Source organism: Apteryx mantelli, chromosome 8, assembly GCF_036417845.1.
Source record: "Apteryx mantelli isolate bAptMan1 chromosome 8, bAptMan1.hap1, whole genome shotgun sequence".
NCBI classification, from domain to species: Eukaryota; Metazoa; Chordata; class Aves; order Apterygiformes; family Apterygidae; genus Apteryx; species Apteryx mantelli.
In genome coordinates this window covers 24,084,956-24,191,082 of record NC_089985.1, presented here as the reverse complement: position 1 = coordinate 24,191,082, position 106,127 = coordinate 24,084,956, and the positions used below count along the sequence as shown (strand labels likewise).

The window sequence follows — 106,127 nt, the reverse complement described above, 5'->3', positions numbered from 1 at the left end:
AGGTCCCGCTCTGACATGCTGCCTCCCCTGCAGGAGGGCAACTGCCTACAAAATGGAAGACAAGGATCAAAGGAGATGGTCAGTACGCCACAAGTGCCCTCGCTGGCGCTCAAAAACGTGATTTCCTCAAGGAACACGATTTCCGCAGGAAGTCATAGTGTGATTAAGTCTTCCTTCCCCTCACAGTTTAACCTGGGATAAACGAATGATCGCGAACTGAATTTGGAAGAAATTACTGGAAGAATTCACCGTAGCTTCACCTTAACGCCAGTTGAGCTAATAGGAGCCACTGTTGCCCCTGTAAACGACTCTGCATGCAGTAAACACGCGAGGAGACCCGGGACAGCGCCTGCAGGAAGGGCAGGAACCACCCCAGCGCCTGCGGGCAGGAGCGCAGCCTGCAGGAGGCCCCGGCCCCGAGCGCGGCGCCCCTCGGCGGCTCCGGACCCCCGGGGCAGCCCGCTCCCCCGCGCGCAGCCGGATCCTGCATTTGGGGAGGGCGAGAAGGTGGGCACCTGCAGCATCGGGCCCTATCAGTGTGGGAAAGGTGTTTTCACACTTCAGCCCGTCTCCCGATTTCTTCTCGTTTTTATCCGGATGGCCGTAGCGAGCTGGTCTGCAACATGCCAGGCTGCCGGGCCAAGCGGTGTTTCTCCGGGCAGCGCGGCTGGTTCCTGTCCGAGTCGGAAGCGCCCGGCTTGCTCCGAGGAACGGGGTGCCCGGCCGCAGTGAGCGGCGAGCGACGGCGCCCGGCCTCGGCTCACGTCGGCCCTCAGGAGCGGGCAGCATCCCTCCCGGCCGTTTGAAACGCGGCCGGCTGGACGGCGTCAGATGTCCGCATCGCGCGGAGCTCCGCGGCTGCGGTTCGGCGACGGCTGGGAGGGCACCGCTCGCCGACGGCAGCGCCGCCGAGCCGGCAGCCGGACCCCGGCGTGAGGGGAGCAGCCACCGCCCCTCCGCCCCGCTTCCCCCGCTTCCCCGCCTGTGCGTCCGCGGTGTCGCCACTTTCGCCCCCTTCTCCGTCCGGGGCCAGGCGGCGAGACAGCGGAGCGGAGTGACGCGGGAGCGGCGGTGCAAGGCGGAACCCGCCCAAACGCCTCTCCCGCCGCCGCTGAGCAAGCGACAGCCGCGACGGGGACGCGGCGGGGCCCGGGGGCTCGTGGGGCCGCGACCGCCCGCCCCGTCGGCCGCGGGGCCCGGGGGACACGTCCCGCCGCCGCCGGCACGGCCTGCCCGGGGGACCCTGTCCTCCCGCCGCAACGGCGACGCTCCCGGGAGAGCAGGCGTCGGCCTTGGTTTGGTTTTTCCTGCTGAATCTCCAGGGAGAGAGGAGCGTCCCTGCTGCAGACACCGCCGGCAGCGGCGCGGGCGGTGCGGCTCGCCGGCCACGCGTGAGCACGCGTGGCTGGACCGCGCAGGGGGCCACACGCCCTGCCTGAGACAGCGGCGCCGGCGGGAAGGCACACGCCGCTTTGTGCTCTTCCCTGCGGAAATTCAGGGAAGAGTGATCCTTTCCGGGTCTTCAGTTAGTTAACCTGTCGCGTGTCCCTGCAGCGCCTGATGCCTCCGCACAGAGAAATGCGCGTATTCAGATCAGCAGATATCCCCCGGCTGGAAAAAGGTGTCACCACCGGTGATAAAATCAAGGTGGTTCTCTCCCCCACAGCCGTTGTTGCAGTTCATTAGATAGAAACACCATCGTGGTTGCTGGGTAAGACTCGCAATTGCACCTGTAATTTTTGTATGACAGGTCTAACGTTACCTGAGCCATGAAGTGCAGCAAAATTAAAAAGGGCTCCCCTACCCATTCTTTATCCAGCGCTCCCAGGAAGTGCAAAGTGTTGGCACGTTTAAAGAACGAGCGTTTACTTTTACAGTGCTGGTACTTGAGGGACCTTTACAACAAAACAGTCCAGATTCCTAAGGACATTTTCTTTTCAAGCTACTTTCTAAATATAGCACATGGCAATCCACTAAATAGCACCGCATGCTCTGTCTTACAGTTACGAATATTCAAACTGAAGCTGAAGCATAAAGGGAGAGACGAAGACAAAAATCATTGTAAAATTTACAAATAAGCATCGAGTATTTAAAATCTACGTCTGCATTAAGGTCACCCGAACAGCGAGCAAGACTTTCTAGTCTTATTTTAAAATATCTGTCTTTTCCACGGGGACAGTTATTTGCCTCCTGACCCATCGATAGCCTATTAATACAATTTAATTCTGCAGTTGGTTCTGTTTAAAGAGTGTTTGGAGTGAATTGATTCTTTTGTTTATGATCAAACAAACGAGCTCTGGTAATCTTATGTTTTATCTCCCTAACATATGGAAAAGCTATTTATCCTAGCCAATCACAATAAAGTGAAGAAAACCCCATTTTATGGAAAGGTATATATCACAAGTTTGTTCATCATTAAAGATATGATTACCAGTGAAAACCCTCCGAAAGTGGCACATTTATGATTCCAGGAACAGATGGGGACATCCATTTTCCTTGCAAATACTTTTGAAATTGCTCTACTGGTAGCAGTATAAAAATGATATACAGATGCCAGTGCCAACGAAGTCAGGACAAGGGGTCCAGATTTACACAGTAAAAGCTTCACATGCGCTCTGTCAGCTTTGATTGATCTGCACTATACCTCAGAAACTTGTTGACTGGTAAAGGAAACAGTGCAAATAATTCACTGCAACAAGCCAGATAATTCACACAGCCAGTCGGTCTGCTCCACTTTTTCCTGGCTGTGACATACGAGTCCTCCTTCCGCACAAAGATGCATCATTTTCCAGCGTGAGCAGTATTCAGTGTCAGGGAGGGGGAGGGAGGGAAGAAGAAAAGAAAAGAAAGAAAGGTAGGAGTAGCACACACAAAAGAAAAGGCGAGACAAGGAGAAGTTGTTTTTGGGTAATGGGTACAGCCATCTACCTTTTCCACTTTGAGACCCAGCAAAGCCATTCAGCCCCAATTGTCATTATCATATTGATTAAGTTCATCAGAGAGCAATTTTAGGTTTAATGCCAGCGGATTGAGAAAGGGAGCAAAGAATTATCTAAGAAAAGCACAACATTCTTACCGCAGGGACGTTTCCCTGTTCCAGTTCATTGAGGGAGTTGATTAAGTTTAAATGAAGCAGACACTGGATAAAAGTAAGGGTATTGACCACTGGGCAGTGCGGTCTGCGCTTGAAAAGGCCTGATACATGCAGAAAAGCAAGATTTGCTAAATGCTCTAATCTTCAATCAAATCTTACATCAATACAGACAAAGTTTGGTAATGAGAGATTCAATGAAGCATGCGGGAGAAAGAATTAATCCTCTTGGTCTAAACTGGGTTCAACTTTGAAGCCTGCTCCGAAGGAAAGACAGTTATCTAAATGCTAAATAAGAAACTTATTGTACTTTTCATGGCATGCTAATCTTTTGTCTATTTCATCTCTATTATTTGTATGCTCATAGATGGCAGTTGTCATGGTGATTATATCAAACCACTTCTGTGCGGATGACTGCGAGGAACCAGGGCCTCCCTGCAACCCTCAGTCAGACGCAGCTCAGCGAGACAGGGCAGCTGAACCCTGCCAGCCCGGCCCGCCCGAGACGGGCAGCCACGGCCCTGCCCCGGCAGCCCCCCTCCGCGCCCCGGGCGAGCAGCCCGGCGGCCGCCGCTCCCGGCCCCTCCGCTGTGCCCGGCGGGGGTGGCGGGTGGGGGGAAATCACCTCCCCTGCTTCGGCGGCGTCCTTGCGACAGCACCGGCCCCTCCTCTTTTTTTCTCCCCAAGATCACCCAAAACGGAGCGATCTCCCTCCATAAAGAGGTGCTTTTTTTTCTTTCTTACTTTCTCTCTCTCTCTTTTTTTTTTTTTTTTTTTTTTTTTTTTTTGCGAGCTTGCCTTGATAAGCTTTTGATGTCACAAATCAAACACTCGCCAGGAGGTAGATAATGGGGAGTGTGATCTCCTCTATTTGTACATAGCGCTTTTGCACCGGCGCTGCCTCGAACCAGTGTCAAACTCCACGGGCTTTGTCGGACGCCGCCTGCCTCCCTGCCGGCCGGGAGAGCCGGCGCTGCGGGCAGGGTGCCCGCCGGCTCCCCGCGCAGCCCCGGCGGCAGCCGCCGCTCGCAGGCTCGGGCAGCCCCTGACAAGTGGAATTAAGATTCATGTTATGCAAATGCCGAGGTGAGCGCAGACACTCCAGTCGCGAAGGTTTGGGGGAAAGCAGAAAGCAGTGCAGGGAAAAAAGACAGCGAGCGAGCGAGCGAGAGCAAGCGCTCAGATTGTTTTTTCACTGCACCGCGTCAACGTTTGCAGGCAGCCGCCTGCAGCAGCGCCGGGCTCTACCCATGGCAGCGCTGCCGGGGCCGCTCGGCTATGCGGACCGGGCCGGGCCGGGCCGGGCCGGTCGCCCCGGCAGTCCAGCTCGCAGCCCCGGCCGAGCGGCAGCGGCGGGAGCCGCCCCCCTCGCCGCAGCCAGGTTCCCAGGCTGTCCATCAGACATCCTAATTTCTCCCGCAGTCCCCGGGGGGACCAACAGAGACTTCTTTTGCCCAGCTCTAGGCGGAAGTGTGGAAAAGGTGGAGGTTTTTGCTCAGCTCCAGGTGGGGAGCCAGACAGCAAAAAGATACGGGTCCAGAAAAAAGGGGGTCCCTCCCCCGGCTTGTTTCCCTGTGATATAATCATTTGAGCACACGAGGGTGGCACCCGAGCTTTTATGTGTTTTACAAAAGTTGCCAAATTAAGGCCGGATTAGGGCTCCCTCCAGGATTTGTGGGCTCTTTAGAGGCTGGGAGCTGCCCATATAGCCAGTCAGTGCTTATGAAAAGCTTAAAAAGTAATAAAAGGGGGAGTGATCCCGAGAGAAAGTAACATGTATAACTCTTATTAAAGGAGCAGCGAGCGGGGCTGTGAACTTGAATAACTGTTTGAACTTTAATTTGTTCATTAACAGGATTTGCCCCTGACTGTGAATGTTATTACTTCTCTTAAAAGCGAGGTGCAAATGCAAAGCCATAATGAAAGAGCCTGGCAAAAAGTTAAACGCCTAGTAATTACACTAGCCTCATTGAAATCTTAAAGTAATACAAAAGTGAAGAAAATGGGACCCGGGCTGATATTCTCCCGACGACCCAACCTTTAAACAATAGAGGCGCAGAGCTCAAGGCCCGCGTTTGACTTCCTCGCAATTCAACTACACACAAAGCTGCTGCGAACTAACAGGGGCCTCTGATCCACATGAACTCTAGGTAGCTAACTATATGTATATGTAAAACGCTTGTGTTTAAACAAGTTTAGAAAACCTTTAAAACATAAAAAATCCTTGTCTTTCTGTTTTCCTTTTCCTCAGTGGGGGAAGTCTGTTTTATTCCTCCGTTTTAAGTCTTGAGTGAAACACGGTGTCAGAAGTCTGATCTAATCTGCATGTTTGTATCCTAAACAGGGCACATTAGCTTCTTTCTCCCCCATCACACCGACAGCAGATAAAACTCTGGAGATCCGGAATAAAACAAACTACTACTCCTCTCAGAAGATATATGACTTTGTACTGATGCGTTTGCCAGTTAGCTCCGCATTGACTGTCTTTTAATCTGTCAGTTATTTCTTTCCTGTTTTTGTCAACTGTTTTTTTTTTCCTCCTTATAGATTCACTTGTCATCTGCATCCTTCCTCAGCAGGAACATGCAGCCAGGTCGCAATTAAATATACAGATACACGAGCTGTTAGCAAGACTTCACCCTTACATCCGAATCAGAAAGCAGCAAAGTTGGGGAAATGATTGCCCTGTCACTTATTCTTTATACTTAAAACGCCTTAAAACTCGCCGGCAGAGCGCCACGTTTGTTATTCAGACACTTTCTTTTGTGGGTGTCCCTTTCGCTACCTACCAGGCCTCTGAAGCATTCACCTTAGCGGCTCCTTCCCTCCCGGAGGCGTTAAAAGCGGTGGCCCCGGAGCCCCCAGCCCCGCCGCCCGGCCCGCTCCTGCCCGGGGGGCCGCGGCGGGCTCGTCCCTCCCGCCGCTCCGCGCCGCGGGGTTGACGCGGACGGGGAGCGGGGCCTGAATAATTTATTCGGCGGGTCGGCGCCGTCTCCCGGCCTCCCCATGCACCGGGGGGGGGGGGGGGTCCGCCATGCTAATAACAAAACCCCCGCAATTATAAAAAGAAATCTTAATGCGGCGGCAGCTAATTAAAGCAATTAGCTCCTGCCAGCGCCTGCCTCCCTCCCCGCCTCTGTTCGTTAGGGCGCGATCGGGAGCAGCTCGGCCCTGCCGCAGGGCCCGGCCCGGCGCCCCGCACCGGAGCTGCGGCCCCGCAGCCCGAGGGCGCCGGTGTCCGCTGAGCGAGCGGCCTCCGGCGGAGGCGAGCGGCGCCCGCGGGCAGCGGCCGGGCTCGGCGGCGGCCGCCGTGGGGCCCCCGCCGCGGTACCGGCCCCGGCCCGGCCTCCCGCTGCTGCCTGCGCGGGCTGAGCCTGCGCTCGCAGGCGAGCTCCGCCTGGCACAGTCCAAGGTCTCCCAAGGACTGTCCTCCAGCTCTGCGTTTCCACCACCGTTGCTGGGAGAGGGCACAAGCCTGCGGTTTTTGACCATTTGAGTTCCTAGTGTTTGAAGTTTTTTGGCTTTATTTTTTCATTATGGTTATATACACGTTTATATCCAGCATTCTTTCTTTATTTACCAGCTCAGCTGGAAATGGACAAAATTGATCAAGCAGTGTTTTGCAGTAACATTATAGGCTAGAAAAAAGAGCAAGACAGCTCTTCATAAAGAGAGTGGGAATGAAAATCCATATATCAGTTTAAAATGCTTTCCTACTCGTACAACTGCATTCATATTAAGGAGATTATGCCATCTTAACACTACAAAATCAAATCATTTAAACTATACCCATATAAACAAAGATATGTCCTATTTATCTGTCTAATTATTTACTTTAAAAAAAAAATCTTTCAACCAGCACCACTAAATTCATTAGGAAAAAAAAACCTGAGTATTTATTCAAATTGGTTTCCAGAGAAAAAGAATCTTATTACTCACAAAGGAAATTAATTTCTTCAACTATACTTGTCAATCCCAGCCGGATAATCAGCATTGTCACCCAAGGGAAAGCCTGCAAAAACAGGAATACTCTTCAGTGTAAGCTGAACAGCAATAAATGCAGCCTGGACTTGACCAAGACAGGAGAATGAGAGAGCTGAAACCCAATGACTCCTGCTCTCATCAAACAGAAAGGGAGCATAATTTTCTGTGCTTTAACTAATCAGGACTGTTATCCTAACTTGCAAATTGACAGACAGTTTCTAAAATAACCATATCCCAAGAGAGTAGCATCTTAGTCAAAAAATACCTTCCCTGCACCTGAAAATTAAATAGAAGCTAGAGCAAAGAACAAAGCACAGGTGCAGCATGTCTCATGTGAGAAACTCAGCACAAAATACACACAGCTGCATTCTGTACCAGCTGAAATATTTGAGTGGCCTTCAGCTCCCATCTCTTTGAGGCCATATTGCACAAATTATGCACACAAGTGATAGGATGGATTTCTTCAGGAACCCTGCTAGAGATAAAATCCCAGTCTTTTCACCAGAAACACTTTTTATTTCTGCATGACAATGACTGCTAAAGTAATAGCACATGCAAGTTGTAATCTGGTTAGTAAATAGCAAGAAAGTGTCCTTAAAATAGGGGCCAAACTGTGGCCTTAGTCTTGCAATGAACTCAGACAAGTACAGATTGATGTACCTATCTATTATTTTAGTGTGACTGATTGAACAGAATTTCTTACAGGATCAGGGCAATAACTACTACTATTTAGTTAGGTTGCCTCATCTAACCTATGAAGATTGCTGTACATGTGAAGTGAATTTAATTTAGCACAGATAAACAACATCCAAGGCTTGACCAGACACTGATTAAATTGTTCAGTTTCCCCAAGTGGACTTGAATAATTGCAAACTTGGAGCTCATACTAGCATACTAGTATCAAAACCCTTGCTATTTCTTCTAGCAACCTCATCTGCACACTGAACAGGGATGACAAAATGGAGCCTGAAGGAACTGGCTCCCCATGGGAGACTCCTTGGGCACAGGAGCAACGTGAGGCTGCTCAGGAAGAAATGGTCGTGAAAAGCAGGTCCACCAGCACTGCGCAGGCCCGAGCGTGTCATGTGATGGCCAAGATGCCATCAAAGTCAACCAGGTTTTAAAGAATGAGTAGGCATCTACTTTAGTTTCACTGAGGTATTTTTCACTTTTAGCAGGGCAAGGTGCTTACCGCTTTTAGCAAAGGATTTGGTGAGATTTTTGCATGTTAGTTGCAGCAGTTTGTTTTCAGAATATACGAGGGTTTTGCCACAGCTTCTCAGGTCTGGGGTTTGTCATGAGATGCATCTTCTATGTCTGCTCTGCTACATGTCTGGCACCCTCACCTTTGAAGACAATAGGAATTTTGCGTTAAATACACACTGTCAGATGTATTCTTGGTCATATATTTCATACACTTCGACCTGCCAGATGTATGGGTTGTAACACTTTCATAAATCAGCATTTTACACAATACATCTTGCTCCTGTGAGCTAACCTTATTTTCATATCAGAACTGACAATTCTTGACATCATGGCTTTAAGCATTAAAACGGTGAGACAACAATTTATTGAGTTATATTCTAACTGTGAAAATAAGTATATAAATACCGTACAGTGCATCTGAAGTTGATTTAGGAAAAAGTCAGGATTTAAAATCTTGTTATATTAGCAAAAATAACCATAATTTTAATGCTGAAAAAACCCTTAGCCTGTAATGAAAATTATTGGTCTAGATTTCAATCGGAGCAGGAAAAGCATCTGTATTTCAATGAAAGTGCAATCACACAAGAAAATCAGAAAACCGTTTTTCCTTTTGCAGATGAAAAAACAAAGAAAGATTTTGCACCAACTGCATGAAATGCCTCCTAGTTAGGCATTTGAATTTTAACTTTCTGGTTTTAGTGATTCAACTTTCTTTATATCGCTGCGTGAAACCGGATGGTTCTTTGCAGACAAAAAAAAAGGGGGGGGGGGCAAGTGCCTCGTCCTGCGCGGCCTTACAAACGTGGGTTAGGGTAATTTGTTTTCAGGAGGGCTTGCGCGATCAGAGAGCCCTCGCTGCCGGCGAGCAGCCGTGCCCAGGTGCCCCGCAGCGCGACCCGGCGCTGCCTGCGCGCTCCGAGCCGGGCCGAGCCGAGCCGGGCCGGGCCCTCTGCCCCCGGCCGCCCCCGGGGGGCGCTGGGGCAGCAGCGCGGGCAGCAGGATCGGGCCCGCTGCGCTCGGCGCTCCGTTTGCCTGCGAAGCGCTCAGGGGCGGGGGAGAGAGGAGGAGGCAGGAGAGAAACAAGGAGTCGGGTTTGGGAGCAGGCGTCTCTCAGTTCTCCCTTTCTGCCTCCGCCGTTTTCCTTTAAACAAACGCAAGACGAAAACGGGGAGAGAACGGTCCTTGCACCCTCGGTGCGCGTGCACAGGACCCGGCGCAGCTCCGGCCGCGGCACGCAGCTCTTGCTCTTCCCCCGAGGCGCCGGTGCGCTCCTCTCCCGCGGCAGCACGGGGCGCAGCGGCAGCGCCCGGCCCGGCCCGGCCGCGGCGGAGCAGTCGCGCTGCCGCCGCCGCCGCCCCGCACGGCCGCTTCCGAGCACAGCTGCGCCCGGCTGAAATGTCACTGTGGATTTATCGCGGCTCCTTCCTAAAATTAATTTTTCAAATAATATATATAATGAGTTGGGTTGTGTCATTAAAAAAAAAAACAAAAAACACAACTTTTCCCAGCGAACGATACACGGAGAACAAAAACCGCGTCTAGGCGTAACTGCACAAGCGGCATCTGAGCGTTTCTAGCGCACCTCTGATCGCCAATTTCAAATGCGCCAGTTGTTTAGGACCCTCATGCCTGTATCCGCCGTCACTTGGACCTGCGGTCGAGCTCAGAAATTCGCCTTTCGAGCGGCGGGAAGGCCGGGACCCGGCTCAGCCCCGCGGCGAGCGAAAACCGCAGGGAGACGCGGCCGCCGCCCCCGGGAGGCTCCGGACACCGCGGCGGCTCCGGGCAGCGCGCTCCTCCGCCCCGCGCCCGCCGGGCAGCAGCAGCGCGGTCGGTACTTACTCGCAACCGCAGCCGGCCCTTCCGCGGGTCGCGCAGCGCCGCCGCCCGCCCCGTCCTCCGCCGCCGCGGCGCGGGCAGGGCGCCCCCTGGCGGCCGCGGGGCCCAGCGCCGCCGCCCTCTCGGGCCGCGGCGCTCGGCGCGGGCGCCGTCCCACCGCCGCGAGCTGCAATCTCCGTCTGATGGCTGTAATTTATTCCGCGCAGCCCGTGGACTGAAACGATCAATTAGCAGCCCGGAACGCGCTGTGAAGTAAATTGTCACACTCCCTATTACAGGGCGGTTATCATATATTTATAAGGCGCGCTTTCTGCAATCAGAGCCAACAAGGTGTTGAGTGATCAGTCACGAAAGCCGCTCTTCAGGCAAGGAGAAGCCAGGTACCGTGTGCCGAGAGGGGAGCCGCGCGGCGGCTCTCGCACCTCCCCGCCCGGCTGTGAGATGCTTTCGCGGGGAGGCGAGGCCGCGTGGCGGAGGGAGCCGCGGCGGCCCCGCGCAGGCCGGGCGGCGGGCTCGGCCCTGCCCGGCCGGGGCTGCCACAGGCGCCGCTGCGGGGCCCCGCCGCGGTGCGCCCGCCGCAGCGCTCCGTGCCTCGCTGCCATTGTTCGCGTCCCGGCGCGTCAGCGGGGCGCGCGGCTTAAACGCGCTGCTAATTGGAATTGGCAGCCCAGGCTCCAGGCGCGAGGGGCTGGCGTTGAGCGCGCTGCCGGGCCCCCAGGGCCGCCTTCCCTCTCTCGAGCAAGCGCCGCGGAAGCGGAGGGGGAGCCGCTCCGCGGGGGTCGCCTTCCTGCCCCCGCGCTCCCGGAGATGGGCTGGCGGCCCTCCCGGCCGCACGGCGGCCGCGCCCCGCCCCGCCGGGCCGCAGAAGGAGGTCAGGCCGCGCGCGCGGCCGCGGGGGCAACGGCCGTAACGGCCGCGCCTCGCGCCCGCCGCGGGGTAACGGCCGCAACGGCCGCCGCGGGCAGGGCGCCCCCCACGGCGCCCAGGCCCGCGAGGAGCAGGCGGGGGCCCCGGCCGGGCTCGGTCGTCCCTCCCTCCCGCCCGGGGCCGGGGCCGGGGCCGGGGCGGCTCGTCCCGCCTCCGCGGGCGCGGAGTCGCCGGCGCGGCGGGGCTCTGCCCTCGCAGGCTGGCGCGAAGCCGCCGCTGCCTTCCCCCTTCTTCTGGACTCCGTAATCAAGAGCCCGATTTTGTCATTTGGAAATACTAATTATCTAATCACGCCACGCTGCAGAACGTACTTGTCTGCCCAATTAGCTAGGACAATTATTAAAATTCGGAAGCCTAATTATGTCTCAATTTAATGCTGGCAAACTCGTGTATAGAGCAGTAATTAAAATCCTCTCTTTGCCTCTGCCTTTAGGGCAGTGGTTGATTAGGACCTGTCAGGGGCTGTACTGAACCAAACCAGTCAAGCGTATTGTGCAACATGACCCTGCATTGTTAAGTGTGTCAACATATTAACCTGAATTCCCTTCAGCCCCCATAATCACATTTGGTAGGAGGAAGAAAGGGGCTAAAACATGAAGCATTTTATTAAAAAAACATAAATTCTTTTTAATTAATGCTGTAAAAGATCTGATGCGTTCTGAGCTACCAAATGCTGCAAGTCATGTAAGACTGGTACCTCTAATTACCAGTAAAGGAAGGTTTGCTCTTCTCTGTTAAAAATCCTCCCCTCTCCTCTCATTTAAAGAAAATGATTTTTCTTTTGGGTAGTGTATTTTCTAAAACCCAGCTAGTTGGCTTCCAGTGATAAAGTTGATTACCAGTTTTTTGTTTGATGATGGAACACAAGTGAATATTGACTTCTGCGAGAATCAAACAGAAGACCGGAGGCATAAATAAAACGGCCAGGATTTAACATTTGAAAGAAGTTAATAAAGTTGAAAATTAAAAATCATAATATTGGAATAATTTCTAAATATTTATTTTTATTCAGCTCTCAAGTTTGATAGGAAGTCACTGTTAAAACACAGAGACAGATGAGAATTGGAGTTAACCCTGCTCGTTAGATTTATGCCCAGGATAACGCGATCCGTTGCCTTGGACAAGGAAGCCCAGAGCCAAGCGCTCTCCAGCTTGGACCACCACAGCAAGCTGCCTTGCCTGCCACACTTTCCCTTTGGACACATCTCTCCTGCCTCCAAGAGCCCAGTGCTCAGGAACTTTGTTCCTTCATCTCCAGTGAGTGAATTCTCCAGGGTTTGAGCCTATGGAAACAAATCTTAATTCCCTGCAAAGGGAAGGCCTTCGCGCTGCACAGAAGGGAGGAGGCCCCGCTCCCACTGCGTGTGCCCTACACCTCCAAAGTGGCCCTGCTCTGAACCTCGTTGGATGGCAAACCAAAGTGCAAATCTGTGTTCTGACTTGTTCTAGTGCCTGTCAGCGTGTTTTCCTCTTGTCAGCAGCAATTGACTGGTCAGGTTCACCCTTGTACCACAACTGTAACAGCTCATTGACAGACCAGTGACCCAGCCAGACCCGATAATGGAAAACTATTGATTTTTGTGTGCTCAGCAGATCTAAAATGAATGCCCAATATAATGTCATCAACTGTCTTGGACTCTGATAAAGGGACAAAGTATCAAAGATGTTCTGCCTATCCTGACAATTTGCTTGCAAAAAACACTGGATACAAACAACGAAGTGGCCTTTCTCGGGTTCCCCCCCCCCCCCCCCCAGTAAACAATGACCAATCAATCCCTGTGTAAATGCTAAGAAACCTCAGACCAGATGCGATGGGGGTTCCAACTACCCTTTTAACTGAGGAAGTCTATGACAGCCCCTTCAGATTTTAAAATGCTTGCCGCAGAAGAATAAACATTTAGGTGAGTGACAGTAAAATCCACACCCATCTACCAAACCCCAGAGAACAAGAAACATAAAAGGAGCAAAGACTGCCAGGAGATGCAATGCGACAGAGGCTGCTATTAACTCTTAGCTACAGTAAAGCAAAAAAAACCCTTGAATAAGCCCGTGACACTTGAGCTGCTCACACACAACTCTTGTACCGTAACAAATGCACTGGGCTTAGCAACATATCAGATAATAATAATACATTGTAGTTAATAAAAATACTGATAATGCAAGGTGAAACTTTAAACTAGTAAGTTCAGATTTGACTCAGTAGCGCTCATACAGCTGAGACATTTGTGGATAAAAAGGTACTCAAGTCCAATTGAAGTTTGGGGGGGAGGGAAGGACAGAGCTTCACTTAAGGGTTTGCAGAATAGTGACAACTGTTTGAGACAAAGCAGTATTGTGTATAGGTTTAAACAGGAAAATAATGTCTTTTTCACTAGTGTCTGATGTGGCATCCTTCTTGAAAAATGTTTACCTTGGAGGGAAAAAGCAATAGCTTAAAGATTTGCTTTTTCTGTCCTGGAGAACCCTATTCTAAAATTGTAACATATTCTCCCTGAGTAGATCATTCCATTTAGACAAAGGAAAAAATCACTTTCATTTACCTGTAGCTGTGTGACTGAACTCAAATCTCACCTATACTTATATAGATCAGAAAGTCCATGGAACATTACCAGCACAAGACCAATGGGAATCAGAATCAGCTAGGTGCTGATTTTCTGTGTAATACCAACCACTTTCTTGTAGAAGATGTTTCAATGAGCCCCCAAACCCTTCTGTAGGGCTTGGGGTTTGCCAGAACTTTACTCCTTCCAAATTAACGAAGTGTTCTATAAGGGTAGGAGGGAAAAACAGAGGTACTTATCCTGGCAGATGCCAGCATGCATTTAATTCAAGATCTAATACCAGTGGAGATTAGAACAGCTTTGTGATCCTGACAAAAATTCAAGTGACCTTGGGGAAACAATGTTTCTTCTAATGATGAACAACCGGCCATTATTATCACAAAAATATCAGCCCTTCCTTAATGTATTTTCATCTTCTGTAGCTTTCTGTTCAGTGGCTTCTCCCCATATGTTCCTTGTACCTCTCACATCTTTGGTCTATCCACAACATGCACACATAGGTATCTTCCGCCTTTTTGACAAGAGGCATGGTCTGGGGATGTGTTACATATCCTCATCAGGAGGAAATGACTGCATGGATTACTTTAACATGACTGCAACTGAATTGCTATTACTTCCTATTGCATGCAGTCTAGGCTTCCTCGCCTCCAGACAGCTCCTGAACAGTAAACCTACCACCACGTGAGCTTTTATTTCATATTTAATTTCCATATGTTCCTTTCAAGCATCTCTCTTCCTAGTGTCCCCTCAGGGCCTGATCCTGTGAGAATAAGTATGTAGCACCTGAAAGTGCTAAGCAACGCTGTATGAGTTACTGATTATTTAGTTCAGCATCCAAACCTCTTTGGCTTTTGCTTTTTTAATGATCATTTTGAATTAGATGAAATGTGAACTCTCGCAGCTTTTTGTTTTTCCAAAAGAAAAACCCAGAACATTTTCCATTAGTTAGAACAAGGAACTCAAATCCTCCCCACTCCCATCTCCAAAGAGTTTTTCAGGGCATCAGAAACTCATCAGCGATGCTCAAACCCACATGTTTTGTCTCTGGAATCTCAGTTCAGTTCTCAACTCCTTTTTCTTCCCATCTGCCAGAACCCCAAATCTTGTGTTAAGCCGGGTGGAGATAACATCTACACACTCCTCTCTCCTGAGTACAATGTACATATTCAGGCCTTCAGATAGCAAGCTCCCAGGACAGGGATTTTGCTCAATAGCATTACTGTTGTCATATTTTCCATGTTGTAATGTTCCATGTACATTTAGGTCATTTATAAAATATAATGAACAGACCTATTGGATTCCACAATGGCACAAAGATGGGAATAATAAAAGTAGAATAACCATGTACATTTGCTTTCTACAGCCATGTTGGCCATGATGACCGACTCCCAAATACTAGATGAATAATAAAAATGAAACACAATTCTGAATATTTAAGAAGTATAGCAAAGATGTTCATAGTTCACTTTCACTTAACAGAATTCACAACAGTGTTAAGCTTTTTGGTCTGAAGATGTTGATCCTCTCTGCCCTCACAACACACCTCTCTTCATTCCAATGATTATATTTAATTAAAGTGTGGTAATCTGATGATCTGCTGGCTTGTCCAGCCACAAAGGAAGCATCTAAACACACTAAACCCTAAATTCCTGCAAACACTCGCTGCTCCCCATATTTTTGATGAAAGGCATTAACTGAATATAGATTTCCACTTGTTTATTAAATTGTTTCTAAATCAGTTTACTTACATACCCTATAGCATTCAGTCAAGTCCAGATACTACGTACACCCACGTAGCTGACCCAGCCTATTCTCAGGTAGCAGCATATTTTACGACTGCAGCCAAGCAGTACTGCAGCAGAATCATGGGTACTTCCTTCCACTGGATGCAGCTGCATTGCTGGAACTCGATTTGGGCTGTGATTTTATAGGCAAATGCCCTCTGACAAAGCCCAAATTATGTTTTGAACATTTCTGAATAGGTTTTTGCTAATAATTGATTCTTCTGTAAAACATTTGCATGAAACTAAAAAGAGCAAAAACCCACATTCAGATCAATCTGAAATAATACTTTCCAGTTTTCTTTGCTGAAACAAAACAAAACCTTTAAATTTTGCATCAAGGGAAGTGCTTTGTTTGAGCCAAAATGTTTTATTTCAGGTACTTGCAATTAAAAAAACCACACAAAACAAAACAAAACAAAAAAGAAATAAGAGGTTAGATTCACCACAGCTACTGTCATTCCCCTTTTATCCACTAACCCAGTAATTGGGGCACTGACCCAGGATGTGGGAGATCCATGTTCAATCCCTTCTCTGCCTGAAGGGATTTGAACCTCCATCTCTCATCTCGGAGGAAAGCGTTACAAGCAGTGCACTAGAGGGTTAGCTCGCTTTGTCTCTGTTCCCTTTTGGGCAGGTGTTTGGGCATTACCTGGACCTGTGAGGGCAATTCAGGCGCCCCATCTCATGCTGGAGCAGCTGAACTTCCAGCCTGTAGCGCTAGTGTATGTTTGCCCTGCGGTTTGGTGAGTGCTGAGGTATTCTGTGAAAAGTGGAACAGATTCAGTAAATTAAAAGCATCTCAAATGCACCACACCACGGTGGTTAAGGTATATCCCAGAACACAGGTGATCGGGGTATCAACAGCTAAAGCAGAACCTGAGTCCCCCTTCCTGGCTATGGATCGTAATCGCTGGGCTACTGCATGACAGAGGGCCAGAAACCCAAACATCACGGCTTCACTTTGTCACTCTAGACTCAAAAAAAAAAAAAAAAAAAAAAAAAAAAAAAAAAAGCATTTAGTGAGACAACCTGAGTTTGCAAATAGTTTTAGTAAAAATCATTTTTTCCCAGTAAAAAAGCAATGTGCTAAACAACTTTTGCCCAATTCTAATAAATATTATATTTCTCTAAACCTAAATCTCTTCTTACCCTTCTAACCACACTTCTCTACAATTTTCAATTACTTCCCTAGTCAGCTTTTATCTTTTGTGTTTCCTGTGATGTTAAAGATTGATGTAAAGAAGAATTTTCAAATACACAGTTACCACTTTCTTGTTGTTTTTTTTGTACCTTTTAATCATAATTAGTTTCATAAGCAGCTTACACTAGATCAGGAATTAGTTATACAGTGTTGAGTTTAGAACTAAAAATTTCAAACCACCAGTCTTACACATAGTATGCAAGGAAGCTCTTCACACAATAGTTAATATGTATCACTTTCCACTATCACCAATGAAATCAACTGAAGTCTTGTTTTGTATTAGGAAAATCTGGCACTTCAACTCTACCCTTTTTTCAATTTTTAAGTTATCTTCATTATTTTAATAATTATTCTTTAAAATTGTTTTCTACTGCAGATTTCTATAGAAAGGAATGTCCTACTTTGTTCAATTTCTGCCCTTTTATTTCTAGAAGGTAAATAAATTACCTGGCACTTCTTATGAGCAGACCTTGATTACCACATAGAAGTCTATCATTTCTCGGTATTTGATAATCTTTTATTACAGCTGACCTCTGGGGACTCTCTAGACAAGCGGCCACACGAAGTCACAGTCAGAGAGGTGGATTCACCCATTCAAGTGTGAGAAGGACTCCTTTGTAATGAACATTAAAAAAAAAGTACTTTCATCTTGCTTTAAGAGCCTCTAGCACAGCATATTTACAGAATAATAAAACAGGGCTTCAGGCCTTTCATACTCTTACATCAGTAACGTTATTCTCCTCCTATCATAATTATATGCTCTATACACTATATAATTTAGTGTGTCTAGCATCTTGTAGCTAACGGCCTCAAATACTGTAAATGAAATAAATCTTATAATGTACTGTTATCACACAAGAAGAAAATCATGGCACAAAACCAGCTGAAAATAACCCTGTGACAACAACTTTTTTTTTCCCCTCCAAAAAAGTAATTGTTAACCAGCCACATCTTGTCAGGCTGTTTGTACATCCAATTTATTGTTGCTCAGTACAAACTATCACTCTGATTATTACTGTTTATTTGTATTACTGACTAGAGACTTCAGATGAAAACCCTAGTACCAAAAGCTATACAGATACAAAACTAAGATGCTTCCCTTCTCAAAGAACTTATATTCTTAAGAGACAGAATAGACAGAAGGTGGGAGGGTGGAATAAGACATGTAAATACAGTGATCAGAGAGCTAACAGTATGCTCAAATAAAGGAAAAACACTGTTTCTAGAATTAACTTTTTATCTCCTTTACACTGATTTTAGAAAGGACAAAAAAACCCCTGAGAGTTACTATTAGACTTGAAAGCATGGAACGAATAACTTCTGGGGAATAACGTGAATCACAATCCATCAAGTTAATCTCAGACCTTCATCTCAAAAGTAATAAACATCCAGTTTTTTGTACCCACTTAAGTCAGTGGGAGAATGCCATTGTAAATTATTAGTATTTCCTATACAAACGTGTGTGAGTGCATGTATATACATATATATGCTCAATGTTTCATTTAATTTTTGTATCAATCAAAATACATTAAATGGGACAGAAACAGTAACAGCCTTTCTTCTCCTGGTATTTTTATTCTGAAATTGTGAAAGAGATGAAAAACAAGATCTCATGCCATTTTGAGTCATAAATGATTCTCTTTGGCAATGAAGGTTCAGAGCAATTGCAAATGCTAAAGGAAGCCACCTCAGCTCAGGTGCCCTCAAACCCAAATCCACAGCCCCAGTTTGTGCACATTCAAAGCACAGCACAGCAAGGTGATCACACAAGCTGTGGGCACGCAGCCTACAGCCCTAGTGCTTCGAGCCTGTTGTGTGTGCAACATGAGAGCAGTGTAAAACAGCCACAGAGCCAAACCTAGCTCCCCCTGATTCCCCCTCAGAAAGGAGGAAACTCAGGTGCTGACAAGTCACAGCACAGATTTACAGAGGTCCCTCTCCCCTTGCCAGCCTGTGCCTCTCCTTTGGCCCAAGGGAGGCTGGACATCATTATTTCTGCAATAGCACTGATGCTGCGTTGCAAGTTGTCCTTGAGAGCAAATCCAGAAAGGAAGGAAAGCTGCATTCCTCCTCTCCCGTATCCAGCCCTACCACCTATGTCCAAGTGCAGTCTGACAAGATTCACAACCATGGCCTAGGAGTCCATCCACAAAATCACATGACAATCAGCTAGCGTGATCTTACTGGTATCCTTCTTTGAAGTGAAGAGTAAAATCTTAACGCTTTCATTGGTTAGTGAAAATCCCTGTAAAGGACATCCCTATTTCTAACCCCATATGGGGGCACTCTAAATTTAGTCTCACTTGGAGCACCAGATGCTCTAATTACATCATCCTGATCTTTTATAAGGTGTGTTAGATGAGCAAATGCTACATTTATAACAGTGACAAATATTATTCTTTAATTGTGTCAATGACATTTTTATTTCAAGGTTCAAGAATCCTCTTCAGCAGGCTTATTTTATCTTTTAACACTACCCAAGAGCCTTAGTAAGGAATTCCTAGGATGCCTTCACTTATATCTGTTTATGAAAAGACTCCAGCACGTACGGCCAGGAACATTTCTTGCCCATCTGCTCCATAAATTTCTCTGTAAGGCTTATTGTAGGACACAGTAAATGAATTATATAGTTGGTCAGCTGTTGCTTTCCATTTTTGTTGTGGTTGCTCAATATGTTGCAGATAGAGCCCATACCTGCATCAGCCTGTTTGATATAATTTCCATCTGAATGAAACTGTTAGATGGGGCATCTGAATTACTGCACTGCCTTATTTACCCTAGTCATATACAGCTGCTGGAAAGGATCTTTATTGTAATATTCTATGAAAGAGATGCTTTTCCCTTAATTCCCATGGCATGTTTAAACACTGCCCAGGACAACTAGAAATGCAATGACCTGGAGACTGATTATCCAGCATATTTACTGACAATTTTTCAGACTATCCTTTTTTTGTCCTCACAGTTGATTTATTTGTATTATTTCCTCCCTCCATCCTCTTGAAGTATGAAGAAAACTTTTGAAAAGTCACTCTTTATTAACTTTCTTTAAGAACAGCAGCAATAGCATCCAACAGGACAAGTGGTTGTTCAGAAATAACTGCACATCCCAGTTGCATATAGAAGTATGACAGAAAGCCAAGGATCTCCATTGTCTGGAGATACACAGCTCCAACACCGTGTTAGTCTTCTTTACACCTGCTGGAGCTCAATCAGCTAAACTGAGTCTTCTCTTGATCCCACCCATTTCAGAGCAGTCATTATGCTTGAAAATCAGCATAGGACAACAGTGAAACATACTGTAAAGGAAAAAGTACAACATAAAATCAGGAAAACAAGCTTGTTTTCTGAGCAGCAGCTGCACTGCTACCCATTTAACTCCACCAATGTCCACATTTGTTTGCTCTAGACCCAGTTAATGACATCATTAATTATTCTGGAACAAAAGGAGCAAGAGTAAGCTGTGTACCTTCTGCTCTGCCAGTGTGCCAGCCTTGGAGAAGGTCACGAGGCAGATTTCCAAATGCCAGGTTGGCCTGCACTTCCTCCTGGAGCACAGCAAGGATGGACGGGGGTCCTCATGCTCATGACCATCATGCTACCATGATGAAACAGGTATACAGCTCTTAGTCTAGGTATTGCTGATTTTGCTGGCCAGTGGTCCTGTTTGGCTGAATAGCTTCCCAGATTTCTTCATCACCAGACCACCATTTGTAACCAAGGCTCATTGCTCCCTTAGGGAATTTCCCATGGCAAAAGCTTTTGCTGCTTCAGCCCAAGAAGGATAGGAAACAGCTCTGTTTCTTTTTGCTTTCTTTGTGCTGAGAAGCAAGAAGAAAACATGAGTAAAATATACCTGGCTTGCATAATCATTTGCAATGTTTAGTGTTTCACACTTCTCAGCAGAACCGAGAAGATTGTTCTAGAGAGCTCTAGCATTTGCTAACATTTAGTTTACTGACAGATTTGGGCATTTATCTCCGTTTGGTTGCTTTGATGTGTAGGTTTTCTGCAACTCCAATATCTCATTTGCCTTTAAATTGTGCCTTTCGTCTCTGCATTTTGTCCTCTACATAGGTGAACATCTGAAACCCCCTTACTTTTCAAAACAATATTTAAGAGTTGTTATTTCTATAACTTATCCGGTTGTTGACTTCACAGAAGAGTTTTGAATAACAAAAATTGTGCGGCCCAAATAAAGCCCTACAAAAGCAGCCTATACCTTTTATGGCATGCAAGGAAAAAAAAACCCAATATTTTTAAAAGTGATACATTCGGGGGAGAGAAACATAAGGGGGAAACAACAGTGACCATGAGAACAGTTGAAAAGTGAAGCAACTGAAATCAATTCTCAAAGAAAGAAGTTACTTCCTGGAAAGCTGGCATAATGTTTTGGGCTGAGATTTCAGAAAAGGCGACTGCCTTGCATGCTGCTTGTGATGGTCTCTCTTCAAGGACCAGAATAAGGTAGGTAAATCCATTATTCTTTAGAGAACAACACACACACACACACACGCCAGATTTCAGGAACATTTAGGTAGATAATGGGGAAGTTAAAAAATGGAAACAAATAAATCACGACCACCACCACCCCATCATTCACATGCTGGGCAGAAGAAACTAGACCATTACCAAAAATAGAGTTAAGATACAGACCATAGGAAAACTGGTGCCTATTTTTAAGAATTCAAAAGCAGAAGAACTCTGCCAAATGGGACCTATGAAGAAGGACGGTTCAACTTGCACAGCCTTGCCATTATTACGCTTTTTGAACTCTGGATGCATATTATACTTTTACTAACCACCCTGCATAAAAGTGTAATGCTTCTCTGCAACCCACGTTGCCCAGCAAATACCTCACCCATTGCACTTGTGAACAATAAAAGCTCACGAAGAAGATTTATAGGCATGTGTCCAAAATACACCATAACTTGGTTTTAATCTTTTTTAAATGACATACTCCCACATGATGCAAAATTAGGGCCATATTCAAGCTTTTGTTATGAAAAGATGATGTGCCTATGTTTAAGCAAATTTGCTGTGTCCCACAGGGCTACATGTCATTCGCTGAGCTGGGCTGCTGGAGCCGGAGCCAGATGGCTGATGCAGAAGTCTTTCGCAGGGATACATCTCTATAGAGATCTCTATGTCGCACTGTACTTGGTGACCAGGCTGTCACTGAATGCAACTCCGTCACGGTATTTAAATCACATTAAAGCTTTCTTTTATTACATACCCCCTTGTGGTTTTGTCTAGCTACATTCTAATTACTAGCCTCACTGCACTACACGGACGCTTCACTGCTCACTATCCCTCCTGTTTTATGGGAAATTACTGTATTTTGCACAGTCCCAATGAAAATACTCCAATGAGATAACTCTCACCTTTTCCTCTTGCATTTCACATTTTACAACATAAACTGTCTCTTTTTTGGGGGAGACAAAATATTTAGGTAGACATTAATTTTTAGAAACTGCAGATACACCTGTTAAAGCTACCCAAAGTACAGTTTAAATGATTGTTTGCTCTTAGCTGATCTTCAACTATCAATATATTTTTTCCATGAAGAAAGTCAGATGTCAGCTGCTCCTGTTTCTCAAAAATATATTTTTCATTTCTTTTTCTCCACCTCTTGACCTACTAAATAGAATATCTTAAATGAAATGCATTTCACTAATTTCTGGTGACTTATCTGATCTTTTTCTGAGCAATATTTTAGCAGTAGGCACAATCGTTCTCTGTTATCCATGTACTTCCTGATGCTGATTTGGTCTGAGGTCACTGGACTTTAAGGGAGAACATGATGTTGAGGAAAGGGCAGGGAGCAGGCTCCAGCTTCATGCAGTGTGTCCCCAGCACTGCCACAGCTTTGCCAGTCTGGGCTTCATCTTCCAATTTCAGCACTAACCATACCCAAGTAACAAGCTGATTTCATACTTTATTGCCTGTTTTCATAACTTTCCAGCTGAATAAGATCAATATCATTTTGACTCTTAATCAAGGCAAAATGCCAAGGTAGTACAAGGACACATTGATATTTGCTTCATTTGGCTTAGTTCCTAAGTATAAAACTGAAGGTCAACATCATTAGCCTGTGAATGCAGAGCACTTCAGGTGGGAAGCAGTCAGATCTACTCCAATGAAGAGGTACAAAATCTCAGTTTTGCAAGTCTGTCTAGAATGAACATGGACTTCTCATGAGAACCTTTTTTTGTTAAAAGCTACCAACTAATACTTTCCTAGGGCTAGGGGGAAGGGTCAGAGAGAGAAAGGGCATGCAGGGGAAGTTGCAAAAAAGTAGGGGAAGTGTTTCTATTATTTATGCTGATAAATGAGCTCTCAGAGACAGCAATGAATATCAGCACTGACTGCAGACAGCACATGCTACAGTTTGCTGGCAGCTGGAACATGAAGCAGTTGAAGTTTTGAATACATCTTGTTTAATTTTCAGTAACTGCTCAGTTTTTATTTTGATCCTGAAAAGATCAGAGTTCTCCCTCTGTGCACAGTAATAACAGTAACATCAGAACTGATTTGTCACTTAGGTCAAATTCTTCAGAAATAGAAATCTGAAATAAAGCACCTAAATTCAAAATCAGGCTTGACAGTTAGAGATGCTGAGCTCTCACTGGCCATTCCTATCTCTCTCTATAACCAGGAGAATAGTTAAGTGCCTGGCACTACGTAACCAACATTGACATTTTCAGTCTGTCAGGGTAGTGAGGACCTCTGCAATCTGGAAGATGACAACAAGGTAAGCACATTATTGCTTCAAATAAGAAAAAAGAATTTTTTTCCATTGTAGATATAGCTGTCACAGTAGTATGTATCAGATAAATCTAGTATGTAGGCAGAACATTCTCTGTCCTGCAACATGCCTGCTACTTCCAGTTTCTAAGGTAACATGAAGAAAGTGTATTTTGTATCATCATATAACATCTATAACCCAATGCACAACACATGGTATAGAAAGGGAGATTTAAAATCAGGGTTTCCCCATCCTCTCCCCACCCTTTATTAAATTATGTGCTGGCTGCCACATACTGCAAGAAATTATGCTAACCTGCAGGTTGCTGATTTTGTTTGCTGCTAACAGCAGGGGGTGGGGGCAGAGAGGGGGAGTTCAGACACTTTTGGCACATTTCCAGATGAAAATCTGAAATCATAGTTTAATTTCGTAAGGAGAATTTCATGAAATCTATTGTGTTCATTATTTACTGGTACATGTGCTGAGATTCTTGATCTTCAACGTTTTTAGCATTTTTTAATAGATATCCCTGCTTCCGTTTGCTCAAAGGAGCTAACCAGCTGTTTGTTCACAAAAATCATTCAAGCGAATGCTTCATTTTCTAAATATTTCCCTATTTTCAGGATGTCAGAAAAAAAAAAATCAACCTACCTTTATGTAAACAAAACAGAACACGGTACCAGGTTACAGATGCAGTCATTCTGCGTATGGTAACTCACCAGGCAAGATGCTAGCTCTGAACAGCAGAGTGAGCTCTAGAAGTCACAATTGGCAAATTGTATGGTGTTGGCTTTTTTTTTTTTCCTCTCTATTTATCTTCCAAAGTAGTTTTAAAACCTAAATAAGAACTTCCTGTTTCTCCCCCTTACCCCTACTACTTAGTAAAAGACAGCTAGTGTCTCCCCTATAAAATAAATTGGAATCAGACCATTAGATATGTTTTTAGGAATCCTAAGCAATATACTATTGCTTAGATCTTTTTCATAAAATTTTGGGAGCAAAGCATCAGCCCTCAGGAGGTAGAAACTAGTAGCAATCAATGGTAAAATAAAGTCATAAGGATTAAGAAAGACACAAAAGGGAGAAGAAAAAGCAAATGTGGATGTGAACAAAAATTTAGGAAAGGGAAAACAAAGCAAGACAGGAATGAAGACAACGGAAGTGGTCAGGTTAGCAGCCCAGCACAATGTACACAAGAACTATCCCCAGGTGGGCAAATACATAAGTTTTGGATCCGGGAAGAACACTTACATGCTGGGTTAGGGGGTCTTTGCTTTATTGGCAAACTCAGATCAGCTAAGTCAGAGAACACCAGTTTTAGTAGCAGAGGCTATTTCGATTAGAAGAAAATGGCATGAAATTGTAGATGTAAGAGAGCAGGGAGGAGAGATTTTTTTGAGGCAATGAATGGTAATCCCTATACGAACAGAATCTGGAAAGTTAAGATTTTGGTATCGCATTTGTGACTAGACCACATGTGGGAAGAACAGCTCACACTTATTCATGACAAAACTAAATATCTACAGTTTTATAAGCAGCACTTTCAAAAAGCAGCATTAAAAGCACTCCAGGTGGCAAAGGGAATGGATACAGTTGACTTCCAACACAAGAGCTTGGATTGAAAGCCTTTTTTCCCCTACCACTGACTATTTTTCAAACAGTTGGGAGTTAAAACTTATTCCATGGCTCTTCAAGTAAGGATAACTTCTGCCCTAAACTCCTCTCCACCCCTGCCAAGAACCCAGACAAGAACGCACACCCCCCCAAGATTCAGAGACACAAGAAACGCTGCCATCAGCTTGAAGTCAGAGACTACAGGTTTCAACTTCAGGCTTAAACTGTCTCCCTTCTTTGCAGTTTCCATCTCACTTTAAGTTTTCTTTTTCCTGCTTTTTTATCCAAGTAAGTATATTTTCTCATGCTTTCAGACAATTGTTTTTTCATGGAAGAGACAGATGAAAGAATTATTTCTTGTGAGTAAGATTTTTACCTGGATGACATGCAATTCCTTATTTGGTTAAAATACAGGCTAATCATGTCAGCCTGCATTCTGCATTATCAGTCACTTCTTTTATGAAGCTGTCTCAAAGTGCACAATGGGATTCAGAGCTTTAACATTTGTTGTTAGAGCAGCAACTTCAGTTGTATTTGAATGAGTTTCACAGAAATACAATTCATGTCTGCTGCTGGCCTAAAGATCATGATCAAATGTCTAAACATGTTAAGTTTCTAGAGTTTCCAGTAAGAGAATTTTTTAAGTGGTAGATTATTGATATGTAGGAGGACTCACCATAAAAATCACGCAAGAATGTTTGATGTTGCAGGTCTTTGCCATGAAAACAGAGCATTCAATAAGATGTGTTATCAACACCATCTAATACGTAAGATTCCGTTCTTATGAGTCAGTACACTTTTTACTGGAAATAGAGCATTTGAAGCCCTACAGCACTGCAATCAATACAGGAGGGGTGCTGGATCCCCTACCTCCATGCCCTCGACTTTCACTGGACCTGCAGTGGGAATTACACTTCTGAGGCCTCTGGGTCTCACGGTTAACAAGATGCTGTCTGGTTTGGTTTGGTTTTCACTGTATTACAAGAATTTGCAGAGCCTGCACGAGGAAGTTCCTTCAGGGCTTTTATAACAAACTTTACCTCTATCTAGAGAAGGGCATTCCTCAAGGGATGCATTTATTCTGATTCTTTTCTAGCCAAATTAATAGCATGCCAGCCTTCAGCAAATGTGTGCAAACCATACTTGCAACCAGTGACACCCTGCACAGACCCTTCCAACCCATGTTGCGGCATGGCAGGTCAATCTGTACTTGAAACAAGACGGGCAGAAGCCACTTACCTGAGTCATGGACACCAACTTCTCCAACCACAAAATTCTTCTACTTGATGCACTTGCGTACCACTAAGTTTTATAAAACAGTTGCAGGCTGACTAAAAAATTCTGCTATTTTCAAATCTTAATAGGGGAACAGGGCACCACAACTGGGGGAAAATTTTGTTTTGCTTTTTTAAATACAAGGTTGCCAAACTACAGTGTACCTAGAGGTAAGAACAAGCAAGGCCAGAGTTATCAACCCTAGCAAGACCAAGAGTGTGGAGGGAACCCACACTCTGGCCATTGTAGACAATGATTATTTTATGCTAAATTTGAACAACTCCTACATTTTTGCTCTTATGGGATGAAAGGCTGTGGTATGGGCGAGGATTTTTTTTTGTGTTACAGCTGGAAACCATGGAGACTTGAAGAGGACTCAGAGCCCCAACAGACACTGAGGGGTGTTTTCAGAGTGGACTCAAGAACCAAACACATCTGGAAGCCACTGGGCAAGCCAGTACTGTAGGAAGAGATACTGGGAAATCAGGAACTCTGCAGGACAGAAACAGCTTCTAACTGGAACTATCAGCAAAACTAGATTTTGTGGAGTGAGAATTAAGGAGAATATTTGCAGATGATAACCACTGTTATTTGTCAAATGAGAGGTACAGCTTCAGAGTCTGGGCATTTGACTCTGCAGTCTTTGCCACCCACCCTCCTTCTTGGGTCTTCAGTACTGGAATGTAGATAATGTCTCCCTGCCTCACTTGTCCAAGTTCTCAGAAGGCTATAACCAGCAAGGTGTTCTCTCTGCCTTGCAACTATACTGGGAAGCAGTTCCTAGTTAGGATAAAAGTGCTTCATTTGCTCTGCCGCTGACCGTGGAACAAAGGGAAAAACGCCAAGAAGCCTGCAGGGTTAAAAAGAAACTTTATTGCAAGAGATTACAGTCCAGGCACCACGGCCAAAATGTTTCCATTACATTGAAATTGCTACCCATGTATCAGGCAACACCAGCTACAAAGAAAGTGTGGTGGATCAGAGTATCTGAAATCATAATGCAGTCTGCCTCTTTGAATAAATACTACCCTAAGAAGGTAAGGTTTTTTTTAAAACAAAGTTAAAATTTTATAAACCGATTTGGGGAATATGAGACTGATGCTTAAGTATTCAATCCATTAACTACTGTGACAAAAGTGAAAATTCTGTTAACTATAGCCCTTAACAGGCTTCTTTCATGGCCCTTATGATCTAGTTAAAAGGAAGTACTTGTTATTCACTATTAATTTTCCACACTCGTTCAGCCAACATGGTCTCTAACTTCTGTAGGTTTTCAGAATCATGTAAAGATTTAAATAATTAATAAACCTTTTAAAGCATTACTGAAATGCAAGGTAATCTACAATCATAAATGGCTCAGGAAAAGGTTCAGTGTGAAATAGCTTCATAGGAACCGATCACCCTGTTTCAGACTTGCGAATTTGAATTTTCAAAACTTTGAATGTATGCACATCTCTAAGCCACAATTCACGTTCCTCCTGCGACGCACTTACCTGACAGACCTTGGTGATTTTCCCAAGCACAGCTGAAAAGGTAGGACTTTGTTTAGGCATATAGCTCAACCGCAAAAAGTCTGGTCCAGGATATAAAACTCATCTGTTAAAATACCCCGTCTTTGGAAAGGTAAGGTGCTTGCTCTCACTTCCCAACAGCTTTTACTGCAACAGCAACTAATGGGGAAACCAGGCTAACACAAGGTCACCTTTACATCTTCTCCCATCAAGAAGAGTCATCTAATGTTTCCTAGCACCTCTGGCAGGCTAAGGTGAGCCCTGAGGAAGCAAATGTAAGTTGGATCTGCAGACAGAGCAGAACATCCTAGGCTTGTGGGTACAGTCCACCTAATGCATTCACACAATCCAAATGAAGCAGTATATGGCAAAAAGGGATAAATGCCCGGGACATTCATGATCTACTTGCCTTGGTCTCTAGCTTTCCATGCATACAGCCTGAACACATTACCATTCAGCAGCAAGGGCCAAAGGTACTTTCAAATTGCTTTTCAAAGGTTCTGCAGAAATCTCTCTTCAAGAAATGCAGAGAGCTTTAATTTTAGGTTTTCTTTTAAAAAGGGCTATTTGAGAACAGCACTGGAATTAGAGGATATAGAGATTCTTCTTACAAAATGCAGGGGTTGAATTTCTACGCTTCCCCAGGCTTGTCTAAAAATCCCCAAAATCCTTTCATAATTTTCCAGAGGCAGCTACTTACCAGAGCTTTACCAGAAACTAGGATAGATAGTCAAAGTGCAACTCCAGAACTACAGAAGATTGTAATAAGGAAAAAAACTAACAAAAAAGACACCAAACACCATGCCACCACTGTTTTTAAACCAAAACAATATAGCTAAGATGAACAGACTTGTAACACTAGCATTTATATGTGCAATTCCAACTGTCCAGCTCTTTAGCACAGACTACCACTGAGCCTCTCCAGCATCTGCAGTAAATACAAGACTCCTCAGAAAAATCAAGTCACTAGTTCTAAGGTCTAAATATGCCACATGAGACCAATATAATAAAAAGTGACTGATTTAATAACCTCCGTTCTACCAGATTTAGAATCTCCATAACTCTACTTTTATGTCTACTAGTAGGTACTGAGAGAAGGCCTACATTTCCAAGCAACAGAAACCAAGGGGGGGGGGGAACGACAAAAACTAGAGGCCTATAGGCTAAAGAAAGCTTAAATATACTCAAAAAAAAAATTTTTTTTAAAGATCATTCAGTCCATATGAGCCACATATGCAATTAATTTAGTGATCAGAATAGTTTCAGGACTTGTCTGCACACTTCATATATTGGCAAGGGTCAGATGCAAGCATAGCAGGACATCAACAAAAGCACACAGCTAAAAAAACCCAAGCAGCTCTGATGCACCCACTGACAGAGCTTGCCACTGAGAACAGCTGACCCTAATTAAAGAATCTCATTTTGGAAGCTATAATCAGGATCAGAGCTTCATGCTCTTCATACACAACCTTACATGTTAGTGTTACACAAAGCAATTCACTACTTGGGTTTAATGAATTAAATAAAATTCACTAAATCTATTATTATAAACCTAGTCAAGTTTGCTGCTGCTGCTAAACTCTGCATGATATGGCTTATATATAATCATTTGCACTTAACTGAATTTTTCATTTCTTAACCAGCCACAGAACATGGTGCTCTCACAAGCACCTTTTTGGCAAGAAGAGTAAACAAGCACTCTATTAAAGCATTACGAACATTCAAGGTGATTTGATCATTTCCCTCTATTTTCTATCCATTTCAACATGTCGCTGCAAATCTTCCGTCTTCACAACATATAGAAATCCTACAATCATGTACATATTAGAAGTTTTTAGTTGCTCACATCACTTGTCTGCAATATGCTGCACCATGCTCATCATACATCCTAATATTTCTAAAGCCATTTCTTCCCAGCCCTTAAGTATACTGATGAGCATTTTCCATTTAAAAAGCAGGAATATAATTGGACAATAAAGCTCAAGTTATCTGTAGCAACCTGCAGAGTAAAACCCCTCATAGTACTAAAGATAGAGGTAGGATGCCCTTGTCTCAGGACTGTCATGCACAACTGCGTATTGCTGGCTCATCTATTTTTTCAGAATGTTAACAAGTCCTACGCATTAACTTTTAATTGTATACATACAGGAAGACAGACATTTATTCATATTTTCCAATCAAATGCAATGCATCTGTGAACAAGTCATTTTATTGCAAGTAAATATTTTTACTTAAGATCATGAGACGATTCTAATCTCAGGCAAGACAAATCAATTTCACAAACTTAATTCACACAAAGCAAATAAACGCTTCACATTATAGACATTTAGATTTTCTTTAAACCTTTTTATTTAGAGATTTTTCTGGTAAGGAGATATACTATAGGAAAGCAATTTCACTGGCAGTGAGGTATGTATATACTCTACCAAAATACTCCTCTTGTTTTAACTGCTTTTAACTTTATTTACATATAAAGAAAATATCAATGCATATCCTTGGCTTAATTAACTACAGTATTAGTTACCCTATATGAGTAAAATGAAATGTTACTTGCATACAAAATTGATTTGTAGAGGAATCCGATTTATGATTTAAACAAAAAAAATCATGTTCTGAAGACAGTTTAAGTGAACAAACACAATTCATCATGACCAAGACACCTGCACCATATTTCCATCCTCACAGCACATTTATTTCAGCAATTCTGTAAGTAGGTCCTTAGCATGAGCATAGTGTTACAGTTTTCATACATATAATCACATCCAAAACAAGCTCTAAAATTTAAGTTGTAAACATTCTCTTCATATGTAGAAGCATTTCAATCTGTGTTCGAATTTTCTAAAATGATCAATCTTTTAACAGAATTATAAATGAAAAGTCTACTCTAAACCATGTAGTGAGCAATGCTTATTAGTACATTTCTACAGTGTTAAATAAAATAGTAGAGAGGCAAACTTCTGTAAGCAAGTCAGACTTTAAGTAAATCATCATAAAGAAACAAACTTGTTAACAAAAAGATGCTTTGTAATACAGAAAGTTGGATTTGAATCTACTATGATACAAAAACATAAGGGTAAATACCATCTTTGTTGACAAGTAGGAGGTAGCATGGATGCACCACTTTATTGTCAGTGAGAAATGCAACTGAAGTAAAGAATATTTCCTTACCACAAATTTCCAGTATTATGTACATATTTCTCTTAGAAATTTGTTTAAACAAGTTTCCCTCCACTTTAAGTACAAAAGCCTCATGTGATTAAAAAAAAAAAAACCACTTACACACCTAGATAGAATAGTACTAATTGCCCTATTTGAATGAAACAGTCTCTTGAACTATGAAGTACATGATATTTAATGCCCTAAGTTGAGTAAATTGTATTAGCAGTTCTTGGTATTATACAAAACACTACATACATACAAACAAAATATAATAATATCTTATTTTACTGTGTAATTCTTTTTGGAATAAACAGAGTCTTGATTCGGGTAACACTGCAGAGAACATGGTTTCTTTTTTTTAAATTTTATTAAAATCTGTCTTTAAGTACCCATGTGCAACAATTTAAAAATGGCTGCCATACATGTAATGGTCTTGTTTTGATAGCGAACACGGTAACTGACAAAAACATAATAAACCTTAAAAACACATCTTCCACCCTATATAAAATATAAAGACTACTTACTATAACTGTTAATTATTCAACTTTTGATGTTACTGTAATCCACTTTTTCTGTCTTTATGATTTATAAACATAATTTAGTGTAGCAATTTATTAAAAAAAATGACAAAGTATTTCAAATTTACATCCAATTCAAATCTAAAATGTTTCCTTGTTCTATGATGCTGCTTCTGCCATCAGTAAAGAAAATGAAGTTTCAGTAATTGAAGCAGGCTTTTTAAGTAGTGACGTGACTTCAACCATGCCAGCTCCAGTCCGTGGAAGATTTGCGTTGACAATGTGTCGCTGCAAGTGCTTTATCCAGTCTTCTTGAACAGACAAAGGTCCGCGAAAGACCAGACCACAAAACCTGGGCAAATATTAAGATTATTCCACCAAGATATATTTAGCACTACTGAACAATGATCAAATCAAGACACTGAATAGGAAGTGCACCTCGAAAACCACTTTTCTTGAAGTTTGCTCCTACAGATCTCAACCTTAATTATTGGTTTAATCTATAGTAACTATGAGCATATAAAAAAAAATTGAAGATTATACTACAAGTTTCCCTCTTACATTTGTAATATTAGAAATAACAACCTTTACTTCTTCAATATGGGGTTTCTTTTGAAGGACAGACTATTACTCAAACATGACCAACAGGATTTTAGCTAGAGCAACAGGAGTTGGCAACCTAATAATTAAGTATGACTGACTCAAGTCCTCTTGTTCAAATTAATGGAATAAGCAACTGTTCCCCCCCCCCCCAATTATTCACTTTTATCACATATGCATTTACAGGACATAATCTTAAATATTCTTATGACTACAATTAGCAAACTTAAAAATGTGTTCTTTCACTTAAAATAACCATATGTACCTGCATCTGAGTATGTAAACTTCATCAGCACTATGAGGTAATGGCAGCATTTTTTTCTTGCTTCCAGATCTTGACCTTGACTTCTTTTGCTTACAGTCTAAAGCTAAGAAGACAGAAATTTCCGTATGTGAAAGTGATACTTAAATCAGTCTTAGACCAAACAGAGATATTCAGTAAGTGTCCCTTATGGCATTAGTGAAAAGACTTCTACTTGCTTATTCTATGTTTAATTATAAGATAAATCCAAAATAATTACAGCGTGCGCTAAGAAATTTACTGGCAAAGCATGTTAAGCTATTTCTTAGTTTAGTACAATGTTTGCTCTTTAAAATACTAGATAATTGACATTAAGCATTAAACTATTGTCTTAGTATCAGCAAGCACCTACTAACTTATTGTGGAATTATACAGAAACACAGCACCACCTGAAATTCCCTTTCATCCTTAACATGTTGGCAAAATCTTCAAACTTGTTTTGTAATTCAAGCAACATAAGACCACACACATGTTCAACCAGATTACAACTGCACAGAGGTGTAGCTCTTCGCTACTATCATCAAGAAATTCTATTTTGAATGGAAAATCTGTCATTTATTTTCAACATAAAGCAAAAATTTGCCCTGTTTTTATATTAAGAATCTCAGATGAAGCTTCCCCTTCACTTCTGTCTGAATTCTATAGTATGTTATGAAAAATATGTAATAACCCTTTGCTGTAGGCATGGATATTAGGACAGTCAACAGGCACAGAAAGGCCACCTGTTTAATTCAGTCTAAGTGTGTAAAACTATGTATGAAAATAATGTGTGTGAACAGGAAATACATAGCAAGTGGATTCAATTGTCATTAAAAAGGTCTGCATCTCCCATAAATAGATGAAATAGGAGTCTGCAAGAAAGCCTGAAGATTCTAGGAAACAGCTAAAGTTGGGGGAGGAGGAGATTAAACTGAGTTAATATTGTTATGATGATAAAGGTCAAGAAAAAACAAGAAGTTTGGGACTGTTCAGACAGGGAAGAGTATCTAGCTACACTCTGTTTCTAAACCCAAGACACTGACACTAGAACTATGCAGCAATCAGAATGACAGTAACAAGTAGTATTCTTGATACAAAAAAGGCATATGCTACATTATTGAAACATCTTAACAGTAAGATTCAAAATTTTCATTTGTGCTCTGTTACACTTGTCTACTTTTTGACTCACATAATAAAACACAGAATAAACTGCTTAGTACCCCAAAGCACAGAACATCTGCTGAGGCAAAGCATACAGATTAAAAAAGGCAAAATAAATGGACTTGACTACATCTTTCATTTTTCTTCTGTCCTTCAGATGAGCATCTCTCATACATGGCTTTTAACCAGTAGCCAAGTCGACGCACTTTGACCTTTCCCAGTTGCGTCCTCAGATTCAAAGATTCCTATAGTATTCAGAAAAAACACAAGTTGGTAGAAAACATGATGATTTTTTGAGGCCTGAAGGAACCAGAGAGCTAAATTCAGACTGCAAACAAGTACAAAGCAGATACCAAGCTAAACGGCTTCACCCAGGCACTGGAGGATGTCTATCACTAGGAAGATGAGACTCAGTGTTTTTAACTGATAGTATTAATGAAAGCAGTTTGTATATAAAAAGAGATTAACCCAAAGAGAGAGAAACAGCCAAGATACCTAGATCACTTTCTCGGAAGTTAATTGGTATGGGATTCCTTCTGCTTTATGCTCTTATCAAAAGCATAATTTTTATATAATTAGGAAGAAAAAGCCCTAATCTTTCAGACTTTACAAACTACCAAAGTAGTAGAAACATAAAACCTACTGCAACATCAGTAATAGCATTGTCAGGAATGCAAACAGTCTTTGGAAAGATGAGATCAAATACTGAAATCTGGATACCAGTTCTCCGAAGAGAACTACTTTCATGAGGGGAGAGGTTTCTTAAGCAGTTATTACAGCAAAAGCTTTGCCATTACAGATTCTGCAGAACATTGGGGAAAGAGGCAAATGTTTAGAAGAAGCCACAGTCTTACCGGAATGCAAATGCATCTATGAGTTGCATCTGATGCCAGTTAGCTGATGTCACTAGATAAATGGGTAAAAAAGCAGTAGAGCGCAGGCTCCTGTGAGAGAAGCCCACGAGTACTTGAAACTTAAAATAGCTCATTTTCCTTCACATTGGCAAATTTAAGACGTTCGCTTCCATCAAGAAACCTGAGCCTACTTGCATACATCCCAAGCATTTCAGTCAGCCTCCACCTTCCTATTAGTCCTAAACTGGTCTTCTGTAATAGAGTTCCTGAATCACAGTAGTTTTCAATGTTTGTGTAAACTTCTAGGAAAAGATTACACAGCGGTTCAGGGTTTTCAAGTGTACGGCAATAAAAATAAACAGAAACTGTCCTAATATACCATGAAAGGTAGTTTCTACTCCCCCGAAAGGCACCTTTTCCAAGAAAGTGAGAAAACAAAAGAATGGGTATTTTCTCAGAGTCATTTAAGACAGAGGCTCTAGACAAAAAAAATCATAAAACAACAAAAAGAAAATATTACAGTAAAAGACACCAAGAAAAAAAAATTCGGATCACCCAATGAATTCTTAGGGTAACTTAGATAAGATTGGAAGTCGCATATTAGCCTAGCAAGAAGCAGTTACAAGAAACAGAAAAATACTAAGAATACTAAACCCGTGCTCTGTAAGGGGTATTTTTTGTTCCCCTTTGTGCTCTGACCTAGTAACACATTTCTTTACATTTTAGGGGGCACAAAGTAGCACAAATACATTTTGAAGTCATTCCACTGAAACAGAAAGTGGAGAAATAGAAAAATCTGGGTGGTTTGACTAAAAATTTTAATTTCAACACCAGTTAAAGACACATACCAGTAACTGTCGCATTAATTTCATTTTTGTCTGTCCAGAAAAACAAGTTCAGATGAAGTCACATGCACACACTTGTATAAGTACTCTACTGATATGAAGCTTATGATTAACAGAGAGCATGAAATAAAACACACCATTTTCTCACTTACAGACAAAGCATCCCAAACTCAGTTACTGTTTTTCCAGTGCTTTTACTGGGATAAAAGCATAACCTTGGCAGAAAATATGTATTTAGTACTTTCAGGAAGAGACCAAGATGACTTAGTGCTAGTAAGCTGCATGGAAATTCAGACCACAATTGCAGCAAATTGCCAGAAAAAAAAAAGGCAGAAAAACTGCTATGTGCCACCTACCATTACACCTACTTTGTGGCTATTACAGCTTTCCAAACTATCATCCTCCATTCTCCATAAAGGCCCAATTCTCTCTGAAAGAAGCCTCCTTCCCTCAAGTTTGGCCACACGCTCTCTCTTAGCTGCTGTTTCCAAAAGCTTTTTGTGAACAACCGGTTACACCACTTCATCAAAAGCTCTGATACAGCAGGACAGAGAGAAACAACCCATTTAAGAAACAGAAGACAATCACACTTCAGAGAGATCTCTTTGACCAACTCCAGTCCAATTTGACTGTATACTACTTAACAGAACATACACTAGGTAAAAAGGCTACATATAGAAAAACCTGCTTTACCTCAGTGTCAGCTTAGCAAGGAAGACTACAAGAAGATGGAGATAGGAGGCTAAAATGAATATGCCTAGGACAACATGGTTTAGATAAAAATCACAATTAGAGGTCCTTCATTGCACGATATTTGGTCTGAGGTTCAAAGTTAATATGCATCCATGCTAATTTTCATGTCCCACTCCTTAACATCCCCCAAAATGGAACACTTTTCCCTTCAGAAAGACTGAAGCTGGGTCTCCTTACTAGGACTTCATTACTTTTGTCAGAGAACAATACACAGACATAGAATATGTAAACAAATGTAAGCTGAATAACTGCATACATAAATGGGTCTAATTAGCCATTTAAAAACTGCCAATTAAAAAGTCAAAATTAATGAGTTATCTTTATTACATATTTATTTACTAATTTGTCAAATTAAATAACCTGCTATCTCTCATCAGAATATATTTTTTAAATTCCAGTAATTTGCTCCCTGAAAGATTTTATGGGATATTAATTGTTTCATTGTGCTGGCTGATCAATAGTGACTGTAATAGCACAGAATAGAGACATGCAAAATCAGTGGATCCCAGATTTTTTTCTTTGGCTACACGTTTCCACAGCAAACTCCCAGAAGCTACAATTTTGACAATGTAATATTAGAAATTATTCAGAAGTGTAGTAGCCACATGAACTATTCTCCCTTCATGCTGTTGGCTCAATGGTCAGACTCCTTGCTCTGTATTTCACTGTTCTCTCCCAAACTTCTGAAAAAGTCTCCATCTACAAAAGCAGAGACAAAGGAAAAAAAGTGATGATTCCCAGAGGATGACAGCTGGTAAAAGATGACTGAGCATATGAAAAGAAGAGTCAACAAAGAGAAGATGTAAAAAGCTGAGGTGCAAGAGAGATTCAGGAGACCTCAGGGCAGCAGAAGAGATGCCTAGAGAGTAGAAAGAGAAGGAAGCTTTGGATACAACTGTATCAAGCAGAACAAGATGCATTTTGAAGATTTTGTATAGATCTGTCTGATATTCTAAAGATCCTCAGAAGAAGTAAATCCACCACATGCTCCAAGAAACACAAATGCATAGCTATTTACCACAACAGGTCAAAAGAAAACTAGCATCTACTCAAGATGAGTGATTAAATCATTACCTTGTTCAAAACTGCACAGCTTAGCACAAAAAATTAGCTGAAATATTAAAGACAGTTGTGCAATTACTAATATAAAATTATGTAATTATGCAAACAAATGGATCTGGTCAAGCATCTGCTATGCAGCAGATCTTTACTGGATAACTGTATTCAGAAATTAAGTTTAACAGACACTAACCTTCCATAGCCAACAGCCTAGAAAGTTCCACTTCTGAATTTTTTTCTTGAGTCCATTCCTAAATTGACTGTTACGCTTAGCTATTTCTACTATATAGCTACAAATGTCAAGCTGCATTTTAAGAAACTAGGATAAGATTTGACTAAATGTGATAAAATTACTGATTCTGAAGAAGCATGGCATCTGCTAGAAAAGCAGTATAATAATAGTCAATACTGAAAACATATGCAGACAAAGTAGTGAAAAATTGAGCAGCAGATGAGTATGCAAGCTAATGTAGCCCTAGGAAAGCTTTCACTTCTGCTTCAGTGATTTGAACAGATTACTATATTTCTCTTATTAAACAGCAAAGCCTAGATAGTTCCCCTAACAATTGCCGTATCATATAAGAATTACGGCACTCATGTTTGCGTACAATTGTTTAATTACAACAAGAAGCTGGAACAAGTTTCCAACAACATAATTTCTTTATGGTAGCTACGTTTGCTTTAGAAGATATAAGAAAAGCTTTGCAAAAACATATTCTCATTGTCTTCATACAGCTTTAAAGCTCAAATCAAACTGAAGACATCTCAAAATTGCTCTCAACTGCAACCAGTTTTTCATAAGAAAAGCTGGGATCTCCAAGAGCAACACTCACAGCAAAGCTTAAAACTAGTGCATGCTAGTGAAATCTTACATTAAAAAGTCATTCTCTTTAAAAAAATTTTACTACAATATATGGTGGAATATCAAGCAAAGCCACTGTTTAAAAGCGTATTTTCTGGTCTACCAATCTTTCGTTGAGTTTTCTCAACTGAAAAGTCAACAAATTGTAAAATTCACAAAGTTTACAAACTTTGCAAAGTTACAAAAGTTTTAATGGTAATGACTAAATTAATACTGGTTAATATACACTGTTTGCATAATATTATAGCTATAATTTAAGTCTTCATTTAAGTCACTGGTTTCAATGAAAGGCCTTTATCTGCGCAGCATAAACTATTATCTGGCTTCCAGGTCCAAATGACACAAGACTCAGGAATTTTCTTTTTAAGTTCCTTTAAAAAACTCTAAGAAAATGCCAACTGTTCTGATTAGTATGCTACCACTTAGTTACCAAAATACATTTCTTAAAAAAAAAAAACAAACAACAAACCAAACCAAAACAAAAAAAACCCTCAAAGCATCTTACAAGCTACCTTCACTTTTTTTGTTTAGCAAAAGGGAGGCTGAGGTACAAAGAGCTTGTCCCAGGATCTTTGTACATCCAATCTCTCTGCCACAGGGCCTCCTCCCCTCCTCCATTTAATTATCATTTGACTTCAATGTGTCACTTGCAGAATCACTAAGTGTATTCTCCTGCACAATGCATAGAATGAAGTCAGCAGATGCAATATAAGTCTCCTTTGTTACAGCATTAACCTAGCGTAACAAGACCTGACATACAAAGTCCCATCCTGCAAAATAAGTATTTCTTTCAGCCTTCTGTAAAAAAGCCTGATACTCAGTTTATATGTTGTTCTTAGAATAATGAATTACATCTACAGCCAAAAGTAGACCATACATTTTACCAAAGCATTATGTAAATGTTTGCACTTGCTGATGAGGGGGGCAGGGGGAGGCAACCCACAAAACTGATGGTTGCCCTTAAGGAATTAATACTCCAGACTTCCTATCTCTCAATTTTCTCACTATATTCCAGCTCTGCTCCCCAATCTGCTGTTGATCATATGAAGTCCCACTAATCTCGATAACGCTCAAAGTAAACTCGGGAATTTGCCCACAGCCAAGCAAACTGCAGGTCTCTAGAAATGGGTCTATATCAGAATATAAACTGTTAGAGGAACTGCAGTATGAAATGTGTTTTTAATTAAAAAAATATTAATAGCAGTGCAAAGTGTTGTACTACACTCGCTCCTTGTCAGATGAGGTAGTTTTTGATTTGTGAGCCAAATAAAAAAATGAAACTGACTAGATATCTAATGTGTTGTTAGAGAGGCATATACTGTAAAATTAGTTGCTTCTCCTGTCTATTTTAACTGTTCTTAGTAATAACATATAATAAGTTGTAAAAATTATTTGTTAAGTTTTTTTTAATTTTTGAGATACTTCTAAAACAGTTTGTTAGAAGGCCAACTAGCCATTTTGAAAGTTGTGATATGGTGGGAGAATGAATTGAAGTGAACATCTTAGTTTTGCTTACATACCTTAAGTATTGGATCCAAAACAAATCAGTAAGAATGAAAATCAGACATGAGAGTGGACAACAGCAACATACCTTTGTTTACAAGTTGCTGAAGTTCTATGGTAAATACAAATTCTGTTTTATCAGCAAAAGCTTCAAAATTATTTTGAATTAACATATGCTTTTGTCCAGTCTGATGAGGAAAATGCATCATAGACAGACTTGCTTTTACATCTGTAACAAAACATACCTGTCCCAGTCAAAAGTCCAGCACTCTTCTTTCGTGCATAAGCGCGTAAGTGGTTGGACAGGCTAACAGCACTTGTAAACGTCGTATTGCAATGCACACACGTTCTAAGCTTCACAGGCATACCTATCATTCAAAAGAAAACTATAATCCAGTTCTCTCTTCAAAAAATGAAATTCTCAAAGCGTTGTAAAAAGTTTTCTGTAATAAAGATGGTTTAAAATATATTCACTGCATTGATGCAATTGTTTAGTATATTAGAAGGATCCAAGTTAACCATCATTAGTTTTTCATGTAGTGCTTTAAGCCAAACCATGTTATTTGGAAAGAAGAGAAAGAGGGCAACCTGGACCCTTAGGCTACTCTTGATTTAATACCTACTATCAAGTTCCTACAAATGTCCATGTTATGCAGATCTAATCCCAAAATACAATCTTGCGATTTGAATAGCACGATTCTGTTGAGAAATTTCAAAGCTTGCAACTTTCCCAGTAAAGAGAATTTAAAAAGTCTAGTTGACAAAGTGGTAATTAAAGTGTTTTACCCATAAGACTAAAAAGCTCAAAACTAAATTAGGCTGCTGTTGAAGGCTTGGAGAAAAAGGTGGTAAAACACGCCACTGAACAGCTGTTAGACAAAACATTTTGTTCAGTGCAATTTCTGTTCATTACTTTAGATGCGCAATCAATAATGAAAGTTAATGATTTGAAGTTTTTTGCTAAAATCTTTGTGCTAAATAAATGATCAACAAAGCAACATGGTATTTATCACAGGAAAACAGTGAAACATTACTGAACTCCTCATTTACCCGGCAAAGAAACCATTACAATTTCCCCCATGCTCAACTTTACCATAATGCTTTCCTTCACTTTACCAAAGATACAGTGTTTTGGTCAACTTATATTTCAAGGTCTCTACTAATTTTAAAAGGCATTAATTAAAAAAAAAAAAAAAAAAAAAAAGCTAGAACTACTCAGCTGGAAAGCCTGTTTGCAGGAAAGAAAGAATTCTACTCTCCAGCAGCCCACAGAAGACATGCTGTTTTTCAGGCAAGTTATGGAAGAACACTTGGCTGGTAAAAAAAAAAATTTTAAAACAGAATTAGAAATATTTGCCTTTTTGAGTAAAATTAAACTATTTCAACTTGACGTTAAAGATTTTCTTATTAACTCAACTGGCACAGTGCGTTAGTTGTCAAATTCTGTTACCTCAGCCACAAATAATTACAGGGCCCCATTCATAAGTGTTAGTATTATGCAAGCATGTTTATTTTTACCTGGTTGTTCAATACAACCAAACAGGTGCTACCTAATATTCATCAGTAAACATTAAACAGAAAGCAATACAGTGTCAGGTTTGGCAAGCTATTCCTTCAGCATTGTTTTTCAAATATTAATCCTGTCAGAGATACTCTTCCTTTATTAAGCAATCTCCTGTCTTAAAGGACAACCACAGACATCAAGAAGACATTCAATGTAATTCTGTTCCGCCTCTACTATCTCCTTTTAGAAAGCCACCTTTGTTAAGAAATGGATTGCCGCACTTTGCATAGTCCCCTAAAAGAACTTCTGAGCACATCAGATTTTCTGTTGTTGTTTGCTTTTATTTAAAAGAAGACAAGAGTATAGGTGAAAAAGTACTAGGCACTGCCAGTTTTCTAACCTGCACTGAGTAATAACAAGAAAAATCAACAGAACCAAAAAGTCATGGGTATAAAAATAAGATCCTGCTCAGTCTAAAGAATGCTGCAGCATTATAAGGTGGTGTCCAAGCAAGAAACATGTAAATGCAAGCTCTAGATATACACTAAAAAGGATGCTCTAAGAATTGCCCAAGACTAGAGAGAAGTAGGTTAAAAACGTCACTCTAAAAACTGTTCTATTAATACAGAGTATCTAGAAAGCTAATTATTGAATTGTTTTGTTAGCACAATTCTCAGAGGAGGGGAAATATCTGTCCATATCAGTCAGGGGTTGAGTATTAGAACCCTGCTGGCAAGAACTGTATTAAAACAAAGCTTGAACTAGCACAGGTCTTCATTCAGGATGGACAGGCCCTAAAAGCAAGCATCAATTTCCTACAGCAGCCACAGTTTTACAACAAACAAGAATTAATTTATGTTGAAAGAGTAAGTTTGTCTAAAATGTCAAAATTAGTCAATAGAAATCCATCATTTTGGAATATTATGCTTTTATAAGGGTGTCAGCAGTTCTGTCAATTTGAGCAAATGCTGCTTTGCACAAGCCTCAAAGATTTAAATGAAGCAGTTCCAAAACCAGTAGTCTTAAAGCCCAGAAACAGGGTCACAAACTCAAATGTCTGAGAACTGTTAGTCTACCAAATGCACGTGAACACTTCAACTTATTGTTATTGTAGGATGTGTTTTCTTCCTTACTGAGGCTCATTTTGTATCCACTTTGAATTGCATGCCCAACCATATGCAGAATAGGAACTACATTCCATGCAAAAGAACTCGGTGCTTCTGAATATTCACTTTAGGAAAAACACATAAGAAAGGTTTGCTGTGCTACCTCTTGCAGTCAGTGTCCTCTGAAAATGAAACATGAATTAAATGAACAGAACTCCAAGTAAAATACTACACTCATACACTTTCTATGAATGAAAGAATTCTTTGGAAATGTAGTTAAGACAGCTAGAAACATCATCTTACCTGACTGCATAGTCAAGTCCATTTTTTGCGGCTGATACATCAATGGACTGTCTTCATTTAATGGAAGAACACATTTCTGAACAAACCTCTTTCTTGCAGTTTGATTATGAATCTTTTGAGGGGAAATATCAGGATTCCTTTCTTCTCCTAACCTTTTATTTTTCAGGAGTTCTATCAGTGTAAGCGACTGATTTTTTTTTTCATCACGTAGTACTGCTTTTGCTTCATCACATTCATTTAGGAAACTCAGCCCTTCTTCCTCTGATGCAGACACAGATGTATCTTCAGTCTTTAGGCCATTATGGTATGCTTCAAGAGGTATAACATTCTGAGATAAAAAGTCATCATTTGATGCAAGTTTCTGAGCAACAAATGGTCTGGGAATAATGCGGCGACTGTTCAAAGCCTTTAGGATTTTCTCATACTTCTCTTCGTTTTGCATCATCTCATTCAGAACACAGATCGGAGACTTGTGTGCGTCCCACTTGGTTTTGCCAAGCCTCTTCAGGTGTCCTCGCACATGATTAGACAATCCAATTTTAGTATCGAACCAGCCTCCGCAGAGCTGACACGTATGCTCAGAGGAAGTTTCAGATTTCTCAATTGCTACAAAGAAAATAATCTTTTTCAAGTATTTTGACACTTAATTACACACAGTTTAGCATTAGAATAGCAAACCACAAGGATGAGAGGCTTTACAAGAGGATAAAAGCAAGTCTTGTTTAATGCTCAGTAAATCCCTTTGTCCCCTTCACTGCATACCCAAATTTAAAAAAAACTTACCTTTTCTAACACGTTTAACAGGAGTTCCTGTTCCAGTTCTTTTAAAATGTTGCATTTTGTCACTTGTTGCTATCTGTTCTGGTGAAACAACATGACGGGCTTCATAGCTTAATCCAGCTCTGTGAAGATGTCCTCGGACATGATTGGACAAGCCAACACCTGTTTCAAATGTTGCTGGACAGTATGGGCAGGACTTCTTTTCAAGCGACAAATCAGTCCAATGGAAAACTGAATTATGCTTTGGCAATGCTGATCCTACATTTTCTAAATTCTGAGGATCGTGCAAATCATGCAGGAAGTTACTACCCTCAGCATCTTCATAATACTCAAAATAAAAGCCATCATTCTGCTCATAACTAAGTGAAGATTGATCACCAGCTTCATGATCTTCCATTTTACCTTTGAATATGGGGAATAGGTTTACATGCTCCTGATTAATATCACTGTAAGATTCATCCTCCACAGACTGTGTAGTGTAATCACATAGTTCAACATTATCCCATGAACTTTCATCCTCCGTTTCATAGCTGTCTTTTTTTTCAGCAGAGTTAAGTTTCTGTAAAACAACAACAGTCATTTTATGCAGAAAATCTGGATAGCAATCCAAATCATCTCCTGTAACAGAGCCTTCCCTCTTGGATTCTTTAACCACTCTTTTTACAGCTACATGCCTATGATCTTTATAGCCTTCTGCCCTTTTGCAATCAAGATTATTTGAATCCATGACAAAACAATTATTCTGGGGACTACTTGATGAAGAAAACAAATGTAAAGAATTGACAGAGCTGGACTCTTCCTTTTTTAAATGTAAAGGATAAGAGTCACTAGATTTTTTAATCATCCTGTAGTTTTCATATTTGTTTCTATACAAATAATTACTGCTTGTTTTGAAACTAGCTTTCTGCTTTGCTGCTTGATGAAAATATTTAGGTTTCTGGTCAATGCTATTTCTAATCAAAAAGGTCTTGTTTGTAGAATTTAGATTGCACACACTTACAGATGACTGCGAAACGCTTTTCCGAGCCTTCTGTATCCTGTAGGGTCTCTTGTGAAGTTTTGTGAAGTTACCGGACTGTGAAGTAGAGCCAAATGATCTTTTTACATCCTGTTTTAAAACAGAGTTCTTTGGAAAAGTAGATTGCTTGATCAACTGTTTTGTCCTGCTACCAAAATCTAAAGATTCTTCAATTATGTTGCCTTTTCTTTTTTCTAATCTAAGATGGCTACCAAAGGGATCAATGCATGATGCTGGATGCAAATATTCCATGTGTTTTTTTAAAATGCTTCTAGCTGATGTAGTAAACGGACACATCTTACACATGTATGTTGATGACTTTTTTGAGGATCCTAAATACGGATCTTTCATGGATGCCTTTTTCTGTGTTTTCCTCTGGGATATGTCACTACCGATAATTGAACATTTGACTACTGCTCCATGAGCAATCCCTCGATGGCATTCCAGTTCATTTTCCGTCACAGCCATGAAATTGCATTCCTCACAGCAATAATATCTTTTATCTTTTTCATGGGTCTTTGCATGCTGCACAAATGTTTTGGGACAATTGGTACCAAATACACACTGTGGGCACTGTAACCGTGCACTCCTACCCTCATCCTGAAGTTCTTTCAACTCACGGATTTCTTCCATCAGTTTCTGCCTTCTTTCCTGGTGAATTATCATATGTTTAAGAAGTGAATTACGATCTCGAAATGTCCGTCCACATTCCCTACACGCATAGGGCCTGGGGACATTGAGATGCCGGAAATGACTATTCCCATCTAAATGGTACATCATATGCCTATGCAGATGTTTCTTCTCCCTAAAATTCACATTGCACTTTGTACAGGGATAAAACGATGGTTCATCAGTACTGAAAGTAGATGGTGATTCAGAATCATTCTGTTCACATTTATTTTTTAAAGTATTGGAAAGAAAAGTGCTAGTGTGAACAGGAGAAGTATCTTCTGCACAGTTACTAGCAGGACTATAAATCAGCTGTTGGATAGCATCAACAGCTTCCAACTCTTCATCTGTGGATTCAGGCTTTACTTTACTCAATGAATATCTTTGTGGTTCTACTATTTGTAGCTCCTCATTCTGCTCTAAGAAGTCAACATTTAGTAATTTTGATTTACTGGGAATATAACTGGTATCACTAAAACAGTCTTCAGTATAGCGTGTTATTTTGCTAACATCCATTTTTCTTTTTCTCTTTTTTTCTAGACCTACTTTACAGTGAACGGGAGACTTCTCTATTGTTTCTTCATTTGTCATAAGAAACTGTATAAATTCTTTTTGAGGATCCCAGCTGGGATCACATCCTGATCTGAAACCACTTGTACCTGAGGAAATGCCTGTTAATGTGTCAACACAATCATCTTTGACTAGTAAATTTTTATCATCCTCACAAACTTCTACTTCACCTGCTAAAGTGCTGTCTACACTATTTCCTACTGATTTCGGTGAATCACAACCAATTGAAGCAGAGGTAGGTAGATTTTTAATGGAATGAGTCAGGTTCTTAGCATGTGCTACATCAGGTAACAAAAATAAAACTTGGTGCTGACTTGATGTCTGTGTTGTACTCTTTGCAGGCAGTTGAAGATCATGAACCACTGTCAAAGTTGAGCAGGAATCTGTATGATGACCTACAGACTGTCCAGTGGTTAATGAAACACTGCCTTTATTCATAATGGAAGTCTTGGTTGAGGTGGAGTGTGAAACTGGTCCATTAACAGCAGTTCCTCTAGGCAAGATAAAGTTTTCACTAGAAACAGTAGGAGCACCAGTGTGAATAAATAAAGAAGTCTGGCCTCCACTTAAGGCTTTTTCAGATCTGTCCCTTGATAGCTCCTCAGACAGAGTCAATGTATTGTTCTTCTGAAATGACGTGTCACTCTCTTGTGATTTAGGAATGCCACTGTCTTCCTCAGATATGAAATTATCATCACATAGGATTTCTTCTTTAGCACCAGTGACTTCAGGATTTATTTCCAAATCATCCATATTGCTGGTCTGTCCATTAAATACATTTATACTGAAAACAAACAAACAAACAAACAAGAAATGAATCAGGCACTCACAGAAATAAATAATAATGGCAATTTTAATTTACAGTTTTCTCCAGGACCACCCTTTTTCATACTGTAAGCTAAAAAGATATAAAAATATAAAAAAAGAAAAAAAAGATATAAAAAAAAGATATAAAAATATTCAAGACATTTTTAAATTAATCAATAAAACAATAAAAATTGTATCAGTTTATGGGCTACATTAATAACCATACAGCAAACTACTGACTGTCTAGTGTCCTAGTTTAAAATGTCCAAACACCTACATGCAAGCAAAATGAGGAAAACACTATTGACAAAAATTGTGCAAATACATTGGGTGTACCTAAACATGAACACAGTTTATCTTCAGTATTCTTCTGGACGCAAAACAAGTTATGAGTAAAGGCTTTGCAGACATCATTTCAGTGAACTTTTTAAGCATACTTGCCTTTAGCATCTATGAAGCTAAAATAATCTTCACATATCTGAAAGTATCACTTTGTTCAAGGTACTGGTATACCACTGACCTGATATTACACAGAAGTTTACAAAAGTGTTTGTTTTGATATTAATACAGAAAACACAAAACTAATCCGATTTCTAACATATGATTATCGATTGAAACATAGCAAAGGATCATAAAGCTCACTGAAGAAAATAAATAGTATCTTTCCATTCCCGTTTTACAAAAGAACTCTCCTTTAAAATCAGATCCTGTTTATGCTTTATGGTCATGTTAAAAGGTAAGGAGGTAAAATAGCATTATCTCAAAGGTGGAAAAATTAAGCAACTGGAAAAGAAATGTTAATTAGGATTTATGTACCTTATCAAATCACCATGTTGAATCCAGAGCATGACAACAGTAGTGTCTACTAGTATAGAGAGCTACTACATACTAATTCCCTCCGGGATACTTTGTGTGCCTAAGTATGTTTTTCTACAAGTGATTTTCATTTGCATGCAAAATAATCTACCTGACACTTAGCACAAGGGGCTTGCCTACACATGGAAATCAGTGTGCAGTAAACTAGAGTGTGAATTTAAGGCTATTCAGCATTTACCACTTGTGTGGACCTTAAGAACAGGGTAGGAATAAGCCATTAAAACATCCACCCAGGAGCTGGAAGCATCTATCAATATGTGGGGGTTGGGGTGATGGGGGAACACCACAAACCATACCACCACATATTTTATCCTTAAGGAGTACTCACTTAACATCTTTTGGGAAATCTGGCTCCTGTCATCACATATTCAGCTTCAGTTACTAATTAACATTTTGAATAAAAAGTTCTGTTAAAAGGAGTCATTACCTAGAATCCTTCAATTAAGATGTTATAACTCACAACAAATGTCCAGGGCTCCTCGCAATGGTCCTTCATCGAAACCAAAGACGACCACGTCTGACGACCTTTTTTTCCTAAGGAGAGGAAAAACAACCTGCTTAAAGGGCACCACCGTCATCTTTATACATCACAGACTAAAATGTTCAGAATTGCTATTAGTTTTCCAGTTATTATGATTCAGACTTATGTGTGCAATCCAAGTCTACCTATGGCCTCATGGAAATTCAGTCATATTGTGCTTGCTTCAGATCAGAAAAGAACGAAACAAGTATTAATTTGTTAAAAAAAAGCCTTCAATGTAATATGACTTTCTCATTATTTTAAAGGCAAAATAACTATATTTTAAGTCCAAATATAATGAAAAAAAACTTCTCAATGCAAGAAGTTTAAACAAAAAGTTCCCTTTGCTACACAGTTACTGAATCACCCAATATAGAAACACTACAGCAACACACATCAGTTCAGTAAGAAATGCTTAAAATACATAAAACACAATTATTATTTATTAACATGCCCTTTTGCAAGCATGCTATTGGACAAAACAATTATATTTTTTGTTGTCTCATTTCTTAAATTTCTGAATTTCTTTGCTGCTTTAACATGGTTCAGTTTCTGCCATAATAAAAAAAACAGACTCCCAATAAGATCGCGTTCAATGCTATCACCCTAAAATGGTGATAATGCACCACCCAGCAGGAGTATTTACATCACATAGACAAGTTAGAAAGGGGCAGCACAAACATGCACTAAAAATCAGTAATGCAAAAGTCAGTTAAAGGAAGTGACAGCTCCAAGCATGCACCCCTGCACCTGCAACAATTTTATCACTGAATAGTATAAACTTCATATAAACTAGGCAGAGTTCAAAAACGTACACAAAAAGTTTAGAAGAAATTTAATAAGTTAGTTATGCCAGAAAATTTGTATTCTCCTCATTTTATTATCCTAGAGGTAGATAAATGTATGCTCAGTCAATTTGAGAGCCTATATTAGCTTTTCTCAACAGGAAACAACATTGCTAACGAAGTGGTAAATTCAGTGTTAATGAGTGGCTTCACTGTTACCACCTCGGAGGTAAAACCTTCCCTGTTCCAAGTTCCACCCATCTGTTCTGGTGTTAGGGGTTCAGAGAGAGAACAGACGCTTCCCATTTAAGGCAACTTCATTGGTACCCCCTGAACAGCAGGGTGGCAAACCGAGAATATGGTGCCTGCGTGGAGCCTGCAAGCCTCATTATCAGAATGACTCCCCCAAACTTCTCACAAGTTTACATCATGAAGACAAAACCATGATGCTCTGCAAACAAAACTATACATGAAGACTCTAAATATTAAAGCTTGTTTAAAAAAAAAAAAAAAAAAAAAAAAAAAAAGGCAAGGGCACCATACAACCACCTATAAACCAAGATTCCCTTCGAAGCTAAACAATAGCTAAAACTTACATTGTGCAATTTTTAATAGACTCCTTCCCATATTGTGTATTTATAGAGATCATGAACTATTCCATATGGAACAGATTAGAAGACTTCTATGCTAATAGAGCTGTCCCTATATAATTCAGTCTTTGGATCAAGCCCGAAAGCTTACTCTATCAGTAATATCACTGTAACATTTTAATCATTTTCTGCCAATTATCACATTTTTTCCAGCTATCAGGGTGGTGCAATTCCCTATTTTATGTATAGGGCAACAAAAATTATGTTAACAGATTTAAGACAGTGCTATTAAAGCAAGCATATATCTTTTTAAATTACAGGAATTTAGAGACTTGTGATAACAGAGCCCAAATTCAATACTTCATTTACAGTAAAATTATCTCCTTCAACGTGTAGATACATATGCAATAACAAAAATACATGTAACTAGATAAATGCAATGAAAACTACACACTGCCATTGTTTTTGAGGAAAATGTTACTGTTTAACCTGTACCATTCGGGAAGCACAACATTCAAACTGAAACACTACCTAACCCTGAGCACTCTGGGGAGAGGGGAGGAAAAACAAAAAGAAAAACCCCAACCACTGTAGCAACTAAGATTCAACCAAGACTATACAATATTCTTAGCATATTTTCATCACTCACTTTTAAAAGCATCAGTCTCTCCACCACATCAGAAATACACACAGTACTAATTCTGTCAGAATATATAGTAATTAACCCATATTTACTGTACTTGAAAAGCTAAACATTCTAGAGATTAAGCTTTTAATTTCATGTTGCAAATAATGCTTAATAGATCCCCTGCCAAAGCAAGCACTATGCAGTTGGGCTAAATTTTTATTTAAGCACAGAACAACTGCTGACTAAAACCTTCAATGACACACTGTTTGCAGGTGCTATTGCAATGTATTGAGGAGATACTGTATAAATACAGAATGACAATGCTTCAAAAGCCTATACAAGCACATACAAGTAGAAAACAATCAAAGATTTAGCTAGGCCACGTTCCACTCCACCTCAATTTAATTATGGAATACTTGTAAATTTACATGTTAAGTTCTTATACAGTTTTTGATCTATTTATTTCTTCATAAAACATCAGTTTTAGAAAATCATAATGAGTTCTGTAGATAAGGCTGCCTGTGGCCAGATACTGTAAGCATTAAAAAAAGTGTAAGGTCAGATCTGTCTTCAGGCTGACAGATATCATTTAAATGCCTTAAGCTAATCTTATTGTCTCAAAAATCTCAAACATCAGTATTTTTGCAAACTATCAGCACTTGCTATAACACCCATACTACACTACATCTTGAGGTTACTACAGAAGAAATGAGGTGATAATTGCATATTAACATAATTATTCGGTAATCCCTCTGAGCAAGCTTCCTAGGTCACTCAGTAATTCAGATTAGCCACAACCTTCCTGTCATCAGATCTATGCTGTCCACTTTCTGTTCATTAATAATTCTTTTTGATAGGAAATGTACTTAATTCCATTCTTCTATGTACATTATTAATTATATTTATTACAAGTAGGTTTACAACATTTCCAAGTTCTCTTTTCATGATGACAACCTTCGCTATGTAATAGGGTCACACACCAAATTAAGAGTAATGCCTTCATACAATGCTAGTTCATTAAAACCATGCTCTAGAGCTAAATGTAGTTTGCTGTTGCATCCTGGCAGTTGCAGTTAGAATTTCTCAGGGTTTTTTTTTTTTTTTTTGGGGGGGGGGGGCACACTTTATTTTACAAGGGTTTTAGGATCTGAAAGCTCACTAGAGCTGAAAAATTAAGATGGAGCAATTTGGATGAGTTTGTGAAAAGCATGAAGTGCTTTTCTGTGGTTAAATACTAAGTTTCTCATTAAATCTATAAATACAACCCAATGAGCTGAAAGCATACACAGTGACTATTAAGTAGCACAAAAACTTAGAAGTCATTTTCTAAATGGATTGAATTTACAGCCTAGTTACCAAAAGTGAAGAAATATAAATTATTTCAACAGTGCTGTAACGAAAAACACCCCAAAACTCAAAAAACCCACTTGTCCTGTGCTAAGTAACTCCTCATTAAGTCAAGTTCTTTAAGCAGACATAGGAATAGCCAGGACACTCAAGAGATGATTCAAACATTCAAGGGATACGAATGGTGTTCCAGGTTCCCCCAGCTTTCACTTAGATTTGTTATTTCAAGACTTTATTATGTAAATATAGAAAACTAGTAAAATCCATCATTTTATCCACAAGTGTTCCTGCAATAAAGCTGAGATGCATGAGATGATGGAATCAAAGTCACAGATTTTTAAGCAACAAACAGCAGACCAGAGAAAGCTTAAATTTGTCATGGCACAGGACTAAAGCAGAGGCTCCTTCCATTTCTGCCACAATATACAGGCTATTCCTTTATTAACTTAATTATGACAAATTTGGTGAAAAATTTAAGAACCTTTGGAAAAATGAATGACCATATGGAAAAAGAGGGACTAGCACAAGTTTTCCAGGAGTCAACTGAGGGAGAGGAGGAGACTGACAGTGACTGCCTCCTAAAGTACCAAGTATATTAGCATAAACCAGCCACATTTTCAGAAAAATCATGTTAGATATTTGGATGATGTTTGTGTTTCTTCCACACAGTAATGCATAGCAAACTTCATACCTACTGAGTTTTGGGTGTTATCTAGCAATACAAATACCCAAAAATCAATAAATTATGACACTTTTTTGATCATTAGAAAGATGTGTTACAGGATTTGTTCTTTATTTCTTCTTAAAAGCTATCCTGATCCATTCTTCAGTTGGAAACAGAACTACAAAGCCCTACAACCGAAGGACAAGTCCTTGACTCACTCTGCCCTCCTCCAGTTTTCTATCTGTGTTTGCAAATTAAATGTTTTAAAATACATTCCCTTCTACATTACAAAATTGTTTGCATCTATGTTGACTGCCTTACTTTAAAACCTGCAAACTTTTGTAGTGAACAGAGCTGCTTAATACGTATACCACAATACTAAGAACATTGCCCTCCCACACTTACTTTACATACAAGCATGCGGTTATTAATATAGCTATAGGCTGAAGAATTGTATTGAAAAGCAAATATACCCGAAATTCTGATATGTCACTGTTAACATAAAAACCCAAACACTGGAGAACCCTCACAGCTAATCATACTCCCACATCAGAATTGCTTTTTAAAGCAGTGGAAAAAAAAAAAAACACACTGACACAACATGAAGAAGTTGCATTATTAAGCAAAAAAAATACAAAGTTACTACTGCCCATAGTAACAGAACAAACACCTTTTTGGATTCTTACCAAATCCTTAAAAAGAGTGTAACAAGAAAATAATTAAAACAAAATGGAAAAGATTTCTCCCAATTGTCAGATTTCTGTGGGGGAAGCTCACCAAGGCCAAGTACAACAGCAAGCACACAGCCTTTTCTCCAGGAGCTTGCAGAGGATCAACACAATTGGAAAAGAGACAGAACTACCACTGCTCAGGAATGGGAAAACTCTCCAGTCCAGCTTCCATCAGCTGGACAGCTTTATTGCAAAAGGAAGGTGCCCTGCACAGACCATGACTTAAACCCCAACTGCTGCTATTTGTGCAATCCTCCCTGACCAGAGACACAAGTATTAATTCTAATTCCTGCTAAAACACTACAAGCCTTGATAGCGTAAGTACCATTTACGTCTCTTATTGCCTGCCAGAGCATATATAGGTCACTTAACGCTGATCTCAAACACACTTCTCTGGATCCGTGTTTTAAGTAAAAACTCAATTTAGAGCAAATATGACTAAAAAGAACCAAGCCAGCTAACTATTCCTTATCTGATCATACGACACTTCAGATTTCTAAGCTATTTCTGACTAACTCTACAACACACATCCAACCTCAGTGAAAAGTCTGAGAGAAATTTCAAACAAAAATATTTTTTCAAGACATCACTTGAAAAATTGAAATATAAGACTTTTCCTATATTTTGAAAAAGAAAAAAAGCATTTGTAATGCAGAATAGAGGAAAAAGAAAACTAGTGTTCTTCAAGAAATTTGCTAGTTCCTAGGATTCAGAATTCTCTAAACAACAAAAAGACATTAAGTCAGTAAATGCTTTAAAAATTAGAGTGCAAGCCAAATTGCAAGCAGGTTCTCCATGATGACACTTACTGTCTCAAGTTCAGATCTTTCAGGAAAAGTAGGATGGTATTCTACTAATCCATCAGCCTACAAAAGAAGCCAATCTTTTCAGTAAGATTGTACTTGGAAACGTCAAGCCCCAAGCATAGTATTTTTCAGAAAGTTTATTTACCTGAAAATTTGATTCTAATGAAACAGCTTCTTCAAAAGTTATGTATCAGTTAGTAACAGAAAAATGTTTCCTTTAAAAAAAAAAAGTCAAAATTTTAGCACTTGATTTCTTGTCTGCAATATTTAAGAGCAGTATTTTAACATCTCATATCTTAAAGAAAAGATTTCACAACTGTAAGACAGTACGACTGTCTTACAATTGAAAAATCCTAGAACACCATTACTGCCACCAACCATTCTTAATCTTATTTCTCTAATATTGATTTGCTTGGGAAAATAAATCAATTTGTCACTTACAATAGGGTGCATCATGTTAAAATTCAACACAGAAGCCAATAAAATAAATGACAATTTAAGCGCCAAAAGAATCAGATATATGATTTTAAATTTTCTGTCTAGTTGTAAGCACTAATGTGGCATGTTAAGAGGGTTACATTGCCCAAGATTATTTTTTAAGTGAATTAGTTATTTCTAAAAGATGCCTAGCCAATACAAAAACAAGATTTTGAATCTAGCAGCCTCAGAACAGTTACAGCTTGAGCGGAAACTCAAGGCTTCCACAACTCCCCACCATATTCCATACCTCTGTCTATAAAGGATAATCGACTACTTCAGTCTCTACATTTATGCAGATGTCTGTCTAGTTTGCACTTTCAGTAGTACGATCAAGTTTGAAATGGCAGGCCAATAATTTTTACTAAGGATGAGAAGAACTACAATCAAATTATTAAATTTTCCAAGATGCACATGTACATGGCAATCAATAACAACATTCCAATAAGATGGATAAAGGTTAGAAAAACACAGTTCATACTGCTGTGTTTAAACAATATTTGAGAGCAGTTTAAACAAAGTTTTCTGTTTATTTACACATAAGCAGAGAAAGAACCAGTGCTCCCAGACTAGATTTTATCATAATTACCTCAATTAGTTTCTCGATTTTTAAAAAGACCCAATGACACAAACTTTAAAGAAGCCTATTTTTGAATTGATAACATTGTCAACGTTGGGCTACAAGCAGTAGCCACTTCAGATGAAATACAGGAAAAAATGCTTCTGATCTAAAGCCCTAAAAAAAGGCAAAGAAATTACTTTTTGACAAAAGGTACAAATAACTTCAATTTGCTTCTACCAGATCCCAAGCAAAACTGTGTTTTATGATTCTAAAACGTTAAGAACAATTCATTCTTTTTACACTAAACATTACATTAGAAGAGGCATATAACATAACTGAACTGAAATATACCTTCTACAATGTTATTCTTTCTCTTGGAAAGTACTGCATCTCTTAATCCATCTGATAGCAACTACTTGGAAATAAATGTGCATCTCTTTCCCTTTTATTTTTCTGCCCCCCCAACAATTTAAAGTTGAAGTTGATAAATCTTGCTACACCTTTGTTGCTAGAAGTGCTTAGTATCAGACCTCTTCCTCAATTACTTAAAGTGATTACAAAATTTCTAACACTTGCTTAAGAAACTTAAGTACATAGATGTCTTTACGTCTTATTTATAAGGAATATTTGCCAGAAGGTTAAAGACTCTCTCGACTTAATGCGCTGTGATACTAATGCATAATATTTCTCTAGAAGCCCAAACTCTTACATGCATCGATAAATTCTTTTCCTTCCTATCAATCTCACATACTTGCATATTTTTCCTCTGAAAAAACTAAACCCTTGATAGAACACTCTTCATTTTTTTTCTCATCACCATTACCTGCCTTTTTTAGTCAAATGTATTCTGATGCCTAATGTAAGGTACCAACAATTGTTTTACCCAGACACAATACGATGAATATTTCATTTTATTAATTAGTAGCAATGTTCCTCATGCTCAGGTTTTATTCACTTCACTTTTTCTTTCATTTCAAAGCATCAGCAATATAGGTACAAGAGTATTTTATCAAAAAAGTTTCCAGCTACTATTTCTGATTCATCATTTTGACAATTCAAGAAACTTTCAATGAAAGTTTAGGTATACAGCAAAATGACATTTTCTCTAACCCAAGTTAAGCATAATGTAATCATAGCAACATGACAATTCGCTGCTCCTCTTCCTCTGTACCTCTCCTTTGGTGTTCCTGCTTTCCAGGGTTCTCTCACAAAAGATTACTGTTATTACTCCCAAATACATCAATATGTGTTTCCCAAGCTTCATCTCATTTTCTACTAATGTTTCTAAAATTCAGGACTTTCCACAACCAATACATTTACCTATTAGCAGGATGAGCCCATCTTCTAGGTTAGGATAATTTGCCTGGATGCTTTCTTGATATTTCACACCTCAAAAGGGCATAAGGATGCTGGATACTTAGTGTCTACTTTTGAGACAATATAAGAAAATATTTCCTCCTCACAGAACTCATCCCCTGTCAGTAATGCTCCATTATAACTAATCACAGCGAGGGAGAAATTTTGCAAAGAAAGCATGTTTAGGAAAGTACCAGCATCTTTGCAGGCTCGTGTGTGTGTGTGTGTGTGTACGCATGGAGGCGTGTGTGTGGGGGGAGGTGGGAGGGATGGAGGTAGGAATGCTAAAATGAAAGGCCTGCTGCCACTGTGGAATATTTTGGCTGGCAGAAAAGAGAAAGTAGTCTCAACATGGAGCCATACCCTGTCAACTTATTGTGCTATACATTGGAGTTACACTTTTCTCTGCAGCAAAGCCAATTTAAATGACTCCTGCCTTCCTCTGCGCCTTCACATTCCTTCCTTCAGTTTATCAACAACAACTTCATTATCTTGTTTAGAAGGCTGCGACCAGACACTGCTGCATCAGCACAACCGAGAGGCAACAAACTAAGAGTAAGGCACAAACTTTTACTAGCTTTGTTGATGGAAAAACTGAATGTGGAATCTTTCTAAAATGTTATTTTAATATATAAGAAAATTTGAAAAAGCAGGGAAAATTTCAGAGGCAAAAAAAGCAGTTCTGTCAGTCTTCTGTTTGCCTGCAAGAGACAACACTACAAAGAGGAGCACTATCACGAAGCAAATTTCATGTTCTAAAATTCCACTGAAGTGCACTATTCAATGGAAATACAATGCCAGAAGTAAATGCTATGATAATTCAAACTGGAGAACAGTAAATACATCTTCCGTGAATACTATTAATACAAGGAATTATCTTAAATTACTTATTGGACATGATAGCTAGATTTTCCATTGACATACACAAGTGTAACTCTCTCCAGTAGTTCAGATAAAAAGTATTTTTCATTTCTAAAATACATCAGTAACTTTCAAAAAAATCTTAGAACAAAGCTACTCCCCCTTAACCTACAGTTTTAAAGGATTAAAGCCAGTTTATCGGCTCTGAAACGAGTCCTTTCGAAGCCAAGTACTGCCACCAAGTGGTGGTCAGCTTCTCTATGATTTTCCCCATCTGCAAAGGCCACAGAACTGAACACATCCCCCCTCCTCCAAATGAGGAGGGCAGACTCATGGGGTACTAAGACAAATATTTAAAATTAGTCAATCCAAGCAAAACTGCCGAGCTTTCATATGCAAATCTGAACTGCCTTTCAATTTAAAAGTGATTTTTCCTACAATAAAGTCTTTTGGTTCACAAACATCTATTGTGATCAGTGAGTAAAGAAAGAACACTTTCTTCCAACAGGTGCCTGGTACGTATACCGGAGCAAACCAATTCTAATGATTAGTTATCTTCCCTGACTGCTATGCAAGTTCACCAACTATTGCAACTATAGGATCACTCAAGTCATATTCTCACAGTAACCACAAACTCCAGAGAAAGCCGAATTCAGTAACTGGAACAAAAACCTTTAAAGTTACAAACATCCAGCTTTTTATTTGAATAGTATGCAGGTTGTTCACGTTTACACTATGTTAGTATGTAAACATCACAACCAGACTGGGAAGGATTTCCAGAAATCAGGTTCATCTGACTGTTTTGACAAGAGTATTTTTCAAATACATCCAACTATACTGTTCCTTATCTGCCCGAGTTAGCCCTGAAGTGTCAGTACCAAAGATCATAGAGGAAGGGAACCTGCATGACAACAACATGATGCAACGTAATGGATTTACAGTACAATTTTCTTGAAGACATTAAAAACAGTCCAACTCAATTTTATTGAAATGTATCTTGGAACAAGATATATCTTTCAACTTTAGGAAAATTTTGACCTTAATTAAAAAAAAGTTATTCTTCTCTCCAGCATGACCTGAAATGCATCAAGTAATTGTTGATGGTTTTTGCTTTTTTGACTGATATCCACTTCCTAAACACATTTTAATAGTACAGTATAATGAATTTTAAGATTGCACCTCCTATTGGTGTAAAGACTTCTTAACCCTTAAAGCATGCTATCCTTCTCAATTACAAATGTTTTTGGATAAAGACTCCCTGAAATGAACACTCTGTTTTTACTCATTTACTTCAGAGCCTTATCATAGTGAATTATATTTAGTGATGTTCACTGCTCCTCATCAGCAGACTGGCTCTCACCATCCTTTATTACAGATACACACTTTCTACGATCAAGGGTTAAAAAGCTTGTAAATAACAGTGCTAGGAAAAGCTAAAAAACATCTTGTACCCTTTTAGTTTAAGAACAAAAAAATTCTGTCAAGTTGGAGAAAGTTATCTTTTCAAGTATAAATCCTTACTGATGAACATAAAAACTGTATTTCGTAAAAGACCTGTAGCTTTACAACTCTATACATGACCAGATGTACAGACAAAACTCATATTCCAGATAAGATACAGTCACTCCCCTAATAATTGTTTTTTAAAAAAGCCACCCATGAATGATTTAACAACAGTAAAACTCAACTTTAAGTATGTTACCAGGATAATCAGAACAGTAAGATGAAAATTGTATGAGATTCCTGTCCAAGCGACAAACACAATCAGACATGCCCATAGTTATCATTCTGTGCTGCTTCAACTTCTGTGGTCATATTATTAATTTGCTACATTTTCTATGTTTAGGTACAGCAATACTGAATACATGAAAGTTTCTGAAAGTAATTCTGTTTTTGCCTGATCTCTCAAATACTTGAAAATCTGACTTCACTCCATATACTGTTATAGGAAAATTGAGCACTACCTCCGTAACCTTTCCTGTTGCATATAAGAAAGTGTGACCTATTATACCACTAACACATTGAGATGAAGATTATTTTTCCTAACTTTCCCCATACATAAAAGATAGGTCCCTCCTACACAGCTCAGAAGATGCAGTACAGACGGCAAAAAAAAAAAGCACTTAAGAGTGAAGACTACAGATACCCCAATAAAGTCCATCACTGCTTGTAAGTAGTATCTTAAACATATGTATTTTTAACTAGCAATAGATTTTCTGATTCCCTAATGTCAAGATATCACATAATTTTCATTAGAAACTAGGAAAGCAAGTGATTTGTAATTAGAAAAGCAAAAAAAACCCAAATTCACTACTCACATAAAGAATACTTGCATAAAAAGCACCCTTCCAGAGTCATTAGGAAGTACATTCTTGTCAAGAGTATAAGTAACATGTTTGAACAAATCATTAAACTGCAGTTTCAACTAGTGCTTAAGCAAAATCAGCTTACACCAGAGGAGGAGTCCACACTGAGTTACAGACACCACAAAAGTTTACAAGATGCTACAGTCACTATGCTTGAGAGGAGACAGAAGTCTAGAGGCAGTTGGGAGATGCAGCTTGTTCAACAGATTCACTTTCAGTATATGAGTATGATAGCAAGCATTAAGTACGTAATCTAATATAGTGGAGAAACTGTATTGTAAAAAGCCTAATTACAGCTTACTTTTCTGCAACGCGTAGGAGTTTTAGCCATTTCAGGGATAACACACTATTTTAAACCCATTAAGTTAACCAGAAGTTAGTCATTATTATGCTAAATTTAACACCAAATACATTTCCAGTCATATTTTTCCTATATAACAGCTATTTCAATACTTGGCATACTGTTGAGTTTTACTCTACTTAAATCCATCACTCCAATTCACAGTTGGATATTATTTTATAAATCTCAGCTCTTTCAAGTCCTCAGTTTGAAGCTACATCTAAATGTAGAAGGCTCTTTCTGAAGTTCCACCTTGTTCATTTCTGTTTAGAAGGCTGCTGCAGGTCACTCTCCTAGACCTCTTGACATTATCACCATTTTCATGAAATTTTTCACCAACTCTCCAGCCAGTGTGTCATGAAAAGAGAAGGGCTTGTTTCCACTCTCAAGAATCATAAGAACGGGCACATTGTGTCATACCACAGACCTATCTAGCCCATGATCTTATTTCCAACAGTGGCTAAGCAGATGCCTAGGAGCAACAAAGAAAGAATACAGTGACATTATCTCAAAATACTCTCCCAGCTTCCAACAATTTGCAGCTTAAGAAATCCCTGTGCAAGAGGTGGAATCTATTAAATCATCCTCATGGATTTCTCTTCCACAAGCTTTGTGGAGCAATCCACAAAACTTTGTGGAAAAACTCTGAAAACTTCTATTGGCAAAAAATCTATTGTTTAACCACACATCAGGTGAAGAACATTGCCTTTTCTTCTTTTGAATCTCAATCTGCTAGTTTAATTTGACATCTCCTAATACTTTTATTTAAGGAGACAGTGAATAATCTGTCCTAATTACCATCTTCCATGTTGCTGTGATTTTATAAAGCTTTCGTATCTTTGTCTCAGTTATCAGCTTTTTATGCTGAGATGTCCCAGCCTACTTAGCAAGTTCCTTGTGCATCTTTCCATACCTCTAGTTATCCCTGCTGCCCTTCTCAAACCTTCTCCAGTTCTGCTGTGTCGTGTTGTTTTTGAGTCACAGGACTAGATCAGCACTCAAGAGGTAATACACACTTCAATGCAATGCAGCTATGGTATACAATAAATGTATATAGCCAGGTACCTGTTTTCTGTTTTGTTCTCTGTTTTTTTCCTGATAATGCATAATGCCTTCTAGTTGATTTATTGACTATTCAGCTGTCATTTTCACAGGACTGTGTCAGAACCTCAAGATCTTATCCAAGCAATAACAATACTGATTGAACATCATTACACTGTTTCCATGAACTCTTTTACACATTTTTCAGTTCTCTTGTTATGTATGCAAGAATACAGGTTTCCTCCTCAGAGACCATGGGTTTTTTTTAATCTTATACATAGCCAACGACCATTAAGATGAAAGGACTCTGGAGTTTCATTCAGATTTCATGCTTAAAAAACAAACACAGTTACTTATATATTACAGACTCTCAATTAATTTTCTAGGTGTCTGTATTTAAACCAGTAACTAGATACCATATAAATCAGAAGCAACAGAACATAAACTAAGTACTGAAATCATTTGAAGACACAGGGAACAATCTAAACCTTACTGCAAATTCAAGCCATCTCCCTAGCCATAATTCTTTTGTTTTGAACTCAAGCTCAGATCAAGAAAAATATTTCTTTTTGCAGAGTTGTATCTATTCCTCCTTTTTAAAGCAGCATGTTCTAGAAACTTTTGAAGTCAGGCTAAGACATTAAATATGTCTCTACATACACATAAGCATACACACATACAAGCAGTATAACTTGCCTTTTAACTGTTCATAGTTCAGAAGACAATTCATAATCTAAACCCTGAATCAGTTATATATTATACAAAGGAACCACACTGAAAAGAGCAGCTATTTCCAAATTCCCCACAAAGTGTTCTGCTTTAATATTTTAAAGTTGAGAGCAGTAGCTCTTCAAAAGTCTTAGCAGAATAGAAAATACAAACAAAGCAGGTCAGGCCTATCTTAAAATGCACATCCTATATTTTTAAAAGCTCCAATAAGTATTTTAAGCTTACACATTAATCAGAGATTAGAGAGGAAGAACAAGCACGTTTGAGTGTATGGAATCTCCCTCTCACCTCTTCAAAACATCAAGTTCCCAAAAGCCGCTTTACTCAGAGATGGCATATTAGCAAAACAGTAAGCAGAAAATTAACAGAGAACTTAGCTTTTATTTGGTAAGGAAACTGGTGCACACAGTATACCATAATGACCTGTCTCCACAGTAAAGAAAATTATTGAACTTTGGGGCCTTACCTAAAGACAATCATTAAAGAATCAAGCTATTTTAAAACAGTTTAAAGTGAATTGTTGTTAAATTTGTTTCACATGATTTAATGGGATATTAATTAATGGATAGCAATTTCATAGTTCAAAATCTCCCTGAAGTAGAACATCAAGTAATCTGAAGAGAAACAAAACCTGGGCTTAAGTGAAATTTTTTATCTCAAACTAGTTACTGTAATTGAAGGGGGGAGGCAGGGGGAGGCACATAATGCCCAGGTTCTACAGTCCATGAGTACTAGCAGTAAACCTCCATATACTCAGTCTTTCAAATACCTCCCCAAAGAGTTCCTGAGGACAGGAAAGGAAAGAAGAAAAGTCGAATTTCATTATTAAAAACATGAAATGTTATTCTGGTAGATAGTCAAATTTCCCATACACCTATTCAGTAAGAGAATAAAGTACAAGCTTAACACACTATGACAACGTAACAAACTTCATTTTCAGTACTTTCAAACCGGGTGGATAATATGCAGAGAAAGAAGTTAATTTGAAGTCTTCATAATTTTGGTTCTCAACAACTAACAGAAGGCCATGATAACTTCTTGACTGTAACAATTTACGGAGGAAAAACATACTTGTCACCATAATTTTACATGTATTTAAATATATTTGGGAGATTGTTTGGTCCTTTCTTTTGGTACACTTTCCTACATCTACAAATTACAGTAACCAAGATACAAGTTTCATCAAAATTCTTTTTTTTTCCTCTCTCTTCACTGACCATTTTTTTTCTGAGCATTTAACAGTATGTGCTGTTAAATCCAAGGAATCTGTCAAAAATATTTTTACTTACCATAGTTTTACTTGCATTAAGCTGAGAGTTCCAATTCCACATTAACACAAACCTGCAAAATAAAACAAGAACTTACTGTACAGTTACCATCGTTTTCTGCTTGTCCACTAGAATATTCAACAAGAAAAGCAAAGCAGGAAGGCAAGAAATCCATACCTATAAAATGTATTCTATCAATTTCATCTCAAGTTGGAAATACCAAAATCATAATATCTCTCTGAAATGCAGATGCAGTTTTCAAATAATACAGATGCTGATGTTCTAATTAAAAAAAGGTACCAACACAAAACCATATCAAAGTGGGCAGAACAGAAAAAGAGAGTTACGTGGCAAGAAAATTTCTGCTGCGTTTTCTGCCAATGCCTTCAAAGTCTGCTAACCTATGTTCCTTGAATGTGGAATGAAGCACAGAAAGGAAATGTTAACAAGCGAAAGCATTTTTCTAAACTGTTCTAGCAAAAAGAATCAACATGTGTGAGATTAAGTATTTGGAGGGTTTTAATCCTGGGCCTCGCTAAGTCCTCACCTTTCCTAGGAAAAAAAAAAGTTAATTAACATTTCTAAAGCTAGCTGTCCCATTTAAACCATAATTAACTTTGCCATCATGAAGGCTGATTAATGTCATATTTAATGATTTATTTGCAATTTTGCTCATGGATCTTTAAAAGGGCTCAAACTGTACAAAGATTCCTCACTTCCTAACTGGAGGTATCAGACCATGTAACATTTGGAAGAGACTCTGAAAGTCACTGAAGCTGCAAGTAAACAGGAATGACTTTGGGTACATCATCTCTACAGAATTTACCTAATTCCAGTGAAGACAAAACAACTAGAATACAACTTTACAGAGTAAGCTAGTCATATCTAGACTAAATTCATGTATCTATCACCAAAATTAACTCTGAAAGAGATACCTGTCCTCACATACGGCCTAAGATCCCCCCCTCAATTTGTGGGTGCATTGCAGTCATTTGATTCTGAGCTTCCCAGTCAGCTAGTAAATGTCTCAAAGCCACCTGCCTAAATTTCAAAGGTAGAGAGTAAGGAAAGACAGGCCCTTCTGAAAGATCTTGCCAGGCAATATGAAGCAGCAAAAGACAAGTCTCCAGCTGTCTTCCCCCACCTCCAGGATCATTTCCTAATTATCACATTAAACTGTAGCCTTTATACCTTAATGTTATACAAAAGGTAAGCTCATTTCCCAAATCAGATTAACTCCCCCCCCAAATTAACGTGCTTTAGTCAGGTTTTAAAGAGATATTTATGTGCCTAGAGACAAACAGTTATTTACAAACAGTAATGGACCCCTACCATATGTAACAGAAGGTAAGTGTCAAGGAACAGTTTAAAAATCCCACAGAAATACACTCTGCATGTATGAAGAGCCAAAATATCCTTCAAAAATGCAAAAGAAGGTCTACTCAGGCTGTTACCAAACACTGAGGTCAGCATTAAAACAGATGCCTTAGTAAACTTGCGCACTTCAGCTACAGAGTCAATCCCAGTCTAACGTTTCTCTCACTGCAAATAAGAAATACATCAATGACTCTGCCTCCTTGTAAAATGATCTCAGTGCACCCCTCTAACAATTCTCACATCTTCCGAATGTTACAAATAGCTAAACACTAGGAGTAACTATTAACACAGATTTGAAGGTTTTTGATTCAAGTAGAGAGAGAATCTTTACATCAACAGACTGAGTTCAGACTACTGCAGATTGCTATAACACTACATCAGGCTCTCACACAACCCAGTACTCACTGTAACAGCTTTTTTATGGATACACATAACTCTGGACCAATCAAGACAGAGGCTAAACTGCCAGGAACACCTGTGAGGCTTGGTCCATTGACATAAAATGGAAAGTCTTACCCTACACTGCCTATCTAGAGGGTATGTACTCTTGTAGTCATCAAATGTGCCCTTTGGAGAAGACTTGGAAGTAAGTACTCTTTGGTTCACAGGGAGCTCAGAGACCACTTTGGGGATAAATTTGACACTATGCTGTACCTATACCCGGCACAAAGGGAAAGGGATGGGAAAGAGAAGATGGGCCATTATAATTTAGATATTGTCCAGCTTCCCGGCTGAAGGAATGGCAAAAAAATACTTCCATGAAGAGAGCAGCAGAAGGTAGCCCAAATGGCTGGCCCACCACAACCCTAAGCACTGTGTTACAATTCTGCAGGGCCCTTTGAGGTTAAAAACAGCTTAACTCCCTGATTTCGGAATTTCAAAACAGTCTGTATTCAAAACTCCACCCAGTGGGAGACCATATCTGCAGTGGCATGCAAATATCTCAATGCAGACAATGTAATCCACATTGAGACATAAGATTTTGGCCCAGACTGTGACAGCATTGAAATTCATACTGCTTAAAGTGACCAAACCTAAACTATTTAACCAGCACTCCTGTCTCAAATGTCTTTCTGCTGTCAAGGAGGATTCTTCTCATGCCAGCATGAACAATCAAGCCTTAACACCTACCATTCATTCCAGCAGTGCTGATCTTTGGGATAACTGAGCACCTGAACTTCTTTATCAGCAGATCCAAGAGAGGCAAGTTCTCCAAGACTCTTTAGGAAAAGGCAAAGATTTCAAAAAGTCACAAATGCTTTGGCTGTAATTTTTCCTACCTTAATTCTCATCATCAGGAAAGAGAGTTAACAGAGAAGTAACTTTCCCTCACCAGGTAATAAAGAAAGCACCAAAGGGGACTCCGAAGCAGATAAGAAATGTAGTTACAGAACATCCACCTTGAGGCCTCACCATTCAAAGAGCAAAAGGGGCCCACAGAATGTAAGAGGACTCCTGTAAAGACATTAGGTTTCCGATCACTGATAAGCAACTAGCCTGTTCTCACAAGGGCAGAGAACAGGAGGTAGGAAGAAAACAGCAAAGGTGGAGATGGGTAATATTGCACACGCACCTCCACAGATACTAAAGTAACACAAACAAACAGACTAAAATTTCTTAACAGCACAAGCATTTCTTACATCTCTAGTCAATAAATTTGGACTAAGGCTAGTCCAATGCTAGCAATGATCACCTTGCCCTGTAAAGGAAAGCGTATCAATGATACTTCTTTCGGGGACAAGTAGGACAAGTCTATGGTCATCAAGTGTTACAAGTCCTTCATACAACACACGAAAAAGGCCAAAGTGGGCACAAGAAGTTCTCCAGCCTGTATGCAATAACAAAATCACAAACGTGGATATTGCTCAAAGACAAACATGCAATAACTCAAATGTATCCAAGCTAGAGAAAGAAACAAAAGAAAAAACAGTGAGATTTTAAAAAAGCACTTGTTTGAGGCCTATATTAAAATATAGGGGCTCTAAAACAAGTGTTAAAGATAACTGCACTGACATAGTTAAAAAATTTAGTCTGACTAGCTAAGGAAAAACTACAAAAACTTCACTAACACTGCTTTTCCAAGTTAGCTGCTACATTCAAACTTCAGGGTCATAAAGAACTATTAAGATAACTACACTGACATCTATAAATAGAACAGAAAACATTTTATCCACAACTCCTGCATCAAGCTCATAACCATTCATTATACAGTGTTTATAAAAATAATTGAGTTCAAATGCGAGTTATATGCAAGTTATACCCCACACAACTTGCCTAACTATTCCTCTGGTAAGGCTTGTGGTCATTAGAGCTGCATCTTATGACTGATTTATTTTTTCCACTTTTTGCCATTTAAGTTATTAAGGCCTTCTTTGCTATAATCAAAAATCTTCTCAAAGTATTTCACAAATATCTACTAAAACATAGTCCTCTCTGTGGAAAAAGTTTTAAAACATTACAATGTAAAGGTGTACACTGATTAAATAAAACTTGCAGTAATCCTGACAACAGTTTTGATGGATCTATCTACTATTTAGTCCTTATTTGTAATACAGAGAAATTCTTTCCTGTAACAACTGACACTTCTACATCTATTTAGGAAGAGACGCTTAACTACCTCTAACCACCACCTTTTCCTGGAAAAGTTGCAGTCAGGAATACAATTCAGGGAGTTTTGGCATAGATAACAGTTTTGGCATAGATAACAGGTATAATGTAATACAAAACTAGCTTTTGCCACTATAGCTGATTTTGCTTATGGGGAAAGGAAGGAAGAGGAAGAAAAAAAGACTAGAATAAGCTATTCTAAAAGAACTGGTTTTGTTGGTATAAGCCATGGCTAAACACTCCACTCTCTGCTAAATTCAAGGGAGGCGGAAGAGGGGGGAAGAGTCACATCTTCCTAATATCTGATGCAGCTCTGGAACCCTTCCATAATCTCAAAGAAATCTAATAACTCTAAGAATCAAAGCAGAAAAACAGCTAGTAGAAAGCAGAGACTACTCTAAAAAAAGGGCTATGACAAGAAGTCCAGAAGTCTCAGCTAAACAGTACTCACAACTTTATGAAGAATAATTTTCGAAGAGGACTGAAGAGGCAGAAAACTCAGCTGAGACTAGTCTCCTCTGAATAAGTTAATAGGGCTGAATAGCTTTTTGAATGCAAACCCAGATTGCCATTTTTCCACCAAGTAGTCAACAATGACTAGCTCTGTACAAAATGTAGTTTCCTGCTCTCTGTTTGCACAAGAAGCTTTGATGCTCTGATTCCTATTTTAAAAGTCTAAAAATAACTTAATCTACATTCAGTACCCACAAATATCCAGAGCTAACATTCAAAGATCAATTTAAATAACTCAAATTTAGACAAGAAACTTTCTTTAAATCTCAAATTTAATTGCGTAAGAATTTGTAAAACTTAGCTCATAACCTGTGCTATTCCAACTTTAGTTTAAGTCAACTGATTTATAAATGACACAATCAAATTTATTGAAATTAAATTTGCCAAGGAAAAATAAGTTAATGTTCTTGCAATAGTTATTGAAAAGTGGTATTTAAGCACAAGTATCCTACTGAAATCAGAAATATCCAGAAATCAAATTAAGCAAACGCATAATGCTTGGCAACATAAAGAGACAAAGTTTAAGTGTTTTTCTTGGAGATGATTCTGACTTCAAAGAAACTTCAACGAGTGAAAGAGTGCAAGAGCAAAAAAGCACATGCAAAAGAGCATGCAAGTGTGGGGAAAAAAAAAAAAAAGACCTCCTGAATTTTGAATCTCGGGCTAGATTTTTGTGTCACATGAAAAAATGGTTCAAAGAAGTTACAGTTCTTCCCTTATCTACACATCAAGGTAAAAAGCACATGCACATTTCCCAAAGCTGTGATGGGGCTTTCATGTGGAAGTGTTTCAATATCTCATTTTTCTACTCAGAGAAAGTTTTGCTTTTTGACAATACCCTGTATGGGGTGGTGAGGCACTTCAAGGAAACACATGACAGTATAGAAAATGAACAGAACTGATCACAGCTAGGCTGTGAAGTTGTTTCAGTCCAAACAAGACGACTGCAAGTCCATGCATGCAACATTAATAGGAGTATCACAGTGGGGGAAAAAAAAGTAGTCAGAGTAACTAATTTGAGCAGAAAATAAAGAGCTTGTGTTTTACCAATTAAGTCAAATGACTGATTTAATTATTTCAAAAATCTGTACAATTTGAATGAAAAAAACAGAACAACCATCACATGAAAAATATTCTAGGTAGACTGGGGTATGGACTAGCAACATTTATTAAAAAGGTTACTTTTCCTCTCCACCTCTAAGCTGCTGAAGATGTAAGCAGTTCCTGCAGAGAATAAAGGGGAAATAAACAAAGAAAAAATATTTAAGAGCTGTTTGCTTTGAGCATATATTGCCCAATAAACAAACATATAATAATAAGCATACCAACGAAAGCATCATAAAAGTCTGAAACTGAAGTACCAGTTGAAAGATGGAGTTTTGAAAACATGTAGAACTTCAAGTCCTTAGCAGAATGTATTAATGCATTGTTTTTGAAGGTTATTTATCAATGCATTTCTCCCCAAAATAAGATTTGCTGTAATATTCTAGATACTGCTGGTATTTAATAAATAAGTTTACAGTCCATCAATATCTGACAAAATAAAATGGCATCCACTACAATGAGAATTATCATTAAAAGGCAGTAACCTGAAAAGAAATAATTTGCCTTCTTTCTGTATCATTCCTGTATTGGTTTAAGTTACAGGTCAACATACCACTTGCACAAACATGTACCTGTACAATTTTCAGTCACCCTTCAACCTATTTATTGTGACCACATGAACCAGCTCTTAGTTTCCTGCATTTATATACCTTAAAGGTAACAGTTTTTCTCAAACAGGAAAAGCTTGCTAATGCACCACATGACATCATCTATCCATTTCAATCCAAACTAACAAATGCCACTATTCATAACCCTGGCGTCATCCTTGACATTGAACAGTTCTCCTTTCACTATGCTGTCAGCAAAAATCTCTTCAATACCTTATCCATGCAATACTGCCTCAATGTCAGCTATGGAATTCCCCTCTCATCCAGTCTGAATTACTGTATATTCCTTTACTATCATATTATATAAGCTTTACATGCAGCACACCAAAATACAGCCATGTACCCTGCCCACTACAAGCGCTGCCTGAACACACCCTACTTTAAAAGACAGGCACATGGTTAAAGGAGATCATGCCCACTTCAAATAAATTGGTTATGGTTCCCTAGGCATTTCTAGTTCAAGTTTGCATATTCGGTTCTACAGCTGAAACTAAGCAGTCAGAGATCCAAATCAGAAAGCTTCTTCACTGAAGTGCTTTTCTAAGGAACTAATTTGAAAACATGCATTTTGTGCCCTTTTTTTTTAAAAACAGATTTTAGAAAGATCTGAGCCAGCAGCTTCCATTTGCACATTTTCAGAAAATACCTAATTCCACTTCAGTGTTTGTTTTTAAAATACCAAACTGTATGGTGGTAAGCGATAGACGTTTGTACTCTGTCATCTACTCCCTTTTACAAAGTCCACGGTATTTTAGTAAAAGAACATGAAGGAGGCAAGGCTAAGCATAACAGTCAAAAAATGTTCAAGTTGAGGTTGTGTACACCAAAGTAATGCATCCCCTTTTGAGCATCACAAAGCGACATCATTATATAGTCCAAAATTTTTTTTTCATACTGTACATTTTTCCACAACCTCAAAAGCTGCATTTTATATTTAGCACACATCTGTAAGACACAGTAAACCAGGCAAGACTTCACTGAAATCAGTCAGAAGACTGTTTCGTACAAAATATTCTGAAGGATGTGAAATAAGGCTATGCAATAAAAATAAGTACACTTGTACATTCAAAATAAAGTATGTGTGGTACTTAAGAAATATCATCTGTTTTAAGTATGGATAACTACATTTCAAGCTTTAGGCAGCTGTATATTTTAGATTTTTTTTTTTTTTTGGCAAATAAAGGCCTTCTTTATTCAGTAGCCATCGGTAAAAATTATCTTACATAAGTCCCTTGAATGGAGAACAGTAGCCCAGCTCCACCTATACTGAGTGAGTCAGGTGCCTTTTCAGTCAGGAAGTCTGCAGCAAACTTCGTAAGAAACCAGAAGAAAAGCAGAAAAAAGGAATCTGCGGTAAGTACACACCACATCAGGCCTGCGGCCGGGACTCTGATGAGGAGTGGACACAGTACTCTCAGTCTACACCTGTGTAATCCTGACATACACAGAAATGCATCAATTAACTTCACACATTCATCACACTTCATACGTCCCTTTCCTGACTTACTGCTTCATTACAATACCTCTGAAACGCTTCAGCATAACTGCACTCTTCCTAAAGAAATCCACAAAAGGCCTGCATAAGTTTACTTTGCAATGCATATAGATATGCCCTTATTATGAAAGGAAATACATTTATACAGACAGTTGCACAGATTCCAGCCTAGAATCTGAGCCTTATTTTTAAATCCTAAGACAGGATTTAGGGTTATTGGTTTTTTTTTTTTAAATTTCAATTCAAAATATAAAAATTTCTTAAAGAACAAAAGCTTTGTTGCATTAAATAAAAAAATAGGGACTTAATTTTCCAAAACCAGAATAATCTTAATAGATACCAAATACTTCCAGAAACAGTCTCAGACTTTTTTTTTTTTTTAAACATTACCAAAGAGATATTATTACTTAGTATTGTCGTTTCTGCAGGTTGTTTTATAAGGACATAAAGCTTGATAATATACCATATAACCATTAAATCTGAATTATTCTGTTTTGCAGGAAAACAGTAATTAGATGTTTTTAAATAGTTATTTGAATTTTTTTTAATAAATAGATTAATATTCTAAAACAAAAAGCCTGATAAGAGCCATTAATATCTAAATAGATTTAAATCTCTATTCCCATTAAGGACACTTTTCCCTAAAAGCAAAATCTCACACAACATTTCGAACAGTAGATGAAAACGGCACATTAAGAATCAAGCCATGTTGTTACTGTAGCAACAGTGATTTCTGGTAGCCATTTTCTTTTCAGCTTTAACGCTGTTCCAATGCCAACAGTTCTTACTGCAATCTCTGTTTAAACCCAAAGGCGGCAAACTGCTCAACAGCTTTCTCTCTAGCCACATACTCTAACATACCTCCTTCTACACCATTTTCTTTAGTTGAATGTCCTTACCTAATAGTATTCTCTAATGCTGTATTCCCTTGGCTTTCAGTTTACACAAGTGAACTGCAGTTCACTTTTTTTAAAACCTTACACTTAGGATGCTAAGCTGTTTGCAGTACACTGGGAGAGAAGTACAGCAGTATGGGAATTATTTTAACTTACAGTCTATAAAAGCACAGTCCAATACAAGATTACCTATGTAGCAGGCTTATATCCTTGGTCATTACATCAAGAAAGCAGCCACAGAATATCCCATCTCAGATCAGAAATTACAGAGTCAAAGCAGTGCTGTAGCCAAAAGCAATTTCTTACTAGATTCACATCTCTTTGCATTTTCTGTATTTAGAAATCTGATTTAAGACAGAAATGCCATACACAGTTTAACTCCTCTGCAGTTTTTTGTAATCTTAAAAACACCACCAATTTAAACACTTTCCTGGCTTTAAGCCTGCACTGCAGTTTTTAGAAAAGGGGGAGCCTAAAATCCTACAGCTCAAAATTAGTGATAAACGGCACTATTTTTTTTCTTTAAAAAAAGTTCTCCTTTCTTGAATTAGGAGAATTTGAGAGAAAACAATGGGAAGGGGAGGAGGGACACCAACAGGCAAGTGAAATATATACTTCATAGAAGCGATGCAAGAAAAGATTAAACTGGTATTTCTAAAAGTCATCTACAAGAATTTAGCATATAAGAACTCCTACAAAACAGGATCCTAAGTCCAAATTCAGTTCCTCACGAGTTTGTTCTAGTTGAACAGTTAGCTATGCTGGGATCACGAGCTCTAATGCCTCCTGTCATCCATCTAGACAGCATTTCTGACACTTCCCTTAGACCATGACAGGAATGGGAAACTCATGTTAATAGCCTCAAAGGAAGTACATCTTCTACACATGTGAAAATGAGAAGTCTTCAGAAAATTTTTATTGGATTCTACACACTTGTAAGTTTTATAGAAATATTTTAAAAATCACGCTTATAAACCATCACAGCTAGTACAGATTCCACATGCAAAGCCAGTTACTTAAGCTTAAAATAAAGGTAGGTTTATGCTGAACTGTGAATTGGTATGGCTGAGAGATGTTTTATCCCAAAGATAGTAACCTCTGGCAGAAGATGGGGTAGGCATTCTGGGGCATTAGCATCTTTGAACACCACAGCTAACTGCAAAAGAGCCCAAGTATCAGAAGAGTAAACTGTCACTATAATGAATGTTCCAGTATGAAGAAAACAACCATCTAAAATTATAATCTAATAAATAAAATACAGTATTACTTTAACACCAGTGCGGCAATAATTTTGTTCAAATAAAATATACTTTTTTTTTTTTTAAACACAATAAGACTCTACTACTGCTTATCAGATTTGAAGAGGAGCTACAGAATTCTTTGTTTTCTCTCAAACGCAATTGGGTTTGTATACATGTTATTCCTTATAATATGAAAGACCATGCTGGGGACTCAAACATACATACTAGTAATGTAAAACTTTTTTTTTTCCCATTTTGCAGGAGCCCACTTCTTGGTGGCAGAGGATTGCTTTCTGGTGATGGGGGAAAGTTAGAGTACGCTGCCAGCTCTGTCACCTTAATACATGTTGAATATGTTTTTTAAAATAAGCAAAAATCCACTCCTCGTTGAGGTCCTTTATGTTTATTCTTGGTTTGATGGTACTTTTAAGCTTCCAACATTGCCTATTGCCTGCACAGACAGGTATAAAATATTGCCTACTTTATTAAGCTGTAGCAATGCAACATCATTATATCAATTGAGTTTATTTTTATATCTTTATGCTAGAGAGCTGCACTAGGGTTTTTTTTCTTTTATAAAAACAACCCACATCTCATAACCCAGGTTACACTACCACACCTGTGCAAGCAAACCAGGGCAAGTGTCTCCAAATACCTGCTTGAAATGTAACCAGAAACCACTAGTTATGGTTTTTAAAGCTCCACCACACCAGCCACACTTGTCCAGCACCAGAGCTGTACATCAACTCTGATATAACATCCACGTTTAATTAGCAAGCTCCTATTCATAGTCCTTGTGTTCAGAAGTGCTATTAACACTTTCATTTAATTCATCCTCATACATAACTGCTTCCCGTAGTATAATTTCCTACTGGTTTGTAACACTACTAAGCTTTTAATCAAAATTATTCTATGGAAAACATTTTGCTATGAAGCAGATATTCCCAACATCTATTGCAAGGTCTCTCTAGCTAAGTTTTGCAGTACCTTGAGGTCTATTTCCTACACTGTGTTCATTAAACTTCTGTGGAGTCTCTACATGGGATTACAAGAAAGTACAGGAGTCCTAGGCAGGCTTCACTGCAAGATTAGGGTTTCAGTAATCCTTCCCTCTTAGCATTTGCATCCTCTAAATATTTGTGGACTCTGTTCCACTATTCATTTCCTTTTGCTTAGTCGTCACTTCAGCAAAAGCCTTATATCTTTGGTTCTTTTAGTTACTATTTAAATTATTTCTTCCTAGCATATGAGAAACAATGGATAAATTCACTCCTTCCAAATTGCAGGTATGTTTTAGTATTATAATATCCAGAACCGAACATAGGATTTCAGGTGTAAGCATGCAATGTACCATAGAGACTTATGTCTCTTCATTTGCATACATATAGTACATATACTTTTTCTGCTGCCATGTCATATATGCAAATATGCATCTTCTGGTCTAGTTTCCACTAGCTATATATAATGATACGTAACCATAACTAATAAAACTGAGCAGGACGTACATGTTCTAACAAATATATCCAAGGGTCATAACATACCTGCCATGCCATGTAATGGGATATATTTTCTGTTATGTACTGAGTGTCTGACCACCTGATCTCCACCTTCCTACATATTCCATTTTGGTCACATGACACTGCTACTCTTACGAAATACTGATCTTATGATAAAAACACTGACATTTCCATCATATGATGAATTATGGTACTGAATGACACTGGTTCTGGTTACAGAGAACATCCCCTGGCACCCCCACAGTGAAGCTGGAAGACTTTTCGAAAAGATGACAGTGAGAAGCAAGCCACAAGTTATTCTCATCTGTACATATCCAGCCCACAGGCTGCAAATTAGGCACCTAATCTAGTGGGGAGCTTAGTAATAGATGCTTGTTTGTCAGTGCTTTAGCATTTGATCTTTTAAGTTCAGTTTTCCTGACCAAAAACAGATTTCCCAACCAAAACTTCAAAAATAACTTAAGAAACAGACATCTATCCTAAGCATATTTCATATGCTCTATATTAGATTATGGAGAGGGCACAAAAGAACTGAATCTACATTAGCTAAGGTTGTATAAAATCAAGAGTAGGAAATAAAGATCATTTGGTACAAGTTGCTCCTATAATGACTCAATTTCAGAATATAGACACGAAAGACAGGTTTTGAACCGAGACAAAGAAATGTTTGTGTTTCACACCCTCCCTTACACATGACACTAAGACAGAAATACTTTCTTCTGGCAAGTAAACGGTTGACCTTATTTTCGCCAAGTGGTCTGAACTTTGAATATTCTTGAAACTAATGAGAGTGAGCCCTCAAGATTAAAGAAACTTTGTCGCAGATCTTGACCATTCACAGTTAAGGGGAAAAAAAAAAAAGCCAAAGTCAACACAGGTTCTGTGCATACCCATAGGCCCATAAACAGGGTTGATTATTTGATTGTTGACTGGCCCCAACTGCTTAGATCATCATTTGAAATTCTGTAATCCTACCAGCTGAGATTTTCAAGGTTAGCTCAAGTATTTCATCTTTATTTTCAGCCGGAGCACTGAAGAAATGATAATCAATGCTGAATATTTACAGAATATCTCAGAAAATGAATTCTTCTGGTTTAAATGGTTTAAAGGAGAGAGAGAAGCTTTTGACAAAGTTCATGGACAACATATAGGAGCATATATACCAAAGCAATTCTGACAAAAAGTATTCAGAATTGACTCACTTCCTATTTATTCAATTTTTAAAATTGAAAATGAAATACGAACCAAGAATAATCTCCTGAACTCTGCTAAAAGTATGGAAATACATAAGGTATTACTACAAATTTCATTTAAAAAAGAACCTCTCTTTACCAGTAGATTAACAGGACTAAGGAAAAGTCAAAGAACAAACAAAACAAAATCAAGGGTGTGACACCAAAGAATAGGCCAACTTCTCCAAAACTTGACTTAAGAATACTCTAACATACCTTATATTTGAATACATTTAAAACCACCAAAAAGTTACCGGGAATTTACAATATTTAGATGAAAACAATTTGGTATTTGTATCTTTTTAATTCTTTACGAGGCATAGGCTGTCAAAAAACATTCAAATTTGTACTGAAGACAAGAAAAAGCAATGGGTCTTTTTTACTAAGGGGGGATACTCTATTAGAAACAGGTGAGAAATTTGAATAAAAAAGTATTGGTGACAGAAGTTCATGCTTCATAGTAGCACTTCAAAAATTATGTATTCTTTCAAATAAGCTGTTGATTTTAACATCATGCAGCTTTTTAGTTTTTGGATGCTAAAATCTCCTTTAAGACCAGTAAGGAAGGCTAATGAATCAATAGTGACAGAAAAAGACAAAGAGAAGGACAGTCTTAAGCACATAAACTTTTTCCTAAAGAAAGCCATCTGAAAGTGGTGTTCCAGGAGATGCCTTAAAAGGTACATTTTCCTTCACATTTTGAACAAAGTCACCCAGGGCCCTAGTATTAACATTATTAAGTTGGGAGAAGACTTTGCTTTACCAGGATCACAAAAAACACACCGCCAAGGATCACTTTTATAATTTTCCCTCCTAGATATTTATATCCCTTGAAAATATGCCTTGCCATGCTTCAGGAGCAGCTCACAAAAATGGACCTAAAGCCAAGTTAACTTGAAATACATAAAATAGAATTTCATTTAAAACAATGCCCAGCATCCTAAATATCAAAATAATGACCTGGTAGAAGTCAAACAAAAAACATTTTTCTCTAAGTGGCTTAACAGACAAAACAACTCATCATAATTAACACTCAAACTGCATTAAAAAAATTTCAGCTGAGTACTGAGTACTGTCGTACTTTCTATGCAAAAGTGTAAACCCATCCCTCAAATTCCCTGATACAGTTGGATTCCTGAACAGACTACAGAACCTGGATGTCTTGATTTTACTAAAAGTTAATACATTACTCTTGATACAGCCTTAATTTAGACCTGCATATTTTGTTCCATAACACAATACTCTTACAGTGGAAAATAAACAAATTTAAATTGTTTCTCTCTACATAAGTGTCTTTAAAAATTTATCCAAATAGGTAAGCAAAGGGAGACACACATACACCACACACAACTCCCACAATGATGAACTATAACATCTCAGATTTATTTATTTTTTTTTTGGTCATAAAGCCTTGCTAAACTACTTCTTGCATATCTTCTCCTCTGCTTAACTGTGCTTATACTTCTCTGGACTGAAAAATGGAAGCCAAACTCAAGTTGTTGTTTTGAGGGTTGGACCAGATTATCTCCAGAGGTCCCTTCCAACCTTAACTATTCTTTCATTTTTAATAACTAAACTTCCAAATCCATTTATCTCAAGCCAAATAAACTTTACAGAATTCTACATCAAGAGCAGAGGTGCAGAACACAGAAAAGGCAAACTTCACAATCCCTGCTACCCCAGCTAGACATATAAAGAATCATCTGTTTTCAAAAACAGTCTCTTTCTAGGAGGCTGCTGACACTTTTTTCTCTTGGAGGATTAAAATGGAACAGCTTTTCTTCTTTTGGACATTTCTAAAAATGATTTATTGATGTACCTGTATGGCATTTTTGAAAATAGTATGACATTTTAGGAACTCAAATGGTTTATCCCAAGCATCATTTCTATTTTTGGTTCTTTCCCTTGTGCAGAAATATGTTATGCCTGTTAATGCCCATTATTGCTGGTACAATGGTGAAAAGCAGCAGCAGCTTGCAATCATAGCAGAATGACAGTCCAAGAAAAGAGTTTTTCTGGACAAGCTGTTTCTCATCCACTCCAATCCTCTGATACTAGTACATGCCAGCAAAAGAAACGGATCTCTAATCCAACAAGTGTCCGCTACAGCTTCCTGCCATAGGTATAGCAGTGAAAAATCATACTGAACTTAGCTGTAAGTCTCACCATCTAGAAAGTTTGAGCAGAGCAGGAGCTTATAGTTCACAGAAACACAGCACTGAACACCAGTGATGTACGTTATTTCAGAGAACTAACAAAAGAAAAAGTCTGTGAGAATTCCTGCTAAAGTAGTTCATCAACAAGCCTACCACTTCTCATCATAACATCTGTTGCTCTATTGCTGAAAGCATTCAAGGCTTTATAAGGACACAGAAAAAAGACAATCACTATCCCCAAGCACTTGCAAGCTAGCAAGTCAGACGAAACAAACCTTTGGAGGGTTCTCCAAAGCAAAGATGGAGAAAGAACATACAACATACACTCTAGGTTGTCAAAGCCGTATCTACAGTCATTTTTGCTTCACGCACCACACAACCTTTCCACCTCAGTTTTGTCAGCATTTCAGTTCAGTTTGTATTTTTAGACATGCAAACTCTATCCTCTCCCATTCTGCAATTGCTCCAAAACCCACACCTTTTTTCTTCACAACTAATCTGGGTAATTCACCATCATATGCCCTCAAGCTTATCTTTCCCTCCCCCCTCCCCAAAAGAAAACCATCACAGCATAATATTTTTTCTCTGTTAATGGATACCTAAGTAGGGGGCACTATCTAATTGGTATTTTGTTTTCAATTTCACAAAAGATTAAACACTTAAAAATAACTTCAGAGTTCTAGTATACCTTTATTATAATTTTTATAACGCAGTTTTCATTAAGGCAACAGGTTCTCAGTTTTCAAAGGGCTGCTCAAGAACAGAAAAGACTGAATGATTTCACTGATTTGGGGGGGGGGGGGAGGAACCAGGAACTAAGCAGACGAGGACAAAGTACCCACTTCACTGTGGGAGAGAACTGGGAGAAGCCAGCTGCAAAACTATCACTTCCCACTCACAGTGATAGCACATACAAACAGGGATACAATCAAGACTTTCTCACAGAAGATGCACTCATAACAGCTCTGGTATTAAAACAACAAAAAACAGCACTCTTGTGTGAAGAAACAAAGTTATTTATACCGGAACTTCTCTGGCAAAGGCTGTCCTCTGTTAAAGAAATATTATATTTTTCTAATGCAAAGTCAGTTTACTGTAACAATATAAAAAGCTTTGGAAAAAACAATGCCATTCTCCCCCCGCCCCCAGCCAGTTATCACAGGGGTAAAACAGGAGCCAGAGTCTTTCATGAAGGTTCCCAAGAGCATGCATAACAATACACACTTTTTTATAAACAAAGTAATTATAAACATTTAAATAACCAACAACCATCATTTTACCAGTGTGGGCAAACTTTTAGGACATAACTATTATGAAGTTTCTACCTCTTATGGCTGAAAAATATAAATTTGGAAAATAAAGTTAATATTAGAGACAGCTTCTGAAACCTTACACAGCCACAAAGCTTCTGTTCATTCTTACATTTGAAGATAAAGAAAAGCTATCATCAATAACCACTGCAGGCATTTTCAAGAAGTACTCAAGAGTTATTTCAGATTGATAGTGCTACTAGAAAAGCTGAGTGGAATCAGAAGAAAATAGTAGAAATATTCAGAAGACAGCTACTCTAGCAGACAAATCCTGAACAAAAAAAAAAGCCAACAACAACAAAAAATTCAAGCATGCAACCTACCAGCCAGAATACTCTAGGAAGAGCAGAGAGTGGAGGAGAAAAAAAAAAAAAAAAGGAAGAAGAAGAAGAAAAAAAGCCTCCCACCCATCACCCCCACCGATTGCATCCAGACAAGAAACAGATACCCACCACTTCCTACCAGCAGCAGCAAGGAGCAGTTTCAGAACCACCACGCTTTAGAAGCACATGCAAGTCACAGAGCTTTCCAAAAGTAGTCCCCCAGCCCCCTGTTATACTCCCTTACTGGAAAGAAACCCTAAGTGGAAATCCCACCACTGTGCCTATGAAGGGGCCACACTGGGAAGGTAGCTGGGTAAAGCACAACTCATACTATCAAGGCACCAAAAGAATAGTCCATGAATAGGCAGGAAAGAGGGATTCACTAATACTTTTCAACATTACAATGGTCACTCTTGTTAAGGAGTTCATTGTTTCTTCCACTCTTAAAAATATTAAAAATAAAAACAAAACAAAAAAAAACCCTGCCCAACACAGGTAAAAGCTTGTAAATTATGTTTGTAAAGGTAAATTACATAAGATGTATAACTTGCATATTGTTTGGCTTATGTTCAATCACCTTAGTTGTGGAAAGTATTTTTCACAAGGGAAAGCTAGCAGATGGCCCAGAAAACAGGGAAAATTATGATGATCTCGATTCCTGTCTTCAGCTAAAATTGGACAAACCTATAAATGCACCTGTCCTTCCAACCTGTTTTCCAATAAGCATCCTTTCCCCCCCAGTTGCATTTGAAAGACTGTAATATTACAAAGTAAAGATTTAAGGCAAAAAAAAAAAAAATATATATATATATATAAAAAAAAACCGATTTAAATGCTTCATAAAATAATGACTCTTTATAAAAAAGATGGTTGCAAATATCACAGACTCAATTTTCTGCTTTTTTTAAATCACTCAAAAAAGAGTAAGACTGCAACTTAAAAAAAAAAAGTTTTGAAGTATGGCAAGTATCTAACTTGCAGTGTTAGGCATACTCAAAACAGTTACCACACACTTGTGCTAGGCCTGAAATATTCTGAAGTTCAGCAGCCTGACCTTTATTCTGATTTGAGTACGAACTTCACATCCTCTGGATTAAGTTTCAAAAAATACTGAATTACTAAATACCCCACTAGCCTTCAACTAGTCAATTATATGTAAGATTAAGCACTCAGTATTAATCAATAAACGTCAACAAGAGCTCTACCATTTCCAGTAGCTGGATTTAGTCACTCCTAAAAAATGGCAATTCCCATATCAACAGTATTACAGTTGCATCAATTTGAGTCCAAGTTCTCTATATTACCAAGTTTGCAAAGAAATATTAATTCAGTCAGTTAATATTTAGTGTAACAAAACCAAAAATGCATACTCACTGTTAAGCCACTGTCTTCCCCCCTTTAACCTCATTGGCAACCTAAGGGCATTGCTGCAACATTTTATCACCATAACAGCTGCTGTATAGAGTTGAACAGTGAAAGAAGTGGAGCACAACAACTAGATCTTCATTTTTATTTGGATTACTTTACGCTTACTTTTAAATTTAAAAAAAGTTCTCTCTCCTTCAATGAGCCAACACCATTTAAGGGTAAATACTATTGAGCTCTGGATAGAATTCTTATCAAGATGAAATACTACATTGCACTGCATACCAGGCAACATGATTAATCCTATAATATTGTTTTCAATTTTTTTGAAAAAAACACACATTAGAAGTCTACACAGAGTAATTAATTAGATGGTCTTTCTTGACAGACAGCTGTGATTTGAGCATCAAATTAAATCTTGCCCAAACATTATTATTGTAGTTTCAGGTCCATTTCAGACAATTTTTAAATAATCAAGGAAATCAGTGACTATTTCACATCCTTGTATATCAAAGAAAGAGGAGCCTTCCTACAGTTCAGTAAGCAATGTAGGCATGACTGTTCTTCCATCACCGCTTGGGTGAATGGCTGCTATAATCGACACAAGTTTTGATTTAAGGACACAAGGTATTCGAGCATGAAAGTGTTTTGTTTGTTTGCTTTTTTTTTTTTTTAAGCTAAGCATGAAAAGGATATTCTTTCTTGATACCACACAGAATCCTTTAGCAGTCTAGTAGCATCTTTATGAATATCAGCCAAAATGACCAATATCCACAACTTCCTTGGGTAGGTTAAATTCTTCCTTCAGCAGCTACATGAAGCTTGTATCAACATTAAAAAAGAAGTAGCAAGGAAGAATGTTTACTATCAAAAAATCAGCTTATATTTAGAGTGCTCAGAAAGATTAATAAACATATTTTCAGAGCAGAAGGACTTGCTTTAGCTTATTTTAGCAGGAATTTCTTTACACACTGAAGTTGTGTATCCTCAGTTGAAAGAATCATGCTTTGAAGGCTATGCCAACTTATATCAGTTTAAAAGTCAATTTAAGTGAGCGCAGCTTTGTTCAGATATAACCTATTTTTACTAAATGATTTTCTTCCATGATCTCTGAATGCACAGTGCAATACATTAAACTTAGGAGCACAGAGGAAACCAATCTGGCTCAAAATAACCATAATATTAGAATAGCCCCCTAGGTATAAAAAGGAAAGATGGGAATTAAAAAAAAAAAAAAAAAAAAAACCTTAACAAACAGTCCTCTAACAACTGCATCATTTGAACACTGTTGAAGAAAACAAATTGTTTTAGAATGTAAAAACACAATGAAAGCGAGTTCCAGACTAGCCAAACAAACATGGCCAATCAGTAACTGTTCAAAGAACTTTCATTCAAACCAACCTCACATGAAACTGCAAGAAAAGTGTCACACAACTACATTACATTTTTTCCCAATTTTGAATTCTCTGATCTACTGCAAGCTGTTAAAAAGCCTGAAAGTGAACATTCTCTCTTCAGTTCTGTTTTCTCCAGAAACGACTTAAGATGGCTTGAAGAAGGGGGGGGGGAGAAAAAGCATACGCGCTAACAGGTTCTGTAAATACATACAAGCATAAGCACAAACTATTCCATAAAAAATTCCACTGACAACCCTTTAATTCAGTATCCATATTGAAATTCGGCCTACACTGTTATTTTAAAGTGGAAGACATTGCCATTATTGTTTAACATCCTGTTTATTCAATTGCTGATGCTCCCGTTTCAATCAATTGTTGCTCTACTAAATAAGCTTCCAAGGATGCTCCAAGTCATCAGTGCCTTTCTTCTGACTAGCCAGGTCACCTATTCAGATTTCAAGACAGTAGCATTCTCTTCTAGCAATCACTCAAGAACTTTCATACACTTTCTCAGGCATACACCTTCTAGTGCTACACAGTATAAAACAGTTGTTGGGCTTAATGAGATTGCAAAAAAAAAATTGGTACAATGATGATACCACCTTTTTAAACATAATAGAACACCATACAGATCAGGGAAAACAAAAGGAAAATGAAGAAAAGTTTCTCTGGAAAAATTAGTAACCTTTCCCCCCATCCCTCATATGAATCCTATTCCTTGGATAACTTTTTTTTTTTTTTTAAATAGCAGTCAATTTGATTGAATGCTAGATGTTGAAAGAAGCATCTTAACACAGTTTTTTGAAGATTGTTTCCTTCAAATCTGGTTATAACTCATGTATAACTCTGCACCACATCCCCCTGCAGTCTTATTAGACAGGTTTGCAACATCAGCTTTGATAATAAGTCAGTGTAATAGGATTGTCACACTGCACCGCTCCTCCATGCACTCTATTTAAACTCCTCTCCAATAAGGCAATTGCTGCATTCTCTCTGCATCTAAGTGACCCATTAAAAGCTTCTCAAAAATCTATTTTGTATTGTGAAATCAGTCCATTTACTCCGCCATCAAGTTACCTGCCCTGCACAAGTCAGGTAGGGAAGACTCTTACACAGAAGAATCTCATTAATTTGCCAAAACTCTCAGACACCTGTGAGGAATCTTTTATTCATAAATTTGTTTTATAATTTGAATTAGAAGTTATTTTGCAACTTTTATAGAAATATAATGTATTGCACAGACTTCTCAATCAAATATAAAATTTCATGGTGGAATTCCAGAGATGCTTATCAACGTCTTAGAGCGTTTGTCCCATGTGTTAATTCATTAATCTATACAACATGAAATGGCTTCTTACTCTGAATCTGGTGCACATTCATTTCCATATGCGTCTCAAAGCTAAGTTCCACGACACAACCTTCATAATTAAGTTACGTGCTAGAGGAGGGGGAAAAATGTCAGAATATCACTGCAAGTGAAATTTGGTTAAAAGGCTGGACTTCTACAACACCGATGGAAACCTATTTTGGTACATCTTATTTGTTTTTTATTACCATCATGACTTGTCAGTTTATAGTCCATATTACCACAAGTTTTCTCAATAGACTAAAGGTTATGTATAAGCCCTCTGAAGAAAGAAAACTTTCTAGATTTCAAACAAGAAGTTACATTGGTCAAGAGGATGCTCACCACTGCAACATGCTGTAACGCAAACTTTGTCAGAGAAATCACCAGATCCTGAAGCAGATGGGAGCCCAAAGACACAACTCTGATACCTGAACTGTTAACTTTTCCCTCGCTGCTGTTAACCACCCCGGCCCGGGCGTCCCGCACAGAGCATGCAGCGGCAGCGTCCCCTGCACAGGGCACACGGGTCAGTCAGTCCCACAGCAGGCCGGGAACTTGCCAGCCCTTTGAAACAACGACACGCATTTGAGACCACCTCGCTTCATGCCGAGAAGGAAGGAAACGAAAGGGAGGGATGGCGCCGGGCGTCACCCCCTCCCCAGGCGGCAGCAGCAGCCCTTCCCGGGACGGCCGGGCGCCGGGCGGGCAGCGTGTGTGGCGACCCGCACTAGAGTGGGGGCGGGCGGCGGGGAAGGGGGGAAACAGGAGGCAAGTCCGCCCGGCGACTCCCGCCACGCCGCCCTGGCACGCCGGGGCGGGCGACGGGAGGGAACCGGCGCCTGCCAGAGCCCCCAGGGTGACCCGGCTACCCCCGAGCGACGGCATCCTCCTGCCCCGGCCCGCGGCGGCCGCCGCTGCGAGCGACGGCGCGGCCGGCCGGGCAGCGCCGCGCGGGGCATTACCTGGCTCCCCGCGGCGCTGCGCTGCGGGCGGCGCGGCCGCGGGCGGCTCTCCCGCGCCGCTGGGCCCGCCGAGGCGCCGCCGGGCTGCCCAGCTCCTCCGCGCCTGGCAATGGCGGCGGCCCGCTCCCCCCCCCAGCCCCGCGCTCACTGGCTGCGCCGCTTCATGTGACCGCGCAGGGCCCTCCTCAGCACGGCCCTTTGTGTCCGGCCCGGCCGGGGCACCGGGCAGGCCGCCCGCCGGCTCGCGGGAGGGGCGCGGGGCCGCGCCGCCGCCGGACGCAGACCCGCGGGGGGCCGGCGGGAGCGGCCCCCGCGCCCGCCCGCCCGCCCGCCGCGCCGCTTCTGCCGCCGCCGGCCACTCACCGCGGGCGGCGCGGGCGGCCGAGTCGCAGTGCCGCACCAGGTCGGGGGCGGCCGCCATGTTCCCCGATGCGGCAGGATGGCGGGGACAGCGGCCCGCCCGCCAACCGCCGCCAGGGCGGCCGGCTCGCCCCCGCGCGCCCGCCCCAGCCCTCCCCGCGCGCCCGCCCCCCGCGCCCGCGCCCGCCCCGCGCGCCGCGCCCCCTCCCCCGGGCAGCGCGGGGCGGGGGGGGGAAGGGCATTAAAAAAAAAAAAAAAACCATAACGGGAAACTCACGGGCTCGGCAGGGTGTGCGTCACACCAGGGTTACGTCCTGCGCGCGGCGTCGTGACGTCATCCCGCAAGCTTCCCGTCTCCCCCCGCTCCGCGCGCGGTTACACACACACGCACATATACACATACACAGCCGCACACGCGTTCCGGCGGGGGGCGGACCGCGCATGCGCGCGGCTTCCCGCGCCGGCACTCCCCAGCCCCCTCCCACAGGGACTCGCGCCGTCAGGGAGGGAGGCGCACGCTCCCCGCCCCCCGCCCGGCCAGGTGTGCGACCGTTAACGGCGCGCGCGGCTCTCACAGCGCGGGCGGGGAGACACGGCCCCGGCGGTTGGCCTCAGACGGTCATTCCCGGCAAGGCTTTGAGGAAGCGTCTCTCACAGGCAGGAGGCAATCTTGCGGAAAGACCCTTCTTCAAAAGACAAACTGCCACATGAGGCTGCCCCCTGCTCCAGTGTGGCCTCCTCTCACCTGCGCCAAGCTCCACACCAGGCTCGGAAATGGGAAGTTGGAGTGTCAGTTGCTTATCGGTACCTTTCCCACAGAAAGTGGAAAACTAGGTCAAATGCTGAAGGAGCTGTACAAAAGAATTTGCAGTGCCAGTGCAAAAGGCTAACTCCTGTAACAAGCTATGATTGGCAAAAGATACAGCAGGGCAATGTGAGAGAGCAACAAGAAACATGAGAGCAAACAACATGAGAGAAGAAAACCAAGGGATTTTTGGTCTGTTTTTCAACAGGGAGGGAAAGGTATGAGATGTCACCAAGCAAATAGAAGCATATAGTGCCATTTTTGCTTCAGATTAATGTTTCTGATGGCTAACCCTGACACAAAAAGGCAGGGATTTGGAAGATAAAAGCAAGTGGATAAATTAGAGATAAGTTGATAAGCCTGATAAGTTAGATTTTTTCTTCAAGTTCACTAGGCCCAAAGGAGTTCACACTAGAATGGGAAGACTAAGGTAACTTTACAGGTGTAAGCCATCATCACTGAGGGCTCATGAAGACAGTTGAGATTTCAGAAGAAAAGGAAGAACATAGCACATGTAATTCAAAAGGGTGGAATAGGTAGAGTTCCTACTGTCAGTCACTCCAACCTCTATTCCTAGAAAAGTACTGAAGCAAATAATCCACATCTTTAAGTACATGGTAGCTAATGAAGTGTTAAGTTACAGCCAACATGGATTTGCCAAGAAAATCATATCAAACCAAACTCATTCTACTCTATGACAGTATAACAAGACCTGGGATTGGAATAGCAGTAGATCTGTTATGGCTTGACTTAAGTAAGTCTTTTGACACTGTGTCAGAGAACTTTACTAAGTGAGCAAGCAAAAGAAATATGATCTTCATGAAATTACTCTGCAGTGGTGCAAAACTACCAAAAAAGTAATCAGCAATGCTTCACTGAAAAATAGCGGGATATAGAAAATGTGGTTCCTTGGAGGTGGATATGTCCTATGTCTGATACCAAGTCTCTAATTATGTGAATGATGAAGTACAGTTTCCACTTACTGGATTTGCAGACAATATCAAATTGGCAAAGCTGTAAGCATACTGCAAGACAAGAATAGAATTCAAAATTCTCTTGACAAACTGGTTGCAGAAATAGGATGCAATTTAATAACTTAAAGTGCCAACTTCTACATTTAAGTAGGAAAATAACACCTGCACAAATACAAGACTGGGAACAAATGAATAAACACCAGGTCTTCAGAAAAGGGGTTGGGGATCAGAGTAGATCACAAACTAAACTTGAGTCAACAATGTCACACTGCTGTGAAAAAAGCTGCAGTACAGAGAGATGTGTAAACAGAACTGTCATGTCTAGGACATACAAAGAAATTCTGCTCATATTCAACATTGGTAAAGCCTCAGCTGGAATACTGTGTCCAGTTTTGGCTCTGCATTTCAAAATGTGTCTTTCAAAAAAGTCCAATAGAAGGGAGTTCAGAGAAGGGTGAAAAAAAATCAGAATTTTGAAAAACATGACCAAAAATTGAAAATAGAAATGATTGAGATTTCTTAGTCTAGAGAAGAGAAGACTATGGGAAGAAAAATACATCGTTCACTAAATTCACTGAGGAGAGGACAAAAAGTAATGATTTCAAATTGCAGTGGAAGAAATTTATTTGAGACATTAGGACAAGTTTACTGTGATACAGATAAATAAAACTGGCATATATTGTCTAAAGCATTCCGGAAACTGCATTAATGTAGTTTTTTAAGACTAAGATAAATAAATATTGTAAGAAAAGATTAAAAGCATTTGATTCTACTGTGAACTAATGGAGGCAGACTAGGTGATCAAAAGTTTTCCAGCATTTTTTTCTATAAATGCAGTTACTTTCCAGATATTCCTTCTGATGCTATTTTTTCTGATAGAAATGAATCCCAGAGATATTTAAACATTTAATGTGTTGGTGTAATCTTATGAACAGGTGTAGATATTCCTTTGGGGGTCTTCATGTTAAATTTGCATAGGTCCACATGTGGCAACATATGTCACATGTTCAGCTACTTTGCTAATTTACAGACTTTATATAAAATTCCGTCTTTAAAAGTAATGCTTTTGTTTAGTGCTCATGTAACTAGGGTCAATAGAGGCTTTTGCTTTGCTTTTTTTTTTCATGGTAACAGCAGAATCTTTCCCCAGAATCCGTTAAATTTTTTGGTATCTCCTGAGCTTCCCAGTTTAGGAGAAAGCAGTGAATGGTTTATTATATGGGACTGAGACCCACCAAACTCATCTCATTAGAGATTATTAAAAGGCCATTAAATAGGACAATTTTTAATCTCTACTGAGTTAGACTGAATTCAAACTGTTAGCCCACAGGCAAAAGGCTATGAATTTCATTAACAGTACCCTGAAGCATTCAGTCCCCTAATGAGTGCTAATGTTATTCTTCTGAGAATTAAGCTTGTTTTCTGAAAAGATACATTTATAAAGTCAAGTTCTGATATTTCGGAACATCTATGGACAGTTTTCCACTGTTCTTAAACACAAGAAACATTATTATCTTATGCAACCCTCAGACTTCTAAGACTTGGTACTATGTGCTTCATACTAACAGAAATACAAACAATAAAAACATGAAAAAGCAAATATTAATACTACCCCTATCCTTATTGCTAAATATAATATATTTTATTGTACTCAATTATTTTAAGGTCATCACATTAGCTTAATTATGCTTTGTCCCCTAGCAGATAATTTTTAACTAACACCAGCTCCTGCTTCAACTCTGTAATTAATAGTTGAAGGAAAATACCAAATTCTATAAAAGTATTAGCCTATAGAAGAAGATGTAATATGTTTTATTATATTTCACATTTATTTGTGAACAAGTAAATTCGTTAACATAAGGATATCTGAATTTTAGTTCTAATGCTGCCAAATCTCACAATTTTATCAAGAGGTTTAAGCTATTTAGCATTTTATTTAACACCCAAACTTATTACTTGAGCTAAAAGGCCCAATTCCATAAGCAATAGTGGATGCTATATAAAAATGCCTATGATCCACTCATTGTGGAGAAAGCAAAATCCACACGATTAAGATGACGGCCAGTCATGTCAGAACTCTAGCTCTGATTTCTAATTCTGTCAACAGTGACTCTGCCATTTGTGTGTAGACTGTGTGAAAGGTGGTAGCTTATCTTAAAGGTTACCTGATGGGTTAAGAAGAGTTGAGAAATGCACACAAATATTAAGAACAGAACATTCGAGTCCAGTTTTCAATGACACAAAAGTGGGATTGCATGTGTGCATACAGTAGAAATTTCAGAACCAACCTCCAATGAGGTGTTCTGGATTAGGGAAAGAATGTGTGCTTGGCAGTAAACAATCATACAGTTTGGTACTTGAATATTAAATCGAGTATTACACTGCTGGTTTTTGTTTCCATGAATTGTAGCTGTGATCCTGTATCCTCCACCAGTGTAGAGAAGGCCTAATAACAGTTAAAACAGCATTTGAAAACCTCTTGAGAGAAGGTTGCTACCTAGTTCCTCTTGGTCTTCAAAATGCTTATAAAAAGCTTAAACTAAAGCAGGCTTATTAATGTTAGCAGCAAAATATGATCAACTGAAACCAGTTTAGAAACTTGTTTCTTCATATGGACATTTTTATAGACAAATCTGCAGAGGGAGAGATGGGGCAGGTCTAATCTGAAGCATTTTGCATGAAAGAAGATTGCAAATGCCTCCTTGTAACACACACAGCAAAATCCCCATTGCCTGGAGGGAGAAACTTTTTAATGATAATTTCTTACATTTATATAGCACCTTTTATTCCCTAGGACCCCAAGCACTTCATTAACTCTATGCAAAAAGCTTCACCATGGAAATACAGCCACTGTATGCATCATTCTTTGAAAATTTCATTTTCAGTTAAAACATTTCTTTCAATAACAAAATATTCTGTTCATCCCATATACAGCAGCCAAAACAAAAAAGAGAGAAAAGATTAAATTATATAGTTTCAAGATGAAGAACAATTTAAACCTGTATGATTTTCAAAATGGTAATACACTCATGCAATGGATACATTGCATTAATCCCATCTATTTTCCCTCTCCATTTACTACTTTGATCTCAACTTTATACTGTAGCATTTGGTGACAGCAGAAAATTTTGTCTTCCATAACATTTCCAAAATTGAAATGATACTTGATGTCTGAATTTCTTTAGACAAAAATGGGGCTTATAGGGAAAAGTAGTATCTTTTATTAAATCCACTACTATAACTGGAAAAAGTAGACAAGCTTTTGAGCATGCAAGACCTCAGGCTTTTTTCAGCTATAATGGCTGTTTTAATAAAATGTCTTACCTCTACCTGCAAAGTTTGGCTTGTCTTAGTCCTTAAACCCTCACAACTACAAAAACAAGGCCCTACAAACATGGTTAGAAAGATATCTGTGTGTTATCGCTCAGTTTGCTGCAGAGATTTTCTTTCTATCCTACAGCAGTGTCTCCAGTTTCTTGTTCTTCTTACGACGATATAGTACTTATTTCACTAATATCAACAAATTCAGGAACTGCAGATACTGGCTGGTTCCACAAACAGTAATTAAAGTAGTATTTCTACTGAAATTTTAGAAGGACTAACATCAGAATGAATTGGGTCAGTTTGATTTATTTCAACATTATAAAAATTGAAAGAGGAAAAAGTGACTTTTCTTAACACTTTTTTATTTGAGCTGTTGATTCATGTTTTGTTGGCTTACTTGTTTCACAGCCTCTTTTGAAATACAGTTGTCAACGTTAATTAAAGAGGATTGTCTAGTCTTTTCTATTTTTCAGACAATGTATTTTCGTAATATAAATTTAGTCTCTGCTTCAAATCAAGATATTTTAGGCATCTTTGCCAGTACCAATTAAACTTACATCTTTCAGAATTGCCAGTAAAACAATAAGAGGGCAGTAAGAATGTATAGGTAAAATTATATGCCATTAAAACCTATGACTGTCTTAACAGTAATGCCAGGGTAAGGTTAGTCCTGAAATAAAATATTACATAATGGGAGAATATTTAGAAATTCTGTCTAGGGAAATACTACTGCTTGCTACTGTGAATTGCTTTTAGGACTGTCCTGCTGTTACAAGTTTTTTTAATCTCTGATCTAGGAATAAAAAAGATTTCCCATATTACATAATAAAGACAACTGACACTTTGTTTTCCTATTTCTAGGATTTTACCCGTAAGTACTAGTATAAAAACATAGTATCTGTTGCTTAAATTGGCTAAACCTCCTCTAGCCATTACAAAACAGCTTTTGTCACAAGCACACTAAATATGTATCCAGCCTCCCACTGCTGTGTCGTGTTTTCAGTTTCACCGCTAAGGAGTGTTATTGTCATAGGCCGTTGATCAAAGAGGAGCAGCTGCTGGGGCAGCATGGTCTGCCTGGCACAGTAGGCTCCATTTGTAGTTGCTCCTTAGGTACCACCATAATAAACATTATTAATTAACAAATCCTGGATTAATTATCAATAATAATTAATTAACCTTAGTCTTTATGCTTATTTTCTTTTATCTTGCCTTATTCTAACTCATCCTACATTAAAAAGGTGATAGCTAATCCTGTCTCTTTGTGCCCCTCAGAAGGATCAGGCATCTCTCTCTTCTCATGTCTGAGTTACTGAGCTCAAGTCTCACAGAATTCAAAGATCACAAGAAAGCAGATTAGTGTAGGAAAATACCACTATATATTATCACACTGACCTTCTTATAAACAACAATGTATTGCCTTGGAGGGTTGCCATTTGCATCATGCACAGGAAGTATTAATATACGAAAACATGCTATGAGCAACAAAACCATAACAAGTTTCTTCCTGAGCCTGTTCATGAATTGTAACTTAGTGGGAAAGGAAAAAAACTGCAGCAATAAAGTGGCCTTCAATAGGTGACAGAAAGGACCTAGATATAATAGCTATAAATTGTCATAGCTCCACTGAAACCAGTCTGTTGATTTTCAGTTCACATTATAGTGCTGAAATCAGACACAGAGAGAAGACAGAGAGAGTAATTTCAAGTTCCTTGTTTCAGGTGTCACACTGGTAACCTTAATGGATCCCTGCAAAGAACAGGGCATAAAAGAGTCCAGCTCCTACCACTGTCGGTCTCATGCCTGACCTTTGCCAAGACAGTCCGGTGCCTGGAAGGGTGGCGGGCTGGCGAGGTGTTAACTGATAGAGGGAGACTGCACGAGGCCTGCAGGGTTCTGGTCTTCCCCCTAGTTGTGTCACACCCCACTTCTTCCGACACCCACCTCTGTGACTACCATTAGGGTCACACCTGTGTCTAGACCATATATTAAAGACCTGAGCAATTTTAACGTGGGGAATTAGTGACAATAATCTTTTCAGGCACATTCCATCTCCAAATTTGTACTTGTCACTTCCACATGTCCCCAGTGTGCCCTATATGTACCAGTGAGAGACACAGCTAGCACAACATGGGGAAAGCCACCTCTCTCAGCTAAACACTATTCAAACACTCCACCAAAAGAGAAAAGATCTTGGCAGCTAACTCCCACCTTTTCTGTACTTCAAAGTCATCTGGACAGATTGAAGTCAGGACCAAGGTCCAAATGAAGATGTTTTCTCCAGAAACTTTTGCCTTTAGAGGCAAGTGCCATGTGTTTTAGCATCATTTGAAAAATGAACAGTATTTCTCAGTTGTCATCGTCATTGCCAGTGGAGTTGTATAACTACATACCAGAAAAGAATTCAAACCGCCTTCTTTCCCCCACGATTTCCTACTGTTCTGCCCTGTAGTTCCTGTATCAGCATCTGTCATTTCTCTCCCTAAGTCAGATGGACATACACCCTCTCGTCCATACTCTAGATACAAACAGTTAAGTAGATCTTTATTATTGTCTGCTTATGAAGCTCCAGAGGTTTGTGTATGGGAAGACATAATAATGATACTTAAAGAACAAGTAAAGAAAGCAAAAAAGTACTTTATTACTATTAATATGGAAGTACTGTGAAGCTTATTTTGTATTTAGGTAAGATCACAGCAGCAGAAAATCTGTTTGATATGCCACACCTTCTGTTTGTTTCTTAATTGTAAGGAGTTTGGTTTTGATCAAGACAATTAATTATGAATATAGCTGAGTTTTCTAACATCAGAGATAAAGCTTAGAAAAACTACAAAAGCTTTTTTAGAGTATATTCTACTGTATACATAAGCATATATCTTCAGGGCATGAAAACAGACACCTTTATAACTGAATCCTGGAAAGGAGAAAAAAAGATATATAAAACTGAGATTATTTTAGACACTCTTAGAGTTAATGTGCAATTCTGAAAAATTACCAGACTTTGTGATTACACGGAATCAGTATATGGCATGGTAGATAAGTGTATTTCATATTTCAGTTTTGTCATTGTAATGTAAAGTTTCCTCCTGCAGAATAAAAATAATGACAAAAATGAACAGAGCAGGTTAGAACTTAGGGTTATTACAAAGGGAGTTTTATCACCCAGTAAGTTTTTCTTTCCAACCTCCCCGCCAGTCCCTCTCTATGCAAATAGGGGGGAAGCATCTCTAGTTCCTCAGCTTGGTCACATCCTTTACCACTCACCTGCCAGAAGAGTATCTTCAGTACAGTGATCAAAGCTATATTAAAACTTCTGCTTCTCTCTTGTTCATCTAGTATTTCCAGATCACATCCTGTCTATACTCTCAGATGAATTCTTTGTGCTGCGGTTCATTTGCCATTATCCCATTCAAAAAATATTGTCTTTGGGATTTACAGGGAGATCTTGTATTATAATACTACTACTTTTAGTGTGAAACTCATAGCAACATAAAATGTCTCACTACAAGTTCAGTGAAATAGCTGCAAAGACTGCCATTGACTTTAATGAGCTTTTAATCAGGCTCAAAGAAAGAAAATTCTAGCACTTATTTTCCTAGTAATACAAATCAACATATTTAAAATAGCTGTAAAATAGTTATTTCAGTATCCTGAAATGCACGCTGTGTGGCAGTTTCTCAGACAAAAGAAAGAATGAAGAAACTTAAAGGAATTGTCATGTTTCCTTTTAAATTTTGTCCCAGTTTCACATTGCTCCAGAAGACTTTGGTTTCCAACAGTGTGTTCATAGGTCAGTGTGGAAATGCATTCAGGTAAGGCTTTAGAAATGTTTTTTTTAGTTAGGCCATGCAGACAATTCATTGAGTAAAAATGGGATATCTGTAAAGGCAGAAATAGCAGAGTAGTTCCATTTGGAAATTTCATCAAAAGAACCTATGTCTGAATACTTACAGGCAGTCTTCAAATCTATCTACTAATATCAGATTTGTCTCTCTAATTCAATCCCAAGCATATTAAAATTTCTTTGTAAGAAGTCATGCGTGAATTGTAATACCTTGGGCTTTGAGCTACAATGTTTATATTCTGCTTTAAAATAAAACAGTGAAACTGTTTTTACTTTACTCAAAAAAAGAATCCTGATTTTGAAACATAACAGGAGTGAATGAGGTAATGGTGGTTTAATATTTCATGTAGACCTCTTAATCAGCAAGTCATTTAACCCAATCAATGTAAGACTGTACTTTTAAAAGTATCCCATTTATGAATAAGCAATGACAATATCTTTGTCACATGAGTACATGTTATCAATTATGCTTTCTGGAGGAGGAGGGTGTCATCACATTTGTGGTAGCACACACAGCTTTTCACAAAGACTGTTAAAATGGCACATACTGAGGAAAACAGTGCTAGGATTAATTTAAGACAACAGGTACTCACTAAACATGAGCCCTATACAGTCACTTCCGTCATCAATGCCTTATTGTTTATTTAAACCCTTATACAGAAACAAGTACATATTGAGAGTTCATTTTATTCTTTGATAGTGGCCAACAGGAGCTGACACAATTTGAATTACAGGCCCAGGAAGTGGAGGGGTTGCACGAGGCCTGCAGCACTCCGGCTCTGCCGGCAGACAGTGCAAGGGGCAGCTCCGGCCAGCAAAGAGTTATGAGGAGCAGTGATAGCTCTTCCTGTCAGGAGCTTCAAAAGTAATAGGCTATGGAAAAATAGTGATGCCCAGCTGTTGAAGTTTTATTGATAGATCAGTTCTCCAGCACACTGAGAGCAGAGCGGCTGAAAACACCATCTGAGAGAACACGCTGCTTTTGCTGCGTAGGACCCACCAACAGAAGTCCATGGTACTCCATAATGCCATGGGGGCAACATGTGATGCTAGCAAGAGGGTAGGGCTGGAAATGGTGGTGACCCTGCAGGACATGGAGCCACTGTTTCTAGCCCTATGTATATGTTCATGTTGGCCCTTCCACGTTCCTCCTGCATGCTGTAGGATCACTCTAAAGTAGACCTGGAGGGAAACACTGAGAGAACCCTTGAACACAGACAAGCCAGGAATCAAGGTGGCTGCACAGGGGTGTCCCCACACTGCTGTGTTGGGTTGGTCCTGAGCACTTGCCTGAGTCTGAGCAAGTTCCTAGGGTGTTTCCGGGTCTCTCAGGCACAGCAAATGAGGCACATCAATCCCACAGCACTAACAGAATACCATGTAAGGCCTTTGTAGTATTCATGTGACAACTCATTTGCACCACATGCAGCCCACAACCTACACACTCCTGCCTACATTTATGTACAAAGCCTTACCAATCACCACCCTCCTGATCTTGCTGCAGCAACATGTTGTGACAAGCTGCCACTCATGAGGCTGGGGAAGGCCAGGGAAGACAGCAGCAGGCTCTGCAAAGTCACAGACAAGGAACAAGGTAAGGCAGCTGCCCCAGGGGGAAGGGAGCCAGCACCATGATACTGTGCAAAGTGAGAGAAACTCCATGCCCAGCAACAGCACCAGGCATGTCTCAGCTGCTGCTCTGTCGCACATGCCTGCTTTGCTATGGGCTGCCTTCACTGAAATCATATTTGACTCTAGGCACACATCACAAGTACCTGGTGGGACAGCACAGGCATCACTTCCAACTGAGGGGCTGCAGGAACACCAGGTATTTCCAGCGACTCTCCTCAGCCAAGCACTGACCTGGAGGACAGTCCCAAGTGTGGGATAGGACAAGAGCAGAAGCAGGAAGTTCCAGGCTTGCATACAGGCAGCTTCTGACATGTCTGAGAACATGTTGCATGAGCACGCTGAGTCGAGGAGGGATAAGAATGGCAGCATGCAGTTTGGATCAAGGCCATATCCCTTGTCTCTGCTTCATCCTCCCTTGGATAGCCGGCATCTCCATGGTATGTCTCTCAGACACTGAGGACATGTCCCTGTAACAACGAGAGCTGCATGGCCAGATGGCGCTGAACAGGTCTGGGCAGGTATGGCACATGTACAGGTCCTGAGTGCAGCATAAGGGCCAAGCCATATGGCTTTGTGGGATAGGCATGGGGGTGCTCCAGGCAAAGGCACGGAGGAGTGGAGATGGTCCAGACTCCAGTGTGTGTGTTGGGGGTGGGGGAGATAGAAAAGGTTTCTGAGGAATTTTTCCCCAACATCCTAGCTGGGGCACTCCCAGGGGGCCCCAGAGGGTATATGATGGCCAGACAGCATAGCCCTAATAGTAGCACAGGAGCACATTTACTGGACAGAAAGACATAGCTAGCTAGCTGGCCTCTTCAGATTTGGTGTTTTGTACGTTCTGAGTGAAACGAGGATATTTTATTTGCAGTTCCCTGGCTAAACAAATCCCACTTTCCAGTAGGAGCAGGCAAATTAAATGGCTTGGAGAGTTTCCTATTGCTTATTTGGAAATAAATCATGTGAGTGATGATCTGTGCACCAGAGGAAAACTAACCTACTATAAAATGCAGTATGCACCAGTGTCAGCTGACACCCAACTTGCAATGCCATCCTAGACATGGGATCCTTTCTTTGAAAGGTTATACGATTTTCAAAAATATGTCTTTGAGGAAGTGAATGAAAAAAATCTCACAAGTCCTATGTTTCCTTTAAGTTGTAAATGATAATTACTTGGCTTTTTTGATCAAAATTTACACTGAGCAGGGTATGAGAAGAGACTAATGGAAGTGTAAACTATCACAGAAGAGCTTGTAGAAAGAATCTAAATTTTCTCAGTATTTTTTATTTTACTTCAGTGGAACTATCTGTGTAAGAGGGCTGGCTTGGTCCAGATTTGATCATTCTCTTCTGAAGCCTGGCAGACTGCTAAAAAGAGAGCCTGGGCTATCATTCAACATCCCTTTTTATTCTGCTTTATGGGAATATTATTTTGATTTTCATTTTACTAGTATTTAAAAGCGCTAAAAGTTACTGCAGCTGTTTGGTCACACAATAACAGACAGACTCTAATTTCTCATGCATGGCACCCAGCATGGTATATCACTAAAAAGGCCCCAAACCTGCTCCTGCATTCTAATAAGTATGTGTGTCACTTTGTAGGAGATTAGAATCCTGTCCAAATTCTGCAGTCTAATAGAACAACAGTTGCCAAATGACAAAACCTATCAGAAAAAAACAGAGTAAAAAGGCATGTCTTTGTTTCAGATCTTCACAGCTTCAGTACTGGCAAGAGAAATGTCAAGGTTTCCAAAGTAAAGCCAGTTAACCACTATAACTGCTATTAAATATAAACAAGGACATAAAAATAGAGATGTTGGAAGCCAGAATAAGAACATTTGAAACAGTAGCTATGTATACAATTACAGTTTTGTTAACGTCTCCCACTACCGGAGCGTGCAGCTCCCTGACTGTGACAGCGCTGGGAACAGAAGCGTAGACCTCTGTGGCTGATAGCATTTAACCAACAACAGGGAATTCCAAGAAAAAGGGTTCTCAGTAGAGCTGCAGTATAGTGGGAGGAGGAAAGGGACAGCAGAGAGGTGCAGCTTGTTGCCCATTACTGTGACGCAGAGTACACGTCACACGGAAGGAGCAAGAGTACCTCCACTGTCTCTGTCCTTCGCCCCAGTAAACTCATCTCGTCATAGTCAAGGCAAGCGAGCTACGTACCGATAGCAGCGAGTTGTTTTGAAGCCTCTTAGGCAGGAAAAGAACAGATTGAATCTATTCTGCTGCAGTGGCAATAAGACAACATACACTGGTGTCCTAAACCAGAAAAAATCACTTGGAAAATAATATAAAAATGAGATCTTAATGGGCATCAGTTAGTGTGTTAAAAATATCACCATTTTCCTTGCACAGACACAGCTGTTAAATAAATGCATTACTCAACACTGATTATCCATATGACATAGTAAATGAAGATGGCATATTCTTAAGTAAGAATTATGATCTTGTCTGTACACAAAAACTGCATCCATTTAACTAAATCAGTAAAGAAATGGATGCAGCACAAGCCAAAATGTAGACAAAATGCAGTGGGTAAAATGACATGTATGTATGTATCTATTCAAGACTTACGATTTTGGCAGCCTTGTTTTCTGCACGTACAATGTTGGCGTTCTTATCGTCTAAACATGACACATAATGATCAAGACTCTGGAAGCGAGGAAGAGGAGGGGCAAGACAGTGATCCAAGGCTCACTAGAGGCTATGATGGCCTTTCAGTGAGCTTCTAAAGGAAGCCAAAAGAACAGAATTGTTCTTCTGCAGAATAGCACTGAACTGCTGTCTGAGGTGCGGCCATTATTGAACTACTGGTGTTTCAGGTATAGAAAAGAAATAAATTAAAATAATGAACTGATGTCATTAAACTACTGTGGTGTTGAATATATACTATTGTTAAAGATAATGAATGTTTTCAATTCATTATTTCAGGTTTTATGACAATATCTCTGTGATAAATACTTCTACAAATTCTAAAAGTCAGATACAGGAAGGAAGAGTCTGCATGCTATAAACTGCCACAAAACCAAAGACTTGTCAAAACAAAATGAGCTATAAAACCAGTAATATTCAGGCAACGTCACTCTCATTAAACACCTAATGATGCCACAGGCATATCAGTGGGGAAATGCTCATGAGGATCATGAGACATTAGGAGAAAAAATAAATAAATAAATTGCCTGCCCCTAAAACCGCTTGCCAAGCTGTTTGTATATTCTGCCGCAGGCAGTTTCTTGAAAAAGAGGGAGACGTGCGTGGAGATAGTCAGTGGCTATTAGATGCTGATGATAGAGAGGGCAAGCAGAAGAACTGATGCTAGAGATTAAGGGCTGCATTTTGCTTTCAGTTGTCTCACATGTCTCAACATTTCATAGTATTTAAATGAATCTGTTACATAAGGCATTTCTCCTGTCTACACTGCTCAGCAGCCATATTCTCCTTTCTGGTATGGATTGTCTTGGGAAACTTGCCAAGTTGTGAAAGAGCAGTGCATAAAAGGAAATCATGCTCAAAAGTTGGGGGGGGGGGGAAGCTGCAGGTGAACGGATTCAGTGCAGCAATGTATGTACAATCTTCTGTCTCAAAAAACACAGGGTGTAAGTGAAATGGGAGCCAGAATACTTTTACAAAAAGTACACAGGGCTAGCAGAGACCCTGAGCCATCACACTCACATTCCAGGGAGGGCATGAGCACAGAGCAGCAGGACTGCTCAGCACCTCACAGGCTGCTGCTTTAGCAGATTAGAAGAACAATCAAGTATTTTCTTTCAAAATGCTAGAAAAGCCCCATCCAGTTTGGGAGCCCATTACTGCCAGATGCTGAGCACTTCCTTTACACTTAGTAACAATCTGGACATTTTAATTAAAGACAGAGGGAAACTAGGGTGGTCCAGGCCCCTTGTAGGAGTAAGCTATTACCTGCCTGCCAGGATCTGCCCAAAAGACCTGGTATTTCCTACAGAATTCAGTGAATGTGCTCATTGTTGTTAATATTAATTATGCTATTTATTAATAGCCAAGCTCTCAGGTAACTGTTGGTGTTTCATCTCTCAAAGTCAAAGTGCTTTACAAAGGAGAGCATTATCAACAAAGGAACACAGACATCTACACTGGGGCTTTGGCACATAAAGAGCATCCTAGTTCACCTGTAAAGTAGATTTGCCAGTTGAGCTTTACTCTAGCCATCTGCCTTGGGGACAGTCTTTAAATCTTAAATGATTGGGGGGAGGAAAGACTTTTCAGCTGAAGTTCAGTAAAACAAACATCTACAGCGGATTAGGCAACCTGCGCAATGCTGTGCCTCCCTGAAAGACGCAGAGGTCAAGGACACTCTCAGCCTGAAGGTCTGCGACACGTGGGCAACCTCAGGGTGTCTCCAGAGCAGACCAGGGATTCATTGCTGCAAGGTGCTGCTGTGGATTATGGCACTGAGCACTTTCAACTGTCCCATCCCTGAAGACAAGATTTACTGTACCTTCACCATCTTCACTAGTAAAAGACAGGTGAGGGAATGTGCTTGGGCTGATATATTTTTGGGCAGCTTTGTACTGCCTACAGACTAGGATTTTTCATCTTAATGACCTGCAGCTGAAACAGATGTTTTGCTTTAGTGTTTTAAAAGCACTTCACAAAACTTAACACTAATTTATTCTTTCACAGTGCAGAAAAAAGATATTTGATATCATTACTCACATAACAGAACAACGTGAAAAATGGAAACAGATGTTTCTCATTTAAGCATGAATAAGAAGGAAGTGAAAGAAAAAAGATGATGTAGTAGTAATGATTAAGAAAAATATGATGGCTTGGTTAAGTTAAGACAATTTCTTATGGATCTCCATTCAGTCCTGAAAGATCTTTCTAATGACTTGGTCCCTGATTCAGCAAGCACGTGTAAGTGCTTAACTCCAGCTGTGGTAGTTGTTTCATATGCTTTATTTATAATGTTTTTAAAAGGTGTATAGCCAAATGGATATTTTACAGTTAGGAGCTGAGGGTGCAAGGATCAACAGCATTATTCCTGTAAATAGTAAAGCGCTGATTGCTCCATAAACTACAGACATCTGAACTTGAATACCAGAATAGAAATAAAGTCAAACTGAAAATACGTTGTTTCTTGAAGCCAGAAGTGTTTTGATTTGACTGCAGCTCAGGCAGAGCATTGTCAGGCCCCGAAGAGGCAAGTAGAAACCCACTGGGTGCTATGGGGGGGCTGCATGGCTCCGCTCTGCACAGAGAGCCTGCTGCCCCGGGACACGGCGGCTGGCAGGAGGGGCCCCTCTGCACCGGCAGCGGCCTCACCTCTCCCTGTCCCAGCGGAGGGAAAGGTCCAACTCAGCGAAGGGGCCTTTCCCAGCAGAAACCTTCAGGAAGCCTCCAGTGACTCAGGTTTCACCGACTGAAATGTGACCCTTTCCCAGTCCACCAATGAGAAGAAAATGACTGGCTGGGGGGAACTGGAGCTGGGGAAGGGTTAACATTCCCATACCTATGTGAGTCTGGCAGGATTTGGGTGCATTTCAAAGAACACATCTTTCATTTGAGTTACTGCTTTTTGTCTTAAACTGTCCTTGGAAGGTGAAGGATCCACACAGACCTGTGCACACCATCAGACTTGGAAAGACTGTTTTCCATCTCCTTTTCCTCCCTCCAGAGTAAAGCCCGGGCCACGACGGCATCACCCTGCCGCAGAGCCACCCCCCAGCACCCCCCAGCGTCCAGCCTGCCCAGGCCTCCCACCATGGGGCAGAGCTGCCTTTCACAGCGCTTGGAGCTGGGCGAGAGGCAGGGAGCATCCCCACTGCGGGGAGACCCTCCAGGGACCTTGCCACGCTGAGGTCTGCTCTGGCAGTTTGCGCTCCTTGTTACTCCTGAGAAAACGAAGCTCTTCCCAGCCTCACGTTGGCACCAGAATTATTTTTGGTCCAGCTGCAATGACACATTCTGCCCTCTCCAGTGCACCCTAGCCCCAACAGGCCTCACAGTTTAGCTACTCCTGATGTTCACAGTAAGGAAGAACAGCAAAAGAAACTTTCAGATTCCTCATGGATCACAGCACTTAAAAAAAATTTTTTTTTCACTTTATTACCAGACTGTTCTGATCTATTAGGAACCACTGGAAACAAACATAAAGCAGTATAAAATTCCTTTTTACAGAGGATTTTTTTTTAATTTTTAGCTTTCAATTTTCCTTTCTTAGAAAAAAATTGAAAACTAACATTCTCATTTTCTTGTTTGTATTTTAAGGACAATATTCCAGATCTAGAAAACTGTCACTTTCCACTCACCTTTTTTTGATACAAAAAAATGTTTCTGAGATTGACACTGACTTCAGCATAGCTGCATCGGGGGGAGATTTGGTCCTGTGTATGCAGTCCACAGACTGTGCATGCAGAATTAATAATCTCGTTAACATTACTATATGCAAATGTTCCCACGATGCAAAGAGAGATTTGTATTTCAGATTAATATTTTATGGGAATTTTGTGTGTACACAATAAATAAATAAATGGAGGGACACAAGGGGACATGCAGAACATGTGCATCATGTGTGAGAACTGCATTAATTCTTAAATGTTTGCAATGGCCACAAGATGGTTAAGGAACAAAAAGATTTATTATTGTAATTACATAGGAGGAGAGAATCAGAGAAGAGAAATGAGAGATCAAGGGAGTCGTTTCATGTTACAGTGTCTCCAGCTGCAGAGCTGGCTTGAGAGGTTCTCCAAACCCTCCTGCCCCCATCCTTTGCGCCCTGTGTGCCTTCCTCTGCCTGCAGATCACCATCCCTTTAACTGTGCCAATACGACCGTTTGCATGTTCATGCTCTAAACCAGCTCTTAATTACATCATGGAATCACACCCTTTGTCTATCTGGTCTCTCATTCATTTTCAGCTGCTCTATAATAAGGGGCAATACTATATAAAATGTCAGAGCTGGTACAGCCCTGCAGAGATGAAAAGAGGGGCACAGTGGGGATACTGAGAATAGGACTCTGTGATTCGGGTTTTAAAAAGGAGAGTTATTTGGAGAGAACTGTCACTGGCTCCCCATGTTTCAGCTCCTGGGTCACCCCCTTCCTCACCTAGCTGGTTGGCCTCATTCCATTGAAGTTTTATTGCTACTCTGGAATGACACGAAGCTCTCTCATGCTTTAACTATAAGAAATGTAATACTGTATTTGTCCAAAAACCTACATGAGTAAAGAAGATCCCTGAGGGGATATTATTAACTGCCTGCTACTTATCATTGATGGTTATTCTCTGAGACAACTCTCCTGTTTAATCTTTATGCTCTCGACAATAACCCTTCTCTCTTTTTGATCAAGTGTTTAATTTTCTTGAAAGATTTTCTCCGACTTTAGTTATTATTGAAGGGGATTTTAATTTTACCCCAACTCTTTAATGGCTAAATCTTGCATATCCACTATTTCAAATAGGGGTATTTCAGTTATTCTAAGTAAATAGTTCAAGGATTTGGTCTTGATAGGTAGCTGGAAATTTTCAAATCAAAACAAAATTGAAATTGCACTTCCTTTTCCACTTCAGAATAGAGTTTTTAGTCTCCCTGAGTGACCTGCCAGTGCACTGGAATAAGAAATGGGTACTGCTACAGAGCATACTCTGGTGTCAGAGGAGTCTGAGTGGCAGCCCTGTATGTGAAATCAGTTAGCTAGTTATTTCATCTGCAGCTGATCAAAGACAAACAAGATAAAAAAGACAAACAAAGGAAAGTGTTGATGCAAAATGTATTCTTATTTTCCTAGTCTCCACAGACAATATTATTTCTAAATTTCCTCTAATTGTTTATAGTAGAACTTTTAAGAATAATAGGAGAGAAAAAGAAAGAAAAAGCCAGCAGAGGTTCAGCAGAGAGCAAAGACAGGAAACCCTTGAAATCCGGTTGCTTTCCCTTCTCACAAGCATCCACAGTCCTTCCCCACTGTCAGTGCATCTCTGCAAACCCACTAGGAGTGTAGATCACAGGCAAGTATCTAACAATTTAATTCCATTTAGGGCAACCCAAACCTCTTCCGGAGCCAATAAAACATTCGAATGGGCCCACGATTTTGGTGGCTCTACTCTGTGTTCCAAATACTGGCGCGTTGTCTTTGTTGTGAGATTTGACTGGGTGGAGCAGACTTGCAGAGCACCTTGTTCAGCTCCCCGCAGCTGAGAGCTGAGCTGGGGCTCAGCCCGTCTTCCTTGAGCTACTGGGGAGGCTTTCTCACGTCCCACACAGCCTGATGCAATACAGCCATTTATTTGCCTTCCTCTCCCCTGCTCTACAATAACCCCCTTCACAGCTCCCCTCATTGATTCACTCACAGGATGAAATCAGAGAGATGCCAGGAGAAGCGTGGGATGCTGCTGTTCAGTGACCAGGAATTCGCATGAGAAAAAGACCTGAGTGAAAGAGCAGGGGAAGGAATTTCCTTACACTTTAAGAAAAACAATCTGGTGGCTGAAAGGGCCAAGCATCTAGACCACAGACACTGGACTATGTACATCTAAATCTACACATCCAAGCCTAAATTTTCCCATCTGTTAAAAAAAGAAAAAGAAAAAGAAAAAAAAAGGCTTGAAATACTTCTCTATTTCTCATCACAGTTATTGGGGTTAATTAATTAATTAATGTTTGTATACCACCATATTGTCAGAAAAATCTTTCCCCTGAATCCATGTGTTTTCAAATATTTCAGTTGAAGAGTTAAATAAATTCTACAAACAGGTTTGAGACAGGATATAAATCGGGGCAGATAATCTTGAGATGATAGCCTTAAAATTAACCTAATATTGCAAAATCTTTAAGAGCAACTATTTACTTTCCCTGTTCCATTTCTGTTGAGGCAGTTGGACTCAGCAACCCCATTTGCTTTCTCAGCATCTGATGCCAGAGTACACAAGCAGAACTGGTGGAAAGAGCACAGCAAGAGAGAGATGTAATCACCAAAGAAATGGAGCAACAGACTTAAAAAGAGCATGAATCTCACAGCAGGTCAGTTGAAATGGCAGCTGTGCATTTCTGGGCTAGTACCAAGTGTCCACTATGGCCTTATGAGAGCCTTGTGGCTTTAGATTTTGTCCCCGTTGACTAAAACATATACATATTTTCCAGCATTACTATCACTTTTTAAAAAGTACTAGCTCAGCCTTAGCTCAGGACAAACTTTCTCCAATACTCGATTTTTCTAATCTCCAAGACTCAAACAAGACATGTGTGGAGAATCTTTTTGTGCTGCCCTTCACATTTACATTCAAATCTTCCTTGCTTAATGAGCCATGGGCTGTTGCTCTGAAACAGAGGACATTAACAGTTCAGAAAAAATAAACCCCTGCAGATTAATCACCTGGCTTCATCATGGGCCCAATTCCAATCAGTAGACAGGGTGAAAGCAGAGTATCTCTGAACACCCTGTCTGCCTGATAAGCATGTTAGCAGATCACTACACTCGGCTTTGACAAGCATGTAGCATATGCGTCCTATTCCGCTGTTTATTTCAAATGAATACCAGAGGTCTCCAAATGTTACTATATTCACAAAACTGACAATTGTGTAGCCATTACATGATTCTCTTCGCACTCCCCCCTTCTCTGTGCCAGTGAAATAATATCTATTTCCTGTCTCTTTATTTTTAAAGAGAATGTCTTAGTGCTTCCCAAACACCACTAAACTGGTACATATCACTTCCAAGTCTGCCATGCAGTAATCCTTGCAAAACGATCTCCACACATTGAGAACCTCGCTTTGCTAGAAACTGGTCACTGACTCATGGTATTCATGCTCCTTCATAAACCACTAGTAGCTTTATTGTTACTTAGCCCAGCTACTCCATTTTAGTACAGGAGGGGCAGTAAAAGAAGCAAACATGATTAACTGTTGGCCAAAAGGATGACAAACCCATCAAAAGCCCTTTGCCAAACCCTGAACATAGCACAGACATGACACAGTGCTTAATTCTCTGGAAACACAGAGAAAAGAAACAGCCGCAGAGCCAGTTGTGCCATTAGCACAACTTCCCCCATCCCACAACAGACTAAGGTCAGAAAAGACAAATGTTATATGGTATTAAAGAGTTAAACAGACCTGAGCTGCTCCAATTTATGTAACAACAATACTCCCCCCATCACCATAACCCACCTTGTCACCCCTGCTGCCCCAGCCCTCCATGGTTCAGGAGACTTTTTGAACAGAGTGATTCTAGCACAAAATGAAGCAAGTACCAGCTCTATTTTTTGACCATTTCTTATTCATCTCCTTTCTCTTGTTGGGTCAAATCTCAGTCCCACTGATATCCAGATTTGGCCTATTAGCTGGAAAGGGTGAACCTCCATCCTCATTTCTTCCCTTCACCTATTCTAATAGCTTATTTCCCATGTTTCCATTTTTATAGCCCTTAGTGACTACAGGAGCGTGCTGCTTCGATTGCCTTTACTTTATCCTTCCCACAGGTCATGCAGGTCAGTGGCATACCTGGAATAAACTGGGACTGTTATTTCAACCGTCAGTTGTGCATCAGCTGAAAGGCAGACTCCTGCTGGCAGGGAGACTGAAGCAGCACAGAGCAAAGCAGCAGACAGCATCTTTGATGGCAACTGTGCGCTTCAGCTCCCAGCTGTTAACAGGTATCCATGGGCACCGTTGTTCCCCTGGCCCCATTTCCCTTTGATAATTTTGTGTTGCTATTGGCGCATTTCCCCTGTGACAATGCACCACAGGCTAGATCCTCCACAGATTAAAAACAGCACAGACCTGGGCAGAAAGCAACACTGTGCTGTCTCCCTGAGCTGAGGATTTGGCCCTCTGTTCTGAATAGTCCTCACAGACCTCATTTGATGGTCTCATCAGGCAGGGCACTGAGGAGCACCAGGTTTGATTAAGAACACTGTGAGCAGGGTACGCTCAGCCCCAGATTCCCCAGAAATGATCCTTTACAGACTGCAACCTGGATTCTACAAAATGATCCACATGGGGAGTTCCTGTAAATACAGTGGGGCTTCAAACATCTTTGCAAAACTTTGGCCTATGCTGGGGTCACAAGCCCTGGGCTCAGGCACCGTTAATTCACCACATCTTCATAGAAGCAACAATACTGCCGAGAGGGATGCAGACATGTTTGCTTTATGATGACGCAGAAGGACTCTGCCTGGAGTCTCCCAAACAAGCCTTTCCTCTCCTTTAGTGGCATGCAAACAGTGCACGCTACATGCTTTAAATGGGATTCAAGTCACTTCTTTCATTGCTGCTAGAGCAGGTACTGCTGGAGATAAAAGCAACTGTCTCAGAAGAGCAGGTATGACATCTGGTACATAGCACCAAAAATAAATCTTTAACTTCCTCTCATACCTGCCAAATCTGCCCCAAGGAAATAAACTTGGGAAATACTACAAATCCACACTCTTCTCTGATTTCAAAGGAAGAACTGACCTTTTTTTTTTTTTGTCCATTTTACACATTTCCTATGACAAGATCAGTTTGCTAAAACAATGGGATATGTTTGGAGTAACCAAAATCATAAAAGAAAACTGCATGCAAATGAAAAAGCCAAGCAGCCTGATGTTTGCTTTGGAGGTAGTTCACGCTAATACCACTATTTATAGCGCAGCAGCACCTCAGGGATCCAGTCATGCTCAGCACACCTACTTGGTAGGCACTATACAAATATGAAATCTGATAGTCCCTCCCCTGAAGCGC

The 106,127-nt window shown here is 39.9% G+C and overlaps 1 protein-coding gene across 8 annotated transcripts; it reads right to left on the bottom strand.

Moving 5' to 3' along the window:
* Nucleotides 1-27,078: 27,078 nt before the first annotated feature.
* Nucleotides 27,079-84,160, bottom strand: ZNF644 (zinc finger protein 644). Of its 8 annotated transcripts, none has more exons than XM_067300946.1 (9): nucleotides 84,125-84,160; nucleotides 62,058-62,109; nucleotides 47,393-47,499; nucleotides 44,026-46,066; nucleotides 43,029-43,584; nucleotides 42,246-42,851; nucleotides 39,578-39,700; nucleotides 32,281-32,383; nucleotides 27,079-31,767 (listed from the first exon to the last, which is right to left on the bottom strand). In XM_067300946.1, exons 4-9 carry the CDS (start codon nucleotides 46,033-46,035, stop codon nucleotides 31,575-31,577), a joined length of 3,591 nt encoding a protein of 1,196 aa, XP_067157047.1. In that variant the 5' UTR covers nucleotides 46,036-46,066; nucleotides 47,393-47,499; nucleotides 62,058-62,109; nucleotides 84,125-84,160; the 3' UTR covers nucleotides 27,079-31,574. The 8 variants fall into 8 exon arrangements, with proteins under 8 accessions (XP_067157047.1, XP_067157050.1, XP_067157048.1 ...); XM_067300949.1 differs by having other exon boundaries at nucleotides 47,426-47,499; XM_067300947.1 differs by lacking the exon at nucleotides 84,125-84,160 and adding an exon at nucleotides 83,851-83,967.
* Between the last annotated feature and the right edge of the window lie 21,967 nt (nucleotides 84,161-106,127).

What these genes read in the sequence shown, in the direction of transcription:
- ZNF644 (XM_067300946.1), bottom strand. Translation starts at nt 46,035, where the DNA reads ATGGATGATTTGGAAATAAATCCTGAAGTCACTGGTGCTAAAGAAGAA. An exon ending in GGACTTGACTATGCAGTCAG is followed by an intron (nt 39,701 to 42,245) that starts GTAAGATGATGT and finishes TTTGAATGATAG; the next exon opens with GTATGCCTGTGAAGCTTAGA. An exon ending in GTTTACATACTCAGATGCAG is followed by an intron (nt 31,768 to 32,280) that starts GTACATATGGTT and finishes ATATTTGCCCAG; the next exon opens with GTTTTGTGGTCTGGTCTTTC.